At 42.5% G+C, this 112,500-nt stretch overlaps 3 protein-coding genes across 15 annotated transcripts in view; 2 read left to right on the top strand and 1 right to left on the bottom strand.

Annotated features, from left to right (window-relative positions):
* The first annotated feature begins 7,094 nt into the window (after positions 1–7,094).
* LOC126997259 (galactosylgalactosylxylosylprotein 3-beta-glucuronosyltransferase P-like) lies at positions 7,095–30,711 on the top strand. Its single transcript, XM_050858255.1, has 8 exons — positions 7,095–7,318; positions 15,126–15,287; positions 15,439–15,509; positions 25,039–25,180; positions 25,765–25,916; positions 28,078–28,254; positions 28,782–28,892; positions 29,762–30,711. Exons 1-8 carry the CDS (start codon positions 7,174–7,176, stop codon positions 29,888–29,890), a joined length of 1,089 nt encoding a protein of 362 aa, XP_050714212.1. The 5' UTR covers positions 7,095–7,173; the 3' UTR covers positions 29,891–30,711.
* A 540-nt stretch (positions 30,712–31,251) lies between these two features.
* LOC126997380 (B-cell linker protein-like) lies at positions 31,252–81,024 on the top strand. 13 transcript variants are annotated; one of them, XM_050858444.1, is made up of 18 exons: positions 31,252–31,274; positions 38,286–38,411; positions 38,949–39,011; positions 39,689–39,747; positions 46,087–46,155; positions 46,672–46,783; positions 47,449–47,543; positions 48,656–48,773; positions 49,519–49,546; positions 52,882–53,177; positions 55,831–55,910; positions 56,046–56,181; positions 57,345–57,398; positions 63,034–63,064; positions 66,102–66,155; positions 75,053–75,532; positions 77,063–77,214; positions 79,355–81,024. In XM_050858444.1, the coding sequence occupies exons 2-18, from the start codon at positions 38,337–38,339 to the stop codon at positions 79,481–79,483; spliced, it is 2,031 nt and encodes a 676-aa protein (XP_050714401.1). In that variant the 5' UTR covers positions 31,252–31,274; positions 38,286–38,336; the 3' UTR covers positions 79,484–81,024. The 13 variants fall into 13 exon arrangements, 11 of the variants coding, with proteins under 11 accessions (XP_050714401.1, XP_050714404.1, XP_050714403.1 ...); XM_050858447.1 differs by lacking the exon at positions 31,252–31,274 and adding an exon at positions 34,117–34,264 and having other exon boundaries at positions 46,684–46,783; XM_050858446.1 differs by lacking the exon at positions 31,252–31,274 and adding an exon at positions 34,117–34,264 and having other exon boundaries at positions 48,659–48,773.
* A 15,049-nt stretch (positions 81,025–96,073) lies between these two features.
* The window catches only part of LOC126997378 (max-interacting protein 1-like), a 23,359-nt gene continuing 6,932 nt past the window's right edge, over positions 96,074–112,500 (bottom strand). The window contains exons 2-4 of the mRNA XM_050858440.1: positions 106,966–107,200; positions 102,448–102,590; positions 96,074–101,813 (exon numbers count right to left, since the gene is read on the bottom strand). Coding sequence (XP_050714397.1) covers positions 102,448–102,590; positions 106,966–107,200 — 378 coding nt within the window. The 3' untranslated portion in view covers positions 96,074–101,813. The remainder of the gene's footprint in view (positions 101,814–102,447; positions 102,591–106,965; positions 107,201–112,500) is intronic.

Here is a 112,500-nt window from a genome sequence, read left to right as displayed (position 1 = left end):
AGCCGGGAAAACAAACGATATTAAAAGGTATGTTTCCCCGATAATCTCAGTTTCAGCCACGCCATTGCCTGGAAGAGATTGCTGCAGGGCTACGCATATATATAATTGTATACCTTGTGTTTGTACTCCGCCGAAAAGAAACATGATATTAAAGGTTTTCTTAGCCCGATAATCTCAACTGCAGCCACGCCGTTACAATAAAAAAGTTTGCTGCAAGGTTACAAATTTAATCTTACACTGTTTTGCTTTAAGATAATCTAAAACTACACGATGATAAAGGTTTTCGTAGTACAATAGTCTCAGCTCCAGCCACGCCATTACACTGAAAAACGATTGCAGCAAAGTTACAAATACACATAATCGTATACTGTTTTCTTTTTGTTAAAGTTAATCTAAAAAGAACACGATAATTGTTTTTCTTAACACGGCAATTTCAGCTACGCCATTATTGCTGTTAGATTCCAAATACATAGAATCGCATACTTTTTTTTTTACAGCAAAGGAGACAGCACAAGGGCACGTAAAAAAGGAAACAATAAAAAAAAGCCCGCTACTCGCTGCTCCTGTAAAGAATCCGAAGAGGTGGCCGAAAGAGCAGTCAATTACGTGAGAAGCCTGTTCTGTTTTAAGTTAATATAATAAAAAAACGATAATACGTGTAAGAAGGATAAAAGAAGGTATTGCAAGGCTACACATTACAACAACTTCGCGAGGATCACACATCCATGTATACGTCGCACGGAGAAAGGCTCGCTGGTTATAAAAGTTTTCATATTAGCGCCAGGTCCTCCTCCGTCTTCGCCTTCCACACGCTAAAAGAAAACTTACAAGGCCGTATATATTTTTCATCCCCGTGGTATCGAACATTTGCCTGCTGCTACCGCCGTCGTCGACTTGGAAGGAGGAGGAAAAAAGGGCTTGAAATCTCTACTGCCAAAAACAAATACGATGAAGTTAGAACGATCGCAAGTAAAGAAAGAATAAGTGAAGGAAGAAAAATGGCCGTACGGTGCAGCCCTATAAACGAGAGAGAGAGAGAGAGAGAGAGAGAGAGGAAAGATACGGTGGGTTAAAATTTCGAGAGGCAAGCTGATACTCTTCTGAAAGTGTTCGTGAGTTCCGCGCGGAAAAGAGAGGGAGAGCTTTTTTATTTACGAAGTTGTCGGTTATATGAGAGGCACAGCAACCGCTCACTGATACTTTTAGCGTTCCTGTTTTTGTTGTTGTTGTTGTTGTTTTGTTGTTGTTGTTGTGGTGGTGGTGGTGGTAGTGGTGGTGGTTCTTCTTCTTCTACTTTTTCTTCCTCTTCTTCCTCTTCTTCCTCTTTCTCTTCCTCTCCTTCCTCTTCTTCTTCTACTTTTTCTTCCTCTTCTTCTTCCTCTTCTTCCTCTTTCTCTTCCTCTCCTCTTCCTTTCTTCCTCTCCTTCCTCTTCTTCCTTTTCTTCTTCTTCTTCTTCTTCTTCTTCTTCTTCTTCTTCTTCTTCTTCCTCTTCCTCTTCTTCCTCCTCTCCTTCCTCTTCTTCTTCCTCTTCCTCTTCTCCTTCCTCTTCTTCTTCCTCTTCTTCCTTTCCTTCTTCTTCTTCTTCTTCTTCTTCTTCTTCTTCTTCTTCTTCTTTTCCTTCTTCTTCTTCTTCTTGCTGCTGTTTCTATTAAACGGTCACAGTAATGATGTTGTTGATGGTAATGGTTATGATATTACCCTTAATAAGAATGAAGGTCGTGGAAAGGAAATAACCTGGCCTCTCCCACCTCCCCCCTTTCCCGAGACAAAAAAAAACGTGGAACACCCTCTAAGATGACCCTCACAGAACAGCAACCATCATCGTCATCATTATAAGGAAAACACACATGCATACACACCTCTTCTGGACTCTCATCCCGTTTCCTTTTCTTGGAGCAGCGTCTAGCCGGCCGTTTTGCTCCTCTTTTTGCTTTTTGCCCTTGAACTGCCTCCCTTGCTGTAAAATAAATAAGGGTAGGGTACTGGCTGAGAGGATCGCGAGTCCAGACCGTGATCAGACCATGGTGAATCACATACTCCGGAGGGCGCCAACACGATTCTCCCATCACGGCGTAAGAGAGAAACAGCGCCACCACCCGCGCCTCGCATATTAAAGGCATTACACTGATTTTAACGCGCCCTTTTTTCCCCCGAGGCCTCTCTTGGTTTATAAAGGGAACACGGCGAGGCTCTTAAGTAATTAGCACCCTTTGTATGAGCGCGAGGTAAGTCCTTAGGAACGTTGGTTAGCGGCTGTTGGGTGGAGGGAGTTATAACAGTTTACGTTTGTAGTTTTTCGAATGTGGGGAAAAAGGAGTCGGGATCCATTTTGTGTGCCGAGTTATACATGTTTGGGCAGAGAGAGAGAGAGAGAGAGAGAGAGAGAGAGAGAGAGAGAGAGAGAGAGAGAGAGAGAGAGAGAGAGAGAGAGAGAGAGAGAGACAGACAGACAGACAGACAGACAGACAGACAGACACAGAGAAACATACACTCGAACAATTAAACATACAAACATTTAAAAAGACAAACACACAGACAGGCAAACAGACAACAGGCAGACAGACAGACAGAAAAACAGGCATTCAGATAGACAGAGGCACAAATATATAGAAAGACAGACATACAGACTTACAAACAGACACACACTTACACCACACAAACAAACAAACACACTAATAAACAGGCCAATCACAATATACGCTCATACACAAATAAAGACAACCACAACAAGAAACCGCAAATAAAGAAAACAAAACACAATATACCTCAGTGTCCCCCTAATCCAATCTGCACTTCCTCTCGTATACATATTCTCGCCACTCGTGTTAGTCAAGGAAGAGGAGAAGCAGAAGAAGAAGAAGCCAGCCGTGATAACCAACCCTTCGAACCTAACCAACTTCGGGCCGGGAGAATGTCAACCCGAAACTTAGGGCGGACTGAAGATGAGGAGTCCAACTTGCCTGCATTTGCACTTCGTTTTTACATTGTTCGAAGGAGGAGAGAGTGTGTGTGTGCATGTACTACCGAGTCCTGCTGTCACATACTTCACCAACATACATACATATATACCGTAGAGAGAGAGAGAGGGGGGGGGGGGTAAACAGGCAGGAAAAGGGAAGATAGGAATAGCAAGGCGAGGAATGGATATAGAAAGGATTAGAAATGAGTGATAGTAGATTGAAATGGATGAAGAACAAAAAAAAAGGGATGAGAAGGGAATGACTTACCAGGAATAGTAGTAGTAGTAGTAGTAGTAGCAGCGGCAGCAGTAGTAGTAGTAGTAGTAGTAGTAGTAGTAGTAGAAGTTAGTATGAGCAGACAGAAGACCAGGCCAGAAGACAGAGAATAATGCCTGTAAATACAATGACTCCTTCTGCCCCATAACCTACCTATTTACTTATCGAAGAACTATAAAGCAAAGTAGGGAGAATATATATATACCGTGTTTACAAATAGTGACCTTTTTTCCAGCACCTTTCTTCCCTTCGTATCAAGATAAAGAATGAATAGTGTCTCTTTTACCGACTTATGCTACCCATTCCGCCCTTCATTTATCCATCACACGCACACATACCCCCTCCTCTCCCCCCATCCCTCCTCTCCATCCTACCCTCAGCTCTACCCCTTCAATTTCTAACTCTTTTCCCCTGTCGCCCATCCCTCCTTCTCTTCATCCTACCTTCTACTCTAACCTTTCCCTCTCTAACCCGTTTTCTCCCTACCCTTCCCTCCTTCTCTAATCCCAGCCTTCAACTCTAACCCTCCCTTTCTATCTGTCTCTAACCCTTCTCTCTCCACCCTTCCCTCCTTCTCTACACTCTACCTTCTATTCTAACCTTTCTTTCTCTAGCCCTTTCTCTCTCTACCCTTCCCTCCTTCTCTTCACCCAACCTTCAACTCTAACCCTTCTTTTCTAATTGTCTCTAACACTTCTCTCTCCACCCTTCCCTCCTTCTCTACACTCTACCTTCTATTCTAACCTTTCTTTCTCTAGCCCTTTCTCTCTCTACCCTTCCCTCCTTCTCTTCACCCAACCTTCAACTCTAATCCTTCTTTTCTAACTGTCTCTAACCCTTCTCTCCCTACCCTTCTCTCCTACTCCTACCTTCAACTAACCTTTCCCTCTCTGACCCTTCCCTTTTTGTCTTCATTCTACCTTCAGTTCAAACCCTTTCCTCCACCACTCTTCCTTTGACTTTTCTTCCCTCCGTAGACCCTCTCCTCCCCCCTCCTTCCATCCAGCATCGAATAACTTGCTCAATATATCATTAGTAAAAGAGGGAAAGGAATAAGTACCTATAAATATGCTCTCCTCTTTGTCCTGCCTTCAACTTTTCTTTCCTCTATAGACCTTCTCCCTCCCTCCCTCCACCCAGTACCTAACAACTTGCTCACCGTATCATTAGTGAGAGGAAAGTAAGAAGTACCTATAAATATGCTACATCTCATTACCCTACGCCCACGCAAGCCTACCCACATAATTACATACGTGTCTTACCTACCTACGTGTCTGGTGCATTAACATTCCTACCCGAACAAGGAAGTCAGTGTATGAAAATTTGCTGCCTCGGAGTTATGAGGGACACGGCAACGACATCACGGAGTTTTAAGAGTGAATGCCGGAGAACAGAGAGAGGGGAAAAGGAGTGTTCGGTAATAAGTAAGAGATGAAATGACAGGTAAAGAACGTGTGTGATATGATATTGTTAGACTCATTTGGTTATTCAGTTCATTGGCTTGTGATTTGGTTAGTTAGTTAGTTCGTCAGTTGTATACTTAAATGATTAGTTAGTTAGTCAGTTGGTTAAGTTACATAATTGGTTAGGTAATTGGTTAGTTAGGTAGGTAGGTAGGAAGGAAGGTAGGTAGAGGAGTAGTTGTTTGTAAGTTAGTTCGTTATTGATTTATTTTCCATTCAGTGAACTATATATCAGTCTAGTTTTTTTTTTTCTCTCTCTCTCTCTCTCTCTCTCTCTCTCTCTCTCTCTCTCTCTCTCTCTCTCTCTCTCTCTCTCTCTCTCTCTCTCTCTCTCTCTCTCTCTCTCTCTCTCTCTCTCTCTCTCTCTCTCTCTCTCTCATGAGGCCAGGTATTTAGTTTCATTGCTGGCTCTGCATTTTCCCGTGCACAGCCTCTCAGTTTTCTCGTTTTATTTATTCTTTCCCTAATTCACGGACGCTCAATTTCCTCCTCTTTCAAACTCTATCTCGCAGGTAAAATGAAAAGTGAAAGGGAAGACGCGGAAGTTTGAACCCGGAAATATTTAATCAACGTGAAGGTTCGTCGTTTGATTTACTTGTTTATTTATCTATTTACTATTTTTTTAGTTTATTTGCCAAGCCTGAAAAATTCATCCCGAGCTTCATTTTGGTGACTGGTTAACATTCAGCTCCACCGCACTCCGCCCTCCACCCTGATGCTGCCTGCCTTAAAAGTATTGGTCCATTGGTAGCATTGAAAAATTCCTCCCCCTAAAAGATTTGGGTCCTAATGAAGAGGAGGAAAAGGAGGAGGAGGGAAGAGACTCACCCCTCATATTATAGACTGTTTTCTACGTATTAAATTCCGCCGCACTTTTACATCCCTTGCTATTTTTCATCTTTATTTTCATACTTATTATTCTCTTAAACCCAAATGTTTGCCTCCACGCCTCCACACCTTCCGCGGTCTCCTTAGGCTGTCCAACTTCACACTGCAAAAGTTAACAAGTATCTTCATCCTTTCATCTCTTTCGCTGGTAAATTACGAAATGCTCTCTCTGTATTTTTTCCATTTTCGTCTTTTCATCTTTTTTTTCATTCATTCATTCTTTCTTTCTTTTATCATATGTTTTTCAGCCTCCTATTGCAAGAGTTAACCAGTATATTCATTCTTTCATCTTTTTCACTGGTAAACTCTGATATTCTTCCTCTGTACTTCCTTCTACCTATGAATCAAAGTCTCTCAAGAGGAGAACATCAACTAAAGTCTCTGTTCTCTAACCAAAACTGATGACTCTAATTGACCTCTACTTCTATACCTCTTTTTTTTTTTTTTTTTAGAAGCAGCGGGTTGCGTAGTTTTATCTTGTTTTTGTTTGTTATCATGTTTATTTCGTTATTCTAGCATGTTCTGACCTAATCCAGTGTCCCCCTTTGTCGAAAAACTAATAATAACCTTCAATACCTATCCCAAAAAATTCCCTAGCTTTACCTGGCGAGGAGCTCAACGATACCTGTATTCCACTGGCGGAGGCGATGAAGGATATCGAGTCGGAGCGCCAAACGATTTCCTTCTCCGCGGTACTCGCTGTTTGTGTTGACTCTTGGAGCTGACGGGAACAATCTGAACGACCCCTTGTGTGCTGAGGCTCTAAGGCACGCAGAGAGAGAGAGAGAGAGAGAGAGAGAGAGAGAGAGAGAGGGAGAGGGAGAGGGAGAGAGAGAGAGATGGCCTACAGACACAACAAACGCATTAATTAACAAGCCAAACGGAATATTCATAATCGTAATGGCATGCACTGCGCCAGGAATCACGTATGTAAATTTCCTGTACTAACACGGAAGAGGCAGTGTGTGTCGAGCAGGAGGCGTAGCAGGCGCAGGAGGAGCAGGCTGGCTGGCTGGGGAGATGCTGCTGTTGCCTTTCCAAACAAGCGGAGGCATTCAAGAAGACTCGGCGCACGAATCCAGTTTGAAAAGATACGCGATCCTTCATTAAAAACTTTCCATCTGTACTGCAGCGGAGGATAAACATAATTTCCTACTCGTAACTGTTTTCTTTTGCTTATACTTCTTGTTTTCCTTTTTTTTCTTTTTTCGTTCATTCTTTCTTCCTCTCATCATTTTCTTCCCATGTAAATGCAAGACCGGATAGTATTTTCATCTTCTTACATGGAGTTAAATTTTCATATCTCGGTTCTAAGGCTATCATTAAAGTAGTAGTAGTAGTATAGTGGTAGTAGTAGCAGTAGCAGTAGTAGTAGTAGTAGTAGTAGTAGTAGAAGTAGTAGAAGGAAGAGGAGGAGGAGGTGAAGGAGGAGGAGGAAGAGGAAAAGGAGGAGAATACGGAGGAGTAACAGTAATAATAATAGCAGTGTCAATACCTTTCCATCACCATCATTACTTAAATCATTCTCCCCTACAGACATCGCCGTGAGCCTGTAGCTGACGGCGGCGGCGGCGTGGGCGGCGGCATGGCGTCCGGGCTGCGCGCCGTGGTGGGTGTGGGCGCGGTGGGCGGCCTGCTGGTGGTGCTGCTGTGGTCGGAGCAGCAGGCCAGCACCAGGACGCCCGCACAGGCCCGCGGGGGAGTGCTGGAGGAGAGTCAGGGCTTCAGAGGTGAGCTGAGGAGGATGACGATGATGATATTGGTGTTGATGATGGTAATAATAATGATAATAATAATAATAATAATAATAATAATAATAACAATAATAATAATAATAATAATAATAGTAATGTTTTCTGTTATTGTTTATGCTCGTTTGAGATTTGTAGTTAGTAATATCCTTATTATAATATTCGCGTTATTGCCATCATTAATTATATCAATATTACTATTAAACGTATTTAAATTGTATATATAAAAGTTACTATATGTGTAGTAGCAGCCACAGTGGTCATGGCAGTTGTATAGTGTGTGTGTGTGTGTGTGTGTGTGTGTGTGTGTGTGTGTGTGTGTGTGTGTGTGTGTGTGTGTGTGTTAAAAATAAATACAAAAACGACAGCAGCAGCAACACACACACACACACACACACACACACACACACACACACACACACACACACACACACACACACACACACACACACACACACACACACACACACACACACACACACACACACACACACACACACACACACACACACACACACACACACACACACACACACACACACACACACACACACACACACACACACACACACACACACACACACACACACACACACACACACACACACACACACACACACACACACGCAGGGCCCGGGGTACACAAACAACTCTGGCCTAGGTAAACACCGACATCTGGAAGAATAATTCCTCGTGCATATTTCATGAGCCGATGCCGGGGAAGTAATTGGGAGCCGCGCCAGTCCAAGCAGCTGCAGACCCCTTACCCCCCCCTCCCCCCCCCCCCCAGCAGCAGGCCCCCCGACACCCCCTCTTCCATCCCTTCCCTAATCCTTCCCTTTATTACATTATTATTACCTTCTCCCCCCCTAATACCCCCTCTTCCATCCCTGCCCTAATCCTTCCCTTCCATTACATCATGCCCTCCCCCACCTTCTCCCCCCCGATACCCCCTCTTCCATCCCTGCCCTAATCCTTCCCTTCCATTACATCATGCCCTCCCCCACCTTCTCCCCTCCGATACCCCCTCTTCCATCCCTGCCCCTAATACCTCTTCTTCCATCCCTGCCCCTATCCTTCCCTTCCATTACAGCAGATCCCCCTTCTCCATCTTCTCCCCCCTAATACCTCCTCTCCTATCCCTACCCTTATCCTTCCCTTCCATTACAGCAGACCCCCCTTCTCCATCTTCTCCCCCCTAATATCTCCTCTCCTATCCCTACCCCTATCCTTCCCTTGCAATATAGAAGCCCCCTCCCCCCGTTCCCCCTTATACCCCTTCTCCCATCCCCCATCTATTCATCCTTTCCATAACATCAGACCCTACCCTTCCTTCTCCCTACCCTCTCTTACACACCCATACACCAGGTCCCCTCAATCATCATCATCATCATTACCAGCTTGTTCTTTCCATTTTCACTATCAGCTAGACGCCGAAACTGATAGGGAATGTCTCGAGTCAGTTCACATATTCTCAAACATTTCGAGACTTACACACACCTACATTTAATAAGGCTTTTGTTGATGTTGTGGGTATTTCCATGGGTGGTTTTATGAGCCTAGTGATAGTCTGACAAGGCTCCTGCACCATGAACGTGGAAGACCTTTCATGGTAATCCGACTTATCTCCTTTGTGACCTTTGGAAGAAGTTGTTGTGAAAGCGGAAAGCGTCTGAGAATACGGTCCCAGGCATCTTAGGTAACCTTCCCGACGCAATACTATAGCACGAGGCGGCAACTTGTGGTTATGATCGAACTTATGCGATTCCCGTGTGAGGTTTGTGTACGTGTTCTTGCTGACCTCTCTCAAGTTGCGCATTGCTTTGGTTGCCTGAAGATCGAGGCCGGTATATAGATCATCACCTGTAACTCGAACTTGACAGAATCCAAATTAAGAAACTTTTGATCGCACAAGCGCTAAAACTCCTTCACTCTCATACAAGTAAATGTGATATATTAAGATAACGGCAAATAAAGAGCGTAGTTTAAGACGTGTTCGTAAGGATTATCGAAAGTTATCGCACTTTAATGACTGAAACGCAAATGGAGAAAGGGTGATAGCACTTTAGCGCTAAAACTTGTTCACCTTCAAACAAGCAATCGTGATAGTAAGAGAAACGCAAATAAAGATCGTAGTTAAAGTTAAATTCGTAAAGAATATCGCAAGTTATTTCATTTTTATGATTGAAACGCAAATTTGTAAATGGTGATTGCACATATTTAGCGCTGAAACTTGTTCACCCCCAAACAGGTAAATATGATCCTAAGAGAAGAGCAAAATAAAGATCGTGGCTAAAGACGCATTCGTAAAGACAATCGCATTTTGATGACTGAAACGCAAATTTATGAAGAAATGGTCATACCACACATAGCACACTTAACTCGTTCTCCCACAAACTAGCAGCTGTGATAGTAAGAGAAACGCAAATAAGATCGTAGTTAGAGTTGAAATCGAAAAGACTATCGCAAGTTATCGCATCTTGGTGATTGAAACGCAAATGAAGAAATGGTCATAGCACATATTTAGGACTTTAACTCGTTCTGTGTTAGTAAGAGAAACACAAATAAAGATCGTAGTTAACGTTCAAATTGAAAAGACTATCGCAAGTTATCGCATCTTGATAATTGAAACGCAAATTGAGAAATGATCATAACGTACACAACGTAAAACTTGCTCGACCTTAACCAACCGAATGTAATACTAAGAGAGGAGCAAATAAAGAGCGTATATATTTAAAGACATATTCATAAAGACCATCACAGGCTCTCCCGTCTTTATGGAACGCAAATTGAGAAATGATAGAAATTTATACATATTCAGCGCCGAGAATCGTTCATCGTGAAGATATTAAAATGTAATGAAATGCAAAGTGGCTCACGACTAACTTTACGGCCATCACAAACCCTCGCGCCTTTATGAAACATGAATTGATAGACGACGAATGGAATAAAGACACATTTACCCCACTCAAACATATCCAGCGTCAAGGCAGGAAACGCATTCTAATGTAAAATAGTTATTAAATGTGATGAATGGCAAAATGGTCCTTACTTTGCGACCGCCACAAATCCTCGCATCTTTATGAAACCCAAATTGATAGATGGCGAAAGGAGTTTAGACATTTACCACACAAACTTATTCACCGGCAAGGCAGGAAACGAAATCTAATGTAAAAATGATTAAGACTCACATTCAGACCACCACAAGTTCACATCATTATGAAACCCGAACAGATAACTAGCAACAGGAGGTTATGTAATATAATCCTTCCTTTCTGTCACGATTAAGACGTATTTACCACACCAACTTACTCAAACTCAAGGCAGGAAATGCAGTCGAATGTAAAATAGCTAAAACATCCATTCAGACCACCACAAGATCACATGAAACCCAAACAGATGACCAGCAGTAGATCATACAATTTTATCTTTTCTTCAAACAAATTTCCTAGCTTGACGATGAACGCTGAGTGCTGAGTATCTTTATTCGAGCACTTTGCATTTATCTTCGAAACAGGAAATGTGACGCAGAGGGAAGGATAAGATATTACCAAACACTTCTCGGGATTCCCTCCTTTTGACGGCATCCTCTCCTGTGATTCTGTGCCCGACTTGAATATGTGTCTTGGTCAGGGTCCTTGGTGATGATGGCTTTGTTTATTTTGGTCTTCATTTTCCTTTAGCACCATACGTTTTACATTAGATATTTCGTTGTTTTAAGTTCTTTCTCACGGCTTCCTCTCCTGTGATTCTGTCCCCGACTTGAATATGTGTTTTGGTCAGGGTCCTTGGTGGTGCTGGCTTTGTGTTTTTGTGGTATTTTTTCCTCTTTAGCACCATACGTTTTGCACTAGATATTTCGTGGCTTTGATTTATCTTTAGTTCTAGTTCTTCTAACACTACACATAAAAGATAGTAGTAGTAGTAGTAGTAGTTGTAGCAGTAGTAGTAGTATTGTTGTCGTTATTACCATTGTTACTACTACTACTACTACTACTACTACTACTACTATTGAGATCCGTGAAAGGGCATCAAGGGAAAAAATATATAGACCCCTGCAGAGTCCCCTCGATGAGCAGGCATGGATATGAATAAAAGGACAGTAAAGAGAAGAATTATTAAAAAGAGAAAAAAAGGAGAGGGGGACAAACACAAGGCCTAATGAGTGTACAGATGGGTGTTGACTTTTGCTTTAAACTTATCCTACTTTACCCTTCTTAACTTTTCTACACTATAAAACACATCCCATTGAAAGTCTGGGTCGTGTCAAAGGCCAGAGAATAATTACCTTTCCCGACAAATTGAAATTCCAAAGGTCTCACTCTGCGGCGAGTCTCACCCCCTGAAAAATGCGCCTTCCCTGGTAATCCCATTTAAATTAAGGGAATTAAAAAGAAAAAAAAAAGCCGCAGATTAATCTCATTAAAAGAAAACGAATCACTTTATTTTTTTCTCTCTATTTTTTTGTTACGGAAATCCGCCTCAAATGAAAAGATTATTAACCCGTACTTTTTTTTTCTACTCAACTCTCGAAAAAAAAATATATGAAAGGGCCAGGTTGATTTTCATTTATATTCCATCTTTTTTTTCTGTCTTGCAATATAGTTTGTTTGTTTTTATCTTCACGAAAATTGATGTTTTTTTTTTTTTTTCCTCTTCACTCCCCGCCTTCTCTCCTTCCTCCATTCTTCTCCCTTTACGTCTTCTTCTCTTCCTTTCCCTCCTGCCGTTTTCCTTCCATCGACCTCCTGTGTCTTTCCTCTTTTCTCTCTCTCTCTCTCTCTCTCTCTCTCTCTCTCTCTCTCTCTCTCTCTCTCTCTCTCTCTCTCTCTCTCTCTCTCTCTCTCTCTCTCTCTCTCTCTCTCTCTCTCTCTCTCTCTCTCTCTCTCTCTCTCCTACCCCCTCCTCGCGAACCTGATAGCTGCAGGAAACATTGCATCCTTCTCTCGTTTTTCTTCTGATTAAACTTTTCTTGCTCTCCTCTCTTTCTTTTATTTTCTTTATTATGACAATCCTCCTTTCTTCAGCTATTTCCTCTTCCTCTTTCTCTGTTTTCTGTTTTTCTGTTTCTATATTGCATTTCTCTGTGTCTTTGTTTTTGTTTTGTTCTTATCTATTTCTTTCATTATTTCTCTTTCTTCTTCCTCTCCTCATTCTTTTTTTCTGTCTTCATTTATACTTTCTTTTCTATATCTTTTGTCTACGTGTTTTACTTTTTCAATCCTTTCTTTCAATATTTCTTTCTTCTTTCTTCCTTCATTTATTATATTTTTCTTTTCTTCACTCTTTCTTTCTTTTATATTCTTCCCGTTTTCTTCCTTTCCTTCTCCGTCGTGGTGGTTCCTCCTCTTCCACTTTTCTTTATCTGCCTCGTAAAATTGATTTGATCTGACCATCCATCTGTCTGTCTGTCTGTTCGCTTGTTTGTTCCCATTACTGAGGGTCTATGTCTCTGTCCGTCTGTCTGTTTATCTATCTACCTATAAAGCTATCTGTTTACTCTTGTTGTGTTTCTCTGTATATTCATTTCTGTGTCTACGTCTGTCTGTCGGTTTATGTGTTGTGTATGTGTTTTTTATCTCTATGTCTGCCTGTTTTTATGTCTGTCCGTCTTTCTGTGTCTCTGTTTGTCTTTATGTGTCTGTCTGTGCCTGTCTGTCTGTCTGTCTGTCTGTGCCTGTATGTCTGTTCTCTGTCTGTTGAAATTAAACACTCAGTCAAGGAGAGAAAATTGTCTTACAGGTTAAAGAAAGACCAAAGCACGCCCGAAAACATTAGACTTTACAATGATGCAAGGCGACGAGTAAAAAGATTAGTGCATCAGGCAAAGCGTAGATATGAAGTAAATATTGCAGCCAACTGTAAAAATAATCCGAAATCCTTCTTCAGTTACATAAACAACAGAAAGGCGATCAGAAGTGGAATTGGACCTTTAATAAACAGCGACGGTGCACTAGTGACTGACAGCCAACACGTTGCAAACCTATTAAATAATTACTTTTCCTCGGTGTTTAATAATAACAGTCCTCCCACCACCACCACCAACACCAGTACTAATGTAAATCCCGAGCATGCATTGTCTAACTTTGAAATAAAACCCGATGAAGTCCTTAAAGCCCTCAAATCACTTAAAACAAATAAAAGTCCTGGACCTGATAAAGTATATCCAACTCTGCTGAAAGAAACAAAGAGCGAAATACTCTCCTCCTCACAACCGTATTCAATATGTCCTTGCGACAAGGCATTGTCCCTTCAGATTGGAAAAAGGCTAACGTGACACCGATTTTAAGAAAGGAGACAAAAAGTACCAGGTAATTACAGGCCCATTAGTCTAACTTCGGTTGTAGGTAAGCTACTTGAGGGCATAATTAGAGACAAAATTGTGAGTTACCTTGAAAGCCACTCATTAATTGGGGACTCACAACATGGCTTCCGAAATAAAAGATCCTGCCTATCAAATCTATTAACCTTTATAACGACCTCTTCACTGTTTATGACGTAACCAAATCACTGGACGTAGTCTATCTTGATTTCCAGAAAGCGTTTGATAAAGTCCCGCATCATAAATTACTTTACAAATTAAAACAAATAGGTATTGACAGTCAAGTACACCAGTGGATCACGAATTGGTTGAGCAACAGACAACAAAGAGTGATGATCGACGGATTTAACTCAGAGTGGGCGCCTGTCACTAGTGGTGTCTCTTAGGGCTCGGTTCTTGGCCCAGTGTTCTTCATTATTTTCATCAACGATGTGGACGTTGGAATCAATAATCTCATTAGTAAATTTGCAGACGACACAAAGATTGGTAACTCGGTTCTCAATGACGAAGACAGACAAAGCCTCCAAGAAGATTTGCTAAAATTTCAGCTTGGTCTGATAAATTGGAGATGCCCTTTAATGTGCATAAGTGTCAGGTCCTTCAAGTTGGAACAAGAAATAAGAGGTTCGATTACGAAATGCGTGGCGTCAAACTCACAAGCGTTCAATGCGTCATGGACCTTGGTGTCAAAATTGTGTCAAACCTCAAACTCTCACAGCAATGCATCGATGCAGCAAATAAAGCGAACAGAATGCTGGGCTTCATTAAAAGAAACTTTATTATTAAAAAAAATAAAGAAGTAATACGTCCGCTTTACACTAGTTTAGTCAGACCCCACTTGGAATATGCGGTACAGTTTTTGTCTCCCCACCATGCAAAGGGCATTGCTAAATGAGAAGGTGTTCAACGTTGGGCAACAAAAATTATCCCTTCCTTGCGTAACAAACACTATGACGAGAGGCTCTCGACCCTTAACATGTTCTCTCTTGAGAAACGTCGCCTCCGAGGAAAACTGATCGAATGTTTTAAAATACTTAATGGTTTCACGAATGTAGACAGATCAACATTGTTTATGATCGATGACACTTTGCGCACGAGGAACAATGGCGTAAAACTCAGATGTAGACAAGTAAATTCAGACTGCACCAAATTTTTCTTCACCAACGTTGTAGTGCGAGAATGGAATAAGCTCCCATCATCAGTGGTCCAGTGTAACACGATTGACTCCTTCAAAATAAGCTCGACCGTCACTTCCTTCAACTTAATATCAACTAGAGTAGAAATGCAACGTTTTGGAGTCTTCTGATTAATGTAAAATCACTTAGGTTTAAGGACAGACCACCAAGTCTGGACCATGGGGTCTGTGTGGTCTGATTTTCTATGTAAATCTATGTAAATCTCTCTCTCTCTCTCTCTCTCTCTCTCTCTCAAACACTCAATCACCTTTTTTTTATTTTCTTACAGTGGTGAAAGAACGTCTGACGGCACCAGTAAAAGCCATCATCAACAACATCAGGAGCAACAACCACAACAACCACAACAACAACCATCACCATCATCACCTCAACGCTACCGCATCGCCGAGGAGGTCACCCGCCGCCGCCGCCGCTCCGCTTCTTTCTGTCTGCCGCTGCCCCTCCTAGGTGCGAAGTGTCAGGGCGTCCAAACCTCCCCCCCCCTCCTCCCTCCTCCAAGACTATCCCGCCGCCGCCGCCGCCTCCGCTGCTGCCTGCCTGCCGTCTGCCGCCACTCTGTGGGGTGGCGTCGGGGCGGTCAGCAAGCCCTCTCCTCTCCTCCTCCAAGACTATCATATATGTCATCACGCCGACCTACCGACGCCCCGAGCAGGTATGTGAAGGGGGAGGAGGAGGAGGAGAAGGAGGAGGAGGAAAAAGAGGCGGAGAAGGAGGAGGATGGAGAATGTAAGGAGAATGGATGAGACAGAGGCAGAAGGAAAGAAAAAGAGCGAAAGAGAAAGATGGAAGGAAGAAGATGGAGGAGAAGGAGAATGGAGAATGGCAAGAGGATGGATGAGACTGAGAGAAGGAAAAAGAAAGAGAGAAAGAGAGATGGAAGGAAGATGGAGGAGAAGGAGGAAGAAAAAGAAATTGACGAGAAAGAGACGAAAAGGAAAAAAAAAAAAGCAATGGAAAGGTGGACGGAAGAAGATGGAGGAGAAGAAGGAAAGAAAGGTTGGAGGAGAAATAGAGAAGAAAAATGAAAGAGTGAGAGAGAGAGAGAGAAGAAGAAGAGAAGGAGAAGGAGAGAAAAGGAGAAGGAGAGAGAGAGAGAGAGAGAGAGAGAGAGAGAGAGAGAGAGAGAGAGAGAGAGAGAGAGAGAGAGAGAGAGAGAGAGAGAGAGAGAGAGAGAGAGAGAGAGAGAGAGAGAGAGAGAGAGAGAGAGAGAGAGAGAGAGAGAGAGAGAGAGAGAGAGAGAGAGAGAGAGAGAGAGAGAGAGAGAGAGAGAGAGAGAGAGAGAGAGAGAGAGAGAGAGAGAGAGAGAGAGAGAGAGAGAGAGACAGACAGACAGACAGGCACAAACACAGACAGACCCACACAGACAGAGAGCGAAATCTGATATCTGATGTGGCAACCAATATGGAAATCTTAAAATAAAAGTTAGAAAGCACAAAAATAAACCTCTCCTGCTACGTATTAGAACTCCAAGATAATCACAGTTGTTAGAGTTGAAGTGACCTGGATTGAGGGAGGGAGGGCATTCAGCGAGATCTATATACACACACATATGGCAGGGAGCAGTGAAGGGACTTATTTTCCGGGAGTGACGCAGTGCCAGGAATAGCCCGAAAAATATATCATGGTGTTGAATATCGGTGTCGAGTGTCGCCCGGAAACAGCAGCCGAGAGGTATTTCAATGATTTCTTTTTCCTCCATTTCTCTGAAGGGGAGAGAAGGAAGCGGAGGCCGTCATTGCCCCCGCTCTTTTTTTTTTTTTTTTTTTTTTTTTTTGTCTCGATTTTATCTGAAGGTGAGGCTGAAGGGAAGAAGGAGGAGGAGAAGAACGAAGAGGAGGAGGAGAACGGGGAGAGAAAAGTGAAAATGACAGTGATGATGATGATGATGCTAATATGAGGATGCTATTGCTACTGATAATGATTAGGAGGAAGAGGAGAAAGAAGAGGAACAGTAGTAATGAGATGAATAGGAAGAAAGAAAAAAAATATGTAGGGAAAAAAGAGAAGACGAAATCAACTACAACAAGGATGATAAGGACGAAAAAAAACAAGAATAGAGAAAGAAGAAAGGTAGAGAATGAGTCACACTTACAACCAAACAGAAATAATAATGTTTGATAAAAAAAGAAGTTGAAAAAAAGACGAAAACGAAAGAAAGCGCTGAGGGGACTTTTTTGTTGCTCTTTTTTTTTTTGGGGGGGGGTGCCTTGAGCTATCTAGACACCCTTGCCGAAAAAATAAATAAATAAAATAAAATAAAAATAAAAACTACAACAAAGGTAATGAAAACGAGAAAGTAAAGGAAAGGAAGGAAAAGAGAATGTCACTAAAAAACAAAACAAAAAAATAGCAGTATGTAATAATAAAAATAAAAGTACAAAACACGAAGACAAGTACAAGGGTAAAGGGAATGAATTAAAAGGGAAAACAAGAAAAATACGAAGACAAGTACAAGGGTAAAGGGAATGAATTAAAAGGGAAAAGAAGAAAAACACGAAGACAAGTACAAGGGTAAAGGGAATGAATTAAAAGGGAAAAGAAGAAAAACACGAAGACAAGTACAAGGGTAAAGGAAATTAATTAAAAGGGAAAAGAAGAAAAAGACGAAGACAAGTACAAGGGTAAAGGAAATTAATTAAAAAAGAAAAAGAAGAAAAAGACGAAGACAAGTACAAGGGTAAAGGAAATGAACTAAAAAAGAAAAAGAAGAAAAAGACGAAGACAAGTACAAGGGTAAAGGAAATGAATTAAAAGGGAAAAGAAGAAAAAGACGAAGACAAGTACAAGGGTAAAGGAAATGAACTAAAAAAGAAAAAGAAGAAAAAGACGAAGACAAGTACAAGGGTAAAGGAAATTAATTAAAAGGGAAAAGAAGAAAAAGACGAAGACAAGTACAAGGGTAAAGGAAATTAATTAAAAGGGAAAAGAAGAAAAAGACGAAGACAAGTACAAGGGTAAAGGAAATTAATTAAAAGGGAAAAGAAGAAAAAGACGAAGAAAAGTACAAGGGTAAAGGGAATGAACTAAAAAAGAAAAAGAAGAAAAGGACGAAGACAACTAACAAAAGGATGATGAGAACGAAAGAATGGAAGAAAAATGAAAGTAGAGAGAATATCACACACAAAAAAAACAATAACGTGCAATAATAATAATGATACTTAATAATAAAAAAAACGAACACGAAGGCGACTACAACAATAACGATGAGGGGGAAAACGAAAAAGAAGAAGGGACGTAGAAAGAACGACTCACAAATAAAATAAAACGCAGCATTGAGGGGAAGGCAGCAGCAACAGGCAATAACCGCAGCAAAGGGGCGTTTAGACAATCCATGAATAACAAGGGGTACTTAGTGAGCAGCCAACCCTCGTATTACTGTGTTCTGACGTCCGGGAGCGTAGCACGGAGAACACCAGGCTATCAAGGAGGGTGAGGAGGAAAAGCCAATACAGGGAGAGGGAAAGAGAATGTAGCAATAGAGGTAGAAGGAAAAAGAGGAAACAGGAGAGAAAAGGCGAAAGAAGACAAAGAGTAGAGGGAAAGGGGAGAAAATGAACTAGATATGGAAGATGTCAAGGAGGACGAGGAAAACCGGATACTGGGATAGGAGGAAAAGGAACTGGAAATAAAAAAAGAGGAAACAAAGGAAGGAAAAGGTGAGGGGTAGGCAAATAGTGGTGAGAGAGAACATAAGAATGTAAGGAGTCTGCAAGAGGCCGGTTGGCCTATACAAGGCAGCTCCTGTTATCCTAACCCCACCCTACCTCACTTTCCATGAATTTATCCAACCTCTTCTTGAATGTATATATGGTATTGGCACCCACAACATGACTGTCAAGCCTGTTCCATTCATCCACCACTCTATTTGTGATCCAATTCTTGCCTATGTCTTTGTTGAATCTGAATTTGTCTAACTTGAAACCATTGCTTCGTGTCATACCTGGCTCCTTTACTACCAGAAACCTATTATCCGCTTTATTAAAGCTCTTCATCCATTTATATACCTTGATAAGGTCTCCTCGCAACCTTCGCCTTTCTAGAGAGTGTAGATTTAAATGCTTAAATCTATCCTCATTGGGCAAGTTTCTCACACCCTGAATAATTTTTGTCATCCTTCTCTGTACAGATTCTAACATCTTGATATCCATTCTATAGTAGGGTGACCAGAACTGGACCGCGTAATCAAGGTGAGGTCTAACTAGAGCTAAGTAAAGTTTGAGGATGACCTGAGCGCTCCTATTGCTTACGCTCCTTGAGATGAAACACAGTACCCTGTTTGCACGATTCTTAGCCTGAATGCATTGGGACCTTGAACGAAGGTTAGTGCTCACTAAGACTCCTAAATCTCTCTCACACCCAGGCCTGTTTAGAGGAGTGCCATTTAAAGAGTAATTATGTGAGGGGTTATTCCTACCTACACTCGAATGCTACACTTTCCGACATTGAATTCCATCTGCCACTTCCCCGCCCAATCAGTAAATTCTGTCAAGCTCATCCTGGAGAACGCTAGCGTCCTGGTCTGATTGGATTACTCTACCGATCTTGGCATCATCTGCGAACTTACTGACATCACTACTAATTCCTGTGTCCAAGTCATTGATGTAAATGATAAAAAGCAGCGGACCCAGCACCGACCCTTGTGGGACTCCACTCGTAACACTGCCCCATTCAGATTTTTTACCATTGATTTGCACTCTCTGCTTTCTACCACTAAGCCACGCCCTGATCCAGTTCAAGACTTTCCCATCTACGCCGTGAGCCTGTAATAGAAGTAAAAGGAGGAATGTGGGACTAAACAAGAAAAAGGCGAGGGGAGGCAAAGAGTGGAGGGTAAGAAGATAAAGAGGGAGATATGGAAGACGTAAAGGAGCCGAAGGAGTAAGAGGCAAACCAGCGAGGAGGAAGAGAATGAAGAGGAAGAGAGTGCAAGGAGGAGGAAACAATGTGGAGAAGAATAAAGAAAAAAAGGAGAGGAATAGGAGGAGGAGGAGGAGGAGGAGGAGGAGCATTGTAGCATTCCCAATATGTGTGTAGGTAGGTGTGTTGCAGAGAGAGAGAGAGAGAGAGAGAGAGAGAGGAAAACAATAAAGGACACAGGTATTGGTTCTGTTATATTGGCTGACACAAACAGACGAACGCGCAACAGGATATTAATAGCCCCCGAATCCCTCTGTCAGATGTCGAGTGAGTGGCTTATACCCCTCCTCCTCCTCCTCCTCCTCCTCCTCTTCTCTCTTTCCTCTTTTCCTTTACCTCCAAGTTACCAATAAGACATGTCCTCGAAAATAGTACGTAGTAGTAGTAGTAGTAGTAGTAGTAGTAGTAGTAGTAGTAGTAGTAGTAGTAGCAATGGTAATAGTAGGAGGAGGAGAGTAGTAGTAGTAGTAGTAGTAGAAGAAGAAGAAGAGGAAAGGGAGGAGGAGGAGGGAAAGAAAATAAGAAGTGGAAGAAGAAGAAGAAGAAAAGAATGAAAAAAGAAGAGACCATAATAAAAATGACAAGGAGAGGGAGAGGAAGATATGAAGAAAAATAGAAGAAAAAAAAGAAAAGGAAAGAGGAAGGAAGTTTAACAATAAAGAATCAGAAAAAATAAAAATACTGACAGGTGTTTCCAGGTGGTTTCAGTTCATGTTTTCTATTCCCCTTCACCTTCATCATCGACAGGACACACTATTACATACTCGACTAATGTATAATATCCCATCTCTTACACACTGACGTAAACTGCACCCCGCGTCGCATGCTTATTAATGGAAACACTGAAAGGTGACAAATTAAACAAAATGAAAACTAACTCTGTATTTGCGAAAGTTGATGAAGGGAACGAGAAGGGTAAGTAGGAAGAATGGAGGAATACATAGGAAGAACAGACACCAGAAGACCTATCGGTCTATGGCGAGGGTGTCTGTTTACTACCGCTACTACTAGTAATCTACGTGTGGTAGGACAGGACAGAATAGATGAAGGCTCCTCCCCACCCACCTCTCCCTCCGGCAACGTGCCGGCAGGAAATAGTTAGAAGAGAACACCATGTACCTTTAAGGAAGAAAGGGACATGGAAATGTTTACAGTAAAGAGAGAAATAAGAGGAAATTACTACCCTTAACTTACACTACTGCTAGCCTAAGCTGTGGGGGAAAATGGCTTCATTACATAAGAACATAAGAACATAGAAACACAGGGAGACTGAAAGAGGCCGAGTGGCCTACACAGAGCAGCCCCAGGATCCCCCTTAATACTCACGATGGGTGAGGTGTAGTTTCAGGGGCACAGGTGGAGGCTTGATCCTCGTGTTACCGGCGGTACTATGCACGCACCAGTACCCTGTCACCTTACTGCACCCACACCAAGCGAAGAGGCAAATAAAGAGAGATAGAGTGATGAAAACGAGAGGAAGGTCAAAGAGGTAGTACTGGCATATAGCTGGAGCAAGGGAAACATGGATAAAAAAAAGGATGGGATGAAAGACGAGTGAAATAGAGAAAAAAAAGAAGGGAGAGAGCATTAAAGACAAAAACAGGAGAGAGAGAGAGAGAGAGAGAGAGAGAGAGAGAGAGAGAGAGAGAGAGAGAGAGAGAGAGAGAGAGAGAGAGAGAGAGAGAGAGAGAGAGAGAGAGAGACTGTCAAAAAGATTAAAAAAGATTAACCACTCAAATATTTCGGTCCTGCCAGACAAGGACGAATATCACTTAATTAAGACGAAAAAAAAAAAAAACAGTAGCATCCCTTTTTGACTCGGGTTATGAGAGTTGGAGAGCTCTTTATTACACTTCGCTGATATGAACTAAAAGGCTGAAACAAAACAGCATCAACAGACCCTCTTTCGGACGGGTTATGAGATTTGGAGAACGCTGAAATCCTTATTATTATTACACTATGTTATTACCCAGCATCAAAGGACTAAAAATAACGAAGTAAAACGTGTAATAATTCAATTCGCTAATATGACTAAAAGGCTGAAACAAAATAGCCTCGACAGAAACTCTTTTGGACTCGTTGTGATATTTAGAGGACGCCTAATCTCATATTATTATTACACAGCGTTATAAGCCAGCATCAAAGGACTAAAAATAACGAAGTATAAAATGTAATAATTCAATTCGCTGATATGACTGAAAGACTGAAACAAATTAGCATCAACACAATCTCTTTCGAAAACGTTATGAGATTTGGAAAACACCGAATCTCTTATTGTTATCACACAGCGTTGAAAGGCAGCATCAGAGGCCTCACGAAAACAAACTTTAACATGCAATAATTCAATTCGATAATATGACTGAAAAGTTGAAACAAAATAGCATCAACTGAACCTCTTTTGGATTCGTTATGAGATTTAGAGAACGCCTAATCTCTTGTTATTATCACACAGCGTTGAAAGAGGCCTCACAGAAACAAACTATAACATGCAATAATTCAATTCGCTGATATGACTGAAAGATTGAAACAAAATAGCATCAACACAACCTCTTTCGAACCCGTTATGAGATTTGGAGAACACCAAATCTATTATTATTATCACACAGCGTTGAAAGGCAGCATCAGAGGCCTCACAGAAACAAACTTTAACATGCAATAATTTAATTCGCTGATATGGACTAAAAGGCTGAAACAAAATAGCCTCGACAGAACCCCTTTTGGACGCGTTATGAGATTTGGAGAACGCCGAACGCCTTAATATTAATACACAACGTTGAAAGACAGCATCAGAGGCCTCACAAAAACAAACTATAACATGCAATATGACTCGCTGATATGGACTAAAAGGCTGGAACAAAATAGCATCAACAGAACCCCTTTTGGACGCGTTATGAGATTTGGAGAACGCCGAACGCCTTAATGCTATTACACAACGTTGAGAGGCGGCGTCAGAAGCCTAAAAAAAAAATATGGAACATGCAATAAAACCGAATAAAAAACGGGATGAATTGAATCTCGGAAAGCTAAAAAAAAAAAAGAGGGGGGGAGGGGAACAGGAAAATGGACAGCATCAAAGGTCTTATAAAAAAAAGTATCTAACATGCAATAAAAGGAAACAAAAAAACGGGTTGAATTGAATCTCAGGAACCTAAAAATAAGGGAGGAGGGGGAGGAGTTAAATCTAATTGTCCAAGCACACACACACACACACACACACACACACACACACACACACACACACACACACACACACCGTGACACACATTTACATAGTATTAAAAGGCAGCATCAGAGGCGTAGCAAAAAATAAACAAAATATAACATGGTATAAAATCAGATACAAAGAAACAGTGAATTGAATCTCTGAAATCTAAAAAAATGAATATAAAAAAAGAAATGGATTAAATCTTATACTTCGAACCCTTTATTATTTCACAGTATTAAGTGGCGGCATCAAAGGCGTAGCAAAAAAAAAATTATATAAAGTGCAATAAAATTAAATAAAAAAAGGGATAAATTGAATTTCGGAAAGCTTAAAAAGAAAATACAAAAAGGAATAGATTAGATTTTATGATCCAAACGCCTCATCAGTTTTTATCAAAGGCCTAAAAAAAAACAAAGTACAGAACACGCAAGAAAATCAAATGAAAAACGGGATGAATTGAGTCTCGGAAAGCTAAAGAGAAATAATAAAAAAATAGGAAACGGGTTTAAATCTAATTGTTCCTAACTTTGTACGTGTCTGACAAGTGGCAATCAGATGGACGTGGTGGTGGTGGTGGTGGTGGTGGTGGTGGTGGCTGAGTGGTCTGAATATTCGTAGGGTGCAACATTTCAAAATATCACCATGGTTCGAGTTTTTTTTTTTTTTTTCTCAGACTAAGTCATTTTCACGAGAACTGGATCCAATTTTGTTCCTGTCCCGCTTTTGTTGTTGTTGTTCCTCTTGTTTTTGTTGTTGCTCTTGTTGTTTTTGTTGTTGTGGTGGTGGTGGTGGTGGTTGTTGTTGTTGTTTTATTTGCTTCACCGTGAACTTTTTTTTTTTTATTATTATTATTATTTTTTTATTTTTTTATTTATGACCCAAAATGAAGAGAATATTGTTTGCTGTCGTCGTCATCCGTTTTCGTTGAAGTCGTAGTCATCATCGTTGTGGTGTCTCTCTCTCTCTCTCTCTCTCTCTCTGATTTTCTATGTAAATCTATGTAAACTGGTTTTTTAATTTATGGCACCAGTCTGCTGCAAAGAGATGACATTTTGCTGTTATTCTCGAGGTTATGTATTTTATATTTATTTTTATTTATTTATTTATTTTTATTATTTTTTTCTTCATAACAAAGGGCCATCAATACCAACTTCGCTCGGCGCCGCGTCGCATCGGTTCAAATTATTGTTTTCTCGTAGCGTCGTAAATCCGAGGCTTTTGACACTGCGCCGTTTATTTCCTATGTCGAGTTTCTTTGTCAGAGAGAGAGAGAGAGAGACTTGCTAGCTGTAGATACTCAGTGCCTCGTTTACATACAAGCATAGTTCTTATATGTAAATGTGAAGCAGACAAACAGACAGACAGACAGACAGGCGGACAAACAGAACACACAGCCGAAAGAAGAAAACACCGAATGAGACAAATATACACAGAAAGCGAGACAAAACTTAATACTTAATAACCAGATCGTGAAGCAACCCAACTCGTGACCCCTCGACCTGATATACAGAAACCACACAGACAGAACATCGAGGTCGCTATAAATATGATGCCAGCGCCACCAACGGCCTTAAAGATCAACAACACCCGACGTACCTTCTTGGAGGACTTTGCTATTATTTTCTTTGACATTCTTTTGTTTTCTGTGTATGAGGAACGTGTTAAGGAGGATTGTATTAGCTTCCTCTGGTGCTTAGTGGTATGCTTTATATGTCCTGTATGTAAAAAAAAAATTAAAAAAATGCCTTCACACATGCTACAATAAGGTATCGTATATATGCATTAAAAAGTCAGTACGTCCTCTCCTTTCGTTAATTAGTTAGAGTCGGTATATTATCTCCGCTAGTTAGTTAGTTATGTTTGATTGGGGAATGGATTTAAACCCCTAAGAAAAATATGATCCCATTAATTTATCATTGAAAATTATTAAAAATGCAACTTCAACATGCGCTAGAGGTCTGCTTTATTTATTTATTCATTTTGTCCTTGACCTGCCTCTTTCCCTGTAAAAAAAAAAAAAATAGTAAATACGGTGTTAAGATGTGGTGTGTCTTTCCAGGTGGCGGAGCTGACACGGCTGGCCCAGACACTGATGCTGGTGCCCGATCTTCACTGGCTGGTGGTGGAAGACGCCGTGTCCCCCACCAGGAGGGTCCTCGCCTTTCTCGACTCCTGCAGCGTCCCGCACACCTACCTCCTGGGTGAGTGGTGGCGGTAGCGAAGGGAGAGGGAGGGGTGGAAGGGACGAGGGAGTGTGCTGTTCAGATGGGAGGGAAGAAAGAGTACAGGATTGAAGGGATCAGCAAGTGTTGTCTGTGACGCTGATGCAGATAAATGAGAGATAGGGACAGCTGAGAGAGAGAGAGAGAGAGAGAGAGAGAGAGAGAGAGAGAGAGAGAGAGAGAGAGAGAGAGAGAGAGAGAGAGAGAGAGAGAGAGAGAGAAAAAAAAATTGTCGAGTCCGTTTGACGTTGACTCCAGGTTCATTTTCTGCTCTGCCACACAGTTCCAACACCTAATTTTTCCTTTCATTTGTTAACTATAGCTTACATATGAGAGGAAGAAATAGGTGTTCGGACTGTGTGGCAGAGCAGAGGGGAGGAAAGGACCCGCGGGAGCCTGCGCCAGACTGGCCTCGACATATTTGGAAGACTATAGTAATGAGACAGTGATGAGCTGAAAATTATAGAGTACAGAAAATTATGGAGTCAATATGGGCACCGAGACCACTCACAGCTATAGCGTATGCCCCCAACTTTACCTTAATATGTTCCCCTCCCCGTCAGGCACGGCGTCACGGCGGTACAAGGGCGCCAACAAACCTCGCGGCGTGAGCAACAGGAACGCGGGACTCAAGTGGCTGAAGGTGCACGCGAAGGACGGGGTGATCTACTTCGCCGACGACGACAACACCTACGACTACCGCATTTTCGACGAGGTGAGGCGGGGTGCGAGCTCAGGCCACCGTTGCCAGATTATCGTACTCAGAGCATAGTATTTACGGGTTTTTGACGCCTAACTATTGCCAAGAAACATCAGGAATTAACTATTTTAGCGATAAATATAAATTAATCTAGTTATTTGGGCCCAGGAGACAGTTTTTGGGTCGGACGTTGATAAATATAAGAGGCTGAGTAGTGTACGACAACCTGGCAACGTTGGCTTAGGCTCGTATTCTTAAACATTTTGACGCCCGAGCACACGCATTTGACAAGGCTTTCTTAGGAGTTGTGGGCATTTCTATGGGTAGTTGTATGACCCTTGTGGCGGTGTGACAAACCATCTGTACCATGAACGTGAAATACACTCATAAGAAAACGAGTAACCTCATTTTGGACCTTTGGAAAGAGTCGATGTGAGAGGCGGATTCGTCCGACAAAACCGACCGGCCCGTATTTTCAGACGCATTCGGCTCTCACAAGTCACAACAACTATTTCCGAAGGCTGCAAAGGAGATTACTAATGGTTTCAGGGGCCGTGTTCCCCTGTTTTTCGCAAATAAAACTTTAACAAAGCGTCGGACAAGGATGTTATTTTGGCAGCGGATGTTTGAGACCCTACTGGGCAAAAATATGATTTGGTGACACATGTGGATAATGAAGCACTTATAAGAATAAATTTAGGGTAAACTTGGCTAAAAAGTTAAAAGCACTGTGAGCGAGGCTAGCCCCGCCCCGCTCATCTTCTCGTGACGTCGATGTGACGTTTAGCTCTGACGTATGCGTAATCATCCATCCAACCAGCAATTATGTCTTACTGCTTCACACACACACACACACACACACACACACACACACACACACACACACACACACACACACCGTAGCAATATTTAATCTACTGTAAATATGGATGTTCCTTATAATATGGTCTATCAGTTCGGGAGAAACAGTTTTACTCGAAGGAAATTACTCATCCTTTACATGGAAAATGTGACTATTGGTAGTACATGCTGCATGTATGTAAGCGAGCAGTAATTTCTGGTTTCATCCCTTGTTGGTTCACCAACCTCCCCCATACCCAACCTTTCCTTCCTCACACAATCATCCCCACCCAACTACCCAACAACACCTTTGTCGTTGGTGGGGCTAGCCTTCTGTGCCTCTAACTTTTTAGCCAAGTTTACCCTAAATTTACTCTTATAAGTGCTTCATTATCCACATGTGTCACCAAATCATATTTTTGCCCGTTAGGTCGGGGTCTCAATCATCCACTGCCAAAATAACATCCTTGTTCGACGCTTTGTTAAAGTTTTATTTGCGAAAAACAGGGGAACTCGGCCCCTGAAACCGTTAGTAGTCGAGTTCTCATGAGCGTTTTTCACATTCATAGTGCAGAAACCTTGTCAAACTATCACCCGAATCATAAAATAACACAAAGAAGTACTCACAACAACCACTACGAAACACTTGCTAAATGTGGGTGAGTGTAAGCCCCGAAATGTTTGAGATTATAGGTATAAGTAATGTGCAGTGCTGCCAAATCTAAACATAAGCCCAGCACATACATTTGACAAGGCTTTCGTAGGAGTTTTGGTCATTTCCATGGGTAGTTTTATGACCCTGGTGGTAATTTGACTCTTTTTCTGCACCATGAACCTATCCAACTAGTTTATATCATTCAGATCTACCCTTGAAAAATTCCGAAAGGCCTTCAGAGTAACACGGGCCTTACACCATCTGTTCAGACATTGGGTAACATTCATTTCGGCGGCCGAGCACATACATTTGACAAGGCTTTCGTAGGAGTTTTGGTCATTTCCATGGGTAGTTTTATGTCCCTGGTGGAAATTTGCAACTTGTTCTGCACCATGAACCTAAAAAACACATGAGAACCCGATTAATCTCCTTTTCGGACTTAGGAAATACTGATTGATTGATTGATAGTGTATTGTTGCAGGTAAACAACAAGGGAGAAGGGAGGAACATGCCATCCCAACACCCAGGCAGGACAGAGTGTGATTATACAACTAGTAATACATGTGTCGGTAGCACCATGAAACTAAAAAGATACAATGTGATGTCAGAGGCGGAAGCGTCTGAGAATATCGATCATTGCCCACACCATCCGTCATACGTTACTTGCTTGCCCCGCCCCAGATCCGCTTGACGAGGCAGGTGTCCATGTTCCCGGTGGGGCTGGTGACGCGCTTCGGGGTCTCGACGCCCATCGTGTCCAGCGGCAAACTCGTGGGCTTCTACGATGGGTGGATTGCCGGACGCAGGTTCCCCGTGGACATGGCGGGGTTTGCTGTCAATGTGCAGTTTTATCTACAGGTTAGGACTTGTTTTTTTGTATGTGTTATTAGTGATGTAGATGTTGTTGTTGTTGTTACTGTTGTTGTTGTTTGTTGTTATATAGTAGTAGTAGTAGTAGTAGTAGTAGTAGTAGTAGGAGGAGGAGGAGGAGGAGGAGGAGGAGGAGGAGAAGGAGAAGGAGTGGTATTAGTTGTTACTGTAGTATGTCGTAGTAAAAGTAGTAGTAGTAGTAGTAGTAGTAGTAGTAGTAGTAGTAGTAGTAGTAGTAGTAGTAATAGTAGAAAAAATTGTTGTCGTTATTGTTCGTGTACCCTTTTTTCCACAACAACAACAACAACCTCTTCATCAGCAATATCAACTAGAACAGGGACAGCCGCAGAAACACTATAAACAAATCCATCCATGTTGCACATCTGAAAACCTCCCCTTCCCTACTGATGCTTTATTAAATTTTCCCTTAGTTCGTATACATCCAGGCCCGCCATTATATCCCCCTACAGCTCCGTGCCCTCACTAACACGTCCCTTGCTCCCCTCACGCCGCAGAGGAACGCGCCCCTGATGCCCTACAGCGTGGGGTTCGAGGAGGACGGCTTTCTGAAGGCTCTCAAGATCAAACCCGAAGATATTGAACCACTAGCCGAGAACTGCACCAAGGTAAGTTGACTAGGCGAGAGGGAGAGAGTAATGGATAGACAGGTAGATGGATAAATAGTGATTGATTGATACAGATAGAGGAATTAATACCTTCAATGATTGACTGGAGGGAGAGACTGATTAATAAATAGAGAAGGTAGAGAGATATAGATAGATTGATTGATTGAAACAGACACATAGAGGAATAAATAGCTTGCTTGATTGACTGAAAGGAGAGATTGATTGACAGATAGATAGACGAATAAATATATTGATAGGTTGACTTGAGAGGGATAGACTGAGGGATAAACAGCTTGAGTGATTGATTGACTGATTGAGAGTAACATATATATCATTCATCTTCTTTTTTTTTATCATCTCTTCTTATAGTTGAATGTGTGCGATAGTCTTGTTACGTTTACATAGGTAGCACGAATCTCTCTCTCTCTCTCTCTCTCTCTCTCTCATTACACCTGCAAATTGATTCATAACTCGAACACCAACACAGCACAAACACCTATTCTTCGAGCACCTTAACCACTACTTCATCCCCACCAAAAACACCACCACCACCACCATTCCCTCATTCTCAAACCTATTCATCGATCTCCATAACCACCACTTCCGTCACCACCACCATCAGTCCATCACCACCATTCCCTCATCCTGACACTCTGCCACCACCACCTCAATCATCACCTCAACGCAACCAACTATCCAAGCATCGTTCTGGAGGCATGTCAACCAAGCAATGAGAAAACAACACATTAGCCTACCTCCCCTTTCCTTCCTTCCTTCCTTCCTTCTTTCCTTCCTCACCCCTTTTGCTCTTAATACTTCAGCAATCCCACCTCCAAATCCACAATCCAAATCTAACCCAACTCGCGCAGATATTGGTATGGCACACACGCACGGTCAAGACGCAGCCTGCCGCGAGAATGCCAGACACCGATAAGGTCACCAAGACGAACCTTCACCATCTCAAATCCCAAATAGTCTTCCCAAGCGGCCTCTCCTAGTATGGCGGCGCCGTCGACCCTCCGGAAACACGAAACCATAATTATCTTTTTGTCCTTCTTGTTTTTCCCTTTCTTATTATCTTGTGTTGTCTCTCTCTGTCACTGAGGTTGGAAAGGGGATTTGTTTCGTATGCCGTGGACGCGGTATAGAGTTTGATAAGAGTTGTTTCGTTCGATTGATGCTGTGATGCTCTCTCTCTCTCTCTCTCTCTCTCTCTCTCTCTCTATTCAGTCGGTAAAAATAACGTTACCTTTTTTCTTGGTATTTTTATGGTGTGTAACAAGGCTTGAGTCGTTCGATGTAGCCCACACTTGAATCGGTTTGTTTTTTCGTCAACAGATTTCTAAGAACGACCATCACATATCGGTTGAGGGCCAATGATGATTAAAGGAATGATTGTATAAGTCGTTCATTCGGCCCAACTAGCATTACTTTTGAGATATGTGCTCTTTGATATACCACGTCGCTCCCATGGCTGAGGGAGGGCGAGAGGGAGCCTTGTGGTGAGGCGCCTCTTTCATGCCTGACAATGAAGAGGGCAGGGACTGAGGGCAAGGATGCTTACAGGTCATGGGGTGCACCTCAAGATTCCCTGATATTTTTCCAAATCCACTGGGCAGCTCTCATATGACTAGTCACTATGTAGGTGTGGGTGTGGGGGTGAATGTGTGTGTGTGTGTGTGTGTGTGTGTGTGTGTGTGTGTGTGTGGTTTATATCAAGGGGTATTTCTAACTCATCCTACGCCTTATACTGTGTAACGGAAATGTGCTAGGAGAATTCATACTTATTATATAATAATAAATGTAAAAAGGAAAAAGGGATTGCTTTTTATTGCTCCTTGTGTTCTAACATACGTACATGTGAGCAGTTATCATCTCGTATCCGCTGTTCTCCAGTAGCTTGTATTAGTCGAAGTATATATGAGTGCTTACATGGGGTTGGATCAACAAGCTAATCCGCACCTCTCAGCCATAGAGATGCATACTATATTAGCAATATCTATATCATATGACTTGCCAATGAGCCCAAATGATAGCCCTTAGACCGCTACCCCAAAGCAATATTCCTATTTATGTATACGTGCATGTATATATAAGTACCTAATATTGTTATGTAAAGTTCGTGATTGTCTTATTGTGGGCTGTTTCCTAAATTTATGCAGGGCCATTCAGAAGTATGATGACTAGCCCTGGTCTGCTTTTTCCAGTCGACTTGAACGAAAAGGTTTGGAGGTGTTGTCCCTATAAAACAATAGGATATAGCTATAATGTGTTGAGGAGGCAGCGGGACACGGCAACCACAGCCGGGAGAGAGAGAAACCCTGCAAGGCCCAGCTGAGGGAAGCGCCAGTTGGGAGGAGACAACCATTGGTGGTCAGAGTGGTGAGTGGTTACTGTACCTACCCGTTGTTGTTCGTTCATTGCATAACCAGACGACTTGGTGTGAAAAATGTGCCGTTCTAATTTGTCAACAGGATATTACTTAGTCAGAAAGATTCATTACAGTCCTCCTGGAGGTCTTTATAATAGCTGAAGTAGGTTAATTGTCTGCTACTGATATCATTCTTGTTCTATCAACTTATGCTTTTTTTTTTCCTTCGTATTCTGCATCTTCTTATCGATAGTGGTGATAGGTCAGGTTAGGTCAGAACACGTCATCATAATCGACCTCGTCCTCCGTCTCGGTATCATTATTTTCACCAGAATAAATTATCAACTTCCATACGATCAGTGAATATTTCCCTTATTGCCGACTCCTATTATTAGTATGTTTATTTTGTCCCATTTCATAGTTTATTTAGTTCATTTGAGTGTTTTGAGGCCTCGCTTGTTCTGCAATTAATAATAGCCATAATATGACCCGCGGCATCTTAATTGTTTCCTACTTACCCAGCTGCTCTTCTGCTTATATATATATGTCTTCTATTTACCTTCAAACCTTCAAGATAATCACAGGTAAGACTAGTGATCATAACACGTGAAAATAGCCATGAAGTGTGTGGCACCGACCCCCTCGACCCCCTGCCTGTCTCTCTGTCTTGCCACATAGGGCATATAATGATTATTACTCATCTGCACCACAAATGAGGCCTTAAAACCCTCAAACGAACTTATAAACTATCGAATGGAAGAAAAAGACAACAAAAATAGGAAGTGGCCATTGACAAGCGTAGTGTGTTATTAAGCATGCAAGGGAGAGGACCAGGAGGAGGAGGAGGACCCACGAAGCGATACGAAGCAGGGGTGTGGAGTCAGAGTCGAAGTGGGCGGAGTCGGCTACTTTTGACCGGAGTCGGAGTCGGTAAAAATATCTCCGACTCCGACTCTTTTACATAATCAATTCTCGTATAACGTACTTGGCTGCTCTGCTAGAACAGTGTTGCCATTTTATGAAAAATTTTCACAAATATGTCTGAGAGGCAAGTTTTTATGTGAGCTCTTGTGGGAAGATTTTAAAAAATCATGTAATATGGTTTTGTTTTGTATGGAAATGTCGATTGTTAATCAGTGAATTAATGAGATAAATTACTAGAGCTAGACGATGTCGTATAAGACGTACCCAATGACACGTGCCGTACCGGGAGAGTCTGATTCCTGTAATTTACTCGTGTGCGCTTCCACTCAGCACTGAATCTGTGTTAGGTTGCTCAGAGCTCAGAACTGGGTTATCTTTTAAGGACAGCCTGTTCATTATGAGGTTTGGATGTTCAATTCATGCTAAACAAAACAAAAAATGGTCATGCTGAATCTGTGATCGTAGCGTGAATCGTAGTGTAATGTGAACTGACCGAGTGTATGTAGTGCAGTGTGGCACGGCGTGAATGGGTGTTATGTTGTATGCTGTGGCTGGGTGATGTGTGGTGTGGCTGAGTGTGATGTGTGATGTGGCTGTGGGTATGAAGTTGCTAAGTGTGGTGTGGGTCTGAGGTGTGATATGATGTTGCTGGGTATGGTGAGATGTGGTGTGGATGTGTGTGGTAGGAGTGGTGTGGCTGGGTGCAGTGTGAGGTGTGGTGTGGCTGAGTGTGATGTGTGGTGTAGTGTGATGTATGATAAGGTGTGGCTGGGTGTGATGTGCGAGATGGTGTGGGTGGATGTGATGTGAGATGTGTTGTGAGTGAGTGTGATGTGTTGTGTGGTGTGGCTGGGTATGGTGTGGTGTAGTGTGACTGGCTGTGATGTGTGGTGTGGTACGTGTGGGTGGGTGTGGTGTAAGGTGTGATGTGGTTGGGCATGGTGTGAGGTATGGAGTGACTGGGTGTGATATGTGTTATCTGGCAGGATGTGGTGTGACTAATATATTAGGTGTGATGTATCGTGGGGTGTGGCTGGGTGTGATGTCTGATGTGGTGTGACTGGGCGTACGCGGAAGCACTGCACGGCGCCTTTAACGGTTAAAGCGTCAAAACAGGTCTAATAATAAAAAGATTTTAATAGATTCCACCACAAAGCCGCTGCATGTTGTGAACAAATTTTCCCCGTCCCGATTCGTCCCGCGGGATACATATATCTATTACGCCATCTGTAGGATATGTTGATCTTCCTTTGCTTTTAAAATTGATAAGGGAGTGGATGGAGGAGACAGTGGCGCCTCAGGTTAAACCGTAAATGCAGGCCCTGTATAATGCAAGGATTTTCCTAGTCTGCACCTAAGCCTTACTATATATATCGACTTAGGTCTGCACGACAAAGCCGGTGTCGTGCACAAGTTTTCCCCGTCCCGATCCGTCATGCGGGAAGCCTTAATTTTTGTAAGCATACCCCACCACGTGCTACCAGTGTTTGTTAGGTCATTTTCACTTCCAACACTTCACACAAACACCAGAGAAACACTGTCTACCAACGTAAGCTGATGCATGGCCCCACTTGTGAGGCAAATTGAACCACTTTAATTGGATTTTTTTTTCCCGTTGTCAAATTCACCCCTAAGAAATGGCGATAAACCAAATATATATTGTTGAAGATAAATATTAGCATAAAAGATGATCTTCAACATGACATTTAGTAGATCAAACTCAGGGTGACAGATTTTTGTCCGAAGAAGAAATTCTAAAAAACCTTCAATGTGCTCCACTCAATCCTACGGGGGAGGAGGGGGGGAGTGAGTCGGAGTCGCCCGGAGTCGTAACTTTTTAAATTTCCTGGAGTCGGAGTCTGATTTTTTTTATGTCCGACTCCACATCCCTGCTACAAAGAGATACAGGTTAAAAGAAGAAGAAGTAAAACAAACAAATACCAGAAATATTTCCATTGTCCGTGAAAGGAAATGAAGCCTTGAAGTTGAAGGCCGCCGCGGCACTTGCTGAGGGAGTGCCGCGGGGCGAGGACCGGTGCCGCCAGGGTCTGCTGCTGCTGCCAGTGCTGGGTGTTAGGTATGGTGAGGCTGGGTGTGGTGTGGCTTGATATGATGTGTTGCTGGTTGTGGTGTGAGGTGTAGTATGGTTGGATGTGATGTGTGATATGGTGTGGCTGGGTATGGTGTGATGTGTGATATGGTGTGGCTGGGTATGGTGTGATGTGTGATATGGTGTGGCTGGGTATGGTGTGATGTGTGATATGGTGTGGCTGGGTATGGTGTGATGTGTGATATGGTGTGGCTGGTTATGGTGTGATGTGTGATATGGTGTGGCTGGGTATGGTGTGATGTGTGATATGGTGTGGCTGGGTATGGTGTAATGTGTGATATGGTGTGTCTGGGTATGGTGTGATGTGATATGGTGTGGCTGGGTATGGTGTGATGTGTGATATGGTGTGGCTGGGTATGGTGTGATGTGTGATATGGTGTGGCTGGGTATGGTGTGATGTGTGATATGGTGTGGCTGGGTATGGTGTGATGTGTGATATGGTGTGGCTGGGTATGGTGTGATGTGTGATATGGTGTGGCTGGGTATGGTGTGATGTGTGATATGGTGTGGCTGGGTATGGTGTCATGTGTGATATGGTGTGGCTGGGTATGGTGTGATATGTGATATGGTGTGATGTGTGATATGGTGTGGCTGGGTATGGTGTGATATGTGATATGGTATGGTGTGATGTGTGATATGGTGTGGCTGGATATGGTGTCATGTGTGATATGGTGTGGCTGGGTATGGTGTGATGTGTAGTGTGGTGTGGCTGGGTATGGTGTGATGTGTAGTGTGGTGTGGCTGGGTGTAATATGTGGACTTGACGCGGCCCGGGGGGTGTGCCAAGACCTGCGGCCCCTGGCACTGCACCTCGGCCACACGGGTAAGGCGATGCTGGGGGGGTGGAGGTGCTTGGCTTTGTCTTGTGGGTGGGTGTAATAAAAGGATGCTTTAATACTCGGGGCCAGCAGTTCGACAGGCCAGCACAGTGCCATTGTAAGTGCCCAAGCTGAACTGTTCACCACACTGAGCCCCCCTTACAGTAAAGATTTGTAATAGATCAAAATTCTGAAAAGTTACCGATTGAAAATTAGAGGTTATTTCGGCCGAGGTCATTCGTAAGCTAGACAATTCTTACTCGTCTTGCATGTTTCATTCTAATCTTTTGTACCCCATATACATATTTCACAAACTGATGATGCTAAAGATATATTTCAGTTTGTTTTAATTATAGCAACAGGTCACAGGTCAAGTTGTGCTAGGTTAGGTTAGATTTAGCATAATTAGGTCAGGTTAGTGTTAGTTTGTTTAAACTAGTTAATTCCAATTGTTTCTGATAAATACATGTGATAGGCTTCACGCTGCACCGACATGTTTTTATTACTGGCGGTCAGCGGCTCAAATTTGGTGGCAGCAGAGTCTGCCTTCCTCATTGTCTAGTGAGGCTCAAGCCCTTTCTTTCCTCATTTCTTTGTACTGTGAGGAAAACTTTCATTACTGGTGAGTTTTGATTTGATTCCTATTAATTTGCATTATTTATTTTGCCAAAATCACTAGTTTTTGGAATGGGGTAGGGGGGAACAATAGAAAGTAGTAGTTTGCAAGAAAAATAAATGTCAGATTAATTTGAAACACATCAAAAACTATTATAAAAAAATACTTTCATCATCGAAATTGAAAGGTTGACCTGTGCCGAAAATTTACCAATTAGAGGACCTTAAATGAATTTTAACCACACATACTTTGCCTTTTTCACCTATATCTAGGCCTGTTCTTTAAAAAGAATAGCGCTACATTTTTAATTAACTAACATCATGGGAAGCTATAGCCTTTTGAACACTAGCTTATATTCCCTAAATATATACGTATAAGTACATATAAATAAATGCTATCATCCTTGTCAGCAGTAGATTTCTTCAGGTGTTAACTTTTATACATGCTAAGAATGCAATTTTGTCTTTTGTTCAAGTCTTGCTGGTTTTCATTATCGTCATCATTACAAGTAGTCATACCTCGGTTTACGAGCTTAATTGGTTTTGTAATTTTGCTCGCAAACCAAAAAACCTGCAAACCAAAATAAATGCACACTGTAGTACTGAAAACACAAAGATAGCACAATAGAGCACCAATGTAAGCAGACACGAGCGCACGGGTGCTACCTCTGCGACTGTACAACACTGACAGACTCTGTTCCCATTATTGTCTGCTCTGAGTGCTCTCATCTTTCAGTGAAGAGAGGGAACCCACACTCATGTCTTCAACTTGTACAAACAGGATGCTCATAAACCAAGGCATTTTTAGTGATTTTTTTTTTGCTCGTAAATCAAAACACTTGTAAAATAAGGCACTTGTAAACCAAGGTATTACTGTGCAGTCATACCCTGCCCTATGTCATTAATTGGTTCCAAAAGCCATGACATAACCCAGTTTTTTGTGTAAATTGGACATTATGCCTTAAAAATGCTTTAAAATGACTTTTGCAATGAGGCAGTAAGGGCAACGGTGCTCGTAAATGAAGCAAAGGATGAGGCGTGCCATGTGTGCCGGGAAATTTAGGCTCATGTGAGTAAGTTACGAGCTGCATCTGTTGCTAACAAAACTAAACTATCGGTAAATTTGAATATTAATTTAACTATAGCTACCCTGTGTGTGTCTATACAATCAAAGAGTAAAATTGATTAATGAATGGCCACATTCCTCTATGCTAATGAGGGCTCAGGAGTAACTCAGTCTCTAGATTGAAGCATACTTGACAGTGGCTTTCCACATGCTATTGTGCTGCTTTTTTTTAATATAGCCTCACATCCTTTTATTCTAGCACAGGCTACATTGCTGAATGGCATTAAGTTGGACATAATGGCATTCACTGAATAAAGATTTATTCTAGACCTGTGGTGTTAAGTCAAATTTGAGGTATCCCCAAATAACAAAGTTGGGTATTACTGTACAGTACCTCCTACTTCAATCTCTGTGTATTCATCATTAATATGTGCCTCCTCTCCGATCACCCCAAAAGTTAGCTGTATCATAATCTGGAATACCACCCTGCATCTAATCCATCTTGTCCTGTTGTACATCAAGTTCTAGTTTTTTTCTGGAATTTAATATCTAACCTTTAGTTAATGCTGTGACTATTAATACTATGTACTACTTTAATATAAATGGTAAACAATTATTACTACGGTTGCTGATATATACTTGTATTTATTATGTTGCGCACTGCATTATAATGCATACCGTACATGTATGCTGCATATTTATACCCATGTCAAGAAGAAAATAACAAATTACTACAAACAGAGAGAGAGAGAGAGAGAGAGAGAGAGAGAGAGAGAGAGAGAGAGAGAGAGAGAGAGAGAGAGAGAGAGAGAGAGAGAGAGAATGTGTAAAGATATCATAGATAAAGTGCTATTCATATACTCTTTTTTATATGCTTCTTCTGCACTTTCTAATGCTGTGGAAAGCTTATAAACACCACAAAATTCCACAGTTAAAATCCTGCATTTTGAGAATTGTACTACATGTGCCAAAATGTTGAAATTTTGTAATTACTACATAGGCTTTTATTTACACAAATTGCATGTGGCAGCCCTTCTACCATCCCCTCTTTAGGTTATCACTTAACCTTTTCTTTCGTTTCCTAAACCTGCAAGTGGAAGTGCACATCATTTGGAGAGCGCAAGGGATTACGTAGTGAATCTAATATCTTACCAAACTAACTTTTCTTTCTTTCAATATTTATCCTTAAGGATGTCTTTCATCGTATGCATCTGTGATCTGTGAGTCCAGGTTTGATCTCAACCTGAACAGTTGGCTAGGCACCCAGCTCATCCCCTCCAACTGGACAATAAATGGGCACTTAGGGAAACCTGGGGAAGGTAAACTGTTGTAATCTGGATGTCACACTTTCCCTGTGTCCCAGGGTAGTGGGTTTTTACCTTCCACATTCTCAAGGCCCATTTAGATGGAGATGAGCATCAAGGCCATGCTCAGCTAAGCATAACCTTTACCTTAATATATGATTGAACAACATACTGGCTTTCCACAGATGCTCAAGCAAGAGGCACCTTAAAAGTTTCTATGAACTATAAGAGAAAACATGGCCACACTTGTGCCCCAGAAAGATGATGTTGAACACTGGACTGTTGAGCAAGTGGCTGCATGGCTTCAACAGGTGAGTTCAGCTGGGTCTCACATAATAGTTTAATCGAGTGAGTGCAGCTTTTTCTACCCTTTTTCTTTTTTCATTTCAAACTACTTATCCCTGTGCATCTTTCCTCTCAAAACTCGACCTTTCAGCCTCCATCATGACTGCTGGGTGACTGACTCAAAAGATGGTAAGGAGGGTTTAACAGGTGATGCCTTATTCTACAATCTGACTTTCTGAGAAGCAGGTCTGGGCATATACTATGTTTGTGTGTGTCACTCAAGAATGGCCCAGTGGAGGGCATCGTAGCTTATGGTGCATAAGAGAATTCTCCAGAGTACAGGTTGTGTTCCAGTATTGAGTCATTTATGGACTGCTGTTTGGGTCCCCTCTTTTCAAAAATAGGTAGCTCATTACTAAATGGCAGAAGGGACACAGTTCTGAGCATTGAAAAGTGGCTTGATAATTGGTTCTTGGGGTTGTTTGAAGATATACTAGGAAGCAGTAATGTTAATTTTATATTACATTGTCATTGACAGACTGGTGTGTTTCTCCTTGTCACAGGTGGAGTTATCAGATTGCTGTGATACTTTTTTAAGAAGAGGAATTGATGGACATGGATTTTTGGTATGTAACATTGTTACCACATTAAGATAAATCAAATACAGTGTGGGTACAGAATGTTAGAAATATTTGGCTTCCCTTTCACTACCTTCAACTCTATATATAACAAAATATCAATTCCAGAGAAGGTCCATTATATCAAACTTTTTACAATACATAAATGTCTCTAGCACATAAAAGTTTCACATTTGGATTTTATTTTGTGCTCTTGGGGATATTTTACTTTGGAAAAAAAGTTATGAACACCTTCCCCTTTTTCTGCAGCTTTATCTACCTCTAAGACCATGAACACAAGGAACAATAAATAGGTAGCTCTCACTTTATTTGGAGGTTGCATCCCTGAAGAGGCCACTTTTGTGAATTTTGTGCTATTTATTCATGAATTTTAGATTCCAGTGACTTGAAAATACTTGCTTATACCTCACTTTCCGGAATCATGTTATTCCAGGGGTGAGTTTAATGAGCTAATATGCACCATTGCTAAACTTAATACAACATTACAGACCAAACAGCATATTTTTTAACAGACAATGCTGCACCTCTTCAATTTTATATTACTTCACTTACCACTGAGTCTATATTATTCAAAAAGATCATTTTGTTGAGAGACAGATGTTTAAAGCAAGAATAGATACTTCCTTTAATTTTACTATGATATAATCCTCTGCCATCTTTTTCAGCAATTATCACAGGACAATTTGCCCTGGTCGGGTAGAGATGTGTCTGTAAGGAATCTCAAGTAAGTATAAAACAGATAACAATTATTCTAATACATTATGAAGTTTCAAATGTAGTATGTTCCACACCTCTGAGGGCTGGGGATGGAACCCAAGACTCTGGAATGAGATTTTTCATTAGTCTATTACTGTTTCTTGATGCAGCATATTCGGTAGCATTCCTTCTAGTGCTGTGTACTTTATCATTACCTTAAAGTTATATAACCAATATTAAATGTAATCTTTTGATCATGATATACTCTGCCTGTTCCATGATGAGATTCTAGACAACTAACACTTTCATACTCTTATATTTGGTTCCTAATTAGATGTATATTTTAACAGCATCCACTTGATCGTGCTACAAAGTGTGGCCCACCTGTGGCCACACCATTATGGTCGTAGGGTCACAGGGTTCAGGTTTCAACTTGGTCCCAACAACTCATTTCCAGGTCCATCGTTGTATGTGTCAATCCCACATATACAATCACCTTCCTTTTCTTTTTGCTGTATTTTTATATGACTTGGCATTGACTATTTTTTTGTCTGGTTACTGATATGTACTTTATCATTTATATTAAAATGTTTGCCCAAGAGGATCTAGCGGAGTTTGTTAGAAAAAAGAAAGGAAGAGGGAATAAGATGAATAAGGCAATCTAGGAGACTTAACCAACTGAATCCCAGGATATAAGTGTACATCACTACTCCATAATCCCAGGCATTTTCACCAATATTTTTTTCTAAAATGGTCAGAATTACCATAAAAACATGAAAAATAGTATAAAACCCCTTACTGTCAAAGTGTCAATGTAAAATTCGTCAGAAAATGCCCCAGCAGCATTTGAAGGTCCCTTTCAGGTCTGGTGTTTCAAGCTTGACATGCCCAGGCTATCAGTAATGGGCTGCCAGCTGTTGCCATGTCATTGTGGTGGCATGTATGGTGGCATGCGACGAGATGACAAATGAAAGCTGGACAAGTTGATAGGTTCACGGAAACGCAGTAACTGAAGACAATGACCTGCAAGGCGTGGGATGCATTTATGCTGTTGCCCGCTTGGGATATTGTTCCCACATACCACCTAAATGTCCACTCCAAAAATCAGCCTCCTAGGCCACTCCATTAGGGCACCACAACACTCGATAGTAGGTGACACATCACATGTATTGCTGGTCCCTCGATACTTATTTTATCGACGCATCACGTGCGTCGCTGGGGTCTAGCGGGTTAATAGGGTTAGTGAGAGATTGTTATGATAAGAAAATACATTCTAAATTACAAGTTGAGTTCTTGCATAGGACATGTATTCCCATAACTTGCCAAATTTTTCTGTTACTGTAGTTGCTAAAAGGACTTTTACAAAATTATTTCCTACAATGAGTGTTTGAACAACCCTTTCAACCATGAAACATAACAACCAGAGGCATAGTTTACACACACACACACACACACACACACACACACACACACACACACAGTATAGCTTCCTGCAAAGAAATGTAGAGGTTTGGAACAGTCTGAGCGAGGATATAGTATCAGCGAGGAGTGTGCAAAGCTTTAAAGATAAGTTGGATAAATGCAGATACGGAGACAGGACCACACGAGCATAATGCCCAGGCCCTGTAAAACTACAACTAGGTAAAACTAGGTAAATACACACACACACATACGAAGTGGAGTATGCAGCAGTGGTCTGATCTCCTCACGAAAAGAAGAACATAAGAAAGCTGGAAAGAGTGCAGAGAGTGGCAACTAAGATGGTACCGGAACTTAGAGATAGGACTTATGAGGAGAGACTCAATAGCATGGGGCTCACAACCCTGGAGAGAAGAAAAGAAAGAGGAGACTTGATAGCAGTGTACAGAGTGGCGAGCAGAGTGGAGCATTTGGACAGAGAGGACCTGTGTGTGTGGAACAAGAGAGAAACGAGAGGACATGGAAAGAAGTTGAGGGCGACCACGTGTAGGCGAGATGTGAAAAAGTTTAGCTTCCCAAACAGAAGCATTGAGCTATGGAATAGGCTGGAGGAAGAGGTGGTTTGTGCAAGAAACATTCATGATTTTAAGGAAAATTTGGACAAGAGTGGATATGGAGACGGGACAGCGCGAGCATAGCTCTTTTCCCGTATGTCACAACTAGGTAAATACACACACACATACACACACACACACCAAAAGTTGGAATGAAGTAAGATATAATGCTATGCTGGAAGATACAATACGAGCACTGACAGATGAAATAAAATAATAAAAAGGTAATATTAACAGGAGACTTCAATAGCAAAGAAGTGAAATGGAAAGATTTTGTAACGGAGGGTGGTGAAAATACGTGGGGAAGTAAACTATTGAAGCTGGTAACAGATAACCTGATGACATAGTGGGTGCAAGGAGAAACAAGGATGAGAGGGGATGACGAACCATCAAGACAGCTTAATTTTCACAAAAAACGTGGAGTTGGATGAAGGAGTCAATCATGAGTGCCCCTTAGGAAAGAGCGACCATGAACTATTGGAGATGAAAACTTTGGAAGGATGTGAATATCGAGAAGAGGCTTATAAGGAAAAAAAGGAAAAACTACAATAAGGCAGTTTCCGTTGGACTCAAGACTTTCTTCGGTGGGGTAGACTGGACTGATATGAAGAGGAGTACTAATATTCAAGAGAAATATAACTTTTTTATGAATATTTACAACAGAGGCATAGAGATGTATGTTCCATTCTACACAATAAAAACTAAAGGAAAGAAAACATGGTTTGGATGGAGGTGTGAAACAGCAAGAGGAAATAGAAATAAGGCATGGAGGAGTTTAAAGAAAAGACCAAATAAGAACAATAGGGACAAATATATAAAAGCAAGAAATGATTATGTGAAAATAAGGAAAGAGGAGGAAGCTAAATTTGAAAGAAGGATAGTTTTTAAATGTAAAGAAGAACCAAAAATGTTTTATAAATTCATAAACGGGAAGCTAAAATGAAATGAGGGAGTGGAAAGGCTAAAGGAAAAATATGTATTCTACAAAAAGGACAAAGAAATTGCAGAAATATTAGATAAAAATTTTCATAAAGTGTTTATGGAAGAAACCGACTTTGACTGGGGTCTCGAAAATTGCAATGAAGGGAAACTAAATCATGTAAAGGTTGATAAAGGAGAACTGATGCAGCTGATGAAAACCTTAGATGGAAGAAAGCTATGGGACTGTATGAAATTTCGGGACAAGTGCTAAAAGGGTGTAGAAATTAATTAATGGAGCCACTTTATGACATAATAACATGCTCTATAAATACAGGAAAAGTGCCCTTAGAATGGAAGAGCGAACATTTTACCAATTTATAAAAGTGGAGATTAAACTGAACCACTAAATTATAGACCAGTCTCTTTGACAAGTGTAATGTGCAAGATTTGTGAAAGTATAATAAAAACAATTGGTCGAACATTTAGAAAAGGAAAACATGATAAATAAGGGACAGTTTGGATTTAGAAAAGGGAAATCGTATATCACTAACTTACTATGTTTCTATTCAAGAGCAATAGACGTGGTGCAATAGAGAGAAGAGTGGGCTGATTGTGTATATCGATTTGAAAAAAGCTTTTGACAAGGTTCCGCACAAAAGGTAAATCTGGAAACTACAGCAATGGGGAGGTATGGGCGGAAAGGTTATTGAGTGGATGAAGGATTACTTAACAGGAAGAGAAATGAAGACGGTGATTAGAGAGGAGAGATCAAACTGGAGGAGAGTAGAGAGTGGAGTTCCCCAAGGCTCAGTTCTTGCACCAATCATCATCATCATCATTTCGTTTAACATCCGTTTTCACTCTTCCTGAGCTGTTGGATGCTTTATGCCTCTCCTCCATTCTACTCTGTCTGCCTGATGTTCATCCAATCCCATCAATTCCAAGTCTTCCTGTATACACCTTCTCCATGTTTTCCTAGGTCTACCAACTGGTCTCCTTCCTTCTACCTCTAATCTCTCCACAACTCCCAGCACTGTATCCTCACCTGCTTTCTTTACATGTCCAAACCATTGGAGTCTTTCCCTTCTGAGCACTGTTTCCAGGTCCTCTACTCCACATCTGTTAGCTACATCTGCATTGAACAAGCTATCTTGCCACCTGACCCCCGCCACATATCTCAGCATTCTGCGATCACTTGCTCTCAGTACCTCCATCAATTTTCTAGTTAGAGCCCATATTTCGGCTCCATACAACATCACTGATCTAATTATACATGCTTGGTACACCCCTGCTCTGCTCTTTAGAGGGATGCTACGATTCACGAGCAGACTAGCCACCTCCCTCCACTTTAACCACGCTGCCGCCATTCTCACTCTCTCTGTCCTCTCCACTCCTGCCTCACAGTCCAGAACGCCTCCCAGATAGCAGAAATGTTCTACCTCATCCAGCTTTCCTCCATTCACCTCTAGTTCATCCCTCTTAGTTTCTTGTCCTTGCTGTCTCCTTACACAAGCTGGGCATGTAAAATTCTGTACTCCTCTTACATTTCTGAGGCCTGAGCATCTAAGGTGGCACCACTGCCTGCAACATGTGCACAAGACAGAATTTACACCTACTCCCTTCCCACACCATCCACATGGATATTTTCCTGGTTTAATCTTTTCTCTTGCTTCTTTTCCAGTCACCATGTACTTTGTTTTTTCCATATTAATTTTCAAACCTCTCTCCTCTATTCCTTCCTTCCATTTATTAAACTTTTCTTTCATTTCTTCTGCTGTCTCTGCATTTACTACCACGGCATCTCCATACAGCAGCTCCCATGGTGCCTCTCCTCTTGCTTCCTTTGTGGCCTCTTCCATTACTGTTATAAACAGGAGTGGGCTAAGGGCAGATCCCTGGTGAATCCCCACTCCAATTTTGAACTCATCTGATGTTCCCACCACTGTTTTCATTCTCAATTTTGAACCTTTATATAGTACTATCACCGATTCAACCAATCTTTCTGGTACTCTTTACCTTCTGAATGTTCATCTTATAATTTCCCTTGGTACTCTGTCAAATGCTTTCTCTAGATCTACAAAAACTTGATACAATCTCCTCTTCTCCATAAACCTTTCCTGAAGCCCTCTCATAGTATATATTGCTTCAGTTGTTGATCTCCCAGGGCAAAAGCCAAACTGACATTTATCAATTCTTATTATCCTTCTCACCCTCTTCTCCTTGACTTTTTCATATACCTTCATGCCAAGCTCCAGTAACCTTATCCCCCTATAGTTACCATATTTCAAAGCATCTCCTTTCCCTTTAAAAATGGTTATAGTGTAGCTTCCTTTCCAGTCTTCTGGTATCTCTCCCTTTTTTGTGGCACCAATAATGTTCATAATATATATACGTAAATGATATGCCAAAGGGTATAAAAAGTTATATGAACCTTTTTGCAGATGATGCAAAGTTGATAAGAAAAGTGAGGACGGAGGAAGACTGTAAAGAGCTGCAAAAAGACCTGGACAGAGTGTATAGATGGAGCTAGTTTTGGGAGATGGAATTTAATGCAAACAAGTGTCATGTTATCAAAATGGGGAAAAGTAAAAAAAGACCAAGGAAAACATACAGGATGGGAGAAGAAAACTTAAAGGTGGTACATGAAAAAGATTTGGGAGTAACGATGCAGGACACAGTATCCCCAGAAAAGCATATAAACAAGCTGTTTGGAAAACCTACAGAATGATGCAAAATATAAGGGTATCATTCCATTTTATGGAGAAAGAAATGATGAAGAAAATAATAACAACAATGATAAGACCAAAGCTTGAATATGCTGCAGTTGTATGGTCACCTCACAAAAAGAAGGATATCAGAAAGTTGGAAAGGATACAGAGAATTGCAACTGAAATGGTCCCAGAACTCTCAAATATGACGTATGAAAACAGATTGAAGGAGATGGACTTGACGACACTGAAACAAAGAAGGGAGAGAGGAGATCTGATCATGATGTATAAGTTGGTAAATTAGTTTGATGAGGTGGATAGAAATGATCTCTTCTTAACTGCAAGAATGCAGAGGTTGAGAGGACATGGAAAGAAACTTAATAAAGGAACCTGTTTGAGTGACTTAAAAAAGTATAGTTTTGCACATAGAAGTGTTAACACATGGAACAGCTTGCGGGAAGAGGTGGTGAAGGCGAGCAGTGTCCAACAAATGAAGGAAAGGCTGTATAAATGTAGATATGGAGATGGGACTATTAGAGCTTAGCTCGGGCCCAGTAGACTACAAATAGGTAAATACACACATACACACACACACAAACAGTGAAGGAAGTCTCCACACTGTTATTGTGTTCTTCATTGGAAATGTTAACATCATACTTTCCAAACATCTGCTGACATTTCTACAGTTTTCCTTTCCACCCACAGACAGATCTTGAAACTAGTCAGTCAAATTAAGAGTCAACAGCAACATCCTAGCACTACAAGACAACCCATGTAAGTTCTCCTTGCCTGTGTAATGTTTATGAACATGTTCTCATATACAAACATATTACTGCTAACACTTATGGGTTTAAATAATTTTGAAAGCTCAGAAGTGTCCTCCACCAGACCATTTTAATCATGTATAACCTGTTTTCTATTATGCATATGTAATCCTTCTTATACATCTCTGAAGGAACCTTGAAACCTCTTATTATACTGGTTTGACTAAAGAAATTAATTGTAATTTACATGTGAGTATATACTTTTTGTGCTATTGTCCGGCATTAGTCTTTAATGAGGTTTCCCTCACAGGTCTGGTGTGTAGGTCATGTTGATGGCATTTAACACATTAAATTAACATAATGTCCATGATTATAGATGCAACAATGATGCTGAATAACTTCATGAAATTGATATTCAAAACATAATTTTTTCATGTAAATTTTCTTAATTATAGTATCTAAATCAGTTAGCTGTGGAAAACGTTCGCTGTATTTAATTTTATTAACAGGAGAAATATTTTTCCAGTGAGATTTCCCGTTCCTTAGGATCCCACCCACCAAAAACCTACAATGATTACGCAATGGATTTTCCTGTTAAGGACTTTTTTGGTGAAGAGGAAGAACATACAGGGCTGGAAGTAAGTATTATCATTATTTAATGTTTCAGCTGTTACCATTCTTTGATAAGCCAGGTTACTAGCAGAGTATATATTACTTCCGATTATGTAATTTTTTTTTTAAATGTACAGTAATCCCTTATGAAAACAGATTTTGAATCTAGGAGATATGTTTATGAGTCCTCTTTCATTAGCTACAAAAATTACCATTAGCCATTTATTAAAGTACCAAAAAAATAGCCAGGTAATTTACATTTGTTTTCCCAGGTAGAAAATCTAGTGGTTACTCTTTGATTTTTATATGCCTTTGTCCCCAGTCATTGCTGCTGTACATTTGTGGATTCAGTTCAAGGATTCTAGAGTTTAAGAATATTCTATAGAATAAAAAGCCTTTGTGTATGCACTGCCATGTGTTACACTTTATTGATTTTATTTATTCACAAAATTTGATATTTTCATTTTTGCATTTCCTAAAGATCTCTCGTGTAGAAGTGGAGAACTTTTCCTTCAGTTTTCATTGTAGTTACCAATGAATGAGTATATGAATACTGAACATCAAGCACTGATGTATATTATATACTATATGTGGAGGGGATGCAATAACAGTAATGGGGTGGAGGACCTTATAAGTATTTAGCGAGTGTCAATATTATAGCATAATAAGTTTTCTGACTTCACACCTGCAGTCTCCTCCAGCCCCTCCAATTCCTCCACGGCATCAAGGCCAGTCACCAAGCCTGTCCGCCTGTCCATCATTCCCAAGAACTAACACAGGGCAGAAGTAAGTAATGTAATCTTGGTGTTAGGGATGTACCGATGTATCGGTATCGGTGGTATCGGCACATTTCAAGAGTATCAGTATCAGTATCGGTATCAGCTGATTTTCTGCCGATGCTACTGATACTTGAAGGAGTTTTGTACGTCACATGTCACTCATTGCAAATAATTTTGTTCAACAAATTGGATTTTCTAAATTGTTGAAAAAATATTAGAAAAGTGTAATTATCTAGTATCATGATACTACATAGTTTGGAATTTCCCGCGATTTAATTTTCATCACTTTAAATGATAAGATTCATATTACTTTGAATGCAAGTATATAATACTTAGTATACAGTATAGCCTTTCGTACCGCAGACGCGTACAATACAGGTTTAGTACTAGTAGCTTCGGCACATGATTGGCGGAGCCCCCCCACTCCCCTCATTTGCCTGCCTCAGTCAGATGGTCGCCCCACAATGGGGCACGCTGCCAGGGTCTGGGGATTTCTTCACAGTCTTATGCCTAAATGTACGGCAATTAAGGTTAAGCTAACCTGAGTCAACTAGACCTCATGAGGCGCCTCCTCCCTCGTCCCTTGTCAAAATTCATGGGGGTGGGTGTTAACACTTCCCTTCTATGGTGGAACAATGAGTAGTGGGTCTTTTATTTTTTCTTAACATTTGATATCTGCTGGAATTGTTGTATAAAAAAAAATCAGTGCCCATGTATCGGTATCGGTCAAATAATGGGGTATCGGTAACGGTCAAAATTTTGGTATCGGTACATCCTTACAAGTTGGTGTCAGACGAGCTAAGGACACTTTTTTAATCTTGATTCATTGGCTATTCTTAGAGAGTCTTCATGAATTTTAACCTTACTTCAAGGACCTGGAACTAAAAGATAAATATTTTGATGGGCATGCCAGATAAGAGTAAATAAGAAAATATTATATCGACACTCTAGGAGCCTTTGCCTTTGTGTCACTTGATATGTTTGAAATACTAATATGAATTGCCCTTACAGATGTACACTTTACTTTGAAAACTTGAGTGCTATAGGTAAAATATGTGAAATTTGAAAAGGAACACTCATTTAAGCTGCCTTTTAACATCATAACATTTTTCTTTTAAGCAGCAATATTCTCCATGGCCCTGAATCCCGATCTCTGGAAACTCACAATGACGACATCTGGGGTGACTATGACTCTTCCTTTGATGAAGAGGAATCAGAGGAACATCCTGGTCAAAAGGTAAGCATTTTCATCTCTTGGAGAAACCTGAAAAGTTAACCAGGCATTTTGGAAAGTTCTATATCACATTCACTTCACTATTATGAAAAAATGACAAGTGATGTAAATGATGTGTACTTGAGTAAGGTGTCAAATGGAATAGGAGAAGCTGCTTGTCTTGGTAGACTTTGATAGGTAGCCCTGCTCTAATGCTGCGAAAAACTGATGTGGAATGAGAGTGGAAACTATAAAAATGGATAGAATATATATATATATATATATATATATATATATATATATATATATATATATATATATATTTATAAAAATATATATATATATATATATATATATATATATATATATATATATATATATATATATATATATATATATATATATATATATATATATATATATATATATATATATATATATATATATATATATATATATATATATATATATATATATATATATATATATATATATATATATATATATATATATATATATATATATATATATATATATATATATATATATATATATATATATATATATATATATATATATATATATATATATATATATATATATATATATATATATATATATATATATATATATATATATATATATATATATATATATATATATATATATATATATATATATATATATATATATATATATATATATATATATATATATATATATTGTATGTATTATTTCATTTCATTTTAATTTATTTGTTTATTTTCAGATGCAACTAGTGAAGGAGAATGACCAAGGTATGTATTCCCTACATTAGGACATCATTATCATCATAATTTGTCTTGTTTTTTTTAGCCAGGATGGGGAATATCTTTAGTGTTAAAACACCTGGAACCATATGTACAATTTCTGTCATGCTGAATGATTTCCTGCAGACCTTGGTTTACCTCAGACCTTCATTTCTCTCATACAACCATCCATGTACACATTAAAAAGCCATGGTAACATAACACGCCCCTGTCTCACACCCACACCAGCACCAAAACTCTCACTCAACTCACCCTTCATGCGTACAGAGGCACTCGCATCCTTATAGAAGGATGGGATTCCTTCCAGCAAATGTCCTCCTACACCATATATCCTTAGAACATCTCACAACCCTTTCCTGTCAAACCTGTCATATGCCTTCTCCAGACCAAGATCTGAGGTAAACATTTGTTTTCAGGCTGAAAAGGGTGTGCTTCCATTTCTTCTGCAACTCATTCTGTCCAAAGAACCTTCACCCCTGGTTTCAACTTCATTTCTTCCCTCATATCTATTCTATGCTTACTCACCTAACCTCTCATAATAAAAAAAGCAACCTTCTGAATATTTTCATTCTTTCAATAATGTTTTCTTTAGATTGCCTTAACTTTTCATTTGAGTTTATGTTCACCAAACTGCTAACTTTGCATTTAAGTTTATGTTCACTAAACTGCTAACTTTGCATTTAAGTTTATGTTCACTAAACTGCTAACTTTGCATTTAAGTTTATGTTCACTAAACTGCTTCAAATTAATTACAAACCATCCTGTAATTGTGGCAGTTGAAAGATAATTTAAATGTAGTGATAACTTATTTTTCTATTTTTCATATTTTGAAAGAAGACTTTCTTGCATGGATGAGGCCAATGGTTTTAATCGTCAAGAGGAACAGTAAGCATTGCTTACCCTATGAAATGAAACAGTGAAAGAATTTTGCTAGTAGTCGCTTCTAGTAGAATTTTTCTTCTTAGACAAACTTGAAAATTGTATACAGTCAAACCTTGGTTTACGAGTGCCTTAGTTTACGAGTGATTTGATTTATGAGCAAAACAAAATCTCAAAAAATGCCTTGGTTCACGAGCAGTGACTTGGTATACGAGGATCCTGTTTGTAAATCTTTTTTTTTTTTTTTTATCTATTTTTTTGTTTTATTTATTTATTTATTTATTTATCATTTTTTATTTTTTTATTTTTTTGTAATTTCTTGCCAACTCAAGGGTGGAGACACTTGCTAAGTGTAGGCTGTCAGGGTCGCGTGTACACTCCTCTGAGGAGGGACCACAGACCCTTGCCGGGTGACGGCTCATGAAGGGGAGGGGAGGATGCCAGTAGACCGACTCGGCTGACGTCAGCCTAGCCGACCAAGTTGGTCATTCGATGAGCACTGGCATCTCTTTGTACAAGTCGAAGACGTGAGCGTGGGTTCCCTTTGTTCGCCACAAGACGAGAGTGCTCAAAGCAGAAAACAATGGGAATGGAGTCTCAGTTAGGGTTGCCACCTTGAGCTAAAAAAATAAGGAACGCAACATCTCATTCCCCAATACAGAACGAATCCATATTTTAAGGAACAGGTGGCATCCCTAAAATTTCTCTAGCCTGCCATGACTGACAGCTGCTGCCCACTGTTGGTGAAGGCAGGAGGAAGGGGGAGGGACGTTATGACACGTATTTTACGCGTATTTCAGGACGACCCTTGACAATCATTATTTTATGGACTGGTTTTGTCGTTCACCGAAAAATGCACTCACTACAGTTTTGAAATACTGCATTTTATCTGGTTAACCATTCAGACAGCCAAATATGGACCAAATGCCATTCCCTATTTAAAGGAAAGGGTGGCAAGTTGGCAACCCTAGTTTCAGTCCATGTTGTAAACTCATAGAGAGAACATTGCATTTGTGCTTTAATGTGCGATCTTAAGTGTTTTCAGCACTACAGTGTGAGTTCTCTGTGCTTTAACAATGTCCCCAAGAAAGATGGTTAAATGGGATGGTGCTGCAAAAAAGAAAACAGGAACGGCAGATACTATGCTCGCAACAGGAACGTGGTGTGAGCCTCGGCGGCTTGTATGCCCTCCTGGACGTGACTGACTCCCATTCACCCTCCATCTTGGATGATACATCGGGTTAGCTTCACGTTGGTGGTCAAACATAGTTTCAGTGCCTCAAGAATAGGGAAACTGCTGCTTCTAAACCCCGGTGCAAAACCTACACCTTGAGCATAATTAGCGGTTGCGGGAGCCTCTGTAACAACCATAACACATTGATTTGTGTTTTATGTTATTTATCATTGCTATTTGTTCATAAAATTACTTTAATTCTGGATAAAATAACATGTAAAATAATTATTATATAATATTGTTGATATGGGTTGCATTAATGAGATTTACATTAATTTCAATGGGGATATTCGTTTTGGTTTACGAGTGTTTTGGTGTGTGAGGAAAATTCCAGAACGAAATAAACTCATAAACCGAGGTGTGACTATTTTGACTGTAACACTCTACTGAATAATTATTGCCTTTTGTTACTTTTTTTTTAGTGCTATGCTTATAATGTTACCATTTGGGGAATTAATGCCTCTATTTTAATAAAATCCACTAAAACTTTTTTCTCCTTCTCAAAGCAAGTTTTTCTCATACCAATCCCACTTTCTGATACTTATTTTTTTTACTCATTTTCAAGTTCATTCACTGATCTAATGTTCCATAATGATCGCTCATCGCTTATCCTATTTTATCAGCTCTGTAAAGCAAGTTTATTTTTTTGATCCAGCACCCTGTAGTTTAAACCCACAATAGTAACAAAACATTAGGTCACATTGACAAAACTCTTTAAAATACAATTTTGTTGGACCTCACAGTATTTGACAACTACTGGCAAGATTTTGTCAGGCAGGAAGCAAAGACAGCACTGGATGGTGACTTGGTTAAGAAGAGTGGTATTCACCAGTACTTCACAAACCATCCAAAAATAAGACTTAATTTGGCAGTCATTATATTTCTCTATTTACTGACCAAACATTCAGTATTCGTAGATTTTTTTAACTACTTTATTCTTCTACAGTAAAGCCATTACATAATAGGACCCTCTTAGTTGGGACATAATTCCCCATTCAAAATTATCCTTTTATTGGTGAAATGTGTGGGGACAAAAATGTGACTGTACATTCTTTGGGTTCTATGGCCTAGGGATGGTATAGGGAGGCACATACTACCTCCTACAGTTTTCTTGATTCCTGCACACACAGTGTCCTCAGTGAATGTATTCCACTTTTTGTTTTGCATCATGTGATACATTTATTCCAGTCTAATGATGTTTCTCCATCAGGTGAGGAAAATATTGATGATTTATATTTGGTTCCACTTCCGGCAAACTCTCCTGCAAGCAACCACTCAAGCATAATAAATAGAGAGCTTCCCAATCATTCTCAGCTACCAACCAACACTTCCTTCATACACCAGCATGGAGGAGGGTCATGGAGCCAGTCCAAACTAAAGAAAGAAAGATTGAGCTTTGGTTCTGACACTCAAAATAATAGAAGAAGCCATCCTCCAGCTATTCCTGAGCGAGCTCCAGTAAGACCTCCACGACCAGTAAATGATACTCTGATGGCCCTTCACAAGGTATGATATATTACAACAAATAACTTTGTCTCTAGATCAGGGGTTCCCAAGCTTTTCCTAGCACAACCCCATTCAGCACTTTCAACTGTTCAGTGTGACCCTATATATATATATATATATATATATATATATATATATATATATATATATATATATATATATATATATATATATATATATATATATATATATATATATATATATATATATATATATATATATATATATATATATATATATATATATATATATATATATATATATATATATATATATATATATATATATATATATATATATATATATATATATATATATATATATATATATCCCAAGTGTTTATGTTTACTTCTACATTTACAGCACTGTTGTGAAATTTTAGTAGAGGAATGATGGATTATTAGAGCGTTTCCGTTTCTTGGCGGAAGTTTCAGATGGTGTCTTTAAAAACCTCTCCATAATGGCTGTACTCGTATTACTAAATGTATTTCAATTAATGTTATTAATCAGCAATGTAAATAAAATATTTTCAAAAGAGTAATGCAACATCATCACTTCTCTTCCCATTGTGATACCTCCTTTGCTGCACAATATCATAGCATTGCACCACCTTACCACACTAAAACGCCACATAAAATTGCGGTTCACAGGAACTGACCTGAGGGAGCGGGGTGGAAGCACAAGTGAGTGCTCTCAGCCTGCTCCTGCGCAGAGGTTGATTTGTTATGTGAATTTAATTTAATCAATTGTCAAAAACCATGGAAGTGAGGATTCTTTTTGTGTATATACCAAAGTTTTACGGGTGCTGACAATAATGAGGATGTGAAATTTTTGGAATAAATTAGTAAATAGGGAGATAAAACGAAATTTAGATTACGCGAATTTCACGAGGATGTAAGAGCTGGGAGGGTAGTAAGGGATTGAAGGAGAGGGGGGATTCAACGGTCAGTCGTGGCTCGTGTAAGGGTGCTTGAAGCAATTATTTGACTTGTTATTTTTTCTCAATGAAAGTACTATACAGCATTGAATTTGTCATGGTCTCATAATCCCTGCTTGGATATTTCGTACCCCCAGGCCTTAATTGGGGGTACCTCAGCAACCCCACTGACCCCATGACCTCTTTATGACCCCACATAATGAGCATTCTGACCCCACTTGGGGTCCCAACCCCTGGTTTGGGAACCCCTGCTCTAGATAAACCCTAGGTGTTATGAATCAAAAGTTTCGGATGTTCAACAGTATATAGTGATGCAATGTTGGTGTTAGTAACTCTATCTACATATATCTATATTTCCAACACTCTGTCCCTTCATGAGAACCCTCCCCAGGGGTGTGGCTGTGACAGAAGTTTCTCCAATTCTCCCTTTCCTGCACTCCCTCTCACTTAGCCACACATCAGACTCTTTTGCATTAAAAATTAGCTGTACTCCACCCTTTTACCATCATGTACATCACCAGAAAAAAAGGATCAAGACCAGAGTCAATGGAATTGAAGAAAATTTACTTTCCCTTTAACCCTTTCATTGCTAATCGCTCGCAGCGAGACTATCCCCCCCAGGTGCACTCGGGCAGCCCAGCGGGGGGAGGGGGGTCTCTTTTAACCGCTGTATATTAAAAACTACTCATCACAGCTAAAAAACAAAAACACCACTGGAAAGAGGAGGCCACGATCCCTAAGACTCGGTTATGTAAGCCTCTCCTGCGAACATATAGGCACATTGAGGGGGTGTTGCTTGTGAGTGCGATGGCACTCACAGCGAGCTTTTAGCACCACCACGCTAGTGCTCGCTCTTTTAACCTCTGTATCTCAAGAACTATTCATCACAGCTAAAAACAAAAACACCTTTGGAAAGAGGAGGCCAAGATCTATAAGATTCGGTTATGTAAGCCTCTCCTGCAAATGTACAGGCACTTTCAGCAAGTGACGCTAATGCTCGCTCTTTTAACCGCTGTATCTCAAAAACTTTTCATCACAGCTGAAAAACAAAAACACCATTGGAAAGAGGAGGCCAAGATCCTCTCCTCTCCTACGAACATATAGGCACATTCGTGGGGTGTTGCCTGTGAAGACGTACATTCGTGCGTGCGCGACAGTCAGACATATTGAGACAACTACTGAGTAGATCTCTTGATGGGGTGTTGGCAGGGTAGTATTGCCAACTGCAAAATTTACAACTATTTGGTCAAAAAATCAGTCAGGTGATAGGTGAAGCTATGCAAAAATGCCGCAATATTGGACAACAACATCCACCAGTTTCTGTCCGTAGATTTTCCGCGCTAGGCTGATATGATTTTCTACCAAATTAAGTGAAAAACCCACTGAATTGGCAATGCTGTGGGGTGAGAAATAGTGTTGGAACGCACATACTCGGGAAATTTGAGTGCGACTGGCGCTTGCAGCGAAGATTTAGCACCATCGGCAAGTTACGCTTGTCCTCGCTGCGAGTATTTACCATCGAAAGGGTTAATTGTGGTCTTCATTGAAAGTATATTTGGACATAGCAGAAGCTTGTTGGTCAATTTCATGTGTATTAAATGAGTAAAAGAACAACATATAAAAGCTTAGAAACATTGAAATATGTATAATAACCTGCAAAAAAATTAGAACACCATTATATATGATGATGTCTAATTATGAATTTTTTTTTTAAAGCAGCAGTCTCCCTTGCACCACTTTCAAGCACCAACACCCAAAAGAGCCCTACACTCACCCCTACAAGAAGCCATCAACCAGTAAGTTTTATGTCTGAGGCCAAGTACTTGTTTTAACTTTCCCTAAACTTGATCAGAAAGAGAAAAAAATGAGGACAAAGATTATGATGAGGCTGGGTTTATGGCTTTCTTAGATCACATTTGTTTATTTGTTAGCAACTTGGTTGAAAATGGAAGCAGTGGAGTCAAAGGAGCTTCGTTCTCATATCGGCACCAGTTTCCTTCCAGCCCTCCTTCCAGGTGGCAGAAAGACAATGAGCCATCACAGGCTCACTTACCCACCCAGTCTATGGTTAGTATTTTTTGGGTTGTTTTGTTGATTGTAATGACCTGCCATATATTGATGTTGGTTTTGTAAAGAAGCAAAAATATTTTTGGGGGGAGAGAGAGGGGAGATAGGACTAATCTAACTTGGTGTAGACTATAATAAATAAAAATGTGTTTAAAGAATTATGCCTCCTCTATATATATTCCTCACTCCTCACTCCTAAATATCCCCTAGTAATGTAGGTTTACCTTTTTCTTTTCTCACTCTTAACCCTTTCATTGCTAAGCGCTCGCAACGAGACTATGCCCTCAGGCACACTCGGGAACCCCAGCGGGGGAAGGGGATCTCTTTTAACCGCTGTATCTCAAAAACTATTCATCACAGTTACAAAACAAAAACACCATTGGAAAGAGGAGGCCAAGATCTAAAAGATCCGGTTATGTAAGCCTCTCCTGCGAATGTACAGGCACGTTCATGTTGTGTTTTTTTCTGTGAGTGCGACTGGCGCTCACAGCGAGCTTTTAGCACCACCAGCAAGTGACGCTAGTGCTCGCTCTTTTAACCTCTGTATCTCAAAAACTATTCATCACAGCTAAAAAACAAAAACACCATTGGAAAGAGGAGGCCAAGGTCTATACGATTCGGTAATGTAAGCCTCTCCTGCGAAAGTACAGGCACGTTCAGTGGGTGTTGCCTGTGAAGACGTACATTTATACATGCGTGACGGTCAGCTGTAAGGCAACTACTGTAGATCTCTTGATGATGGGGTGCTGGCAGGGCAATTGCCAACTGCAAAATTTACAACTATTTGGTCAAAATATCAGTCATGTGATAGGTGAAGCTATGCAAAAATGTCGCTATATTGGTCAACAACATCCACCAGTTGCTCGTCCGTAGATTTTTCGCGCTGGGCTGACATGATTTTCCACCAAATTTAGTGAAGAACCCACTCAAGAGGCAATCCTGTGTTGTGAGAATTAGTGTTGGAACACTCTCATACACGGGAGATTTGAGTGCGGCTGGAGCTCGCAGCAAGCGTTTAGCGCCACCAGCAAATACGCCTAACGCCCACTGCAAGCATTTAGCAATGAAAGGGTTAACTCCAGATTGAGGTGGGACCCATAAGCTTTTAATTATTTTGGCAGAATAAGTGGAAAATATTCTTAGCAGAATCTTTTTATTTCCAGGAGAAAAATGACCATGTGTATGAAATAGTGGATGTTCCTCAAGGATCCTATGGGGTGAGTAAAAAAAGAAGTCAAAGTTCTGGTTGTTCTTTTAACATTGATTAATCAAAACTTGCATCATATGTTTGATAATTTGAGGTCAGTTTCTCGTTAAACTCTTGCATATATCTATCTATCTCTATCTCCGCCCCCTTGCTCCCTCGCGGGAACTTCCCTCCAGGGGGTGGCCACAGCAGAAGTGTCTCCATCTCTCCCTGTTCTGGCACTCCCTCTCAGCACATTCAATCCTGCTACTTCCAATCTCTAGCTCCAATACTCACTCACCCTATTGATCCACTTCACAGGTGGTCTTCCTCTGAAACCCCCTCCCTCAATTCTTCCCCCATACACTCTCTTCACAAATTCATTCTCCCCCATTCTCACCACGTGTCCAAACCATCTCAATGCACCATGCTTCACCCACTCCACCACTCCACACTCCACTCCTTTTGCTGTTGCACCCATACCAAACCACTCATACACACTCTCATTACTTTCTCCATCCCATCCTGACACACCACATGCACCTCTTATATAACTCATTTCCACTGCATGTATTTTCAGTTGCTGTGCTGCATTCCATGTCCACATCTCTGATGCATATGACAGAGTTGGCAGGACAATACTATTCCTTATTCCCCTCTTTACCTTCATGCTCACACTTCTTCCTTTCATAACTCTCCAGTGCACCCACCACCTGTCTGCCCTTCACTGCTCTTTCCTTCACCTCACCTTCCATACTACCATGCTTACATAAAAGAGTCCCTAAATATTTAAACTCAGTCACCTCCTCCATTCTCTCCTCCCCTAACCTTATCCTACCCTTCTTTGTACCCTCTGCTCTAACTCTGTACGGCTTTGCAAAATCAATTACCTGTTCTCTCGCCCTCTCAAATACCATAACCTTACTCTTTCCAACATTCACTCTCAGCTTTCTCCTCTTACACACCCTGTCAAACTCAACCACTATCCTCTGCAGCATCCCCTCATTCTCTGCCAACAGCACTGTATCATCTGCAAACAGGCCCTCAACCAATGACCCCCGCACCTCTCACTTTCAGCCTTGGACCAAGTTCCCCCACTCTGGCTTTCATTTCTCACATACAACCATCCATGTACACATTAAAAAGCCATGGTGACATCACACACCCCTGTCTCACACCCACACCAACACCAAAACTCTCACTCAACTCACCCTTCACTCACATCCTTATAAAAGCATAGGATTCCCTCCAGCAAATGCCCTCCCACACCATATATCCTTAGAACATCCCACAACCCCTTCCTGTCAACCCTGTCATATGCCTTCTCCAGGTCCATTAATGCAGCAAACAGCTTCCTATCCTTCTCTATGTAATTTTTTTTTTTTTTTTTTTTTTTTTTTTTGTGTATATATCTTAGGCTCTTCCCAGTGGGGCCTGGCCCAAGGCCTCTTCTCTTCCAGGTGGGGATGGTGGTGGCCCAGCCCTCTGGGTTCTGGCGCAGGCCATGGTGGCATATCTTGCATTGGCTCTCATTGGCTCCCCAGAACTCGTTCTTGATCCGCTTGGACGGCTTCCCAGGAGTCCGGGGGGGTGGGTGGTCTTCAGGACAGCATGTGGGTAGTTTTTTTAAGCCACAAAACTGAAACTGAAAATAAAGTGGGTAGCGTGATTCGCCGCCCCATCACATCCGTGAATGTGGTGAGCATCGTACCACCACACACCCACCGCCTTTTACTAACAATTTTAACGCATATATTTGGTCCTCACAACTCCTCCCTTTCCTAAAAAATCCTTGTTCATTGCCTACACATTTCTCAGTTATTTTCTTCATCCTCTCATTTAAAACTCTTCCATACAATTTGCCTACCATACTGAGTAGACTTATTCCCCTGTAACTATTACAATCATCTCTGCTTCCTTTCCCTTTGTACAGCAGCACAACAATTGCCTTTCTCCAATCTTTGGCACCACATCCTGTTCCCATGCTAGGTTACATATCCATAATATCCATTCCACAACTACACCTCCTCCATACTTCAACATTTCTGCTGTTATGCCATCAGCTCCAGGGGCCTTTCCTACTTTTAACTTCTTCATTGCCTCCTCTATCTCACCTCTCTCCACCCTCCCCTGTGGATCTGGCCGCCCTTTATTCCTACACTTGTCACTTTTGCTCTCCCTCCCACACGCTCATTCATTACAGTTTCAAAGTGCTGCTTCCATACCTCCCTTATCTCCTCATTCCCTCACAAGCACCCCATCTATCCTCTTCATGCTACAAATGTCATTCTTTTCTTCCCTCATTTCTCTTTTAACTTCTTTCCAGAAAAGTTTTTTGTTCTGGTATTTTGCTGAAATTTTCCTACCTAAACCCTCATCCACTCTCTCTTTACTTTCTCTAACCAGCCTCTTTTCCAACATCTTACTCTCCCTGTACTTTCTCTCCCATCTCCCTCTCACCTCTGTCACATATTGTGGATATGTAACCTAGCATGGGAACAGGATGTGGTGCCAGAGGATTGGAGAAAGGCTATTGTTGTGCCGCTGTACAAAGGGAAAGGGAGCAGAGGTGATTGTAATAGTTACAGGGGAATAGGTCTACTCAGTGTGGCAGGAAAAGTGTATGGAAGAGTTTTAAATAAGAGGATGAAGAAAATAACTGATAAAAGTGTAGGCAATAAACAAGGTTGTTTTAGGAAAGGGAGGGGTTGTGTAGACCAAATATTTGAACTCAAAATGTTAGTAGAAAAATACATAGAGAAGGATAGGAAGCTGTTTGCTGCAGTCATGGACCTGGAGAAGGCATATGACAGGGTTGACAGGAAGGGGTTGTGGGATGTTCTAAGGATATATGGCATGGGAGGGTGTTTGCTGGAGGGAATCCTATCCTTCTATGAGGATGCGAGTGCCTCTGTACGCGTGAGGATGAGTTGAGTGAGAGTTTTGGTGTTGGTGAGGGTGTGAGACAGGGGTGTGTGATGTCACCATGACGTTTTAATGTGTACATGGATGGTTGTATGAGAGAAATGAAAGCCAGAGTAGGGGAACTTGGTCCAAGGCTGAAAGTAAGAGGTACGGAGGAGTCATTGGTTGCGGGCCTGTTTGCAGATGATACAGTGCTGTTGGCAGAGGATAGTGGATGAGTTTGACAGGGTGTGTAAGAGGAGAAAGCTGAGAGTGAAAGCTGGAAAGAGTAAGGTTATGGTATTTGAGAGGGCGAGAGAACAGGTCATTGATTTTGCAAAGCCGTACAGAGTTAGAGCAGAGGGTACAATTATATAAGAGGTGCATGCGGTGTGTCAGGATGGAATGGAGAAAGTAATGAAAGCGTGTATGAGTGGCTGGTGTGGGTGCAACAGCAAAAGGAGTGGAGTGTGGAGTGGTGGAATGGGTGAAGCATGGTGCATTGAGATGGTTTGGACACGTGATGAGAATAGGGGAGAATGAATTCGTAAAGAGAGTGTATGAGGGAAGGATTGAGGGAGGGGGTGTCAGGGGAAGACCACCTGTGAAGTGGATCAATAGGGTGAGTAAGCATTGGAGCGAGAGAATTGGAAGTAGCAGGATTGAATGTGCTGAGAGGGAGTGCCAGAACAGGGAGAGATGTAGACACTTCTGCCGCAGCCACCCCCTGGAGGGAAGTTCCCGCAAGGGAGCAAGGCATCAGAGATATAGATTGATAGATAGATTCCTTCTTTTCTCCTCAACTGCCTCTTTATCTCATCCGTCCACCACGCACTCCCTTTCTTTCCTTTTCCACATGACCTATACCCGACTACTTCCTCAGTTGCCCTGACCACTTGACTCTTAAAAACCTCATAAACCTCCTTCACTCCTTCACTGTGTTTTATCTGTGCTCTTGCTTTTCCAAGTATTTCCTCCACTTTCCTCCTATACATCTCCCTGTGGCCACTGTCATGCAATTTCTCACTTGCTAGTTCCTTCCTACCCTTTTCCTTCTTCCCATTCCCTCTGAATTCCCATTTCTCCTTCATCCTAATTTTGACAACTACCGTGAAGTGATCAGATCCACCATACATTCCTCTCACAACCTTTGCATCCATTACATCCTGTCGTAACCTCGTATCCACAGTTATATAGTCTATTACACTCCTCAAGTCTCCCCTTGCCCACGTATACCTGTGAACTAGTTTGTGCTGGAAAGTGTTTGCCAAAAACAAACCCCTCTCACCACAAACATCCACAAGATATTGTCCATTCTCATTCACTCCATCCACACCTTATTTCCCAACCACACCGCCAGTCTCCCTGTTTCCAACTTTTGCATTCATTTCTCCTAACAAGAATTCTTCTTTCACTTCCAAAGTTTTTTAAAGACTGTCCTTAGTCCTCCCAAAATCTCTTCATCTCACTCATGCCTTTCCTTCCCTTATCATTCACTGGCGCATATACACACACACATGCATACCTTACTATCCCTATCTTCCCTGTCATCCACACTATCCTCGAACAACACCCATGCCCATCCACTCCCACCCACAATTGTGGGGAGGTCAGTAATGCACACCCCTGTCTCCCCCTTCCCCCCTCGACCCCTGCCCACACTACTCCTGTGTGTGCTTATAAAGTTGTAATATTTAGGGCAAAAAATACCTTGCATAGAACTGAAAACATGTAGACAACCAAAGTAACAAAGTGGCAACCTTCAATTGTGGAAGTCAGAGCAGCCAAAGAACCAGGTGGAGAAGTAGAATGAACTAATAATGCCTGATAATGATGGCAAATATTTAAGGTAACGTTTTAGTGCCTCTGTGGTGGAGTGGTTAGCATGCATAGCTATACATCCATGGGCTTGGGTTTGAATACTAGCCTGGGTGTCAGCATGTAGCTCACCCAGCTGTTAATCATCTTTTTGGGTTGGTTGATAAATGAGTACCTGGAGAAACCTGGGGAAGGTGGTATCCTGGATATCACATTGGCCTTGTGTCCTGGGGTGATGGTTTCTTATTAACCCACCACAGACTTAAGAGCCAATGTGACAGTGATGATCACAAAGGCCAACTTTTAGTTTTTGTTACCCTGTCTCCACCTTTTATCCAGTACACCTCTAAATTTATGGTATACAATTCTGGTGACAGCTCTTCTGCAATTATTCTCAAGAAATTCTCTCTGACTTACTGGTAGCCAATTGTCTCTCCATACTAATAATTTCAGTTTCCATGAAACTCCAAAATTCCTGTCTTTTCTTTATCCTTACTTACATTCAGTTTATCCACAGTATCATTCAGGTAACCCTTCACAAATGTCTGTGATACTGGTTAATTCATCACCGCCATTTTGGCTTCAGTCCCCAGTGTTCTCCGTCATCCCTCCTCCACCACTCTGACTGGTTTAGTGATTAAGATAGGAGGATTCACAAACCCATTGACTACCCCCAACTCGACCTATCTTTGTTGAACTCAAATCCAAGCCACCCCTTCCCAGTTTGAAGGCAAAACCTGGATGAATTTTTCATTTCTACATTTCCCAGGACATAGTATTGGTGTTTACAGTATGACATCTCACGAGTATGTGGATGTATGCATTCTTCTGTGTGTTCATACATGCATGTGTTGTTTGCATGTATTCTTTCAAGTGGTTATGTGATTTAGAAATAATCTTTTAAAAAATCCACCTTTTTTAATTTCCTAATTTCTGTATTGCAGGGCACTGAAGCCCCAGGTCCAAATAAGTCAGGTAAGCATTCATTAGTTCACACCATAGTAATACTTAGTAAGATCAAGTTAACAATAAAAGGCACTTTGCATCCTCAATCATAATCATCATCATCATCACCATCACCATTTTCATCCCTTCACACTTGAAATATGTACCAGGGAGTAACATAGGTTAAGCTGACCATTGCCAGTCTCGAGAAGGGTGGTAAGATTTTCATTGTTGTTCATCTGTCTAGCAGCCAGTCTGTTACCAAAATATTTATAAAATGGATCAACATATTGTCATCAAATTCACATGAGAGCATCTCAAGCTGATTGAACTTTGGGGAAAATCTGATAAAACATGACAAATTAATGGCAAATGCATTATAAATCTTAGGTAGCTGTAAGGGAAAACTTGCATGTGCTTTGTGAGCAGACTATGAGTGTGTACACCTTCACTGCTGCCTGAGGGTGGTTCAGCCTTATTCAGAGAAAATCCAATAAAAATTGACAATGAAAGATGGTGGTCATCTTCAAAATTAAATTTTATTCAATATAGCAGGCGATGCATATTCTTTGGAAAATATCTCCCTCATATAGGACAGGAGCTCTTCTTAGAAGCAAGAAATATATCAAGAATGTGGTTGAGGATGTTCATGATCATATCAATACCAGTGACCTTTAAGCTGGATAATGGACTGAAAAAAGCTACTTTATAGCTGTCCTACAGGACAAGCATTATTTAGTTACAGGATATCTGAACTATTATAATGATTAATGGCATTGATCTCTCCATTCCTTTGGACGCCTCTCAATTTCCTTTCCAGGAACCACAAAATTTACTTCTCTTCTGGTTTCTATTTCTGTTTTCTTTGGTTGGAGCAGCATCTAGAGGACCTTTTCTTGTTCTGTTATTGATTTTAGCCCTTGAGCTGTCTCCCCTGCTGTAAAAAAAAAGTTTATATAACAAATTTTTTTACATTTTTTTGGAGGAATTTCTCTGATCAAATCAGGATTACATTGGCAGCACAATGTTCCATTTGCTTCCATTTTCATTCATCCCTTCTCACAAACATTGTGAATTTTATCTCCCTTGTGTATAATGTTTACTCTTAATGTCATTACTCAGCCATATCTAACTGCAATCAGAACTTGAATCCAGTGAAAAATATATGTTTTGAAGTAAATCTATCTGAAATTACTGCTTTCTGACTGACGTAACTCCCGGTGAGGTATATATGGGAAGCGAGGTGGGTGCTGCAAGCCCACCAAAGACCCTTCCCATGTCCTCACTTTCTGCTTTCTTATTGTCTTTGTAACACCAGAGAATAGTTCAGCATGCTCTCTAAAAACAAATCCTCTTACTTTCCACACCACACTACATACACGCTACACACACACACCACTTCCTCAAAATTTATCAACTTGAATATAGCAAGTTAACACAACGCCTCGGAGTCCCCTTTTGAGGTGGGGACCAGAAATGCCCCCAGAACGGACTCCACTTTCGGCTCTCGATCTGAGAGGTGTCTTGATACCTCTTCAAACTTTTCTTTATTAACTTCTGCAACATTCGTGGTCTTCGTTTTAATTTCCATTCTGTAGAACACCACCTCTCCTCCTCTAAACCTCACCTTCTCTTCCTCATCGAAACACGGGTTTCTGAGGCTATTGACAGTAATCTCTACTCTGTTCCCTCCTACTACCTCTATCGTAAATTTCAATCCAAAGCTGGATGTTGCACCTATGTACACAACGACATCACTTGCTCTCATGCCCACAACCTTGACTTCTGAATTTTCCACCATCTGGCAAAGACTTGATTGTCATTCTATTAATAAATACATCTATGCTGTTTATCTCTCACCTACCTCTACCAACTATGTAAAATTCTTTGACCATTTGAACTCTTAAAGTGGAGCACATCTTGACTAATTCTCCCTTCGCTGAAATCTTCACCTTAGGAGATTTCAATGTTCACCACCAACTTTGGCTTTCATCATCTTTCACTGACCAGCCTGGTGAACAAGCCTTCAACTTTGCTATCCTCAATGACCTTGAGCAGTTGGTTCAGCACCCTACACTTATTCCCAACAGCCTTGAAGATACACCCAACATTCTTGACCTTTTCGTAACTTCTAACCCTTCAGCTTATTCTGTTAAACTGTTTTCTCTGTTGGGCTCCTTCAATCACATCCTTATTTCTGCATTCTCTCCTATCGCTCCTGTGCAGCCTCTGAACCCACCAAAGAGGCGGTACTTTTGGCATTTTGCTTCAGCTCAGTGGGATGACCTGAGGATCTACTTTTCTGATTTCCTGTAGAATGACTACTGCTTCCAGGAGAGAGACCCCTCTGTGTGTGCCCAGTGCATCACTGAGGTGATTGTCTCTGGAATGGAGGCACACATTCCACGTACTTTCTCTACTTCTCATGCTAAAGAGCCTTGTTTCAATCATGCTTGTTCTCATGCTATCAAAGATAGAGAGGCAACTCTCAAAAGGTACCAGAGCCTTCGCATTCCTGCTAATCATGATCTTTACATTTCTGCCTAGAATCATGCTAAATTTATTCTTCGACCTTCCAAAAATTCTTTCATCCATAGTAAATGTCAGCACCTTGCTTTTTCTAATACTTCCAGGGACTTCTGGTACCTAGCCAAAAACATCTCACACAATTTTACTTGTTCATCTTTCCCTCCTCTCCTTAGTCCCAAGGGCAGCACTGCTGTCAGCATCTTCACCTTTCATCCCCTTCACTGGTATACTCTGGAACAGCCTTCCTTCGTCTGTATTTCCTCCTGCTTATGACTTGACCTCTTTCAAGAGGAGCGTATCAAGATGCCTCTCCACCTGAAATTGACCTCTCTTTGGCCACTCTATACTATTATTTATAGGAGCAGCAATTAGTGGGCTTTTTTTCCTCATACTTTATTTTTTGACCTTGAGCTGCCTCCTTTACTGTAAAAAAAAGAAATGGTTATTGCATGTGTATCTTTAGTTTTGCAGTGGTTAATGGTTAGCAAACACTTTATAAAGATAATGTTCGCATTTTTAAAATGTATTTCATGACCAGATCAACAGTCTCCAAGCAAGCCTCCAATTCCTCCCCCCAGGAACCAAAACCAAGGTAAGCAAGTTGTTGTATCTTGTTGCCACATCTTTTTTTCTATTTTATAGTAAAGAAAATATTTGGAAAAAAAGTTAATGTGTAAGTGTGGAAAAGCCAGAAAATAATAAGTACAGTATGTAAGATGTTCTATGACTGCAAAAATGTCATGTCCAAAGTTTAAGGAGGTTGAAATATTCAGCTTTTTGTTTTTTTTTTTTTTACCAAAAAAAAAAAGGTGTTAGTAAGGATGACATGGGATTGCAATTTTGCAAATGAGGAATGTTTCTAACAACATAAGTTGTTAGACATATGTGATTCAGATTATTGGGAAAAGACGTATTCTGGTTGATTGACTTGGCCCACAGTGTTATGGACTTATTCAGCACTAGTGTTATTTATTTTTTTACATGCTGCCGTTAGTGCCTGCAACCTTTTTTGAGAGGCCTCTTGGGCAAACCCAACCCATTAGTGGTGCAGGTGAATATTATTTATAATGGCTGCCGTCATAAAGACTCTTGCTTGGTCCATGCTGCACCCAGGTGCTCCTCTTGAACGAAGTTGCAACAGTTAGGGTTGATTGAAGATCTGGATGTGTTTTGGATGTGGTGTAGGGGGGATGTTATGGGTGTGGTGGAGGGGGGATGTTATGGGTGTGGTGTAGGGAGTGTGTTATGGGTGTGGTGTAGGGGGGGGTGTTATGGGTGTGGTGTAGGGAGGGTGTTATGGGTGTGGTGGAGGGGGTGTGGTGGAGGTGTGTGGGTGTGGTGTTATGGGTGTGGTGTAAGGGGGGTGTTATGGGTGTGGTGTAGGGAGTATGTTATGGGTGTGGTGGAGGGGGGTGTTATAGGTGTGGTGGAGGGGGGATGTTATGGGTGTGGTGTAAGGGGGGGTGTTATAGGTGTGGTGTAGGGAGGGTGTTATGGGTGTGGTGGAAGGGGATGTTATGGGTGTGTGTGGGGGTGTTATGGGTGTGGGGTGGGGGGGGGTGTTATAGGTGTGGTGGAGGGGGGGGGTTATGGGTGTGGTGTAGGGAGGGTGTTATGGGTGTGGTGGAGGGGTGTTATGGGTGTGGTGGAGGGGGTGTTATGGGTGTGGTGGAGGGGGGCTGTTATGGGTGTGGTGTAGGGAGTATGTTATGGGTGTGGTGGGGGTGTTATGGGTGTGGTGGAGGGGGTGTTATGAGTGTGGTGGAGGGGGGGGTGTTATGGGGGCGGTGGAGGGGGGGGTGTTATGGGTGTGGTGTAGGGGGGGGTGTTATGGGTGTGGTGTAGGAAGGATGTTATGGGTGTGGTGGAGGGGGGTGTTATAGGTGTGGTGGAGGGGGGGTGTTTTGGGTGTGGTGTTGGGGGGGTGTTATGGGTGTGGTGGAGGGGTGTTATGGGTGTGGTGGAGGGGGTGTTATGGGTGTGGTGTGGGGAGGGGTGTTATGGGTGTGGTGGAGGGGTGTTATGGGTGTGGTGGAGGGGGTGTTATGGGTGTGGTGGAGGGGTTATGGGTGTGGTGGGGTGTTATGGGTGTGGTGGAGGGTGTTATGGGTGTGGTGGAGGGGGTGTTATGGGTGTGGTGGAGGGGGTGTTATGGGTGTGGTGGGGTGTTATGGGTGTGGTGGGGGTGTGGTGGAGGGGGGGTGTTATGAGTGTGGTGGAGGGGGGGTGTTATGAGTGTGGTGGAGGGGGGGTGTTATGGGTGTGGTGGAGGGGGTGTTATGGGTGTGGTGGAGGGGGTGTTATGGGTGTGGTGGAGGGGGTGTTATGGGTGTGGTGGAGGGGGGTGTTATGGGTGTGGTGGAGGGGGTGTTATGGGTGTGGTGTGGGGGTGTTATGGGTGTGGTGGAGGGGGGTGTTATGGGTGTGGTGGAGGGGGTTATGGGTGTGGTGGAGGGGGGTGGGTGTGGTGGAGGGGGTGTTATGGGTGTGGTGGAGGGGGGTGTTATGGGTGTGGTGGAGGGGGTGTTATGGGTGTGGTGGAGGGGTGTTATGGGTGTGGTGGAGGGGGTGTTATGGGTGTGGTGGAGGGGGTGTTATGGGTGTGGTGGAGGGGTGTTATGAGTGGTGGAGGGGGTGTTATGGGTGTGGTGGAGGGGGTGTTATGGATGTAGTGGAGGGGGGGTGTTATGTGTGTGGTGGAGGGTGTGTGTTATGAGTGTGGTGGAGGGGGGTGTTATAGGTGTGGGGGAGGGGTGTTTGGTGTGGTGGAGGGGGTGTTATGGTGTGGTGGTGGGGGGTTATGGGTGTGGTGGAGGGGTGGGTGTTATGGGTGTGGTGGAGGGGGGGTTATGGGTGTGGTGGAGGGTGTTTTGGGTGTGGTGGAGGGGGTGTTATGGGTGTGGAGGGGGGTGTTATGGGTGTGCTGGAGGTGGGGTGTTATGGGTGTGGTGGAGGGGTGTTATGGGTGTGGTGGAGGGGGTGTTTGGGTGTGGTGGAGGGAGGGTGTTATGGGTGTGGTGGAGGAGGGGTGTTATGAGTGTGGTGGAGGGGGTGTTATGGGTGTGGTGGAGGGGGTGTTTGGATGTGGTGGAGGGGGTGTTATGAGTGTGGTGGAGGGGGTGTTATGGGTGTGGTGGAGGGGTGTTTTGGGTGTGGTGGAGGGAGGGTGTTATGGGTGTGGTAGAGGGAGGGTGTTAATAGTTTGGTGGAGGGGGGGTGTTATGGGTGTGGTGGAGGGTGTGTTTTGGATGTGGTGGAGGGGGTGTTATGGTGTGGTGGAGGGGGGGTTATGGGTGTGGTGGAGGGGGGGTGTTTTGGATGTGGTGGAGGGTGTGTGTTATGGGTGTGGTGGAGGGTGTGTGTTTTGGATGTGGTGGAGGGTGTGTGTTATGGGTGTGGTGGAGGGGGGTGTTATGGGTGTGGTGGAGGGGGTGTTATGGGTGTGGTGGAGGGGTGTTATGGATGTGGTGGAGGGGGTGTTATGGGTGTGGTGGAGGGTGTTATGGGTGGTGGAGGGGGTGTTATGGGTGTGGTGGAGGGGGTTATGTGTGTGGTGGAGGTGGGGGGTTATGGGTGTGGTGAAGGGAGGATGTTATGAGTGTGGTGGAGGAGGGGTGTTTTGGGTGTGGTAGAGGGGGGGGTGTCATAGGAGAGGTGGAGGTGGGTGTTATGGGTGTGGTGGAGGGGGGTGTTATGGAAGTGGTGGAGGGGGCATGCTTTGGGTGTGGTGGAGGGGCGTGTTTTGGGTGTGGTGGAGTGGGCGTGTTTTGGGTGTGGTGGAGGGGACGTGCTTTGGGTGTGGTGGAGGGTGTGTGTTTTGGGTGTGGTGAAGGGGACGTGCTTTGGGTGTGGTGGAGGGGGCGTGTTTTGGGTGTGGTGGAGTGGGTGTGTTTTCGGTGTAGTGGAAGGGGCGTGCTTTGGGTGTAGTGGAGAGGGCGTGGTTTGGGTGTGGTGGAAGGGGCGTGCTTTGGGTGTAGTGGAAAGGGCGTGCTTTGGGTGTGGTGGAGGGGGTGTGCTTTGGGTGTGGTGGAGGGGGCATGTTATGAGTGTGGTGGAGGGGGCATGCTTTGGGTGTGGTGGAGGGGAGGTGTTATGAGTGTGGTGGAGGGGGGGGTGTTATGGGTGTGGTGGATGGGGGGGTGTTATGGGTGTGGTGGAGGGGGGGTGTTATGGATGTGGTGGAGGGGGGGTGTTATGAGTGTGGTGGAGGGGGGGGGTTTGGGTGTGGTTGAGGGGGGGTGTTTTGGGTGTGGTGGAGGGGGGATGCTTTGGATGTGGTGGAGGGGGGGTGTGTCTTGGGTGTGGTGGAGGGGGAAAGGGGTTGAGTGTGGTGGAGTGGGCGTGTTTTGGGTGTGGTGGAGTGGGTGTGTTTTGGGTGTGGTGGAGTGGGCATGTCTTTGGTGTGGTGGAGTGGGCGTGTCTTTGGTGTGGGGGAGGGGACGTGCTTTGAGTGTGGGGGAGGGGGGATGTCTTGGGTCTGGAGGTGAAGTTAGCATGTTTTGGGCGTCGTGGTGGGGGGTGATTAGGGTCTTGAGGTGTTGACATGGTTGGGGTGTGGTGGAGGTGATGTTTTGAGTCTGGGTGTAGATGGCGGTAGCTTATGTGTAGGGGCTTTGAGATAATAATACAGTAGTGGGTGGAGGGGGTGGAGCTGACATAGGTATGCAGTGGGCGGGTGCTGGAGGCAGACAAGCGATGTGATTGGGAGGAGGAAAAGATGAGGAGGAGAAAAGGCAGGACTTAGGAGAATGGAAGGGAGGAGGGGGAGGCTAGATATTTGCCTTGAGGCGGTCAGTGGAGAGAAAGAAGCAGGTTGGCGGGAGGCCGTCGCGTCGCGTTTATGGCAGTCTTCCCATGCTGGACTCAGGAGCACGTGCGGTGCGTTTTCCCGAGAATGCGTGCGCGGCCGTGAACTTGCCCCTGCGTGGCTGTGTCAGTGATGTCAGCGTATACTGCTGGACGGTGGAAAGCCTGAGAGATAGCGGTGGAATATAAGATTAACATCTGTTGTTATCCAAGAGTAATGTGAATATTAAAAAAAACTTGAAAGATGAAATCTAAAGTGGAGTCCGTACGTATAGCTATACCTTTTTCATTTCGTGTGTGTGGAATCCCAAGGATAGCTCATAAAGGCCCTGGGAGAGCGCCTGGTACGCGGTGACTATTCGTTAGCTTAGCAACATAGTTTTGTAATCGGGAGCAGAGCTGTGTGTGTGTGTGTGTGTGTGTGTGTTTGCGCATTCTTGCGCGCAAGCTCTCTTTCATAAATGGGCTGAACGCTCCGCCCCCCCTTAGGGAAACATGAATGAACGTACTACACTGAGGATGGATGAATGAACGTGTGTGTGTGTGTGTGTGTGTGTGTGTGTGTGTGTGTGTGTGTAGAAGAAAGACAGGAGACGAGTAGAGGTCGGTCATTCCTCCCTTTTTGTCTTGCACCGGAAATAGTTTGTGAGGAGCTGATCATCCAAGGTGACTTGTCTGTCCTCCCGTGGCGGCGGAGCGAGAAGTGGTGTGGCGAGTAGTGGAGAGAGAGAGAGAGAGAGAGAGACGTGAACGGATTTTTTTTTTCTAAACTCGTAGCTCCCCATAATAATCCTCTCATCTTGCACTCATTCATTAATTTCATCTGTGTGTGTGTGTGTGTGTGTGTGTGTGTGTGTGTGTGTGTGTGTGTGTGTGTGTGTGTGTGTCACCTACCTGTACCACCGGTCATCCCATGTGCCCTCACCGGACATTGTTAAAACCTGAGCTCGCCCACCTCTCTCTCTCTCTCTCTCTCTCTCTCTCTCTCTCTCTCTCTCTCTCTCTCTCTCTCTCTCTCTCTCTCTCTCTCTCAACACACACACACACACACACACACACACACACACCGTGCAAATTCAGGAGAAAGTGTTGTAGCAGTGTTCTGGGTGTATTGCAGAGCGAGATGTACCACCTGTAGCCTTGCCTGCTCTTTGGTCCTTTTGTGCAATAGCCGGCACCCAAGTGGCCCCTTGCCATGGTGCAGTGCCTTCCGGAGCCAGGGGCGTTCTCGACAGCCCTGTTCAGTGCTCCGCTGCTTCTGGTGCGCGGCCTGAGTCGACGCGCCATCCACTGGATCATTATTCATCATCAGCGTCGCCTGCTGAAGCTGTCCTTACGTAGGCGCCGCCACCAATCTTTGGGAAACAAACCGCTTCGCCCCTGTAGTGAGCCCCTTGTTAGGGAGGCGCTCAGTCTAGAGGAAAAAATCAGGCCCCGCAGCGAACCGCCCGCACCGCCTTCTCTTCTGCTGGAGGATTCAGAAGAGAGGTGTGACGCAGAGGAGTTGGAGTTGCACGTGTCCGTGATGCACGTGCCCGTACAGCCGCTGTTGGTGCTGAGCCACAGCTGCTCCTGGGCCAGGGTACCGCCGCTGCACCCAGCCCACGACTCCTGCGGCGCCCACACACACTCAGGTGGGATTGTGTCCTTGATCTTGGTGTTTGCATGGCGTCTCTCTCTCTCTCTCTCTCTCTCTCTCTCTCTCTCTCTATATATATATATATATATATATATATATATATATATATATATATATATATATATATATATATATATATATATATATATATATATATATATATATATATATATTAGTTTCGGGTTTGCAAATGTAGAGCACCTTGGTAGTTAGTTATGAGCACAGATACAGATCTAAGTCTGAATACTCAATGTTTTGTTGTTTTTGTTGTTGTCTGGGTGTGGCTTTTTCTTTGTGCTTAGTTTCGCACGACTTCTCTCTTGTCCACCTGCCTTGTCTGGTTTAGTGTTACGTGTCGCTTGTTACGCTTCTCCACGTTTTCCCTATTACCCATCTTCCTTTGTATTCACATCTGTGTTGTACATTCATGTTAATGAAAATGATACCTCCACTATGGAAAGGTGTGTGTGTGTGTGTGTGTGTGTGTGTGTTGGTGCGTACCTCATTGGATTGCTACATAATAATACAGTTGCCATGATCTCGTATTGCCATTGCCTTGTCATCCTTATCAGAGTATGAATAACCAAACTTCAGTGCGAGGTGTTTATATTTTTCCTCATTCAATCAAAATGGCTCGTTCACGGTACAAGTTGTCTATACGATGGTCGTTATGGTATCAGCAGATAGATGTAAACTGATTTTTTTCTCTCCGGAACGAAGACTGCATATTTTTACACCAGTATTAACTTAAGTAATCAAGATACAGACACGCCAGGTATACCTGCGCCCATTCGGCTTCCGTTACCGGCATCCGTTGACCGAAAGTGAAATAATCATGACCAAGTAGCGAACCGCTTCACTCGTCGCCGGACCTGCTTCAAGGTCATGAACCTTTGAATCTCGGCAGCAACTGGGAGGTTAAAGTTGCAGTAATAGCCTCTTCCATTTAGCGTAACCCGTTGCTGGGTCGTGATCTGTAGAGTCCCTCATAGAGTCCCGACAACCTAAGATTTGGACGCCATTATTGGCCCTGTGTTTTCGCCGCGCTTTTCAAACACTATAGCACACGGTCTCGCGGCGAAGACAGGGCCAATAATGGCGTCCAAATCTTAGGCTGTCGGGACTCTATCTATCAAGGGACTCTACAGATCATGACCCAGAAACGGGTTACGCTAAATGGAAAAGGCTATAAGAATACCACCTGTTGGACTGAGTGGAGAAGTGTACGTGAGTGGAAGACCTTTAATTTTACTGCTTGGCTTAGAGTATTTTTACATCTACATGAAAATAACATTTGAGGACTGAAAACGATACCCTCTCGCTTACGTGGATGGTAAATATGGACCTAATTTCAAAACTCAACAAAAGCTGATGCCCAGGTTAGGCTGTGTGTTGGGGTGGACTGGGGCCTTGGGTTGTGGATAACGGCTCCAGTTCATTGACACGCCCACTGGTACGTCCGTGTGCCCGGGTCTCCAGTTGGAACTGAAGGGGTCTTGTAGCGAGAGGCTCCAGTGGCATAGGTTCGACATTGGCATTTTTACATTATCTATTTAGTTTGTAGATATCTTCTGGTAATATACATAATAGTAGAAATATTATCTTTGGCTGGGAAAAGTATAGAAGTTCAACGCCAGAAGAGTAGATCGTCTCCATCCGCCGCAGTAGGAGCACGGCGTGGAGGCAAAGTAGCAAATCTCGAGCTTCCTTCCCGTACTTGAGCCGGTGAACAAAAAAAAAAAGTAAAAATGTTTCGCAACAAAGGCTAAGGAAGTGGTCATCGCCTGCGGCAAGGAAGTGGATGAAGCAGCCAGGGTAGATGGAATACCACTTTGTAGGAGTTGAAGTTTATAGGAACGAGTAGGCCAAACGTGCAGCCGTAGACTATAACTGGAAATGATCAGATGGTTAAGTCATTAAGTTGTAACAAAACGTATACCATCTCACTGTTCGCACGCGCTTTGTTTGTGTGTGTGTGTGTGTGTGTGTCCGGAAGAGGAAATTCCAATGTCAGGTAAGATGAGCAGTAAAGGTTACCCCTCCTACCCTCCTCAGCCCCGGGGGACGGGGTGGGGGAGGGATGTGGATGACTAGCGCCTGGTGGCCTAGGTGGGTGAGTCATGCAGTATACCTCGCGGGGGTACTGGCCTGGCTCGAGTATTATTTTCCTGTTGCTGAGAGATGACTACTCACTCTGGCAGACAAGGGGGAATATTCAACGCATTGCTGTATTATAAGCATTGTCTTGAATGGAGAACTGTCAGACAAGACTTTTAACTCCAAATAATATAATTCTTATATACACACTATACCTTAAGAGAATATAACTATAGTTATTTTTGCTTACACTGAAAGTCATCCTGCGTATTAAAGATATGGTGTGGTGTCGCCTGCCATCCCGTCCTGAATATATACAAAGTGTGGGTGAATTTTGACACGGTACCGTGTCTTATGTCGACTGCTTGTCGGGATCTGTCCCACCCAAGTTTATTTATAGTATTATAAAAGCAAATGAAGACGTATGTATATAAGTAGGATAACAATCACTTCTTCTTGTGACCGGTTCTGCTTTGCATCGCTTTTTAGATCCTCCTTGGTACTTTTTTACACTCATACTTCACTTAGTTACTCTGTGATAGTAGAGATTGGGTTCCACGATGCTAATTTCAGGATGGGATGTCTCATGACACGGGATGGCAGACGACACCACAGAGGGGAACAATAAATCTAATATTAGTTTGATAAAACTTTATTGATAACTTTTTTTCTTGCCCTTAAAACTTACAATGGCAAAATTCATATACAATCAGAGTTTTTCTAAGTTTTACAATTGATCATTTCACAGTAAATGGTTAACTGTAAGAGTATAGTAACACTTGAAAGAAAATGTACTCAAAATTGTCATTTTGTACCAGTTTTCAATTAAACTTTCAATTAATCTTAAAGCTTTAGCACACAATGAACCGCTGTCACATGGATGCATTAATGTTGAATCCATAGAATTTTTTTCTATGTACCTTTAATTCCAACCTGCAATATTACAGATTCTGATGACCGAGATCTCAGTAGTCGGCTAGGGTCCGTCTCGCTTTCCCATGGTAAGCGACCACCAGCACCACTTCCACCACCTGTTGCCCACAACCTTTCAGAAGGACGTAACACTAGTCAAGCACGACCACCAGCATCACTTCCACCACCTGTTGCCCACAACCTTTCAGAAGGACGTAACACTAGTCAAGCACGACCACCAGCACCAGACTTACCCAACCGAAGTGACCGGAGCAGACAACCTGCGCCTCCTCCTTCCTTCTCAGGCAGCAGCTCTCATTCCAGTCACCTGACCTTCCCTAAGGAGAGTCATGCACCTCAAGAGCTTTTACAGAATTCTGCAGCAAGCTGCCACCCATTCATCAGTCTGGAGAATGGGGAGCAAATTGAGCTTACTCCACTGTACCGGAAGATCATGGAAAAGCCCTACTTCCAATTTATTTCAAGAGCCAAGGCGAAGGAACTAGTGATGCAAGGTAAATAATTACTATACTACAGCTCATTGAAGTAACATTCTGATTCAACTGCACATCATGGGTTACCAAACTGATACCCTGCAGATTAAGCAAATAATAGCATGATACTAGTAGGCTATGAATATGACGACTTGTTCAGGTGAAACTAATTATATTATTTGTGTTAATTTATTTTTAGAAAATTTACATCAATGAGGTACTTCCCTTGACTGCCATGGAAAATTTATTATGAATAAAAATTAATGAAAAAAACTGATTAAATTGAAGTAGGGGATGAAAGTTTACTAGTGTCATGCCCCAGGAGTTTCTTTTTCTCTTTTTCTATTTTCCAACATGTCCTTTGCGTGTTTCGAGAGACACGAGAAATTAGTCACGATCAGGGTCTTTACCGGCTGCCTGGGATTGAACTCACGGCCAGCGTGACGGGAGAGCCACTCCATACCGAGTTGGCCAAAGAGGTACCCCACTGGCTAAGTGGGTTATGGAAGGCTCATTCATCAGGCATAGTCGCCGCACTACACGACTTTCCCCTCTATGTAGATTAATTTGTGTGTGTTGAGACCTTAGACGGTGACCACTATCGGTTCACTATTCCACAACGTCCCCGTAGAGACATACTCCCAACTCAACCATTTTCTATTACCTTCGGAGAGCATGGGCCATCCTACCTGTTACCCCTTCGGGGAAACTCAACAGAACCACAGGATAGGATGCCACCACTGTCATGCCCCGGGAGTTTCTTTTTCTCTTTTCCAACACGTCCTCTGCGTGTATCGAAACACGAGAAATCAATCAAGATCAGGGTCTTCGCCGGCTGCCTGGGATTGAACCCGCAACCAGCGTGACGTGACGGGAGAGCCACTCCTTACCAAGTCGGCCAAAGAGGTACCCCACTAGCTAAGTGGGTTATGGGAGGCTCGTTTATCAGGCATAGTCGCCGCACTACACTAGTACCTCTAAAATTTTTAGTCAATCAATTCAAGAGAGCATATGCTGGGAGGTATTGCCTTACCCACTTAACTATCCTATTCCTAGGGATTCCTCATAAACAAGTCTCCATCCACAAAATCCACAGACTCCCTCAAGCCACGATCTTTGTGAGTGGGACATGCTCATTATGACTTCTTCACACACAATTGTTTTTTATGGATACAGCCTAGTGAGCATTAAGAGCCACTCAGGACAGCTTCCATTGCAAAAATGCAGGAGAAACACTCAGTGATTTTATAATTATTTCCTCCCCGAAACAATGAATGGCAAGGGTCCATTATATAAGTGAAAGCTTCATATGGAAGTTATATTAATATTCTGGGTGGGAATGTTAGGTGGTGACTAAGTGACTCTTAGGAATTTTTTTGTAGAGGCTATCTGTATGTTAAATTCCTAGAATTCTGTGCACATAAATTTTGGGATCAACAGTATTTTAGTTGACTCAGAATCTGAGGGTCAACAATATTTTGTTTTAATAATTTGGGGTCAAGAGTGTAATTGTTTTATAAAAAGTTTACTATAATACATCTTCATTCACAGGAAAAGAAGGGACTTTCCTCATTCGACCATCAACTAGAACAAAAATGCCATTCACCCTCACCGTTAAGCATGATGATCGCTACTACAATATCAACATCAGACAACGTCCGGACCGCCTCTTTGCTCTAGGCTACGAGAAGGCTTCAGAACGAGTGTGTACCTAACTATTTTCTCTGGTTGTTTTAATTTATTTAGTAATCAGTAGTTATAAATGCATTTTACAACTTTGCAGCATTTTTTTTTTTTTTTTTTTTTTTTTTTTTCCCCAGTTGAGTTTATCCACACAGCATTTATAAACTGGAAGCTCACATACCATATGCTTCATCCAGTTAAATTAATAATTGTGAAAAAGGTGTCAGGATTACAACAGCCACCAGAGCATTAGGCAGGTCACTCTTCCATCACCTGCAGCACACTAACAGGATCACCAGTAGAACACTCTTAACCCTTACATTACAGCGATTGTGTATATAAGTGCGCTACCACATACCCCACCCATACAAGGATCATATATATAATCATCACACTCTACACTCCCTACGTTTCAAATATACCGCCAGTTTTTGACTCGGAAGAATGGTGGGGGCATCTGGCATCCGTACACACACTCATTCATCTTAGGACGCGCCCTACCGAAGGCCACAGATCATTTTCCACTTTAGTTCGGAATACATCTGTCATGTCTCGTGACGCGTCAAGCGTTCCTCTGCTCCGGGCAGAAGTAGAGCGCAGGCGAATCAAAGTGACAGTGACTCTGATGACTGCTATGGTTGTGACATTGACAGAGGGGCAAGTAGGGGAGAGAGAGAGCGCGAGTGGGGTGCTTCCACGCGACGCGTCACAGCCACGAGAAAATGCGCAATGTTTTCGGCTGTCATAACTTTTTTATTATTATTAGGAGAGAAGTTTTATTACACCACCATATATACTAGATATATAAACAATTATTGCAAAGGAAAAAGACACCATTTCCACCTCTTTTAAATGTCTAAATTTTTCCCGTGCACAGCATCTAGAGAAATATATCGCCACCTATACTCTAAGGGTTAATGGAATTTGTACTGACAACCTATAAAAAAAGGTTGGAAGTTGATAGATGCTTAAGAAGTTTCCAGTTGACGACTTTAAAACTAAAAAATGACACTAAGCACTAAATAAGGCAGTAATTTTAAGGAATATAGCAGTCCTTAGACACACAGATGTTGATAGGCAAAAGCAAAAAAACTTGGCCAGATAAGGTGCCAGTGCAGAAGCACAGTTTTTAAGAACTCTTGAAGGAGCTCCATCAGGACCATAAGCCCAAGGATTTAGACCAGAGCAAACATCACATTACCAGCAGACTAACTTTAACCCCTTCACTACGGCTGGGCCAAAACAGCGCCCCACACCATATCCAGGATCACCGAGTGCGCCAAATTTCAAATGTCACTATTGAATATAACAAGTTTTCAGCCATAAACTCGACATAATCATCATGTGATATATATGAAAACATGCAAATTAAATGGTGCACATAAAAAAACTCACTACGGCCGGGCCAAAACAGCGCCCCGTGCTGTATCAGGGATCGCCGCGCACGCCAAATTTCAAATGTCACTATTAAATATAACAAGTTTTCAGCCATAAACTCAACATAATCATCATGTATTATATATGAAAACATGCAGAATGAAATGGTGCACATAAAGATACATAAATTAATTGATAATTTTGAGATTAAGCACAAACATAGAGATAAAATAACTCGTATATTGGCTAAAGCGAGCCAGAACGCAGTATGCGCGTCCTCGGATATGGTACGGGGCACGCAAGGACGCAGTATACGCATCCCCGTGTTGAAGGGGTTAAAAATGAGGTGACAACTGTAGTATTATCAGATTAAGGAGATGGGAAAGAATATAAAATATATCTCCCCACAGGATGATTATCAGCACTTTTTCAGCTTTGTAGAGGGAGTGTACAAGTGTAGTGTAATCTGGTGGCTAAGCTGTGGTGTATCTCAAAACTGCCATATAAAAGAAAATAGTGGTTGAATATAGCATTTTCTCAAGATTAACTGGGGATGAACAGCACCCTTCTTCCTACACTAATCAGTGAGTACAGGTAATTTTGATACTAGTGCATGCCAGATATGTAATATTTCAAATTGCAGGAAGCAAGTGGGATGCTGAAAATAAGGAATTTATTCATGTGAGAAACTAACCAACCTAATGCTCTGGCAGCTATTGTACACCATAAGACATAACTCTCATGAAATGTCCTCAGTTGATTAATACTTTATCATCATTGCAGACCTTTTCTTCAATAGATGAGATGGTCTCCACTCACTACAAGGAACCCATCACCTTGGTGAATGGAGAGTGTGCCCTGCTGAAGTACTCCCCCTCAAAGCCTGTTTGGCATGTTCAAACTGGTCATTAAGAAACATAAGGATACAAAATGTTGATGACTTAATAATAAGTTAATCATTAATTTGCTAAGATGTCTCATCTCAAAGAAAACATGTTTCACGTACTTTCTCATGAAAGAAGTAGAGGTTTTGATATATAACTTAATTCTAGAAGTATGACACAAATTTACCATATCCTTGTGCTTACAGCTTATGTCAGTCTCAAAAAGACATTGAATTCAGTGCATTGCAAGGCATGGGACCTCCTGGGACTCTATGAGTACCCAACTTCTTTCCTGGAAGGAGTGAGGTGAGGCAGGGCTGTGTCCTTGCCCTATCACTTTTTGGACAGGGTGTTAGGTAGATTAAAGTCATTGTGGAGCATCTGTTGACAATACCTAGGTCACTGACCCCGTTTCTTGCTAATGCTACTGTAATCCTCATGAAGTCAGAGATTTTGGTGGTGGCTCTCATAACAGTGCACAAGGAAATGAAGCCTTGCAAAGGTCAAGTTACCTGGAGGTGTTTAGAGGCTTACTATTACTAGATGGAAGAGTAAAGTCTGTTCATGACCTGGCAATGTAGTGAGAAGAACAAAGATCCGGAGTTTTAGGTCACTTGTGTTCCTTGTCCTACTCTATGGTTGTGATATCGACACTTAAAATAGTGACTTTAGGAGGCAAACTGATGCCTTTGGTAACAAGTGCCTACACAGAATCATGGGATATCGTTGTAATGACAATTGAGCCAAATTGGCGATTATTCTGTGAGACTGAATCTTATCTTTGGCTTATTACTGCACTGTCCTTGAATGCCAACTCAGGCTATGCAGGCATGTGGTACGCTGCTCTTTACCGAGGTGATATTTAATAGTGCCTACGACATTAACAGAATAGATGGAAATTCGAAGTAGCAATGAGAATTTGAAGACTGTTTGGCATGGGTGAAAGAATAAGATATGGAGTGAAATAAGTACAAAAATGACACCTTTTTAGATGATTTTGTCAGCTGAAGAGAAAAAATGAGGGCAAGGCAAAAAGAGGGTATACAAGTGAGATGGATGGTGTATGAGAGATAATGACCCCTTGGTTTATATTCAGGAGAAAATGGGAAGCAGTGACAACTAGGAAAATGTAAAAAGTAGTACATAGATTTACTGCAGTTAATGGTCATTCTTGTTGCTTCCTTGGATGTTATAAAATTGACAAACTGTGGTATAGGTATACTATATAAATCCAGATGATAAAAGTTTGCAAACCATGATATAGGAAAGCTGAATACACCAAGTGAATTTCATAATCTTGATAAACTAAAGAATGTAATATGTAAACCAACAGACTGTTCCCAGGGAAAATCTTAGCTGCAAAATACATTTTGTCTTAAAGAATACTGAGCATAAATGGTCTCATTCTTTAATCCCTTGACCACAATGGTGACTATATATTGACTGAATTGATGGTTTTGTTACCAGGGTAGCAGTCTTTTGATGTACTGGAATAGGTCAGCAAATTAACTTTCCTTGGACTACTGCTGTCATCTCAAAAAAAAAAAAAGAATAAAGAATAATTTCCAATTTACTTAGTACTTCATATCCTCTACTAAATACTAGATGGCAGAGTAAAATTGGGTGCATACACTAGCACTTTTGCTTTTTTCTATCATATTGAGCCTGTGGTTGGAAGAACCTGGGGCACAGGCAAGTGTGAAGTCCAGGATATCCTTAGTTTACCTAACCCATGTCTCGCCAGGTACCCATTTATCAACCAACCCAAAAGAGAGGATGAACAGTGAGTGAGCTGCAAGCCAACTGCCCGGGATGGGATTTGTGACTAGGCACGCTAACCACTGCTGCACAGAGGTGCTTATACTTGATCCCTTCCCAGCGGAGGATCTATATATAGATGCTACAAAAGTGGGACTTTTTTGCAGTATGTCTATATATAAACATTCTCTCTAGATCATGGGAGTAGGTAGGGAGACACCTACTGAAATGGGTGCAAGCCACTCCCGGTAAGGTATGTACAGGAAGCGAGGAGGGTGCTGCATGCCCTCCAAAGACCATTCCTGTGTCCTCACTTTCCGTTTTCCTACTGTCTCATCTACACCAGAGTAGTTCAGCATGCTCTCTAAAGACAGATTCTCTTACTTTACACACCACACTACACACACCACTTCTTAAAAAAAAGGCAAATTCCCATCGGGGGGGGGGACTCCACTTTCGGCCTTTGACCTATGAGCTGTCTTGATACCTCTTCCAACTTTCTCTTTATTACTTCTGCAAGATTCACAGTCTTCACTCTAATTTTCATTCTGTGGAACACCATCTCTCCTTTAAACCTCACCTTCTCTTCCTCACTGAAACACAGGTTTCTCTGTTCCCTCTTACTATCTCTATCCTAAATTTCAATCCAAAGCTGGATGTTGCGTCTATGTACGCAACGACATCACTTGCTCTCGTGCCCACGACCTTGCTATCATTTCCGAGTGGGGTAAAAGAAACCTTGTGTCCTTCAATGCCTCAAAAACTCAATTTCTCCACCTATCAACTCGACACAATCTTCCAAACACCTATCCTCTATTCTTCGACAACAGTCAGCTGTCACCTTCTTCTACAATAAACATCCTCTGTCTATCCTTAGTTCAAAATCTCAACTGGAAACTTCACATCTCTTACTAAATCAGCTTCCTCGAGGTTGGGCATTCTGTATCGTCTCCGACAGTTCTTCTCCCCCGCACAGATGCTTTCCATATATATGGGCCTTGTCCGCCCTTGTATGGAGTATGCATCTCACGTGTGGGGGTGCTCCACACACATAGCTCTTTTGGACAGAGTGGCATCCTCTCCCCTTCTCTTACTGACAGTCTTCTACCTCTTAAATTCTGCCGCCATGTTACATCTCTTTCTATCTTCTATCGATATTTTCATGCTGACTGCTCTTCTGAACTTGCTAACTGCATGCCTCCCCCCCTTCCACGACCCCGCTGCATATGATTTTCTACTCAAGCTCATCCCTATACTGTCCAAACCCCTTATGCAAGAGTTAACCAGCATTCATTCTTTCATCCCCTTCACTGTTAAACTCTGGAACAGCTTTCCTTCGTCTGTATTTCCTCCTGCCTATGACTTGACCTCTTTCAAGAAGAGTGTATCAAGACACCTCTCCATCCGAAACTGACCTCTCTTTTGGCCACTCTATACTTTTCATTTCGTGGGAGCAACAGTTAGTGGGCTTTTTTTCTACATTTTCTCTTTGTTGCCCTTGAGTTGCTCTGTGCTGTAACAAAAAAATGTAGGAAGATTCATATACAGACACTTTCTTCTTGCTCACATAATCATTTGTATAATTAGGTACTTGGCTTCTCAGGCATGCATTTCTGCCTGAGGACACAGCTTTGAATACTTACATAGAAATATTTAAAAAAAAAAAAAAGAGGAAGGGAGGGAAACCACAACTGAGTTACAAGTCTTGGACATTGCCGTAGCGATGGGTGTGAGTGACCTACTCCTTCGCATACAAATAAATATGCATCATGTATATTAAAACTCATTTGTGGCAAATTATACCAAAACATCTATATATAGATGTCAGCATGGAATGCATCAAATCTGGGAAAGCTATATATAGACATCAGGACTACTTGTGGCAGACTATGTGGCAGTCAATTGTTTATTTGGTGGTACACCCTTACTCCCTGCCACCATTAAGGGGTTAATTGATGCCCATACAAATGACATAATTAGTGAGAGACAAAGTCCCACCTAAAGGGAGCCTGTAGCCGAGTGGTCAGCATGTGGGCGTGGTGAGCCCGAGGTCCTAGCATGGACTAGGTTTCAGTCCCCCACCGAAACATGCTGATTTTTCAAGTCATCGCCGAGTGGCGGAAGATCACCCACATGCTGTCCGGATATTTAATCAACCTTAACTTCTGCGACTTCAGTCAAGAGGAGCACCAGAGGGCAGCATGGGCCCAGCAAGAGTCAAACATCACAGCAGCCACTATAAATAAAATTAGCCTGCACCATTAACGGGCTGGTGCTGTCCATAAGGCTCCCCAAGAAAGCTTACTGATGCTTTAGGCAGCACACACACAATAAATATATATATATATATATATATATATATATATATATATATATATATATATATATATATATATATATATATATATATATATATATATATATATAATTATTAGCACACCACTATATATGGCTAGTGCTTCCATGCTGAAGTGGTTTGCAGGCCTGGGCGGTTGCCCACACCCCACTCAGCTGTTCTACATCCATCTCAGGCTGGCCAATAAACAGGTAACTGGGGAAAGTAATTGTGGTAACCAGAATGTTACATTGGCCCTGTGTTATTATTCTTAAAGGGCTATATCTTACCATAAGGTAAAGGACCAATGTGACAGATGAGCACTGAGGCCATGCGCAGCTATAGCATATGTTCCCAATTTAACCTCTACTTACCTTCATTGTATGTATGCTTCTCATACCTCATAGTAGAAAATACCTCTACACTAAAACATCAACATACAGACATCAGCCACTTCTGACTAATATTTTATTTTGTATAATAATGAAATACACCAACCCTCCGTGGTCTAGTGGTCAGCGTGCCTGGCTTCTACTCCGCGGGCCCGGTTCGAATCCCGGCCCGGGCAGTCGGCGAGCAGCTCACCAAGCTGTTCATCCTCCCTCTCGGGCTGGTCGATTAATGGATACCTGGGGAAGGTAAACTGTGATAACCCGGATGTCACACTGGCCCTGTGTCCCGGGGTAATGGGCTCCCTCCTACCACAGGCTCAAGGGCCAATGTTACAGAGATGAGCACCGAGTCCACGCACTGCTACAGCGTATGCCCCCAACTTTACCTTTTTACTTACCTTTAATAAACCCATCTATATAATTCCTACACTCTGTTTCCTCACAGGAACCTCCCTCAAAAGGGTGGCCACAGCAGAAATCTCCAGTTTTTCCTGTTTCAGCAGCCTCTCAGCACACTCAATTCCTAGTCTATCAACTTTCTCTCTCTCCAATAATCAACTCTATTAATCCTGTTTCACTGGTGATCTCCCTCAATCCTGCCCACGTATACTCTCTTCACAAAGTCACCTTCATACATTCTCATCCAAGTCATCTCAAAGCACCACACTTCACCTGTTCGACCACTGCAATCTACACTCTTAGCTGTTACACCCATACCATTGTTTTCTCACTCCCATCCTGATACACCACATGCACCATCATCATCATCATCATTTCATCGACGCCTGCTCGAAGGAGCTCCCACCAGGGGATGCCCACGGCAGAACAGCTTCCAACTTTCTCTATCCAGACACTCCCTCCTTGCCTGTTCAAAGTTTCTTAAGATCTTTCCCCTCTCTCTCCAACATACTCCTGCACCCTATCCCTCCATTTCACTGGAGGTCGTCCTCTAGCATTCCCTCCCTCTATCTCACTCACATACACCCTTCTGGTCATCTTACTCTCCTCCATTCGCTCCATGTGGCCAAAGCACTTTAAAGTCTGTCGCTTCACTTCTTCCACCACTCCACACTTCTTCCCTTCACCCCTGTGACACATTCCAAAATGCTCGTACACACTTTCATTACTCTGACTTTCATTCCAGGCCCACGTTTCACTTGCATATGTGAGGGTTGGTACTATTACTGTATTTCTCAAATCCTTCTTTACCTCCATGCTCACACTTCTGCCATTCATGATTCGTCCCAAAGACCCTACCACCCTTCTTCCTTGCAATGCCCTTTCTCTTATATCTCCCTCCATACCACCATGCTTACACATAACTGATCCAAGGTACTTAAACTCATTGACCTCCTCCATTTCTTCACCATTCAAAATTATTTTGCATTCTTTCATTCTTTTACACATTCAATTCCCACTCTATATGGGCATACAAAATCTACAACCTCACTTCTACTTCGCTCACAAACCATCACTTTACTTTTGTTGACATTTACTTTCAGCTTTCTCCTATTACAGACACTATCAAAAACACTGACCAAATTTTGTAGGTCACTTTCATTTTCTGCAATGAGCAATGTGTCATCAGCAAACAGTATCGAATTCAGTACCCACTTCCTTCCCTCATCGAACAGTCTTACTCCAACTTCTCCAACTTTGCCCTTAATTTCTCTAATAACACCATCCATATAAATACTGAATAACCATGGTGACATGACGCACCCTTGTCTTAAGCCCACTTTTATCTCAAAATGATCACTTGTTTCTCCAGTAATTTTGACACATGCAGATGCATCCTCATAGAAAGACTTTATTGCACTAAGCAGTTTTCCTCCCACACCATAAATTTTTAAAACATCCCACAATGCAATCCAATCGACTCTGTCATAAGCTTTTTCCAAATCCATTAAGGGAGCGTATAGTTTCTTTCCTTTTGCTAATATTTTTTCTACTACCATCCTGAAGGCAAATATCTGATCCACACATCCCCTTCCGTTCCTGAAGCCTCCTTGTTCTTCATTGATTTTCTCTTCTGTAAGTCTTTACACCCTCTCTTTTATGACTTTTCCATATACCTTTCCGGGTATACTCAGGAGACTTATACCTCTATAGCTCCCACATTCCCCTCTCCTGCCCTTCCCCTTGTAAATTGGGACAATGATGGCTTTCGTCCAGTCTGCTGGCACCACCCCCCCCTCCCATGCTACTTCACATATCTTGACCATCCATTTAACAACTACATCTCCTCCACACTTCAACATTTCTGCTGCCTTTCCACTTTTTAATCTTTTATTGCCTGATTTACTTCTTCATATGTTATACTTCTTTCTTTAAATACTCCTCTTCTACCTCTACTCAAAACTGCTGCTGTTACAGCTGCTGGACGTCCATCCTCAAAATTCATTAAGTTTTTGAAATATTCTCTCCATCTCTCTTTCACAGCTTCCCCGTCTTTCAAGATCTTTCCATTCTCATCCATAGCTTCATTTATTTTACTTGAGGAGATATTTTCTGCATTTCTTTCGTTTTTTACTTCTTTCCAATATGATTTCCTGTTCCCTTTATATTTTTCACTTAGTCTTTTTCCAAAGTCTTCATCAACTCTCTTCTTACTTTCTTTTATTGCTTGTTTTAATTTCATTTTGCATTCTCTATATTTCTTTTTCCTTTCCCTTTTTACTTGTTCAGCCACATTTCTTTCTTGAGTTTTCTTAGAAAGTTCCCTTTTCTCTTTTACTATCCTCCTTATCTCTTCTGTCCACCATGAATTTCCTTTTCTTTTTCCATCTCTCACCACTTTCATCCCTAACACTTTTTTTGTTGTAGTTACCATTATTTCTTTAAATGTTCCACAAACTTTTTCAATATTTGTATTATCTTTTACACTTTCCCATTTTTCACTTAAGGCCTCTGCCATTCATGGTTATACTCATCTTTAATTTCTTTTTCCTGTAACTTTTTTATCTTCAGTATTTCCTTTTTTACTTCACCTTTCATTTCAAACACCCACTTTTCTTTCAGCTTTAACTTTGTCAGCACTGCAAGATGGTCAGATCCATCGAACATTCCTCTTACTACCTTCGCGTCACAAATTTCTTTTCTAAGCCTCTCTCTCTCTCTCTCTCTCTCTCTCTCTCTCTCTCTCTCTCTCTCTCTCTCTCTGAATGAAGTGAATATTTATTTTTTCGATAAAAAAATAGCATGTATAGTTATTATGGATGTACTCGATCATAGTCTAATAACAATAAAAATATTTATTATTTTTTTAATAGCAACCTAATAAAGAAAAAGAATCGGACATGAAAATAACTCAATAAATAAATCAAATAATAAAATAATGTGATGGAAACGGAAAGCAGGACAAAATGGTGGAAACTTGGGAGACGGTTACCGGTACTAGCGGCAATGCGCAGTGCCGAGTGATCATCAAGCTTCCCAGAACCCAAGTGATCATGAGGCTTCGCGGTACCAGGTACCGATACCAGGTACCGGTACCTGATACCGCGAAGAATCGATTCCTCGCGGTACCCGGTACCGGTACCTGGTACCGCGAAGCCTCATGATCACTTGGGTTCCGGGAAGCTTAATGATTACTCGGCACTGCGCATTGCCGCTAGTACCGGTACCGTTTGGATCTGAGTGACGCTCGGCGCTCGCCCGCCTCCATGTGGTATGGGCCCTGTGTGTAGACGCTGAGTTACTGCCCCGCTGACCGTCTCCCCAAGTTTCCACCATTTTGTCCTGCTTTCCGTTTCTATCACAGCTCCCGTTTCCATTATTTTATTATTTGATTTATTTATTGGAGTTACTGAATAATTCTTCATGTCCGATTCTTTTTCTTTTTTAGGTTGCTAATAAATATTTTTATTGTTATTAGACTATGATCGAGTACATCCATAATAACTATACATGCTATTTTTTTATCGAAAAAATAAATATTCACTTCATTCAGAGAGAGAGAGAGAGAGAGAGAGAGAGAGAGAGAGAGAGAGAGATTTACATAGAAAATCAGACCACACAGACCCCATGGTCCAGACTAGGTGGTGTGTCCTTAAACCTAAGTGATTTTACATTAATCAGAAGGCTCCTAAACGTTGCATTTCTACTCTAGTTGATATTAAGTTGAAGGAGAAAGAGAGAGTTTTCTTTACAGGAAATTTATTTGGGAATTTCATCAGAAGTCATTAAGAAAAAAAAAACTCCTTCGGGTACCGGTACCGGTACCGATACTAACGGTACTTGAGTTTTCGGTACCGGTACTACCGGTACTCAAATTAACGGTACTTGCCCATCCCTACTGCCAGCGCCAGGCTACGTGGCGGATGGGAGGGAGCGGTAAACCCCGCGTAGTAATACATCAGGGCCCGGATTCATCAGTCTTACCAACCACGCCTCCGGCATCTCTCACATTTACCGAAGCGCTACCACAGCTGCGGCATCTTTCAGACACTGCATTCATCAACGGTATGGTAACGCTCCGGTAACTCGCACCCTAGCAACGATTGGTTGTGCTGAATAGCCAATCACGTGCGACCTTTGATGCTATAATTCAGCTTTCACGTGTCGTTTGTTTACTAATACACAGACTTCAAAATCAAGACATGTGTATTGTACAGGGGTAAATATACTGTCTAAAACAAATAATTAGCGTTGTAAGCCTTCAATTAGATGCGTTTTTTACGAATGAATGTACGTTACTTGTATATTTATCCTTAAAATAAAAATATACTCGCTTATGTAGCCTATATTCTGAACATTTTTGTATGTTACCTTCATAGTTTTCCGTCGCCAACGCCAGCTGCGTGCCTCGCTATCACAAGATTGGGTATTATTCTAATGTTTGCCCATACTCGCCCCTCGCAACCAAAATTGGCTAGAGGGCCATTGTCATCATGCCTCACTGGTGCAGCCAAGCAATGGGTGTGGGCGTGGGAGGCTGTGGCTGCTGAGTTGAATGGCGTAAGTGGCTTCGTGAGTAGTGTGGAGGAGGTCAGAGCAAAATTCTACGACGTTAAAATCCACAGCAAGACTATTGGAGACTTGAGACGGTAGGTGACTGTCACAGATGAGAACATTATTCCCTCTGAAGTGTTTTAATAAGCAGGGAAAAGTCATACGAGTGGACAATTCCACAGACTTGTATACTATAGAGTGCGGCCTGCAAGTGAAGCCGCCTGAGGCCGTGCACGGGTGTGCCCAGTTCATCCCAAACCGACGACTTCACACACCTCACTCCCACCCCGTTTCCTGACCCCAACATCCATTTTTGAGAAAAATGGAGACCACCATCATCTTCCTGAGAAAATTCTGCATCACACTAGCATAAAATTGTAACAATAATGTGTAAATACACATACGAAAATCAGAGTTAAATGAATAGGGAGTACACATTTTCTTGCATTTATTTATCTTCAACTCCTTCGTACTCAGCTGGTTTTCGTCACATCGCTTTTATAAGCCCAGATCCTAAATCTGCATGCTTTTCTGCTTCTGATGGTGTAGGGCACGTCACGAGGTAAGTGGTAGACACTGCCGCGGCTCATGTTCGGCGATTTTGAGCCTATGTATTTTTTACCTCGTAACGTGCCCTACACCATCAGAAGCAGAAAAGCATGCAGATTTAGGATCTGGGCTTATAGAAGCGATGTGACGAAAACCAGCTGAGTACGAAGGAGTTGAAGAGAAATCAATGCAAGAAAATGTTTACTCCCTATTCATTTAACTTTGATTTTCGTATGTGTATTTTTTTTTTACTTTGTGGCCTATTGCGCCGGTAGGCTTCTTCCCGGTGGATCCTGATGGTCGGTCCAAGGCTTCTTTCCGGTGAGTCCTGATGGTCGGCCCAGCCCGTTCTGGAGCAGGCGAGTGTTTATAGTGGCGCCATCTTGCATTGGCTCATGCTGCCCTCCCAGAGCTCATCTTTGATCCTAGAATCTAGAGTCCGGGTTGATAGGTGGTCTTCTGGACAGCATGTGGGTAGTTTTAAGCCACTCGGCGGCGGCTGAAAAATCCCAGCTTGGTGGCACCGGGCGGGGATTGAACTCGCGTCCTCCTGAACACGAGGTCGTTACTCTGACGACTCAGCCACCGCCTCCCCATAATTCCACATTATTGTTACAATTTTATGCTAGTGTGATGCAGAATTTTCTCAGGAAGATGATGGTGGTTTCCATTTTTCTCAAAAATTAATGTTGGGGTCAGGAAGCGGGGTGGGAGTGCGGTGTGTGAAGTCGTCGGTTTGGGATGAACTGGGCAGACCCGTGCACGGCCTCAGGCCGGCTTCACTTGCAGGCCGCACTCTATAGTATGTAAGTCTGTGGAACGGTCCACCCACATGACTTTTCCCTACTTGTTAAAACACTGCAGAGGGAATAATGTTCTGTCTGTGACAATCACCTCCCGTCTCAAGTCTCCAATATTCTTGCTGTGGAGTTTAATGTCGTAAAATTTTGCTCTGACCTCCTCCACACTACTCACGAAGCCACTCACGCCATTCACCTCAGCAGCCACAGCTTCTCACGCCCATTGCTTGGCTGCACCAGTGAGGCATGATGACAATGGCCCCTAGCCAGTTTTGGTTGCGAGGGGCGAGTATGGGCAAACATTAGAATAATACTCAATCTTCTGATAGCGAGGCACGCAGCTGGCGTTGGCGACGGAAAACTATGAAGGTAACATACAAAAATGTTCAGAATATTGCTAGGCTACATAAGCGAGTATATTTTTATTTCAAAGATAAATATACAAGTAACGTGCATTCGTTCGTAAAAAACACATCTAATTGAGGGATCACCACGCTAATTATTTGTTTTAAGGCAGTATTTACGCCTGTACAATACACATGTCTTGATTTTGAAGTCTGTGTATTAGTAAACAAACGACACGTGAAAGCTGAAATACAGCATCAAAGGTCGCACGTGATTGGCTGTCCAGCCCAACCAATCGTTGCTAGGGTGCGAGTTACCGGAGCGTTACCATACCGTTGATGAATGCCGTGTTTGAAAGATGCCGCAGCTCTGGTAACGACGGTATGGTAGACGTAAATGCCGCACCTTTAAAACAATTAATTAGCGTACGGTGATCCCTCAATAAGATTTGTTTTACATGAATGCACGTTACTTGTAAATTTATTCTCTGAACATTTTTGAACCTTTTATCTCCTATCCATCGCCAACGCCAACTGCGTGCCTCACAAGATTGGGTATTATTCTAACTCCTCGCAACCAAAATTGTCTAGGGGGGCATTGTCATCATGCCTCACTGGTGCAGCCAAGCAATGGGCGTGGGAAGTTGTGGCTGCTGAGGTGAATGGCGTGATTGAGTGGCTTCATGAGTAGTGTAGAGGAGATCAGAGCAAAATTTTACGACATTAAATTCCACAGCAAGAATATTGGAGACTTGAGACGGGAGGTGACTGTCACAGACAGAACATTATTCCCTCTGCAGTATTTTAACAAGTAGGGAAAAGTCATGTGGGTGGACAGTTCCACAAAGTTACATACTATAGAGTGCGGCCTGCAAGTGAAGCCGGCCTAAGGCCGTGCATAAGTCTATGGGCCGTGCACGGGTCTGCCCAGTTCATCCCAAACCGACGACTTCACACACCTCACTCCCACCCCGTTTCCTGACCCCAACATTCATTTTTGAGAAAAATGGAGACCACCATCATCTTCCTGAGAAAATTCTGCATCACACTAGCATAAAATTGTAACATTAATGTGTAAATACACATACGAAAATCAAAGTTAAATGAATAGGGAGTACACATTTTCTTGCATTTATTTCTCTTCAACTCCTTCGTACTCAGCTGGTTTTCGTCACATCGCTTCTATAAGCCCAGATCCTAAATCTGCATGCTTTTCTGCTTCTGATGGTGTAGGGCACGTTACGAGGTAAAAAATACATTGGCTCAAAATCGCCTCCGAACATGAGCCGCGGCAGTGTCTACCCACTTACCACGCCTGCGGTAACTCAGTTACGGGTGCTCGGAGACGCGGTAACTTTTGGCCTTACCACGGCTCCGGTAAGTGGTTGATGAATGCCGATTTACCGGGTGGGCGGAGATACCGCGAGACTTACCAGACAGAGGTCCGGTAAATGGTTTGATGAATCCCGCCCACGTGGTTGGTAAGATTGATGAATCCGGGCCCAGGAATGTATCGTTTAAATTCATAAAAATACAAATACTTGCGCCATTATTTATTTTAACATGGAGAAGAAAATAACGTAGAACTCTTAAAGACCGTTTTTTGTCCGAAATCGTTATGATCCATGCGCGTTCTGGATATCACTGACAAAGGGCCGCTTTCACAGTCACTTTGTTTGTTTTGATCGTTACCAATGGCGGAGATCGACGCTATAGTTTTCCATGTGAAACTGGCCTATGGGGTAGTGGTGGCTGCAGAAGAAGCGAGAGGTGTTGAGGGTGTGTGGCAAGGTGCGGGGCTAGGCTAATCCCGCAGCCGCCACTACCCCATAGGCCAGTTTTACGTGGAAATACTACAGCGCGATCGCCGCCATTGGTAACGATCAAAACAAAGTAACTAGTTTCTGTGGTGTAGTGTCGGGCAGCTATGAGGCTCAGTCTGCCCAGGAAACACGCGTGAAACCACAACACTGGACTTAGAAATTTTAAAGGCATTCCCTCCTAATTAAGCCGTTTACGCAGTAATTGGTATGACGGCAAAACTCAAGAACGACCACTCCAAACCAATATTCGTAGTATCTTAGCACGTGAAAGAATTATTATTATAATGCATTTTCGTATACGTTTTACCTTGGGGAGGGGCCAGGGGGGCAAGCCTCTTTAATTATAGAGTTAGGTGGCTTGGATTTTCTAAGTCCATTGTTATTGTTTCACAAGCGCCTCTATGCACAGACTGAGCCTCATACCTGCCTTGCAGTGCACCCTACAAACTAGTTCCTACGTCAGTAATATCCAAAATGCGCATGGATTATAACGATTTCGGGCAAAAAAACGGTCTTTTAAGAGTTTTATGTTATTTTTTTCTCTATATTAAAGCAACTAATGCCACAGCTATTTGTATTTTCTAATACATTCGTAAAATGTTACTACGCGAGGGTATCAGCGGCGGCACCTAACGGCGGGTTCCTGAAGTCAGTTGTTTTCAAGCCGCCATAATGGATGGAAGGCCCGACACTCACTCCCTCAAAATATCCGTCTACTTTACCTTTCGGTAAGTGTTAACTGAGTATTTAACCTCTTTATTGGTGTGCATGTAGGTTGACAAAAGGACCGATTACTATCCCAGTACCGGGTCCAACAAAGACACGGGCGTGTCAAGTGTAACATATGGTGTGACAAGCACGTGTCAGAAAACAAACGGATATTGTTCAATGCGCGATACTTATAGTGGAATTTGAGTAAAATGGAGGCCAGGGTCATACGTAGCAGTCGGTAGGTCACTCCCGCGTCAGTTAACAGCAGGAGCGTCAGTTCGATCTGGATGACAGCTGTCACAAATCTGTTTTATTTTGTACCTTAAACTACTCGGTAAAAATGATCTAGCATCAACTTACAAGAAGTGGACGGGTTAACCGTCAGTATTGTACCATATGTAATTATGAAACATGACATTTCCCAAGAGTTGCTCGACTACGATTGGGGTGGTGGGGTGGGGGTTCAACTACGCTGACCATCCAAGTACACGCCCTACACTCGTCAACAGACCCGCTGCAGCGGCTACTACGTTATATAGGAATAGATTACAAGAGTATACGTTAGGGAATTTCCTTTCTTTAGAGACTAGGGATTTTTCCCGATTTTGGGGATTTTTGTAGGGACATTTTGAAAGCCCATTTTTCAGTGATTTGGCCGCCCACCACCAAAATCACTGTTCCCTACAAGGATTAATCGAGCTAACGACCACCAAAACCACAGCTCCCTAAAGGGATTAATCGAGCTAACGCCGCCGCCGCAAAATAGCTCGCATTCATTACCTACCGTATGAAGCATCACTTGGTCTTCATATATTTTTTTCTACAAACGTTTGGTTAGAGACGGTACGCTTGGTTAGCAACGGTACGCTTGGTTAGCGCTGGTATGCTTGGTTAGCGATGGTACGCTTGGTTAGCGATGGTACGCTTGGTTAGCGATGGTATGCTTGGTTAGCGACTAGCCCACGCATGTGAGACCAAGTCCACCACGCGTGGTTATTATTTTTTTTAGAACACGCAGCCCAACGGCTGCCATGCTGAGGGCCGGGTATAGCCCGAGTCCCGGATGACCTTGAGTCATGGCTCAGGGCTGTTTTGGGGTGGTTAGCAATGGTATGCTTGGTCAGCGATTAGCCCACGCATGTGAGTATACGGTAGGGATTTTCCCTACTTTGGAGACTAGGGAATTTTTCCTGATTTAGGGATTTTTCTAGGGAAATTTTGGAAGGCCATTTTTCAGTGATATGGGTTCCCCCCCCCAATACCCCGGTTCCCCACAGTTCCCCAGGCTTGTCTTGGGGGACTGGGGGGGCTGGGGTGGTGGAGGGGGTGGAGTGGTGATTCTTAAGATTTACTGGTATGACCAGTAACTAAAACCTTCATAAATGTGAAGCAAAAGAAGTATCCTATGCACTCCCCAGGCTTGTGTGAGGGGTCGGGGGGGCTGGAGTGGCGGAGGGGGACGCGGACTTCTTGTAAAGTATTACCACGGTTTCACCCAACCAACAATTTCTCACGTGGTTCATGTTTTTCTGGTGATAAATGTACTGAATTGCACGATTTTGCACCTCATTTCCGTCGCAGAAGATACTGGCCTTCTAACGGCCTGTTGTGTGTTCCTAGTTACAGCTTTACACTTCACCTTGAACGGAAAAGATCACCCAGGAAAACCCGGTTAATCTTCTTTGAGGCCTAGAGAAGCAGCCGATCGTAAAGGGACCCCGATAAGTTGAAGAATATGGAAATAGTCGTAACAGGAGCCAGATACTTAAGAATATGGACCACGGACCCCTCGCCGCCATTCCTCCCTCACACTGGTCACTCGGGACCCTGCGTGAAAACTCTCCCTGATACTCCTACACGGGCCCCCGCCGCCTGCTTAGACCACATCCCTGCTTGCTGAGTCCTAAACACAAATACACCAAGGCAGAACGCACATCTGAAGCATAAAACGCCCATAATTCTTACCTGTGCACGGCCAGCTGGCGTTCTGCTTACCTGCTACCTCGTCTGTTTCACAGTTCTGAGTTCACTGCTTGCTCCGAGGCTTTGAACCGCTGCGCAAGTCCAACTTCCTTTGTTTCTTAGGTCTTCTTTGACCTGTGTCCTACATACCATATTTTCCTTTCTATCTTGCCTTTGTTTTTCTGTACTGTCTCAAGGTGCTTTTCACTGAGTAGGCTACAGTATGAGTCTCTCTCTCTCTCTCTCTCTCTCTCTCTCTCTCTCTCTCTCTCTCTCTCTCTCTCTCTCTCTCTCTCTCTCTAAATAAATAAATAAATACGACATATAATACTCAAAATTTAAATAACAATAACTTCAAATAAAAAATGGGTGGAATATTCAAACACTGGTCGTTATTCGTCTGCTAATTCTCTCTCTCTCTCTCTCTCTCTCTCTCTCTCTCTCTCTCTCTCTCTCTCTCTCTCTCTCTCTCTCATGGAATTCCACAATGATTAATGCTCAGGCCACATATTAGGTTGAGGCCTTCACAGGACTCTGCTAAGATTTTAAAGGGCCAAACATGATTAAAATTCTATTAAAATCATATATACATAGGAAAAATACATACATACTCACAGAAGAGGAACAAAATAACATGTACTGAAACACTGAACCAAGGGCTGACATCTATCACCTGAATCGTCGCCCAAGCACGCATATTTGACAAGGATTTCGTAGAGTTTGGGGTCATAGGGGTAGCTAGTGACCCTGGTGGTAGTTTGACCCTTCCTCTGTACCATGAACCTAAAAAAAAAAACTCATGATAACCCGTCTGATCTTTTTGGCCTTTGGAAATAATTGATGTGAGAGGTGGAATTGTCTGAGAATCCTGAGTGACTCATGGTGATAAGGATGGAGTGGTCAGCCTTGGTCAGTCTGGCAGGAAGCTAACCACTCACTTTTGTCAAACAGTCTTGTGAGGAAACGTTTGGGGGATAATGAAAGATCTTACTACACAAATTATTTTTATTTAGATTCAAGAAAATCATGTAGAACAGAAACAACAGTTACTGGAAATATGTACATTGATGGTATTTTGCGACACGTAGCAGGTTTGTCTTGAGGTGGGACTGATCTATTGTTGGTGGAGAGAGAGAGAGAGAGAGAGAGAGAGAGAGAGAGAGAGAGAGAGAATGAGGGGGTGGCCAGCAACATATCCTACAAATTTCTTGTGTCTGCAAACCCAGGACTCTCAAGTTTTGATTCATTAAAGGAAGTGGAGAGAGCAAGAACACTGTGAGTCACCAACATTCATTAACTGTGTGGAGGGATCTATCACTGACACAGACTGGATGGCAACTAAATCATGCAGAGAAAGAACAGGATGCTGTGTAGGTTGTGGTGTCCTGCTGCTTCAGGATACTCCACACTACAGGGACTGAGGGCCAATCGGGGAGCCAACACCATCCTGCGTCAGCGAGGGCGCACGCGGTGGTTCAAGGAAGGTTCCAAGGACGGCTTTTTAGGGCGAGTAATGTGCACAGACTACATGGCAGCCTGAGCCACTACCTGTTTGCAGCCCCACCAAACAATAGTGTTCTAATGGTTTTACTTAGCGATGGCATCACAAAGGAGTGTTGCTCTTGGCCCCGTGGAGCACTCATCCTGTTCTTGCTAGTATGATAACAGAGATCTACAAGTTGTGTGGCAGTCTTCTTTTTATTGTGGCTGACTATTTCTGTCACTTCTGATGGCAGTAAGTGATGGACTGGACACTTCCTCTACATGGAATTCTTCCCTTGTGCTGAGGGCAAGTCTGTCAGACAGCTTGCCATGATGGTAGCTCTCCTTCACTATACAGAGGGCATACACTTCCTCAATGGGACCAGCCAACACAGTTACAACAGATGGCAAGGTATTAGCACTAAGCTTGTTGAAACACCATTCAAACTGGACATAAATGTCATATTTCCTTCATTTGTATTTTTTTTCTATGAAATGGCACAAAATGTATACCTAGATTTCAATTCAAATTCCTTGTCAATTTTATAAAGTGTACAACTATGTCAGCATTGTAAAGATGTACAGTTCCTCTTTTACTGATGGACATAATTTTCAATAGTTAAGAGCACACCTTGAATGCTAGGGCCCGGGCTTCCCAGCTTAACACCACTAACTCAACAACCTACACCAGCCTCCAATTTGTAGTTAAGTAGTGTATGTCACAAGCATATGAAGGGATTAGTTATTAATGGACTGTTTATTTTTTAGGGTTTAAAACGTTGGTGCAAAAGTCAGAGACAAGTCTGCAAAATGCTTAAGACACGGATGAGTCTTCTTACGCATTCAGTGTTTCTATGGATGACTGAAGCACATCAGACAATCCAACACGCAAGAAGAAATCAAGTAACAGATTAAAGGAAGAGAGGATTGGGCACTTCTACCTACAGCTGTGCCAATGGACAGGGCAGGAGGATCAAGCAGCCACCACCCAGCGGCCTTGCTCATCCCGTCCCTGTCCACTGCCAGGCTCGTGAAGAAGAATATGAAAGGGGCAAGACACATTGACACAATATGAACAGATTTTTTTCTTTTTGTACATTTTTTTGTGAGCACCCACCCCAGTATTCCTTTGAGGATTCAGGTGTACACACATCACTGCCCACAAACAGCTGCCACCACCACCACCACTGCCATCACCAACACAAAAGACTGTCCCATTTTGGTCACCACTGGTTGATTTATTTTTTACTCCTTTGACAATGACAAAATTGATTATGCTTCCTATATGAGTGATGTTGAGCTTGTTTGGTGTTGGAGTGGAAGGGGCCATGGGGGAGCAGATTGGGGCTGTGGCTGCACTCGTCAGCGTGCTCGGGTGGGCACCGCAGGCACAACACACAACACAGCCACCACTCGCCTCAGCCATGTACCTGTGTCAGCTGAGGGAGTGGGGTGTGTGCACTGCTGTGTGGGTCTCTTGCTTCATCACCATAGGGTAACCCTCATAGACAGTGCTGGCTGTATTGTTGGGTGTTCTGCCTTGGCATCTCACGAGATCAAACTAAAGTACGTAATGAGAGGGAAGAACCTCAGGTGTGGCAGAGAAACTGCTTCCTTTCCAGACCCTGCACACAGCATTTGCTTTCCCTCAGGCTACACCGTGGTCTTCTTAATACTAGTTAAGGTCTACGAGAGGAATTTAAAATTAGTCCTAGAATTGTCAAACAAATGGATGGTGAGATTTTCATAAAGAGAAACATCCAATGATAAGAGTTCTTGCATCATGATTAGTTCTGTAGGTCTGGTGAAATGAGAGAAGAGTACGTAGTGTACACCTTGAGGGTGAGATAAGTGTGTAGCAAGGGAGGGCAAGAGAGCAGAGTCCCAGTACAGGTGATGCCAGCTTGACCAAAAATCACCTACAGCAGTAATCTATTAAAAATCAGAAAATTTTGGTTCATCCTGACCTGGACTCAAGATGCAGGATGATATGCTGATTGCTGCAAGGGCCAAACACTGGCACCACCGCATTACAGCTGGGCTGGTTGGTAGCGACTGACTGACTGACTGACTGACTGACTTACTGACTGACTACAGTAACATTCAAGGCTGTGTGGGTACTGGGTCATGGTGATGACTTAACTACTAACTGTTGACCCACACACAAAACTTACAACAAAGTCATTCTATGGAAATATCTCTTCTTGATTTATAACCAAATCTTAGCAAAATGCATGAGAAGACGTTTTGTCATTAGTATATTCAAGTTATAGAAGCCTCACTTGGTAAAAATGACAACAACAATGATAATGTAAAGAGGTACAGTACATTATTCTCACAGCTTAAGTGATACCCAAGCTATAGTTCACAGATAAAGTCTCTAGAAATGTGGCGCAGATTGCAATCCATCCAAGAAAATTCCTGAGGGTGCACAGGATACTGTTGCTTTGCCAGTGGTACTCCATTGGGGGCTTGTCTAAAATCTTCAGCTTATTAATACAACAGTTATTGCACATTTATGCTTATTAAGGGATGGTATGTGGACAGACAAGCCCGAGCTCTTTGTGGCTGAAGGTTTTGGGTGGTGCAGGACTTTCAGAATATCAAAATATGTTGTCTTAATTCTGACAAAATTCTTATATGAAAGAAAAACAGAAACTCTTAACTGTACAATTATGAAAAGTAGCAACACAGTCAAATATAAAATAGTCAAGAAAGTCTTAAACTATATGTTACGAGAAGTCCTATTTGAATCACTAACAAGTGTGTAAAACAAGTGCAATTCCTGTTTCAGGATTAATGGGAATTGTTGCTGCTCTGAAGAATATGTATTTATTTAGTAGCAACAAGAAGAGTGCCCAGCACCACCCAAGACCCGAGGGACGGCTCGCGGCCACCACACTCACTGGCAGCCCCTTACGATGCACACAAGTGCAGAGCAAGTGGGTGCCAGGTATGCACACAGTGGCCCGTGTGACTGGACAAGTGAAGTGGGGTTGTGCATGTCTGCCAAAGGGATACAAGTCTGTAAGAATGAGGTCTCCATTTCTACATTAGTGTTGAACTGGAACATGGAAATATTACCATAAACTAAAATAAATAAATAAACCTTCTCAAGAATTTTGTATATAAAATACTGTGTAAATTATTTCATATTTTGAAATGGAATAAATCGAATTTCAAAAGGGGGCAATCCTATATTATGAAATCAAATGAATTTGAAAATGAAATGACTAAAAAACTTTCCCATGGAATCAGCAGAAATTAAAGCTAGCAGGAGTCCAGTGGAAAAGGCTGGTACCCTGTGTCCAGACTACTTGTTGTACTAGTCAGTATTTACACTGTACATGGGAGACCGCCCAGGTGTCCCATTGCTGGTGGAGCCTTCTGAAGAAATGTTTACAATGCCAACTCAGTGTATGATGTACCAAACAGCTAGGTGAAAAAAAAGAACAGTAGCCAGGCTAGGATTAGTGACAGTGGAAAAGTTGAGTTATTCTCACATATTGTGATGGGTGGAATAGCTTTTCTCTGCATTCCATGAGGGCTGGCAGTCACAGTTGGCAGTAGTTATTGCATTTAATATTCTTGTGTATAAAAAAGTTATATAACTATCTCACTTTCTTTTTTCTCAAAGGTCTATCACAGATTACTTATCTCAAGCAGAGTATGGTATGCTTGTGTCTTCTCAATCAGTTTTCACACTCATGAAAAGTTTATGGTGGCAGTAGAACACATCCACTTTCTTATAATAAAATAATATCTTTTTGTACAACTCCAACTCTTCTCAAACTTCTGTGCTGAAAGTTTCCATGTTCTGGTGTTGGAATGCTAGAATGGCTCAAAACAGCACAAACAAAGGCTATCCCTGGCCTTGAACCAACATGAAGCACAACTAAGTCAAACAACACACACAAATCAAAAATTCACTCTTGGAAGAATTTGTTCATTAAAAATAATAATATTGACATCTAGCACTGAGGTTGAGCCAAGGAAAGCCGCAGTGATGGTGAGGGAGACTGAGGTGGGAAGGAAGGGACTCCTGGGCACAGTCGATTGAGTGGAGATCCATTGACATGTTCCTCGGTGGACTGGGGGTGAGGTGGAGGGTCCAGTGGCTGGCTATGACACCTTTTGGGCCACTTTTTTATGGGATGCATCTCTCCCTCAGCTGTTGTGCTGCTCTCTTGGTCACCTATTGGGCATTGTGGAGGAAAGATAATGTCTGACATGTACACAAATCTCAACTTGGAGTCTCAGCATTACCTAAGTGAGTCGCTGAGAGGAGCATTAGTGTTGCCAGAGACACACCTGCCTCCCAGGGCGTGAGGTCAGGTATTATGTGTACGTGTCCTTAACTAGTCAGTGGCCTCGCTTCTTAACAACCAACCTTTGATACCTCATATATAATTTGCCTTATCAAAAAATATAAACTATATAAATCTTGCTGTTTGTTCCACGATTTGAATGAAAAGCAACTAAAAAAAGCAAATACTATTGAAGCATTACAATTTCCTTCAATCTTTAAGCAAATATCCATCTCAGGGAATCTTTTTTGTGTGACTAGAACAGGTTGTTTCCATTACATTTCTCCGACAGAAAACACTTTCAGTATACCATTCGTGTGTCAGGCTGGATGGAAGAAGGGGCTGGGTTTACATTTTGCTTTTTGAAGAGTAAGAAATGATCTTAAACATGGCGAGTAATAATAACGTCACATGAAAGGAAGGAAAAAAATATATATATTTATATATGTAAATTGAATATCTGCACGTGAATCACACATCATTTCTTGGGCATCACCTCTCCTGGCATCCACATATAATTTAAAAACCTTCGCAAGTTCACATCAAAGACAACAATGTGCAATTTTATATCATCTCTGTATTTTTGGCTTTCATGACAAAAAAATAAAACATCTTTTAAACATGGGTGGTGGGGGTTGGTGTCTCCCTCTCTCGGGTTGCTGCTGTCAGCCAGCCAGGTGGGCGGGACTGGAGGAGAGGCCGCTCACCCACCAATCTCACTCATCACAAAAAAACAAGGCATTCACAGAACATGGGGACAAGGTTGTCAACTCTGTCCTGATCACTACTGATGTGGCATGATGGACTGAGTAAACACATTTTCTTGTTAGTGTAGACATGACTGTGAGGCTGAGCTGCTTGCTGACCCCAGCCTGGAGACCACACCCAGCCAGCTGGCCTGCTGCCACCACCATAACTCTGCTCCTACACACTTACTGCCACCTGCAAGAAGTGAAACAGTCACCACATCTGCATCTGTATGTTAGAGGACAGGTTTGTTCATCAATGAGTATAACAGGAACAAAGTAAAATGTATTATTGGCACAATGAGAGGAAAGTGACTGGTCCATGGGAAGTTTTCTAAGAAGGGAGGTGTACATGAGGGCTGATACTAGAGGAGAAAGGAATGGCATAAAGGCAAGGGCTGTTCTTTACAAGGGGAGGGGGGGGGGGGGGGGAGGCGGGGGCTTTTTCTGGGAGGGAAGGGGAGGTGGGGATGAAGTTACTACTTCCTAGTCGAGTAGAAAGCAGAGACTATATCTTGTAAGAAAACGTCTTAAGTATATTCTTCTCCACCTTTAAGCATCCTCTGTGTGATTTTATAGTACTCTGAGATTGGAAATATGAATCTCATGTGGGTTGGTTTTGAAAATCAGCAAACAGAATAATATTAAGGATTGTGGTGAATCAAGACACTACACACATACCACTAGCCAGAGCTGGTCTGGGAGAGGGCGGGCCGGAGAAACTCAAGAAACACAGTACTATCAACAAGAGCACATATTTTTGTATAAGAAAAAAAAGCAGCCCAGGGATGCCATGGTCACAGCCGTTAACACCAGAGAGTAAGGCATACCTAGAGGGGAAGGGAGGTGGACTCGGTGAGGGTGAGGCGCCTGGTGGAGAGCGTCACCCCCCCGTCGCTGGCAGATGACTGGATGGAAGAGTGATCGTCGGTGTCACTCTGGTTGCTGGCGTAGCCCAGGATGTCCACTTCATCTGGAACAAATAGGCGGCGTCAGTGAAGAACAGCTTGATGTGGTAGTTTTCAGTAGTGTGTAGAATACTCTCCTCTATTCACCAGTATTACATTAGGCAGAAATAAAACTTAAATGAACATTGTCATCTGAAATTGAAAAACAATTTCCCATCCAGCATCAAGGAAGATTTGTTAGGAACAGCTGGTGGTGGTGAATGTGCATGTGTCTGAGACCAGAAGGTACATCATAATTTATGTAGAAATATAAGTTACATGTGTTTTGGTGGCAAGGACTTGGGGCTATTTCTCTTTGAGGCACAAGGCACAAATAGCGGCCCAGGTGTTGGTCTTGGTCTTACCCAGCCTTGAACAAGGACTGTTCATTAGATATCATATGACAATATTTATTTTAATAATTTTGCCATAAAAAAAATTACAGTCTAGACATGTACATGGTAAAGACATGCAGAAATAATTTATGGGAACTGCTGCTTTGCAGCAGCTTTATAAAAGGACAGCAAAAATTTTGTTACCAGTATATCCTCCCGTCTCCATTTCATGAAAGTGGAAAAATAAAATGAGAGCTGGTCTAGTAAGTAAAACGTGAAGGGCGGCTGCCTAAGACTTATACACTCTCTGGAGCAAAACATTGATGAACGCTAAGGCAACACAAAAATTATCACTACGTTATAGATAAACTACCTCAGCTGACAAACCGAAAGGAAGCCTAGGAGACGACCGTCCCTCTGACGCACTCTGTGATCACAAGGGACCGACTCCCGGCCGCTCCGGCCCTGCCCCAAGCCGGGCAGCTGTCCCCAAGCAGGCGCACGGGACAGTCCGCCTCAGCTCTAAACAAAGCTAGGCCAAGGCTGCCAAGACTACGACCTTGAAAACAAGTGCCAGGGGCTAAGATGGGCACCCGCCGCCCCGCCACACAACCAATCACGCCGCGTTACGTCAGCCGTCTAACGTCATTGCACGGTGCTCACCGACGTAAATCATTTGAATGCTGCCTCTTCTATTTGTTTACTGAACAAATGCAAAGACAAACCTAAATAAGCATAAATATATAGATCATTGGAAAGAGAAAACAGGAAAATATATTTGGAAAAGGAAAATCGATGAAAAAGCTGGCTAATGGCTAGATGAAAAATATGCAAATCAACCAACTAATAAATAAATAAATAGGTTGCAGGAGAAAATAAGAGAAAAATGACTAACGATATGAAAAAATAAGTTAAGTGATTAGAAGAGAAGAAAATAGAAGATTTTTTTTTTTTGGGGGGGGGAGGGTTAAGGGGGGGGGGGAGAAAACACCGATAATAACTGTTGTAAAGAGAGGAGGAGGAGGAGGAGGAAAAGAAGAATAAGGAGGAGGAGGAGGAGGAGAAGGAGGCTAGAAAGAGGAGGAAAAGATAAAAATAAAAAGGAAATGTTGACGATCTTGATTACGCGGAGTGAGAAAAATAAATAAAGGTGGACGTAGGAGGAGCACTTCGCTGGGGCCGCGGCAGTCTGCTTGGCACCACTCTTTGCATCTGCCGGGGGTCCCAAAATACCCACCCCGTGCCCCTGTGTACCCTTGACGAGATACCAAGGTTGAGGACAAGCTTACTGACACTTACCCCCCACCCCTCCAACCCTACCCCCCCCTCCTCCCCGTTCGCTGTTATTCCTGTTGTTGTTATGTCAAGGTACGCGGAGTCTGGTTTGAGTGGTATCGGCATAACTAAATTGGTAGTGTAGGAGTGGATGGCGTTGTGGTGTTGTTGGTGGTGGTGGTTTTGATACGACTGGAAACTGGGTTGAAAAGTGTGTTTATGGCTTTGTTGAATTCGTGGAGTGCAGGTGTTGGTACTTGTGGTGGTCGTGGTAATAATGGTGGTGGAAGAAGAAAAGAGGTGGTGGTGGTGGTGGTTTTGATACGACTGGAAACTGGGGTGAAAAGTGTGTTTATGGCTTTGTTGAATTCATGAAGTCCAGGTGTTGGTATTTGTGGTGCATGGTGGTAATAATGGTGGTGGAAGAAGAATAGAGGTGGTGGTGGTGGTTTTGATACGACTGGAAACTGGGTTGAAAAGTGTGTTTATGGCTTTGTTGAATTCGTGGAGTGCAGGTGTTGGTACTTGTGGTGCATGGTGGTGGTCATAATGGTGGTGGAAGAAGAAAAGAGGTGGTGGTGGTGGTGGTTTTGATACGACTGGAAACTGGGTTGAAAAGTGTGTTTATGGCTTTGTTGAATTCGTGGAGTGCAGGTGTTGGTACTTGTGGTGCATGGTGGTGGTGGTGGAAAAACTGGGGTGAAAAGTGTGTTTATGGCTTTGTTGAATTCGTGAAGTGCAGGTGTTGGTATTTGTGGTGCATGGTGGTGGTCATAATGGTGGTGGAAGAAGAGGTTGTGGTGGTGGTGGTGGCTTTGATACGACTGGTAACTGGGGTGAGAAGTGTGGTGGTATCTTGGTTGAATTCGTCGAGTGCAGGTGTTGCTACGTGTGGTGGTGGTAGTGGTGAAAAAAGAGAAGAAGGAAGAGGTTGTGGTGGTGGTAGTGGTGACCTTGAGTACTATTGCTGCAACGAGAAAACGATGTGCCAAGCTTGTATAGCAGCTCCTCCTCCTCCTCCTCCATCCTGATCCTCTTTCCCAATGCTGTTTTATGCCCACTCATGCATTCCGTCTCCTCGTCTCATCACCCCTCAAATCGTGTCAATCCCCAGCCTCCTCGTCCTTCATAAACCCTTCCCCCACCTTACAACACCTGCGCACCTGTCCTTAACTCCGCTACGAGGGTGATGTTGCCTTTCAGCGTGAGAAAATTAGCAATAAAAAAAACTCCCGAGGGAATTACTTGAAGTGAAAATTCAACCTGTGCACTTACCAACGAATCTCTCTCTCTCTCTCTCTCTCTCTCTCTCTCTCTCTCTCTCTCTCTCTCTCTCTCTCTCAGGAGCTTGCAACATGGCTGGTTCATCTCCGCAATGATTCCTCCGTGATAAGTGTATCTCAAAGGTCCGGTTCGCCGCCTCGCTCGCTGGCATACACGCACCAGTCACTTATTCAGGTGCTCAAGGTCGTGGAAAGGGCGTGTACGGTGTGTGTGTGTGTGTGTGTGTGTGTGTGTGTGTGTGTGTGTGTGTCCATCCTCCCACGTTGTTTTGCAAGTGTTTCTGCTTTCAATGTTACTTACGGGTACGAAATTAAGAGTTAAGAAACAACCCCCTTCCCCCCCCCCCAAAAAAAAAAAAAGTTATAGGATGAGAAATAGGTCATGTAGGTAAAGTTAGAGATAGAGACCAGAGCTGCGCGTGACCTCAGCGCTCATTTCCGTCGCATTACTCCAGTAGATGGAACTTGCTGCCTAGTATAGGATATGATTCTTGCAACTACATGATCCTAAAGTATATGAGATCACCACCTTCACCACAGCCACGTGTCACCACCACCACCATCACCACCTGCAAGAAATGTGTGCAACGTGTAACTCGGAAAATGTGTTGCGTGTTTGTTCTATTTAGATTTAGAAGAACGACAGGTTTTTAGATCGTTATTTCCATAGTCCCTCCTCCCCCTCCTCCTCCTCCCGTTCCCGTGTTCTCGACTGATCTGCCAAACGTCCAAAGCAACATTTTAAATCACACACCTGCGACGCAAAATTGGACCAGAAAAGCGAAGGTACCTGGGGCAGATATTCACCAGGTGTATTTATGTGGCCGGAGGAGGAGGAGGAGGGAGAGGTACAGAGGGACGGTACACTGGCGCCCCCCCCCCCCTTTTTTTTTTTGTGTGTGTGTGTGTGGGGGGGGGGATGAGGGGGTCTGGACTTTTGATTTATGGCAGGATAATTGGCAGAGGATAATGGCGTCACGTGGCCCATACATCTCCCGCCCCTTCCTCCCTTCGCCGCCAGTCGCCGCCGTCCCGAAATTTATATTAATGGTGTGTCTTGCCTGTGTGCCTGGTGGTGGTGGTGGTGGTGGTGGTACGACGATGCTTGTGTGTGCTTGTTTTCTCTCTCTCTCTCTCTCTCTCTCATACTGATAAGCCTCGTTAGTCAAAGGCACGGTTTCGATACTCCGTTTGTCAGGCAACTTAGTCCGTTCCCTACACCACCACTACCACTGCTACCATCACCACGACCATTACTACCACTACTACTAATACCCCCACCACTAACAATAACACCACCACGATAAAGAAAGGAGAAACAGATACGAACACACACACACACACACACACACACACACACACACACACACACACACACACACACACACACACACACACACACACAAACATCCTAAACCACCACCAATAACAACAATAATAACAACACAATGAATAGGAAAGAAGAAATATGTAAAGGAAAAACTGAGACAAAAAACACATCAACTCACCGGATTCTGAAGTGGAGGAAGCAGAAGAGGACGACGACGAGGAGGAGGACGACGACGAAGACGAGGTGGAGAACGATGAGCTCTCGGAGACGGAGCGCCTCTTGCCCATCAGGTCGAGGTGAAGGCGAGGCACCAGTTCGGGGCTCAGGGACTCCAGCCTTCGCCTCAGGAACCTCTGCTCCCTCGCCAAGTGGTCCTTGTGAGCGGTTTGCTTCCTCTCTTTGTCCTCGAGGTTCTGTGAGACCGAGATGAGAGACTTTACTAAGATAGATAGATAGATAGACAGAGAGATAGATATAGACAGATAGATATAGTCGGAGAGAGAAGAGTATAGTTAAAAGGAGGTAAAAATAAGAAGAAAAAGAAGAAAAAGAGGTTTATGTTGAGAGAGAGAGAGAGAGAGAGAGAGAGAGAGAGAGAGAGAGAGAGAGAGAGAGAGAGAGAGAGAGAGAGAGAGAGAGAGAGATGGGTATGAAGTAAGAATAAGAAGAATGGGAAAAAGACGTTGGTGTTGAGAGAGAGAGAGAGAGAGAGAGAGAGAGAGAGAGAGAGAGAGAGAGAGAGAGAGAGAGAGAGAGAGTATGGGTAAGAGGAAGTATAAGAAATAAAGAGAAAAGAGGATTATGTCTTGAAAACCATCTGATGCCACTTCCCTTTGTCACACACATTCAAAACCCTTCTTCTTTCAATGGCATTATATTTTTTATCCCCTCCCCACCTGAGCTCCTATTGCCTTTCCTAGTTCTTTCCTTGTCCCTATTCCCTGTTCTCTTTCCCTTCTCCCCCGTCTCCTTCGTTTGGTTGCTACTTATTACCCCCCTGCTCCTCTCCTCTGCCTTCCTCATCCAGGGGAAAGAAGGTAGGAAGGTAGGAAGGTAGGCAGGAGGGAGGCAGGAGGGATTAAAGGAAAAAAAAGAGAAGGAATAGTGGAAAGAAGAGGAAGCCTTTAAATGGAGGAAAAGAACCGATATGTGGAAAGAGGCTTTTATCAAGGTAATGTTTCGCGTGCACACACACACACACACACACACACGTAGAAAAATGTTAACAAAAATCTCTAAATAGATGTCAGTTTTTCATTTTCCGCACGGCATATTCTCTCTCTCTCTCTCTCTCTCTCTCTCTCTCTCTCGTTATCCGTGGTCGTAAAATTCCTTAAAAGTCAAGACTCATTTTTGATCCGCTTCTCTTTTATTTCTCCTTACTTATTATCTTATCTCCGTGTTCCTTATACCGTCTCTCTCTCTCTCTCTCTCTCTGGTCTGCGCGTTCATATCGTATTTTATAATTTCGAAAGTAAAAACAAATCGTAGTTACCCTGTGCGGATATTGGGTTACCCGCTTTACATAACGAGGCGCGGGCGTTATTCTTTTGTTTCAGGTTACTTTATATAGCGCCAGTAAACTCCGCACTCCACTCCGCTCCACTCCACTTCAGTTCGCTTTCAAATCTTTCCCTCTTCCTTCGTCCCGTCCTTCTCTAGTCTCCCTATTCCCATTCTTCCTACTCTCAGTGTTTTCTTTCCTCCTCTACGTTTGCTTATTTGTTTAATGCTATATGGTTTTGATTCTTCGTTTTAGGTTACTTTTGTACTCCACTAAACTCCACTTCACTCCACTTAACCTCAATTTACTTTCTAATCTTTCATCTTCCTCCGGTTAGTGACTTTCTCCCCGTTTGCATGCTTGTTTAATTAATCTGAAACGCTTTAAAGTGGTCTTGAGTCTCTTATTCTCACGTGTCTATTGTGGCATTTTTGTTGAAGTTAAATCTTGCTGACTGTGTTCTGTTCTTGGTATTTCATGGTAAACTGAACGCTTTTTTTATTTATATGTTTTCTCTCCCTTCCTTCCTTCTCGACTACCACCACATTTGTTTTCTATTTCTCCTGTTTCATTTGTCTAAGTATCCGTTATGTCTTTTATCTTCTTGCTTTCCTACTTCATTTGTATTCTTAGTATTTATTTTTCCCCGCTTTTATTTCCCTTCTTATCTACAATTACAATTTTTCCTACTCTTTTATTAACTTGCCTTGTATCCGTTTCCTCTTACTCTCTTATTTCTTTCCTTTGTTGCTATTCTTGGTATTTTATTATCATCCTCTTTCCTTTTTCTTTCCTTTATTTTTCTTTCCTTCCCTTCCATTTACCAGTCAACTGTCTCCTCTTTATCATTTTTTTCATGTATTCCCTTTTATTGTACTGTATTTCCCACTATGTTTGTTTTTGGTATTTCATCATCTACCTTTTCTTCCTTTCTCTCCCTTTCTTCCCATCTCCCATTCCATTCTTTCCTTATCCTCTTGCTGTGCCAACCTATTCCACTTTCTACCCATCCTGCGTATCCCTAGACTGCCCATTCCGTCCCTACTTATCTACTTATTATTTTTTCCTCACAACCTCTTCCCTTTTTCCATCCTCCTTTCCCCTATTCTTATCTTTACCTATATTTCCTATCTCCTTTCCTTCCCTTGCCTATCCATCTCTCTTCCATCCCATGCGCCTCTTTAGTCCTATTTGCATATTCTTTCTTTCTTTATTCTTTTTGTGTTCGTCCTTTCAAATATCGTCCTTATCTATCTACTTTCTCGCCTATTCATCCTTCCATAGCCTTTTCCCTATACTCTCTTTCTCTCTTTACCTATTTTCTTTTCCTTATCTAGTCTCCCCATTGTTCCTTAACCTCCCTATCCTTTTCCTCTCTTCCTCTTGTTCTCAATGTTTCCTTTCCTTTCCTCCTCCTCCTCCTCCTCCTCCTCTTTCCCTTTCTCTTTCTCTTCAATTTCCTCCTCCTCCTCTTCTTCTTCCTTTACTGTTTCCTTCTCTCCTCCTCTTCTTCCTTTACTGTTTCCTTTCCTCCTCCTCCTCCTCCTCCTCCTCTTTACTGTTTAATTTCCTCCTCCTCCTCCTTTACTGATTCCCTTTCCCCTTCTCCTTCACCTCTTCCTTTACAGTTTCCTTCTCTCCTCCTCCTCTTCTTCCTTTACTGTTGCCTTTCCTCCTCCTCCTCCTCTTTACTCTTTAATTTCCTCCTCCTCCTTCACTGATTCCCTTTTTCCTTCTCCTTCACCTCTTCCTTTACAGTTTCCTTCTCTCCTCCTCCTCTTCTTCCTTTACTGTTGCCTTTCCTCCTCCTTCTCCTCCTCCTTGTTTCTCTATCGTAATCCTTGACTCTTCCTCCCTTCCACTCCTTCCTGACTTTCCTTCCTTCTTAACCATTTTTTCGTCTAGTTCTCCTTTCCATCCTTCCTTCCTTCCTCCTCTCCTCGTTTCTTCTGTTAATCTTTTTTTATTATTTTCTTCATTCTCTTGTATTTTTTCCTTCCTTCTCTTTTTTTCCTTTTTTTCCCTTCCTTCCCGTCTGGTCTTTTTTTCCTTCCTCCTCCTCCTATACTGTTTCCTTTCCTTTTCGTCCTCCTCCTCCTCCTCCTCTATTTTTTCCTTTCCTCCTTCTCCACCTCCTCCTTCTCTATTTCCTTTTCTCCTCCTCTACTTTCTCCTTTCCTCTTCCTTCTCTTCCTTTTCCTTCACTGTTTACTTTCCTCCTTCTCCTCTTCATCCTCCATTACTATTCCTCCTCTTCCTATTCTCAATGTTTCCTCTTCTCCTTCACCTCCTTTACTCTTTAACCTCCTCGGCTGGCAACCAATTCCTGTCGGGCGAGGAGTAACAGACGAGGGGGGGTGGGGGGGTGGGGGGGTGGCGGTGAGGATGGGAGGGGGGCGGGGAGGGGAGGGCATCACCATGGAAACACGGAGACGCGGCCCAACACCCAAGATACCTCACGGGTTTCCTGGGCGACCTACCTGCGCCTCCGCCTTCCGCCGCCCACGCTCCTGCACACCTTCCTTCCTTCAATCCTTCCTTGTGTATTTTTGTCCCTCATTTCCTTTTTCGGTTCCCCATGGTTCTCCTTCCTCTTCCTTCCTTCCCTCATACACGGCTCTCCTTCCTTCCTTCATTCATTCATTCATTCCTTGTGTATTTTTGTCCCTCGTTTCCTTTGTTTCGGTTATCTATGGTTCTCCTTCCTCTTTCTTCCTTCCTTTCTTTCTTCCTCCCTTCCTTCCTTCTTTCATTCCGAGTTTTTTTTCTCTTTCACTCCTGCACGGCTCTCCTTCCTTCCTTCCTTCCTTCCTTCCTTGTTTATTTCTGCCCCTCGTTTTCTCTATTTCGGTCCTACATGGTTCTGCTTTCTCTTCCTTTTTTCTTTCCGGGTTCATTCTTTTTTTCTCTTTTACTCCTGCACGTCTCTCCTTCCTTCCTTCCGTCCTTCGTTCCTTCCTTGTTTATTTCTGCCCCTCGTTTCTACTATTTCCGTCCTTCATGGTTTTCCTTCTTCCTCTCTGGCCTAAAGTTTTTTTTTTCTCTTTCACTCCTACACGGCTCTCCTTCCTTCCTTCCTTCCTTCCTTCCCTTCTTCGTTTATTTCTGCCCATTGTTTCCTCTATTCCGGTCCTTCATGATTCTCCTTTCTTCCTTTTTTAATCTCTGGGCTCAAGTTTTCTCTTTCATGGTTTTCCTTCCTTCCTTCATTCATTCATTCATTCTGGCCATAAGCTTCCTCTTTTCTTCTCCTCCATACCTCTCCTTCCTTGTTTCTTTCTGTCCTCAAATTTTCTTCTTCCCCTCCTTCACGGTTCTCCTTCCTTCCTTCCTTCATCCTCCTCTCTTCCTCTCCTTTGCTCTCCTTCCTTCATTGTGTCCTTCTCCAACCTTCCTACTTTTTATTCTTCCGCGGCTTTCCTTCCTTCTTCCTTAACTTGCTTTTCCTTGAGTTTTTCCTTCTCTTCTTATATCCTTGTTTTTCCATACCTTAAACCTTGACTCTTCCTCCCTTCCAGTTCTCCTTGACTTTCCTTCCTTCTTAACTTTTTATTTAATTTCTCGTCGAGTTCTCCTTTCCGTCCTTCCTTCCTCCTCTTCTCCTCGTTTCTGTTGTCAATATTTTTCTTCCTTTATTTATTTATTCTCTTTTCTTTTTTTCCTTCCTTGACTTTTGCTTGTTTTATTCCCTTTCCTTCTCTTCATGTTTTTTCCTACCTCTAGTGTTATTATTTTCCTTATCTTTTCCATGTTTTTAATTCCTTCTACTCTTCCTGTCTTTTTTCCTTCCTTCTCTTTTTGTGTTTTTCTGTCAAGTATTCTTACTTATTTTCTTCCTTCTCTTTTTCATGCCTTTTTTCTTTCCTTCGTTTCCTTTTTCTTCCTTATCTTCACATTTTCCTTCCTTTTCTTCTTATTTTTCCCTTCTTTCCTTCCATCTGCTTCACGTCTCGGCTCTTAACCTCTCCACCACCACCACCACCACCACCACCACCACTGCCCTGCCCCTCCCTCCCTCGTCCTGTCCTCGTCCATCATACACCGCCTCACTATTATGGACCTACTTAGCATACTAGTAACTCTCTCTCTCTCTCTCTCTCTCTCTCTCTCTCTCTCTCTCGTGCCTGTTTACTTGGCTTTCAGCACTCGATTTCGCATTCCTCTCAACTTTACCAACTCCCTGCCTTCGAACACACACACACACGGACG

Source organism: Eriocheir sinensis, chromosome 12 (assembly GCF_024679095.1).
Source record: "Eriocheir sinensis breed Jianghai 21 chromosome 12, ASM2467909v1, whole genome shotgun sequence".
Lineage (NCBI taxonomy): Eukaryota > Metazoa > Arthropoda > Malacostraca > Decapoda > Varunidae > Eriocheir > Eriocheir sinensis.
Note: the sequence above shows the minus strand (reverse complement) of the source record. Positions and strands in the feature narration are given on the sequence as shown.

Coding starts and splice junctions, on each gene's coding strand:
- LOC126997259 (XM_050858255.1), top strand. CDS start 7,174: ATGGCGTCCGGGCTGCGCGCCGTGGTGGGTGTGGGCGCGGTGGGCGGC. Junction 15,510..25,038: donor CCTACCGACGCCCCGAGCAG/GTATGTGAAGGG, acceptor GTGTCTTTCCAG/GTGGCGGAGCTGACACGGCT. Junction 28,893..29,761: donor TAGCCGAGAACTGCACCAAG/GTAAGTTGACTA, acceptor CAACTCGCGCAG/ATATTGGTATGGCACACACG.
- LOC126997380 (XM_050858444.1), top strand. CDS start 38,337: ATGGCCACACTTGTGCCCCAGAAAGATGATGTTGAACACTGGACTGTT. Junction 38,412..38,948: donor TGGCTGCATGGCTTCAACAG/GTGAGTTCAGCT, acceptor TCCTTGTCACAG/GTGGAGTTATCAGATTGCTG. Junction 39,748..46,086: donor GTGTCTGTAAGGAATCTCAA/GTAAGTATAAAA, acceptor TTCCACCCACAG/ACAGATCTTGAAACTAGTCA.